At 37.5% G+C, this 144179-nt stretch overlaps 1 protein-coding gene across 3 annotated transcripts; it reads right to left on the reverse strand.

Annotated features, from left to right (window-relative positions):
- Window positions 1-2408: 2408 nt before the first annotated feature.
- On the reverse strand, window positions 2409-119957 carry VEGFC (vascular endothelial growth factor C). 3 transcript variants are annotated; one of them, XM_051832528.3, is made up of 8 exons: window positions 119219-119957; window positions 52675-52771; window positions 45776-45989; window positions 44176-44366; window positions 29326-29477; window positions 6307-6413; window positions 5671-6004; window positions 2409-2925 (listed from the first exon to the last, which is right to left on the reverse strand). In XM_051832528.3, the coding sequence occupies exons 3-8, from the start codon at window positions 45927-45929 to the stop codon at window positions 2811-2813; spliced, it is 1053 nt and encodes a 350-aa protein (XP_051688488.1). In that variant the 5' UTR covers window positions 45930-45989; window positions 52675-52771; window positions 119219-119957; the 3' UTR covers window positions 2409-2810. The 3 variants fall into 3 exon arrangements, with proteins under 3 accessions (XP_051688488.1, XP_002709527.1, XP_089183385.1); XM_002709481.6 differs by lacking the exon at window positions 52675-52771 and having other exon boundaries at window positions 119219-119933; XM_089327259.1 differs by lacking the exon at window positions 52675-52771 and having other exon boundaries at window positions 44176-44245; window positions 119219-119662.
- Between the last annotated feature and the right edge of the window lie 24222 nt (window positions 119958-144179).

Genomic DNA, 144179 nt, shown 5'->3' on the forward strand with positions numbered 1-144179 from the left:
TCTGGACATAATATTCTGTTTAGAAACTTCCCAAGATTTGGATATATTAACTGTTTCTCTGGGCTTCCAGTGTTTTCTTCTCAACCTTATCCTTTAAATTGCCTGAATTGGTATCTTGGGACTCTTTTGCAGAGTTTATGAACATTATTATTGTATTTTTTTAGCTTTTTGATGACTTATATTAGGTAACATTCTAAATAAATGTTTAATATTGTCTCTTGTCCATCTTGTTTATTGGATACTTGAAACTCATTCATTTTAATGTGTTAAAGTGGGATTTTTATGGGCCATACAAAATTTTTTCAAGAATTTTTGTTGATGTATCATCACTGTCCATGCTATTCTTCCTTTTGATGGTAATTATTATGTCTCCAGAGAAAAATTAAATGTTATTTTTCTGGCATGCTCTAGGCTTTAAACTTTTGTCTAGTGATTTATGTTTTTAAATTTACTGATTAGTATGAAAAGCTAGTTGTCAGCACAGAATTTAATTGGTTTTTACATTCATAACATAGAGGATTCATTGTACGTGATTCTCATATACTTCACATGGCTTTAGTGGTCCACTGAAATTTAGAACATATTTTCCCTAAATTATCTGAAAATATTCACACATTTTACTCATTTTAATAATTTTACTTGTGAGGCATAGACACAGAGACAAAGATGGAGGGGAGAGAGAGAGAGAGAGAGGGAGGGAGGGAGAGAGTAGAGCAATCTTCTGCTTTACTCTGCAAATGCCTACATTGGTCACGACTGGATCCAGCTGAGGTCAAGAGCTAGGAACTCAGTCTAGGTTTCTCAGGAGGATGGCAGGGACCCATCTACTTGAGCCACCCACTGTTGCCTCTCAGGCTCTACACTGTCAGAAAACTGAAATCTGGAACTGGAGCTGGGGATTGAATACAGGTACGTGGTTAGCAGAGGTCAGTATTCCAGCTGGCAATTAACTGGTAGGGCAAACACCTTCTCTATAAAATACACTTTAAATATATTGAATCTAAAGTGATTGACAATAGTGATGGCCTTTGTGCTTGCTTTCATTTTTTGTCTCACCTGAGATGAAAAATGATTGAACTAAATCTTTGCTGAATTTCAAAGGTGATAAACATTTTATGCCCTAGGGACTGTACTGCTCTGACAGATGGAAAGAGGTTATTTGGATTTCAATTTTCCTCCTATAGTCACCCCAAATTTGTTTATTTAAATAAATTTTAGGAAATCTAGCTGCTGTCAAATTTCCTTTCTCTTTCCCTCTTTCTCTCTTTGGCTGAATTTGAAAAGTAGCTAGATTTTGGCTAGGTCTAGTACATATAATGTAGACTATAAATGTCTCCTTATAGGCTTCAGAATTATCTTTATTAAAAATAAGTACATGGTCCAAAAATGTTTATTGAGAGAATTTTGCAAGTCTTTTCCTTTTCCAATACATGAAAACAATCATACTTCATAAACTAGGTGCTAATGTTGTACAGTAGACACAACTGGAATTCAGTATACAACACATGTAAAATGTTTTAACTGTCAGTATATCAACTTCCTAATTATATATTGTGAAAAATTGTTTATTTTACAGCAAAACACACAGATAATAATATCTCGTATTTCTTGGTCAACTATAGTAACTTCAAATGTTGCCATTATATTAAATGTGTTACTTTCTGGAAAATTAACTTCATCCAGTTTGTGGAGAATTATCTTCTCCTCTCAGGACTAATTATTTTATATGATAGTTATGTCTCATGTACATATAATTCCATCTCTGTCGACAAGCAAACTGTGCATTTGTATTTATGCAGGCAAAATGTTTGTTCCCAGAGAAAAGTACTTTACTGTGATGTCCTTTTAAACACTGAAACAACTTCTGACTGAAGTGTTTCCTTTTAAATTTATATGACCATTTAAATATTATTTCTAGTTTCTTTTAACTGATGGATAGGGGCACTTTTGCTCACAAAATTCATTTTAGTGGGCTAGAAAAAGTTAAATATTTGGAAAAGATTATTCTTGAATCTTTTGAGAAAATATGTTAAATACATTTTTAAAATACACTGAAGGGTTGAGTACCAAGTTAGAGTCTGAGCTCTTAGTGTACTGAATAACTTTTAATCCCATGGACATGCTAGGCAGACTATCTTACAAAGGGTTCTATATTGATTCATAAGATTTTAGGTTCAAAAGTATCAGGTGTTAAACCAGCCATTATAGTTAAGTTAATAGATGAATTTACAGACAATGCAGTAGCATACTGCTGTCCCTCTGAAACTTCCTCTTATAGGGTCACAATTGCATAATTATAAAATATGCTATTTGGTGAGGGAAAAAGAAAAAGGGACAGGGCACTTCTGTGTTTTCATGATTCCAGTTTTGCTTATTATGGAAGGCAGTAATGGACTCAACTTACCAACTTATAATTCAATATTCATTTTTATTTAAAACATATTTGCAAGATATAAAAATATTGGTCACAGTGAGCTTTACCAATTGTTATTGCTATAAAAATGAATGCAGAAACAATATTTTTAGTGGAAATAAATTATATAGTCATTATTCTTTTTTAAAAAAATCACTAGAGAAAAAAAAAAAAAACCTAGGCTGTTTGGTCATTGGGAGGAAACCAGTCTTTAAAAGAGGCCTTTTGCAGATGAGCTCCAGTCCATTTCTGTAACGTTATCCACACAGGTGGTTCAGGAAACACCAACCTTTGCCTTTGTGACAAGGTCCCACAGGGTCTCTCTGTTCATAAACAGTTCTACTGTGATAACAGTTTTCCATGAGAGAAAAATGGTGACTTGGGAAACAGTACAAACTTAGTTCATGTGTGGTCTTTTCCAATATGAAGGGACACAGCGACACACTTCTTCACTAAATGACAGTCCCTGCTCGCAATGCTTCAGTCGATTTGTACAAGGTCGTCTGTAACAGCTAGGAAAACACAGAGAAACACACTTTTGTTAAATACCAAGGCAGTGAATTCATCATGCAAAGCATGTAGTCTTGTGTTTTTCAACATTTCAAACTAGAACAAAATTACCAATTTCATTATAAAATTGTTTGTAGGTTTATAAGTGTTTATAAAGTTTGTGCTTAGAATTACAAAATTCAAGAGGAATGGAAAAGCCTGAGGAATGTTTTGCTTGCTGATAGAACAAATGAAAGAATGGGATGTTTTAAGCATCATTTCTTTTGAAGTGCTCTGCTTTGTGGAAGAAAGTAACACATGTGATCACACAGCGTGACAGAATTCACAAGAGTCTGGGACGCAGGCATCTTGGCAGGACTGTCCTCAGTGAGCAGTCCTATCCTCACTCTTGCTTCCCTACTCAACAGCTGGCTGCATGATGGAGGTTCTGTCTCCCTTCTCCACCTGGGCTCCAACTCAGACAGATGAGATACTGGGCAAGTGGAGGGCCAGGGCAGTATTTACAACTTCTCCCATCCTAAACTTTCAACTTGCGGTAGTGATGAAGGGGAAAATTACCAATTAGTTAATCTGTTGGCAGCTCTGCGGCTCTGAAGAATTGGCACTCTTCTCTGAAGAACTTTTTGAAGCATGAGTGTTGCATGAGTACAGTATGAGAGTGTTGCAGAACAAGTGGGAATGGGTGTACATGGAAAGATATGAGATGATCTAGGTGGAAATCAAAAGTGGACTACAAAATGTCCTATACATTTAGCTTAATTTCATTTATTTTACTTCCTAAACACAAATTCAAGGTTATAAGACAACGGGTGTTCCTTTACTAAAATGAGACACAATTTCCAATGATTAATGAAAACTGTTGATTCAAACAGTGGACCAAGGAATATATGCTCGGTCTATCAAACTATCGGAGTAAATATTAAGGGAGAATGAGAGGGGGGTATATATATTCAAAATACTAAATTTTCTCTTTTGTTGCATTTAATAACACAAAACCTAGAATCATACACTTGGAAAAATTAACATAGTAAGAGTTACAGTAAACAGAAAATATTTATAAAAGAATATATATAATTAAGAAGAAGTATAATCATAGAAGTCTTCTATTATCTATTATGCTAATTAAGAATTCTGTAGAAAAATGGCTGCATAGAGACATAACAGTTTCAGGGTTTTCAATATACACTAGACTCACTCAGGAAAGATTCAAGGTAAAACTGTTTCCTAAATTTATCATGTCTCATCCTGAATATTCTGAGCATTTTTGAAATATCCTTATGATAATTAGAATATGGTTATGCAGCAAAATTGGAATTAAGTCACTGCTAAAAATTCTAAAGATGAACTAAAAGGATTCCTAAAAGGTAATCTGCAACGATAAGGGAAGAAAAAAATATAATCAATGAGAATACCGAGATACATCAAAGTCTCTTTATGCAGTAGCTGAACTGTAAATGTAGAGAGAACATCAGAAGCATAAATTAAAAGCAGAGCTTAACACTCCTGAGAGTCAAAAAAGACAGATTCTATTTACTTGAGGGGCATTAGTAAAGATACTAAATTATAAATGAATAACATACAAGTTTTAGCTGTTGAAAAGGGTGTTATAAACCATATTTAAAGAGTAGACAGAGGAGACTCCTATGAACATGACTAAAAACAAACTGTCTGAAAATTAAGTGAACAACCAGGAAAGTGCAATTTTATTTAAGGCAAAGAACAGGAAAACTTAAAGAAAAAAATCTACAGAGAGGACAGGTTACATTAAAACAAAACTACTCATTGGATTTGGAAATTGTAAGGTTACTGACACCTCACAGAGAACATTAACGTAGAATTCTAGGCTGTAGAAAACCAGCAGAGTTGAATGAACGGGAGATGAAAGAAAGGTGAATTCTAATGCCAAATACCTAGTTACTGAGCAACTTTGAACAGGACCAAGAGCTTGGTTGCCAAAGTACACTCAGCATCACAGATGCCAACAAACCAGAAGAAATCAGAAACATTTAGAAACTGATAGATAGAAGAAAACAGAGACGAAGATGCATAAGTTAGGGAAGCAAATAGAAGAAATGTGGGAGAAAATACCAACAGCACAGATCTGCCTTAAACAGATCACCTTATTCTTTGAGGTTAAAGAATTTCTCAGACTAACACAGAACGTTCTTGAGTCCACTAATCTTACTTTTTTTTCTTGATGAAGAAGAGAATAAAACCAAGGTTTACGAAGTAAGTTTTCAGTAACTTTTAACAACATATTAACTGGGCTCTCCAATTCCATTACTTAGTATACATATTTCTAGATATAATTCTACAGTAAGTGGTAGTATTCTTTTTTGAGTTTTTGCATAAAAATCACCTGTACTTAGAATAGTTTTCCTAAATTCCATGTGAAGGTGTAATGGTTTTTGTTGGGTGTGAATGTGAGTGCTTGCAAGTATTTTGTAAATTTTTTACAAGATTTCTGAGTCTTATTGATCATCAGTTCCTTAGCCTCTGGGTCAAGGATGTAGACTTTACTCTGAATTTGGACCTGATTTTGGTCTCCAAGGCAGCTTGTCTCACTTTTTTGGGAGCAAAGTATCTCATGCAAGTTTAGCATTGGTTAATGAAAATGCTAGAATTTGTCTTCCAGAACTTATTAGCTACATTCTGATAAATGCTAGTTTTGGTTAAGAAACCTGCTTTTACTTGAGAACATTTTATTTCCAGTATGAGACCTTACACTATTTCTAAAGAACTCTTACCTGCATGTTTGATGTTGGAATTTCTTTCCTTTTAGAAAGCATTTTTGTGGATTTTCTGTACATTCACAGGCACATTTTCCAGGATTGAGGGGTTGGTTTCTTGGACAGGTTCTTTTACATACACACTGGCATGTGTTTTCATCAAATTCTCTGTTGGCCCCACATGAGCTGGGGAAAAGTTTGTTTTTACAGACACACTGGCATGAGTTTCTGTCGAGTTCTTTGTGGGGTCCACAGCTGGAAGGCCGAAGGCCCCCTTTGCAGACACACTGACAAGTCTCTTCATCCAGCTCCTTGTTGGGTCCACAGATGTTGTGAAATCCATCTGCAGAGTCTAGACAAACACAGAACATCCTGACTATACCTTAGTTGGTTCTGGTATGGGTTAATTAAAAGCATTTTAAAAATCTTCCTTTTTATGTTTTTCATTAAGTGGTTATGTACAAACATGGGTATGTTCCTTTACAAAAAAGTTCAAAACAATACCAAGATGAATAAAAAAAATGCTCCATTTTGTAGTCACTTATTTCAAAGAATGATGATCTGAATATTGCACATGTGGTTTTAATATTAAATTATGTGTTAATCAAAATATAGACTCTTGGCCTTTAGTTTTTGAAATATTATTCCGCTTACCATCTCCAGCATTTGAAGAAAAAATGAAGTCTTGCTGAGCCAGGCATCTGCAGATGTGATTATTCCACATGTAATTTGGGGGGCAAGTCTTGTTTGTTGCATCACACCTTTGGAAGAAACAGACAGGTTTAAGGAATGGTATAACTAGTACCTGGACGCGATCACTGGCTTTCCTCTCATGTTTTATATCAGTACGTGCCTCTAAAAAGCTTTGAAAGATATAAACATATATAAAATGATATGTGAAGTAGCCTCTCAAACTACTACCACCCACACTTGCATTCGAATTCTAATTTCAGTGGAGACCACTGTTAGTGGTATAGTCTTAAGATGCCAGTCTTTCCTCCTTTAATCAAATATATTAATTTTTATAATCACATCGTATTTTATTTTGTAAAAAAGATGCAATAAAGCCTTTTTATTACTCAAAATTCCTTTTTTCCACTAAACAATATATTATGAGAAAATGTATATATAATTTCATAAAGTTTTGCTACTTTTTAGTGTCTGCATAATACTCCATAAAAGCAAGGACTATTTGCATTTTATTAATACATTATAGTATCTATTTAAGTGATTCCAGTTTTTGGCTTCTTCAAACAATGATTTGTGATTATTTTAAAACTTGCTGTATATGAGTGAAATGGCCATCTTTTGATTTGAGTATTGTTAATAGCTCTGGCCTATATTCCTGTTGAACTAGTGTCTTTATTTTACTTGTTAAACTCTTTATTTAGAAGAGCATTAAGCCTTTGACCATAATGTAAATAAAAATATGGTATCTCAAAAATTGAGAACAAGAAAAAGAAAGAAAGAAAGGGGGAGGGGGGAGGAAGGAAGGAAGGAGAGATATGAAGAGAGAGAAGAATGGATGTGTTCTTATATTCCTGGAATTGTACATATGAAAAACAGATATTGATCTTAAAAAACTTGAGCTCTCTGCCAAAAATAGATAAAAGAAACATCTATACAAGAGGGTGCATCAAAAGGTTTGTGGAAAATATAATTTTAAAAAGTTTACTTTGATGCACCAATTTTTGAAACTCATGTATTTTTTCACAATTACACATCTTCTGTGAACTTCTGACTGCTAATATACATACCCTTGTTATTTTGTTATGAAATATAGCTCTCCACAGTTGTAAAGCCCCATTACTGAAGATTTCCATTCTGTGCTCCATCGAAAAGTCACTACTAAGCATGTTTTTGTTACATTGTTCTGGCTTTCCCTCTCTTCCCTCTTACCGCTCTTCCTTCTTTGTCATCCTCCTTCCACCTCCCTTTCTTCCTTATTTATTTTATTAGAAATTATGAACATATGTGTCTGGACTTGAGTCAAGTGTTCTAAATAGTGCTTGGATGCTTCGCTATCCCACTTTTGGCTCATTGGGACACCTGTGTGTTTGTGCCTGTAATGATATCAGCCCTTTATTTGACAGATCCTCTGCTGTCCAGGATGCACAGATATCATAAAATCATCTTGCTCATTTTTCTCTTCCACAACTGGAGCCAGTATTTCTCCAAGGAGCCCTAGTTCTTTTAGTTGGAAACTGACATTTAGAGGCTACTATTTGAGATAAGATGTGTTCAGTGCCATACAACTACATTTCTAGATCTCATAGGGTAGATCTAGAAAATGTAGAATGTTTCCCAAGTTAATGTTTACACCCCCCAAAAAGATTATATTTTTAATTATCAAATTACACAGTGTGTCTAAACCTATCACTATTTCATTTTTTGATTGATGTTGGTGGTACACATCAAGTGGAAACATTTATTTGTATCTTTCACCCTGGTACAATATCATAAACCACATTACAGGTGGCAAAGTATTCTTATATTTCAAATTGGTGGAATATAAGAATAGTGTGTAGAAATCTGAAGAAGTGCTCTGAATGGTTCAGATAGTCCTAAAGAAATCTTCACTGGGTTATACTCAGTGTGATAGTATACCTTTCATTGAAAATAGCCTGACATCTCTTAACGCTATATGAAAAGAATTTCTGAATAGAAGAAAAAGCAAATCTTAATTTTCAACTCTATTTTCTGTCAGCTTGAAAACCACCTATGAGGATTTATCAATGCTTTCCTGCTTAGCAGTCTCTACAGCAGCTCCAAGATGCAGGTTATCTCTATCACTTATTTTCAGCATGACAGTTTGGCTAAAATCACCCCCTAATTCTTCACACCATCACCTTCTGCAAGCAGTCGATGACTGCTGACTCTTATCACCTCATCTTTCTGTGACCTTCTTCAAGGGTCATGTCTCCTTCAGCTTGATGAAGAACATTCTATTACAAGTGATTTCTTGAATTAATTTTAATTTGCAAATAACTTTCTGATCATTGTGTGTTATTTGTTATACTACATAATAAATTAACAGCTTGTCCTACACCAGGCAAATAGTCCATGTCACTGCACACAAATCAACAGGTGTGTTAATAACGGTAATGACTGCTGACCAGGAAACAAAGTCTAAGCATTTTAGATCCCATCAATGTAGCAATCATTATTGTTTATAAATATTTTAATAAATATTTTATAGGAAATCAGCTATGTTTGAAGGTTATATGTAATTTGTCACAATTTTCCCCATTTAAGCAATAAAAATCTGATCCTTCTGTGTGTTTTGGGAAATATATTATCAATCTTAAGAGATTCCTGTAAGGTTTTGAGGGAAATGAAGGATCCATATTGTTACTATCAAACATAAATTAACATTGCTTGGATTTTAACTTTATCCTTTTGATTTTAAAGAATTCCATGAAAATCTTGGTTCCTCACTATTTTAATATAAACATGATTATGCTTTATCCTGCATATACTATATGATCTTATTTTTATTTTTAGTTATTAAAGATATAAAACCTATATGTAATTATCAGAATGAAGACTAAGAGAAAATGCATATTCAGGAAGATCTTTCTGGCTGACGTCCCCGGTATGTTGTTCCTCATACTGGCTTACCAGCTTCCATGTTTAGTGTTTCTTTTAGGAAAAAAATGTATGTACATATTTTTCCTTATTTTGCTACACTGAAAATAATGCCCCTTATATACTATTTTATTTATTTTATTTTATTTTATTTTTTTTGACAGGCAGAGTGGACAGTGAGAGAGAGAGACAGAGAGAAAGGTCTTCCTTTGCCGTTGGTTCACCCTTCAATGGCCGCCGCAGCTGGCGCGCTGTGGCCAGCGCACCGCGCTGATCCGATGGCAGGAGCCAGGTACTTATCCTTGTCTCCCATGGGGTGCAGGGCCCAAGCACTTGGGCCATCCTCCACTGCCTTCCCGGGCCACAGCAGAGAGCTGGCCTGGAAGAGGGGCAACCGGGACAGAATCCGGTGCCCTGACTAGGACTAGAACCCGGTGTGCCGGCGCCACAAGGCGGAGGATTAGCCTAGTGAGCAGTGGCGCCGGCCCCTTACATACTATTTTAAAACTCTTTTTTCATTTAACAATATTTCCTGAAGAATATTCTATCTTCTTAATATTTTAGATAACTTCAGGAGTAAATCTTTACTTATTACATATTTATCATCATTTCCTTGGTTTGTCAGCAATGTACATTGCCTAGAAAAAATGTAGACACTACTTATCAACTTTCACAAAAACAGTATCATCATTTTCAAATAACATTTTGTTAAAAGCTTATCATCTATCCATCAAATAGAACACAACTGATGTTTAGTTGTATAATAGGAATGAATTAATTCTGATTCCATGTAATCCTCATAATTCCTCTATAGATGGTAACATCATTTTGGCCATGTACCTCACTGCTGACCTATTCAAAGTTTAAGTAACATACTGACATGGTATTAACAAGTGGGAACAGTACTGTGGGTGTGGCAATATGTATTTATCAATATGTAATTTATAATGCCAGTTTTTCAGGTAGTTGATTTCAATCCACTGGTGAATCTTTAAATCAATTCCAAAGGCTGGGAAATGCATTTTTAATGTAATATAATGGAATAAAATGAAATAAAAATACTAGATTGAATGTGGTAAAGATTGTTTTCTGAAATACTGTTTCAATTATATATATGTGACTGTGTGTATAGATATACACAGTAATTTGCATAGACATTCACTCACCCACCCCTTCACACACACACATACACACTCGCACACATACACAACTTCTTCCTCTCCCACAGGTTTGACTGTATGTATTTTTATCTGTGTACTTGCTTGCTATATCAAATATATTTGTTTTTACTTACAGTCCTGTCTTTTGCAACAAAATGGATGTAACTAGAGACCATTATGCCTCATGAAAACAGCCAGTCTTGAAAGACAAATATCACGTGTTTTCTTTGATATACAGTAGTTTACATAGTATAGAAAAAAATTCCAGTTTACAAGAATGAAACATCTTATGAGTTGTTTATGTCTGTAGACCTTGCCTATATTCCTGTGGTACCGTGGCCTTTCTATTTTTCACTTGTTGAATAATATGGTTAGTGCTTTAAGCCTGTGATTATAAAGTAAATTAAAAGCATGTTATTAAAAAAATTTAAAGGAAAAACAGAAAGGAATGAAGGAGGGTGGGGGATGGATTATGATTAACTTCTTAGGAATGTATTTATGAACTAAATGAAATTTATTCTCTTTATACTAATAAAAATTTAAAAATTGACTGACAAAATACAGATCTAAGCTACTTAAATAGCAAAAAGTGTCAAGAATCATCTTAATCTTTAGCCTAAGTGATAGTAGTGAATAATGGATCTGCTCCTGCAAGAGTATGTGTTAATTCCCCTGTGCTTAAACTCTAAATACATTCACAAAATTGTCCTGTAAGTATGAAAACAAAACAATTTCCTGTCTCATGTAGTCAGGAAAAAAATACATGGTTTCCCCTTTACTGTTTCATTGTCTTCAAAATACAAAGTATTACAGAAATATTATATAAAACACATATTAGTTTTATATACTTAAATGATTAATTTGCATAATCTGGTTAAACTAACTCTTGCTTTTGCATGTTGAATAACAACATAGACCTTAATACAATATTACATTTGAAGTATAATTGGCAATACAAACTTTTCTTACCTAGAAAACTTTTATTTAAGTTATATAAACAAAAAATATGCATTTTATAAATACAAATTTAGAAACACAGTGATTCTTCCCACCCTACCTTAACTCTCATCTGCACTCCCACCCTTCTTCCTCTTCTCTTAATCAATTATTATTAAGAATAATATTAACAATATTAATCAAATATTATCAAGAATAATAATATTAATAATTATATTCATCAATTAAATATTAAATAATATTTATTTTATATTATAGTCATTATAATTATTAATTATATAACTATCAGGTTATTTATTCTTAATTATAATAATCTATTATTAAGACTAATTATATTATAATAATAATATGATATTAATAATATAATATAACCTTACTCCTATTCTTATTTTTAACTAAGATCTATTTTCAATTAATTTTATATACATGAGATTAACCCTACACTAAGTAAAGAGTTCAAGAAATAGTATGAAAACAAAAACTGCTCCTCAAAAGCGCTGTTCAAAGTCATTACAAACTTGATGTTACTGACTAATTATGATTTTCTTAATGGGAACTAAATACTTTCATTTCTAACAGTCTTAAAACTATTTACATTTCTAACGATCTTAAAACAATTCACATTTCTGAAAAGTGTAACTTGAGAAGCTTTACCAAAAATAAGAAACTACGGGGCCAGAGCTGCGCCTGCCTGTAGCACCAGCATCATATTTGGGCACCATTCCTGTTTCAGCTGTTCCTTTTCTGATCTAGCCCTTTGCTTATGGCCCATGAAATCAGTGGAGGATACCCCAAGATCTTGGACCCCTGCACTCGCGTGGAAAACCTGGAAGAAGCTCCTGGTTCCTGGCTTCAGATTGGCTCAGCTCTGACCACTGTGGCCATTTGGAGAGTGAACCAGTGGATGGAAGACCTCTCTCTCTGTTTCCCCCTCTCTGTAATTCTGCCTCTCAAGTAAATAAGTAAATACTTTTTTAAAATAAGAAACTATTACTTATGAATTTTGACATATTTTAATGTTGAAATTTGAAATACTCCTAGACACTACTGAATTAAATAAATATATATTTGGATATCACAAATTTCCACAATTCCTAAATGAAGTTTCTTGATCCAAACAGGAATAGCACAGTCCTAGCACTTACGATTTTTAAGTGAAAAAGAACAGAGGAAACATTTCCAAAATATTGATATTTTAGAACGAAAAGAAATTCTGTCACGTTGGATGGGTTTACAACACTTCACTTACTGTTTCTGTGTTTAAGCTCTAAAGCACTTTTGTCCTATAGAAATTTCTATTCAAGTTCTGAATATTGTTCTGTAATCTAGTAGGTATAAAAGCATACTCCTAGTTTTTACCAGTAAACTTGTTTAGTGCAGTACATTTATAAAACATATGGATTCACAGACATGTTTTGTCTACAAAGTAAAGCAGAGAATTTTGCAACTATTTTTAATATACATCTTTGTTGAGAAACATGTCATCATATTAACTTTCCTATTTTCCCGCATAAATACAACCAAAATTGTTTTATTAACTATTTCAAATGTCACTTGACTTTCATTTGGGAGTTATTGCCTTTTCCTGGTTAAAAGAGAGGAGCAAACATAAAGGCATATATATTTCTGAAATTTTAGAACAGTGAATTAATGATTAAATCAATCTTGTTTAGCCAATTACCTTGCCTTAGAAATTTTAAAAGATAACATTCTACCAATGTTATTTTATTATAATATAAATTTAGGGTGATAACTTCTAAACTTTGAACACTGTAGAAAACTATCGTGTACATGCTATTTTTATGCCACTTTCAGGCACTGGGACTCTTGGGATTTTAATAAACTTTGAGAATTTTTAACTTTCCAAACCCACACCTATGTAACTAGGATATGCTACCACATTTAGTTTAGCATTAGTGAGAACTAAACTGAAATGTTATGGTTTTTCAAAGAACTATGATATTTGTGCTAAATCTCTTTTCATTAGTTACCTTATTATACTTTCCAGCTTTATATTTATGATTGATATATTAAAAGTGTATAGCTTAATGTGTACAAAATGATGTTGGAGATATATATATATATGCATTGTGAAATAATAACATAATCAAGCTACTTAAAATACACATCACTTCACCATTACCCTTTTATTTTTGATAGTCAATAAGGTCTACTCTCTTAGAAGATTTTAGTGTGTAATACATTATTATTAACTATATTTATGTTGCACATTGGGTCTCCAGAGCCCACTCATCTTATAACAGAGAGGCTGAACCAACACTCCACATTTCCACCTGTCCCCTACTCTTCCATGTGGTTCCTATGAGTTCTATTTTTGTCCATATTAGTTAACAGCCACCTTCCAACACACACACACACACACACACACACAAACACACAGGGGGGAGAGAGAGAGAGAGAGAGAGAGAGAGAGAGAGAGAGAGAGGCAGAGAGAGATAGAGAAAGAAAGATTGATTCCATCTATGGTTCACCCCCTAAATGTCTCCAATGTCAGGCTAGTCTAGACTAAAAGCAGGGATCCAGGAACACAGTCCAGGTCTCACATGTGGGTGGAGGAAGCCCAATTATTTACCTACTACCACTCAAGATCTTCATTAGTAAGAAACTTGAATCAGATCCCAGGGCCAGGAACAGAACCCAGGCACTCCATTGCGAATCTGGGTATCTTAACCACTGACTAAACTACTTGGCTACAAGCTGGCTCTAAGTTCTACGTTTTTAGATTATAGACATCAGTGAGTTCATATGCAATATTTGCTTTTCTGTGTCCGGCTTATTTCACTTAGTACAATGTTTTCCAAGTTCATCTATGTTGACATAAATTATAGGATCTTGATATTATACTTCCTGTTAAAAATTAATTCCACCTTGATTTGTATTTAACTTCTTATTGAACTACTTTACTAACCACTTTTGAAAATATTTCAATAGTCAGGGTGGAGCCAAGATGGCGGAATAGTGAGGGCGCACACTGATAGTCCGGGAAAAGATAGCTTAATAAAAGTGGAGTTACTGCAGCCTCAGGAAAAAATTGCAGAGGAAACTCTTCCGGATCTAGTGGATGTGACACGGAGGACCCACGGGGAGAGCAAGGTCGCCCACCACGTGGAAGCCGAGCCGCGGGAGCCAAGCCACCACAGAAGCCGAGCTGCAGAGTCTGCGCACCAGCGCTGGAAGGGGAGGTGAGACAAAAATCCTGGTAACCCGAGACATTGGTGGGGAAAGGCAGAAAGAGCCTACAGGGAATGAGGCCTGAAGCCCCACTGGGGAAAGTTCACCAGGCTGACTGGAGGAGAGAAAACAAATAAATAAGGGGAACCGGGCATGGACATTACCCTCTCTTTCCATTCACTTTACAAAGCAGAGCAAAACAAAGAGCTGGTGCCATTTTACGTATGTAAAGCGGTGCCAGCCATTATCCAAGCAGAAAAACCTGACTCTGGTTGGGAGAAATAACAGGAGGTTAAGACCTAGTGAAACTGTGGAGCTAATGAACTGAGACTGTGAAAATCTGAGGGGGGAGGCGAGAGAACTCACCGAGTACACAAACTCAGTAACCTGGGCAACCTGGTGAGAGACTGCAGAGAAATTTGAGACCACACTGAGGGCTGCATAAACTCCCTGTGTGGTCCCAGGGGTAAGCAGACGAATACCCACAGCGGCCAGATTTCATACATCAACTACCCTCAATCCCACTCAGCTGTGTGGAATTACTTCCCAACTGAGTCAAAAAAAAAAAAAAGAGAGAGAGAGAGAGCAAGAGAGAGAACAATCTGGGTGAGTCACCTTTGGAACACCCTTAACCCTGAAGAACCAAACAGAGCTCTCTGGCCACACCCATCACAGCCTCTAAGGATCCATCAAAAGCAGACAGTCCACTTAATCTAGAGTCATAGTATAACAAGAAAAAACGCCACACCGAAGAAACCAAAGAATATCTCCAATATGCCAAACAACAAATGCAGAAACTGAGGTAACAAGAACAAGGAAGACACTATGACGCCCCCAAATGAAACAGACACCCCAATTCAAGATTATGAAGATGGTGAGATAGAAGAAATGCAAGAAGCAGATCTCAAAAATTGATAAGAACATTAAGAAGTTCTCAAAAACAAATTCTTGAACTACAGAAATCCTTAATGGACAAGATAGAAAATCTCTCTCGTGAAAATGAAATATTAAGGAGGAATCGAAATGAAACAACTAGTAGAACATGAAACTGTGATAGTCATGAGAAATCATAATGAAGTGAAGAATTCAATAGATCAAATGACAAATACATTAGAGAGCCTTAAAACAGAATGGGTGAAGCAGAAGAGAGAATATCAGATTTAGAAGACAGAGAACAGGAAAGGATACAGTCAAACCAAAGAAAAGAAGAGGAAATTAGAAATCTAAAAAATATTGTCGGGAATCATCACGATACTATTAAAAAACCCAACATTCAGGTTCTAGGAGTTCCTGAAGGCATGGAGAAGGACAAAGGATTAGAAGGCCTTTTTAGTGAGATATTAGCAGAAAATTTCCAAGGTTTGGAGAAGGACAGAGACATCCTAGTACAGGAAGCTCATAGAACCCCTAATAAACATGACCAAAAGAGATCCTCACCACAACATGTTGTAATTAAACTCACCGCAGTGAAACATTAAGAAAAGATCCTAAAATGTCCAAGAGAGAAATGTCAGATTACTCTCAGAGGATCTCCAATCAGACTCACAGCTGACTTCTCATCAGAAACCCTACAAGCTAGGAGGGAATGGAGAGATATAGCCCAGGTACGAAGAGGGAAAAACTGCCAGCCCAGATTATTATATCCTGCAAAGCTCTCATTTGTGAATGAAGGTGAAATAAAGACCTTTCACAGCAAACAGAAATTGAAAGAATTTGTCACCACTCATCCAGCCCTGCAACAGATGCTTAAAGATGTGTTACACACAGAAACACAGAAACACGGTCATCAATATGAAAGAAGGTAAAGGAAAGAAACCTCACAGCAAAAGATCACAGGAAGTTCAAAGCATATTAGAAAATATCTTTGGAAAATGGCAGGGAAAAGTTACTACTTATGAATAGTCACATTGAACGTTAATGGCCTCAAATGTCCAGTTAAAAGACACAGATTGGCTGATTGGCTTAAGGAACAAAACCCATCTATTTGCTGCTTACAAGAAACACATCTTTCCAACAAAGATGCATACAGACTGAAAGTGAAAGGCTGGAAAAATTTATACCATGCCAACAGAAACTAAAAAAGAGCGGGCGTAGCCATCTTAATATGGGGCAACATTAACTTTACCACAAAAACTGTTAGGAGAGACAAAGAGGGGCACTATATAATGATTAAGGGATCAATTCAATAGGAAGATATGATTATCAATGTATATGCACCTAATTACAGGGCACCGGTTTATTTAAAAGATTTGTTAAGGGACTTAAAGGGAGACTTAGACCCCAATACAATAGTACTGGGGGACTTCAATACTCCACTCTCAGAAATAGACAGATCAACAGGACAGAAGATCAACAAGGATGCAGTAGATTTAAACGACACTATAGCCCAAATAGACCTAACAGATATCTACAGAACTTTTCATCCTACACATAAAGCACTTACTTTCTTCTCAGCAGTACATGGAACCTTCTCTAGGATTGACCACATACTAGGTCATAAAGCAAGTCTCAGCAAATTCAAAAGAATTAGAACCATACCATGCAGCTTCTCAGACCACAGTGGAATGAAGTTGGAAATTAGCAACTCAGGAATCCCTAGAGCATATGCAAACACATGGAGATTGAACAACATGCTCCTGATGAACACTGGGTCATAGAAGAAATTAAAAGAGAAATCAAAAATTTTCTGGAAGTAAATGAGGATAACAGCACAACATACCAAAACTTATGGGATGCAGCAAAAGCAGTGTTAAGAGGAAAGTTTATATCAATAGGTGCCTACATCAAGAAATTGGAAAGGCACCAAATAGATGATCTTTCAATGCATCTCAAGTATCTAGAAAATCTGCAGCAAACCAGACCCAAATCTAGTAGGAGAAGAGAAATAATTAAAATCAGAGAAGAAATCAACAGGATTGAATCCAAAAAAAAAAAATCACAAAAAATCAGCAGAATGAAGAGCTTTTTTTTTTGAAAAAATGAACAAAATTGACACCCCATTGGCCCAACTAACTAAAAAAAGAAAAGACTCAAATCAATAAAATCAGAGATGAAAAAGGAAACGTAACAACAGACACCACAGAAATAAAAAGAATCATCAGAAATTACTACAAGAATTTTTATGCCTGCAGACAAGGAAATCTATCAGAAATGGATAGATTCCTGGACACATGCAACCTACCTAAATTGAACCAGGAAGACACAGAAAATCTAAACAGACCCATAACTGAGACAGAAATTGAAACAGTAATAAAGATGCTCCCAACAAAGAAAAGCCCAGGACCAGATGGATTCACTGCTGAATTCTACCAGACATTTAAAGAAGAACTAACTCCAATTCTTCTCAAACTATTCAGAATATTCGAAAAAGAGGGAATCCTCCCAAGTTCTTTCTATGAAGCCAGCATCACCTTAATTCCTAAGCCGGAAAAAGATGCAGCATTGAAAGTGATTACAGACCAATATCCCTGATGAACATAGATGCAAAAATCCTCAATAAAATTCTCGCCAATAGAATGCAACAACACATCAGAAAGATCATCCGCCCAAATCAAGTGGGATTTTTCCCTGGTATTCAAGGATGGTTCAATGTTCACAAATCAATCAATGTGATACACCACATTAACAGACTGCAGAAGAAAAACCATATGATTATCTCAATAGATGCTGAGAAAGCATTTGATAAAATACAACACCCTTTCATGATGAAAACTCTAGGCAAACTGGGTATGGAAGGAACATTCCTCAATACAATCAATGTGATTTATGAAAAACACACGGCCAACATCCTATTGAATGGGGAAAAGCTGGAAGCATTTCCACTGAGATCTGGTACCAGACAGGGATGCCCACTCTCACCACTGCTATTCAAAATAGTTCTGGAAGTTCTAGCCAGAGCTATTAGGCAAGAAAAAGAAATTAAAGGGATACAAATTGGGAAGGAAGAACTCAAACTATCCCTCTTTGCAGATTATATGATTCTTTACTTAGGGGACCCAAAGAACTCTACTAAGAGAATACTGGAACTCATAGAAGAGTTTGGCAAAGTAGCAGGATATAAAATCAATGCACAAAAATCAACAGCCTTTGTATACACAGGCAATGCCATGGCTGGGGAAGAACTTCCAAGATCAATCCCATTCACAATAGCTACAAAAACAATCAAATACCTTGGAATAAACTTAACCAAGGACGTTAAGGATCTCTACGATGAAAATTACAAAACCTTAAAGAAAGAAATAGAAGAGGACGTTATGGGGGGGTGGGAGCCATTGTAATCCATAAGCTGTACTTTGGAAATTTATATTCATTAAATAAAAGTTAAAAAAATAAAAATAAATAAAATAAAGCATTAAACAAAAGAAAAATTAATCCCAACCTAACAGTGTAGCGTAGGGCTTAGGGGGAGGTGTTGAGGCCACAAGGGCTCCACCCTCATGGGTAATTAATGCCTCTATGAAAAGGGCTTGTCGGAGGCCATTCTCTCTCTCTCTTAACATGGGATGACACAAAGTTTATGTGTCTCTTGAACTACCAGCATGTGAGGAGATAATAAGAAAGCCTACATGAAATGCCAGCACCTTCATCTTGGATTTTCTGGCCTCCAGAACTGTGACAGAATAAAATCTTGTTCTTTATAAATTACGCAGTCTCAGCTACTCTGCTACAGCAGCATGAAACAGACTAAGATGGCAGGCAATTAACAATTTTATTTGTATTTTTACAAGACTTGCTAATGTAAAATTGTTTTAAAAAGACTTTTGTGGAAGTAGATGTTGGGCTTCTCCTTTCCTGAGGGATTGGAGAGACTGACAATGATGCATTAGTGTTCAAAAGCTGGGAGATGGGATTCTAGGGTAAGTCAGTTTGTTAATGTTATCCAAGGAGGCATGAGCTAGGTAAAACTGGGGAGTCTTTTTTATTAAACTCTTAAAAGTAAACTCTTAAAAAAAAAGAAATAGAAGAGGATACTAAAAAATGGAAAAATCTTCCATGCTCATGGATTGGAAGAATCAATATCATCAAAATGTCCATTCTCCCAAAAGCAATATATACATTCAATGCAATACCAATCAAGATACCGAAGACCTTCTTCTCAGATCAGGAAAAAATGATGCTGAAATTTATATGGAGACACAGGAGACCTACCATACAACCCAGCCATCCCACTCCTTGGAATTTACCCAAAGGAAATTAAACTGGCAAACAAACAAGCTGTCTGCACCTTAAAGTTTATTGCAGCTCAATTCACAATAGTTAAGACCTGGAACCAACCCAAATGCCCATCAACAGTAGACTGGATAAAGAAATTATGGGACATGTACTCTATAGAATACTATACAGCAGTCAAAAACAATGAAACCCGGTCATTTGCAACAAGATGGAGGAATTTGGAAAACATCATGCTGAGTGAATTAATCCAGTCCCAAAGGTACAAAGATCATATGTTTTCCCAGATCCACGACAACTAACTGAGCACCAAAGGGGAAACTATTTGAAGTGAAATGGACACTATGAGAAACAGTGACTTGATCAGCTCTTGTCCTGACTGTTGATACACAATGTAATACTTTATCCATTTTAGTATTTTTTTTTGTTCTAGTACTATTGGTTGAACTCTGCAATTAACACACAATTATTCTTAGTGTGGGGAGCAACTCAGACTAGACTAAGTTACTGGAATTAAGACTTATTCTATGCATCTGCTCTCCCACAATAGGCACTGGGAGAGGAGTAAACAGCTTCTACACAGCTGCCTCTCACCAACTTGACAAGCTGCAGGAGCTGCTCCTGATTGGAGGAGAGCAGCGTACTCGGCGTGTGGGTAGCAGAGTTGGGATTGGTGGAAGAGGACTATAAAGGAGGAGAGAGACAACATGCACCAGGAACATCTATCTGAAGGAACACCTGTGCAGCCCCCAAGAGAGCTGGCTGGGGGTGTGCCGCTCCCCCGGGGAAGTGGGGAAAGTGGCAGGGGGGCCTGCCCCTCCACGGAGGTGGAAGGATCGGCAGCCAACCCGGGAAGAACCAGCAGCAAACCCGGGAAGGGCCGAGCAGATGAAAGAACATCGCAGGGTCCTGTGTCGTTCCTCCGCGAATAGGGGGAGCGACACTTAAGTGTTTAAATTTTAACTGAAAAGTGATCCCTGTTAGGAATTTGGAAAGCATTAAGCTGAGTGAAATAAGCCAGTCCCAAACGGACAAATACCATATGTTCTCCCTGATCGGTGACAACTAACTGAGCACCAAAAAGGAAACCTGTTAAAGTGAAATGAACACTATGAGAAACAGTGACTTGATCAGCCCTTGCCCTGACTGTTGATGAAAAACTTAATACGTTATCCCTCTTAGTATTTATCTTGTTTGTTCTACTTAATACTTTTGGTTGAATTCTGCAATCAATACACAGTTATTCTCAAGTGTTGAAACTTAACTGAAAAGTGATCACTGTTAAATATAAGAGTGGGAATAAGAGAGGGAAGAGATGTGCAATTCGGGACATGCTCAAGCTGACTTACCTCAAACGGTAGAGTTAGAAACATACCAGGGGATTCCAACTCAACCCCATCAAGGTGGCATGTATCAATGCCATCTCACTAGTCCCGGTGATGAATTTCTGTTCACAATTGATCATAATGATAGGACTAAGAGCCAAAGGGAGCACATAAACAAGACTAGTGCCTGCAAATACTAGCTGATAGATTAAAAAAGGGAGAGAACGATCCAACATGGGAAGCGAGATACACAGCAGACTCATAGAATGGCAGATGTCCTAAACAGCACTCTGGCCTCAGAATCAGCCCTTAAGGCATGTGGATCTGGCTGAAAAGCCCATGAGAGTATTACAGGCATTTAAAGCCAAAACACTCCAGCAAAAAAAAAAAAAAAAAAAATGTAAAAAAAAAACAAAAAAAAAACATACAAACAAAAATACCTAAATGAAAGATCTCTGCGAGTGAGATCACAGTGAAAAGAACAGGTTGTCAAAGAAGGAAGTACCTTTCTCTGAAGGGAGGAGAGAACTTCCACTTTGACCATGGCCTTGTCTAAATATGATCAGAGTTGGTGAACTCAGGGGGCTTCCATAGCCTTGGCAGCTCATGACAAGAGCCTAGGGTGATTACTGATGCCATAAACAAGAGTGTCAATTTGTTAAGTCAACAACAGGAGTCACTGTGCACTTACTCCTCATGTAGGATCTCTGTTCTTAATGTGCTGTACATTGTGCTTTAATGCTATAACTAGTACTCAAACAGTATTTTTCACTTTGTGTTTCTATGTGGGAGCAAACTTGAAATCTTTACTTAATATATGCTAAACTGATCTTCTGTATATAAAGAGAATTGAAAATGAATCTTGATGTGAATGGAAGCGGGGAGGGAGCATGAAAGGGAGGGTGGCAGGAGGGAGGGAAGTTATGGGTGGGGGGAAGCCATTGTAATCCATAAGCTGTACTTTGGAAATTTATATTCATCAAATAAAGGTTAAAAAAAAGAAATTATGGGACATGTACTCTATAGAATACTATACAGCAGTCAAAAACAATGAAACCCGATCATTTGCAACAAGATGGAGGAATCTGTAAAACATTATGCTGAGTGAAATAAGCCAGTCTCAAAGGTACAAATATCATATGTTCTCCCTGATTGGCGACAACTAACTGAGCACCAAAGGGGAAACTATTTGAAGTGAAATTGACACTATGAGAAACAGTGACTTGATCAGCTCTTCTCCTGACTGTTGATGTACAATATAATACTTTATCCATTTTAGTGTTTTTTTTTTTGTTCTAGTACTATTGGTTCAACTCTGCAATTAACACACAATTATTCTTAGGTGTTTAAATTTTAACTGCAAAGTGATCCCTGTTAGGAATTTGGAAAGCATTAAGCTGAGTGAAATAAGCCAGTCCCAAACGGACAAATACCATATGTTCTCCCTGATCGGTGACAACTAACTGAGCACCAAAAAGGAAACCTGTTAAAGTGAAATGAACACTATGAGAAACAGTGACTTGATCAGCCCTTGCCCTGACTGTTGATGAAAAACTTAATACGTTATCCCTCTTAGTATTTATCTTGTTTGTTCTACTTAATACTTTTGGTTGAATTCTGCAATCAATACACAGTTATTCTCAAGTGTTGAAACTTAACTGAAAAGTGATCACTGTTAAATATAAGAGTGGGAATAAGAGAGGGAAGAGATGTGCAATTCGGGACATGCTCAAGCTGACTTACCTCAAACGGTAGAGTTAGATACATACCAGGGGATTCCAACTCAACCCCATCAAGGTGGCATGTATCAATGCCATCTCACTAGTCCCAGTGATCAATTTCTGTTCACAATTGATCATAATGATAGGACTAAGAGCCAAAGGGAGCACATAAACAAGACTAGTGCCTGCAAATACTAGCTGATAGATTAAAAAAGGGAGAGAACGATCCAACATGGGAAGTGAGATACACAGCAGACTCATAGAATGGCAGATGTCCTAAATAGCACTCTGGCCTCAGAATCAGCCCTTAAGGCATGTGGATCTGGCTGAAAAGCCCATGAGAACATTTCAGGCATGGAAAGCCAAGACACACTGGCAAAAAACAATCAAACAAACAAACAAAAACACCTAAATGAAAGATCTCTGCCAGTGAGATCCCAGTGGAAAGAACAGGTCATCAAAGAAGGAGGTACCTTTCTCTGAAGGGAGGAGAGAATGTCCACTCTGACTATGACCTTGTCTAAATATGATCAGAGTCGGTGATCTCAAAAGGCTTCCATAGCCTTGGCAACTCGTGACAAGAGCCTAGGGTGATTACTGATGCCATAAACAAGAGTGTCAAATTGTTAAGTCAATAACAGGAGTCACTGTTCACTTACTCCTCATGTAGGATCTCTGTCCTTAATGTGCTTAATATTATGATTTAATGCTATAACTAGTACTCAAACAATATTTTTCACTTCGTGTTTCTATGTGGGTGCAAACTTGAAATCTTTACTTAATATATGCTAAACTGATCTTCTGTATATAGAGAATTGAAAATGAATCTTGATGTGAATGGAAGGGGAGAGGGAGCGTGAAAGGGGGGTTGCGGGTGGGAGGGAAGTTATGGGGGGAGAAGCCATTGTAATCCATAAGCTGTACTTTGGAAATTTATATTCATTAAATAAAAGTTTAAAAAAAGAAAATATTTCAATAGTCACTCCAAATGCTTAACTTTACTTTAACATGAATTTAATCTGCAGTAGTCAATGGCAATAAAAACAAATTGTTTCTATAGATGTGAATTGTGCTCTTAATCAATTAGTCCCCCTGGCAGCTCTTTTAATAAGATATTTTCACAACAACCCAATAGATTGAACTTTTGCTACCATGTTGTACCTAAAATGTGTGCCTTGAACAGCTATCCTACTCTATGTCTTGTAAAATAAATTGCGATCCATTAACATTCATGAAAATTGTTTTTGAGAGCAGGTAATAGGAGCTCTATCCTCCTTTAGAGGATCAGAGTATCATTCTATGAGAAGTGCAGTAAGAAGATGTGTACTCCTTTAAGAATGCAGATAAGGGGAATTCTAACTACATTAATAATTTTGGTCTATTTCAAAATAGAGGTTTGGTTTCCAAAATGCCAGCAGATGATATTTTCTCAACTTCAAATCAGTAATTATTTTATGAAAGAATTTAGATCCGGACCCTCCTTGCTCAAGATTTCTGTCTGAATAACAGCTGGAAGGTCAGCTATGTTCTTTCAATTTCAGAGACACAATGTCCTGGACAAAATGTCTCAACAGTTTTGTCCTTAATATCTTTGAAATGTGTTCATCTTGAGTTCATTTTGCTTATATTTTTGCAACAATGATTAACGGTGAATGGCAAGTAGTTAATAAAAGTGGCCTTTATTTTAATGTTATGAAGTAACTTCTTCAGTAATACAAAAACCAATTAGAAACGCATTCATTTTAAGATATATATATATATCATTGAAAATGAAAAGGCACACATTCACAGTAAAATGCCCAAATAAAATAAATATGCCTATCTTTTCTTTCACTGATGATTACGGATTTCACATGAATTTGTGCCTGTATCTGTTTATGTCACTATTTGTTTCTTTCCATTAGCCTACTGACAGAAAAAATGATGGATGGAAATACAAAAGGGAGAAATGGTAGGTTACACTTATTAATGAAAATACCACTATTTAAATAATTTTTCTAACAATATTTGAAGGGCTAATAGAATAGTCACATAAAAGCTGAACTGATACACCTGACCTTCTCATTTTTTTGTGAATGCAAATAACTATTTTAGAGCAGTAGGCCTGCCATTTGAAAAAAAAGCCCCCTACTGTCTGAATCCCACTGTGTAGTCACCAACTGGTTAAGCATATGACTGCTAGATTTGTGAGTTATATGGACATCACAAATGGGGATAGGAATACAGAGGAAGCAAGATAAGTAGTGATGCTCATGTTTTTGTTTTGTTACTATGTTTCTTTACTTGGACATACAACGTTGAAGGAAGTATTGGCAAATTTAAACAACGGAAATCAATAATCATTGTATTTACAATCTTATGAGGTTTTGTTTTACATGGTGATGGAGAAATAAATATTCTTTTTGCTTCAGCTTTGTCACTTGACCTCAAACAGTGTATACAGTAGTTCTATAAATAATGATGAAAACATGAGTAAAACATGCCAATGCTATGAAATATATACAGACAAGTAAGTTATTTTTATTTAACAAGCATTTATTGTTTAGGGCAGTACACTGTTTAGCTCACAACTTTATAATGTGTTACCTGCTTCACCTGTAAATAAGGCTAACATTACTACTGACCTCATAGAAGAATTTTGTGAGGGTTTAATGAAACAAAAAGAGTTGAGAGCATCTTTACAGCTCAATAACTTTGAGTGTTATAAACTGAATATTACAGAGAGTATTAGCCCTCCCCAAACACTCTCACAATCTAGCTTCACATGCAACATTTAGAGGTGGTGACAAAGCCATGCAAGGGCAAAATTAATCCAGTAATTATGATGTGTTTTCAAAAAGCAAAGGTAGCCCTGGTGTTTGGATGAGAAAAATGCAGGAGTAAGACCTTTACTTGAACTCTGAGAAATGGATAGGACTTTGGAAAGTCAGAAAAGAAAAGGAACCTATTTCAACCCAGAGCCAGAATAGAAACAAGATACCGAGCAGGAAATGAGCTTGGTGACTTTGTGAAACACAGACTTGGTGAATAATGGGAGACAAAACGAGAAAGGAAGGCTGATGCCAGTACAGGATGATGAGAAATGTGTGCTCAATTCTTTGAACAGATGAAAAGCACTAACTTCTCTGGTCAGATGAATGGAGTGATGTCTTTTAAAGCCTGCTTTGTGACATTACACAGGAGTGGGAAAAGACTGTATACTGGAAAACTGGTATGGAAACCACTGTATAAAATCAGATATATATCCAGAATGAAGTGAATGAAGGATGGAAGAGATAGAGTGGCAATACAAATTTAGATGTGAACGATGTTAGAAGAGATACTTCTCCCCCAGTAATCACTCATGTTTGGGTGGGATTTAAGAAGAAATAATTAATGATAACTGTGTGATTTTAAAGCTCCAAAGCAAAGCAAAGCACACTGCTACGAATAATGTAGAATATAAGAATTTAATGTCTTCATTCCTGTACTTACAGCTAATATATTATAGCAATGTAAGACTGGTTTAGATAAATACATTGTAAGCCAAATATAGTCAGGTTTTCAAATGTCATTTTGAAAATCGTGAATACAAAGATAATGGTTGAACGTCTCAAAGAGAAGCAGGGATAGGAAAGTCAATAGAAATTTTTTTCATTTTTTTTGTTTTGTTTTTTGTACATGCAGGAGTCAAATTGGTATTTAAGCTTTAGACCTGTTGCATTTGAGGCACCTGGCAGAAGTATCTAGTAGGCTGTTGGAATAACAAAAACTGTAAGCATATTTTTGGGCTTGAAGTTTTAACTTTTGTTATAACAAAAAATTGGATATTTAGTTTTATTATGCCTTTAGAAAAAATTATTTCTAAGTTGTTGATGTCCAGATTAGTCTCTTAGAATACCTTTTTTTTAAAAAAATTAGGCATAATTATTACTTTATTCTCCAGTGTCATGTTTCTTTTAAATATGTATGTTTTGTTGAAAATCTGGAGAAATCTTTAGGGGGAAAATAATTCTAATAATTTTCTTTAGAAATAATTAAACTCCAGCTCTTCTTGAGTCTATGTGTTTATGTGCATAGGTGTCACTGTAAATGAGTTGTCATATCTTTTTATTTTAGAAAACTTTTATTTAATAAATATAAATTTCCAAAGTACAACTTTTGGGTTACAGCGGTTTTCCCCTCCATGACCACCCTCCCACCCATAACCATCCCATCAACTACTCCCTTTCCCATCCCATTCTTAATCAAGATTCATTTGCAATTATCTGAATTATCTTTATATACAGAAGATCAACTTAGTATATGCTAAGTAAAGATTTCAACAGTTTTGCACCCACACAGATACACAAAGTATAAATTACTGTTTGAAGACTAGTTTTACCATTAATTCTCATAGTACAACACATTAAGGACAGAGGTCCTATATGGGGAGCAGTGTGCAGTGACTCCCGTTGTTGATTTAACAATTGACACTCTTATTTATAATGTCAGTAATCACCCTAGGCTCTTGTCGTGAGCTGCCAAGGCTATGGAAGCCTCTTGAGTTCACAAACTCCAACTTTATTTAGACAAGGCCAAAATCAAAGTGGAGGTTCTCTCTTCCCTTCAGAAAAAGATACCTCCTTCTTTGATGGCCCATTCTTTCCGCTGGGATCTCACTCATAAAGATCTTTCATTTAGGTCATTTTTTGCCACAGTGTCTTGGCTTTCCATGCCTGAAATACTCTCATGGGCTTTTTAGCCAGATATGAATGCCTTAAGGGCTGATTCTGAGGCCAGAGTGCTGTTTAGGGCATTTGCCATTCTATGAGTCTGCTGTGTATCCCACTTGCTATGTTGTATCGTTCTCTCCTTTTTAGTTCTATCAATTATTATTAGCACACACTGGTCTTATTACATGATCCCTTTGACACTTAATCCTATCTTTATGATCAATTATGAATTTAAACTGATCACTTTAACTAGTAAGATGGCATTGGTGGCCAGCGCCACGGCTCAATAGGCTAATCCTCCACCTAGCGGCGCCGGCATACCGGGTTCTAGTCGTGGTTGGGGCGCCGGATTCTGTCCCGGTTGCCCTTCTTCCAGGCCAGCTCTCTGCTGTGGCCTGGGAGTGCAGTGGAGGATGGCCCAAGTACTTGGGCCCTGCACCCCATGGGAGACCAGGAGAAGCACCTAGCTCTTGCCATCGGATCAGCGCGGTGCGCCGGCCATGGCGGCCATTGGAGGGTGAACCAATGGCAAAGGAAGACCTTTCTCTCTGTCTCTCTCTCTCTCACTGTCCACTCTGCCTGTCAAAAAAAAAAAAAAAAAAAAAGATGGCATTGGTACCTGCCAAAACTTAATGGGATTTGGAATCTCATGGCATGTTTATAGCTTTACCATTAGGGGTAAGTCTGAGTGAGTTGTGTGTAACTGTACATATTCCCACTCTTATTTTTAACAGGGATCAAGTTTTCAGACTGTATGGGTGAAAGCGAATAGAGATATCGTTTTTGGTTCCTATGGTAGTTTTCCTTGTTTATATTGGCATCTATTTGTTCACAGATATCTGTTTTCTTTCTCATGCCAAGAAATACAGATCCATGTCACATAAATTAGGCTAATTCCTGAGAAATTTTTTTTCTTCTTCTTCTGAAATGTCCCTGGACATCCAAGGCCTACTTCCTATCTTCTACACTAAGTGAAATAGTACAAATAGATTCAGTGGGAAAGACCCCTATTAGCATGTTATATTTATTGATGAGTCTTCTAAAACACAAGGTTTTCTTTAAAATTTTATAATATACTGTATATGTTTGCCCATCAACCTCCTTATATTCTGTATCAGCTGTTGGAATTACTTAGTCTTTATTCGTATGCACTGAGCCACCTAAAGAACAAAGAGCTGCATCCCTATTTTAAGGCAGAACTCTCCTACATCACAGATGGCAGCACATCTTGATTCATTATTAATTATTCACAGGGTCAGGACCTTATATGATCAAATGAAGCATGTATTCCCATATGCCAAACTAAGAAATAGGAAAGAAACTTCAATAAAAATGATGTCTATAATATTAACTTGAGATAATATTGAAAGAAAATTATTTCAAATAATTAATTGCTATTTGAATATTCAATGTTTGCTGAAGTAAGAGACATAACTGAGACTGAAGAATGGTAGCCGAATGCTAACAGAGGTAAAATTATTTATATTTACTCTCTGTTTTGGACTAAAATGTTATCAAGGTTTAAATGTTTTGGGCTTTAACATCGTTTTGAATGAGCATGCCTGATTTCATGAATATTAAGTGAATTATTATAATTTACTAATGTTATGAACATTGATGGGGATAATGTTATTCCATAGAAATACTTCTTTTATATTGTGAACTACTTTGCCTATAGAATCAACGTCCCTCTTTCAATTTTAGTTTATTTTTATGGCACATTATAAAAAATTTTGTCTTTGTTTTGTACTTGCTGCAAATGATAATATAACAAATTTTATAAAACATCTTAAAATAATCATATGTTTACTTGAAAATGATTTTACTTTAGTAAAGGATGCAAACAATAGATTTAGTTCATACTCACTGTGCTAGTGTTGCTGGCAGGGAGCGTCTAATAATTGAATGAACTTGTCTGTAAACATCCAGTTTAGACATGCATCGGCAAGAAGTGTGATTGGCAAAACTGATTGTTACTGGTTTGGGGCCTTGAGAGAGAGGCACTGTAATTTCAAACAACTATAAAGAAGGGACAAACAGAAGAAAAAATTATATAGATGATATAAAGCATTTTTATGTTAATGTAGGAGTCCAAAAAAGAGTGAGATTAGCTCATTATGATTAGGTTATGTTGTCTAACAGATGCAGTGCAGTATTATTTCTCATAATTAACATAGAAACAGCTTTGCTCCTAAGTATATATTTCATTAGAATAATAAGTTGTCCAAATGCTTATCTCTCATCACAAGTTATAAAGCATATCAGAATTATGGTAACCAAGTAACAACTATAGAGCAGAAATGTGACAAAACAATGCATTCAAGGAAACTACTGTTCAAAAAGTCTTAGATTATTTGATATCAAAATGTAAAATATTCCAGGGATTTAAAAAGTGCCAGAGATTTAAACATCTTTGTGATTTAGGAGCAAAGCTATTGGCCACACAACCTAGAAATGCTTGGATAAGTCCTATTTTATGTAAATTGAATACACAGACATAAATCACATAGCTGTTAAATTAATTTTCATTCAAAATTAAATTTCTACCTAAAGATATTATACATTTCTCAAATCTCTTATGAATTTATCATGTTTGAAAGAAAAATGTGCACATTCATTACTTCATAGGTAAATCTGTTTCTACTATCTTGTCAGAGATATCATAAATAAAATGAGCTCAAAATAAGGTAGGCCATTTTATACAAATCTAAATTACCGTCCTAAAATTTAATTGAAACAAGTAAATGCCTTAGTTGTGGAACACTTCACTTCTTTTGTTTCCCCTCTAAGAAAAATTATTTAAATTAAATATATAAATTACTTAGTAAAATTAAATTGATTTAAATTCCTGAGGTTCTTAAGCTCCATCTTGGTAAACATTGTGAGAGTAAAATCCTATCCAGTAACTGCTAGATACAATCAATTTGTGATCATTTAAAAGCAGTTGAGACATCTATTATTTGATACCTTTGTGGCCATCTGAGTAGTTCTAAAAACAAAAAAATGACATATGCAAGAACCTTTTGACTTGGCCCCTTACTATAATTTTATACCATTAGTTAACAACCATTTAAATTATTTAGAAGGTAGAATTATTTGTTGATTTTTTCCACATCAACAGAGATATTTTTAACTGAGTTTTGAACACTGAAGTGCAGAAATATCAAAATTATAAAACATAAATTTTGTTCCCTCAAAATTTAATTATATATTCATTTGAAATTATTTACTTTCTTAGCATGAGGACAATAATTTGGGAGAAATGGATATAGGATTAGACCCAGACAAAATACCTATATTATCTTCTCACTTTTAATTGTGTAAGTTTGGAGAAGTCATTTAAGTTCTCCAAGCTGTACTTTTAAAATAATAAGTAAAGACTATATGAACTAATGTACATGAATGTGACTTGTGCAGTGCTCACCACAAAGAGGTGAGGTAATATTATTTTTAAATGCTCAAGATTCTAATTATTCTCCAAAATATTTTCTGTTCTACATAGATAACTTCAACATATGATTATACCATATGACAACAGTAGGATTTCAAAGAATTTTTTCTCAAAAAAGACAATTATTTATGGAGTTTGGATGAAATCTTTTATTATGTGAAATGTAACAACTCTAGAAATGTTTTCTATTATGCATTAACTGTTTCGAGAGACAGAATTCTGCAGTGTCCACATAGGCCCCACTGTATCTATTTCTTAACGGCATCTATGGACTCTATAATAAAAAACAGTACTGTAGACTAGATAAAATGGTTTAGAAGATAAACAACTTATATTAAATCTATAATTTACTTATATTTATATAATTTATCATCTGCTTATTTAAACTTTATAATTATAAAAATAGTAGGAAATGCACAAGTTAAAAATAAAACCTTCAAATTTATGCCTGATAGATGATATGTCTAGATCTAAAAAGAGCTACACAAAAGTCACCAACTTTAATTACAATTTCAGTTGTAATTGACACTTGATCCCTAATGAGATAATTAGTGAAAGTCTCCTGACTGAAAAGAAGAAATGTCTAACAGGAAGATGGAGAACCAGGATGGGGTACTGCTAAAACAGAAGAAAGCAGAGAGAAGAACTTGGAAACCTGTGCGTGTGGTGGGTGTTTGGTACAGCAGTTACGACACTGCTAAGTAGGATGGCCCAAGGGGTTGAGCCTCTGTCCATCAATCAATCTTAAGAAAGAAAAAGGCACCACTAGGGATGTTCACATCCTATACAGTACTTGAGTTTTATTCTTAGCCTTGCTCCTGAATCCAATTTCTTGTTATTTCTTCCTTCCTGGGAAGGAGCAGGTGATTTCTTAAGTGCTTGGGTTTCTGCCACCCACATGGGAGACCCAAACTCGGTTATAAACTTCCAGCTTTGGCTTGTTCCAGGCCTGTTGTACCAGTTTGTGGAGTTAATCAGTAGATAGGAGTTCCTCTAGGTCAGTTCTGCTGTTTCTCTCTGTGTCTGCCTCTCAAAAAGGGGAGGAGGTCACAGGGTGAAATATATTTAGCATTCTTTAAGACAAAAAGGAAAATAATTGAGTGGAGACAATCAGTAGCAGAAGTGACTCTTAAGGCTGCTGCCTAGGGGCTGTAGAAGAGAAAGAGTGGTGGGAATGGAGAGAAGAAATGCCCCACATTATTGGAGGGAAAGGGTTCATGTGGCTTAGGCCACCAGTAACATTTTGCTTATAGAACACTTGTAATCATTGCAGGATTAGGCATTGTCTCAAGTGACACAAAGCAAGACAGAGCTCCATAGTGAAGAATAATGCACTTTTTGAGATAACACATATAGCCAGGATGATATCTGCCCATTCCTAACTCTGCAGCATTTCTGCTACCAATTACACCTGCCATTCCAGATTCCACCTCAGCCTGATTTCCAAAGGGGAGAGAGGTCACAATGAGCGGTATATGTGATCATGCAGCAGTATCATCCATCCCTGCATGGATAATGTCCACAATCAGGATCTGCTCACAGGACAGGGGCTTTGAAGAATGCTCTAGTGAGACACAGAATAGTTAAATACACCTGGGGAAGGCGTCATCCTGAAAACATAAGCCCGGCTCTAAATTTCAAAGGCTGGAAGAAATTTGTGCTGGTGAATACACTGACTGAAAGACTAAACAGTAAGATAAAGGGGAACTAAAAACAAATCATTTGTTTAGAAAAGATTTTCCTGTAAGTTGATGGACTTTTATGGACACTGAAACTACAGTAAGAGGGAAAGATTGTTTGTAGTTTAAATAGAGGAAAACAAAATATGGTATTTCACTTCTCTCATCTGTGGCTAAGTGGGTGATGGACCACTAATGTCCATTAGGTTGATCAATAGGAATAAATAAACTGAACAATTAAAGTAAAAAAAAAAAATCTTTTCTTCTCTTAAAACATATCAGTAAACTTTTTTAAAAAACCTTAACAACGAAACAATTTCCCAAGTTCCTTCTGTTCTGGTCTTATGTTCATATTTTGATTGACTATCTTCTCCCATATAAAATGATTTTCTCTCATATAAACTTTCCATTTTCCTTTTAGTCATTATTGGGCGAGGCAACTTGATGCAATGGTTTAGACACTGGGACACCTGTTGGAGCGCTTGATTAGGGTCTGGCTCCTCAGCTTCCTATCTAGCTTAGTGCTAATGGCATCCCAAAAGGCAGCAGGAGGGACAATAATGGGGGTGACTTCCTTCCGGGTAGTGTTGTTTGGATTACTGCCCCTCTTCACCCTCTTAAATAATCATCATTGTTATCAGCCAAGATTGAGTTAAATCTTTGTTAAAGGAACTCTAAATTTTTAAATTTCTGCTTAAAATATTTCTTGTTTTCAGTAACTGCTTATTCAGTAATGATGAGATGTCAAGCTCCTTGCTGGAATGTCAAATAACAGGCATCAATAAATCTTACTCCTATTTTTCACACTTAACAAAGCTCACAATGGGAATGAATGAGAAAAAGTGTATATCCATATAGATTTTTGATACCATGCTAGAATGTTTAAATACCAAAAAGTTTATCATTAATACTGTTAGTGATGAGGCACTTGCAGTTTAACTCCCTTATCAATCTGTTCTTGCTGTTAAATGAAAATCTGAAGCAACAGTTATAACTTGCTTTCAAAAGAGTCAAGATCTATGAAAAAAATTGTGTTGTAAACAAAAGTAGAAAATGTTATATTTTAATGAAATATGAATACCAACACTATTACGTATTTTGAATTTTACAAAGTGCACAATAGTTTTTTGTATTACATTTACGTTGCTAGGGTACAAAATTTATGTATTATGTTCTACCCGAGCTAGTAATTTCACGTATATTTACTCAGTAAGTACTAATTGATGATATAATTTACTTGATTATATGCTTATCACCTGATATTTTGAAAGTAATTTTCCTAAAATTGCTTCACACTATAAAATTAACTGCTTTTGAACAATAGCTAATACTAACTTGCATCAAAGATTTATGTAGTAATAATAATAATTTAATATGAAGCCCAATGTCATATACTTTGAAATAAGAATATATTGATAGTTATATGCCTACAACACAACTCTTTCAGTTTTGGAAAGATCAAAAAGACAGGTACAAAGGAGATGTTAAATCATGCTGCAAACTGAAAAAGAATCTGTGTATTCTGTAACATTATAATAAACAAGGGAAAATGGCAAGGATTTCCAACTGAGAAGTTTCAAATTGTTACCCACTGACATTCTTTCATAAGGATTTTTAATAGTCAATTCTCAATAAAAAGAATGGACTTCAAATAAAGCCACATTTTGAAACAATAGATTATTTACTATAGCATAGCAACGGATGTAAAGCAACAATTTCTAATTCTACTTATTTTATAGGCTATTCAAGCAAGAGATGTGGAATTTTGTTAACTAAAACATCCTCACTTATGGCTTAGTTTTAAATTACAAACGAATGTTTTGGTACAAGTATGACCCCAAGTTTCTCCCTTTAACATATGTATATCTAAAATATAACCTGTTTCTCTCTAGATCATAATATTTAGCACATAAATTTTAATATTATAACCTTGTGTCCATTAAGTACAAAAGTTATTTGTAGCTTCTGGAGAGTATGATTAATAAAATTCAGGTTTAAAAACAATGCAACATTAAAGAAATAACCTCTAAAAAAATGGGAAGGCTGGCACCGTGGCTCACTAGGCTAATCCTCCGCTTGCGGCGCCGGCACCCCGGGTTCTAGTCCCGGTTGGGGCACCAGTTCTGTCCCAGTTGCTCCTCTTCCAATCCAGCTCTCTGCTGTGGCCCAGGAGTGCAGTGGAGGATGGCCCAGGTCCTTGGGCCCTGCACCCACATGGGAGACCAGGAGGAAGCACCTGGCTCCTGGCTTCGGATCGGCGGCCGCTTGGGGGGTTAACTAACAAAAAAAAGAAGACCTTTCTCTCTGTCTCTCTCTCTCACTGTCTAACTCTGCCAGTGAAACAAACAAACAAAAAAAAAAAAAAAAAAGGAAAAGGTGTGTCTGGCATTGTGGAATAGCAGATAAAGAAGCCACCTACAATATTACATCCAGTATAGGTTTTGTCCTGGCTGCTCCACTTCTGATCCAGCTCCCTGCTAACTGCCTGGGAAAGCAGCAGCAGATGACCCAAGTGCTTAGTCCCCTGCCAACCACATGGGAGACCAGGATGAAGCTCCTGGCTTCAGCCTAGCCCAGCTCTGGCTGTTGTGGTCATCTGAGGAATGAACCAGCAGATGGAAGATATCTCTCTCTCTCTCTCTCTCTCTCTCTCTGTGTGTGTAACTCTTTCAGAATAAATAAATCTTTAAAAATTTTTAAAAACATTGGAAAAGTTGATAATTGTAGGTTCACAGAGTGTTCCAGCTACACAGACTATTATTAACACCCTCTGCCTCTTAAATTGAGTTTGAGAAGAAAAAAGGATACAGATATTTACATCTGGTACTGACTTAATTTTAATATATTGTTATTAATAAAACTTGTATACAGAGCCATAATTTAAATGACCACAAATTCAGAATAAAATTTGTTAACACGATTCGTAACTTAAGTTGGAAAAAAGTGATATTTTTCAATGACGACAATTATTTTCTTAGCACAAGAGTTATTCATTCAGCACCTTCTTTTTTCCACATCAGGATAAAGCCTCATATCAACAATTGTGCTTGCCAAATATTAACTTGCTAAAGATACACTATAAATCACGTTCTGCTTGCTGAATACATATGAAAGTAATAAGTTGAGACTACCACAGCATTCTGTTTAATTAATGGAAGAATGACTCATGTCTCTGACTGCAATGAAAAATAATTCCTCAAAGTTTCATTATAAAGTTGCATATTTACTAAGTTATATTTTCCTGTAAACTTTTAGGAAACATTCAATTAAATCACGTATCTGGAATGCCATTGATCATACTGTATATTAAGTCTTCATAAAAAATGAACAAAATGGTGGTTGCTTTTTTAAGATGGAAATACAACGTTTTAAATAATATAGTTTCTGTGTACCAGAACTAGCTCATCATGAAGCCTCAGCCCCGACTGCTGGTTCCTCCTATAGGCATTAATGAATACACTCTAGTTTACTGAATTCTAACCTCACAATTTCCAATGAGATCTCAAGCATTTAGTAGTTTTTATTTTTCACCCCTACCTATCATCAGCAAAATATTTAAGGTAAATACTAACAAATACTATCAAATACTTTTTAATCCAAGAATGTGGCTTGAAAGATGATGATTTTCCTCTGCTTATACTTTCACCACATAATTTACTTTCCACAAAACTCACTTTCAAATTTTTAGTTTTGTCTCTTAAATATACAATTTCTCATAAGAAAATACATTTTTAAAGCATGTGTTTATGAAAAAGTTCAAATAGACATCCAATGAACTTAACTTTCCAAAGCCACTTAGATATTGGTTGTAGAGGACTTTGAAGCAGTTGTTATCGATTACTTTACTTTGGAATGCCTAAGTGCATATGGTTTTACTTCTCAACTAACAGCTGGCTTCCTCACACATTCTGATAACCTGCCCCTACTGAGTCCCATAAAAACATTTCTACGAAGTTTCTATAAAAATTTGGGCTTAAATTTACTTATAATATTTTGGCCCTACAATTTATAATTCCAATTGGTGAGTTTGGTTGCTAAAATGTATGTCTGAAACTCTTTCCACTAAACAACATTCTTTTTCATTGTTTAGCTTCAAAAATACAGAAACTTCCCTTTATATTAAAAACAAATGACCACACATTCCTATTTATACTATATTAATAATAAATCAGGAAAAGGTGCTGCCTGGGTACAAGCTTTTACAAATGTAAAAGTCAGTATAAATGTAAATAGTGCCCTACTGCCTTCCAGAATTGCATATCTCACCCTTCTTTTATTTGTAAACATTTTTGGTATGCATTACCACAAACCACTTTACTTTTTCAAAATAATTACAATACTTTTAAACACTTGATACACCTTGACTTTTTTTTGCAAAACTGAAAGCTTCATTAAGGTAGGATCTGTATAGTGCTCCATACCTGCTATAAAGTATAATATGGAGCACCACAGAATAGGTACACAATAAACACTTGCTTAATTAACTTCAAATTTAAATGATTGTTTTTACTACAAACAAAAACATCTCAGTGGATTCTATGGGTATGAAAAAGGCATAATGTTACAAAATCAAAGAAAGGAATGGATGGGACTATCCATGATAGATTTTGGCTTGCCTTTGGGATGGCTTCTTCTCTTTTGTTGCAAAAATTCTTTAAATATTAACAACCATACCGGGCCTTAAGCAATGTTTATTGGTATGATTAATTCCCAAAATCTATATCTAAATACTCAATCACTTTTCTAAAGTTACAGAAATAAATGTTCAACCTTTACTAGTATTTCCTCCACCTAAATAACACCCATACTCCTCGAAATCAGCATATTCAAAACTGCACATTTGACCCAAATTTATTTACTTTTATTCAAGTATTAATTTTATTCAGTTCCAAGTGCTTACTATGTACATAACCAAACACCCTCTTTGCTTTAGAGGAGTTTAGGGATGAGGGAATAAGACGATCTTAAAGACAGGTAAGGATGTGATGCTAAAATACGAGCAAGAAGGGATGCTTTGGGAACATACAGCAAGGTGTTATGAAGTGACACGTATCTAAGACTACAGTTGAGTAGAAATTAACTCCTTAAGTAGAGATATGCAGATCATTTTTAAGATGCTTCAAGGACAAAGTATACCATTGTAATAATCTAGAAGAACTAAGAGATACTGACATTATCTGAAGACTAAAATAATTTGGGTATTGCTAGAAACTGGTATTTGAACAGAATAGCAGTGGCAATTGAAAACAGATTTTCATAGCAGTCAGATCATGGAGGCCACAATGTATCATGTTAAGGGATTTTATCCAAAAGGAGGGTGTCATTTAATATAGTTAACAACTTAGAACATTCTCACCAACCCTTCAGAACAGATGCTGGTCTGAGCAATCCAAATAGAAAAGACCAACATATCAAGACCCTAAGAGACCACTGCCTCAGTCACAATAGTGCAATGTTACTAAACAGTTTTTAGCAGTGTTTGATTGAGTATTTGTAGAAGAAAACAACCACTGCTAAAATATGGTAAATGGCATGGAGGGAATAAGAGTGTAAGTATAACATGAGTTACTAGGCTGCTCCAAGTGTAATTGTCCAGGTTAACAACAACAACAACAAAACAGAAGATCAGGATAAACACGATGCTAGGTTCTACAGAGGTTTGGCACATAGATTTATGAAGAGCCACCAATTGGACTTTCAGGGAAAGGAAGAATAATTTGGCTTGAACAACTGGGTAAATGAAGAGAATACTGGAAAAATAATAGGACTCTGACTTCTTGCTTATGTAGTCAATGCTGGTGAGAAATAGGTCTTATCTCTAGAGTGAGGGTAGGAGGCAGATGAGCTTTGACTTATCCAGAGGAAAGTCAAGTCACATGGTTGAGTAGGTGGTATGGAAATCAGAAGAGATGCCTAAGCTGCAGAGAAGGGTTTGGGAAAAAACAAAAACAGTAGATGAGGAAACATAAGCAGAGAACAGTGAGTCAGAAGAGGTGGATTGATAAAGAATTCTCAAGCATAAATACTACATTTTTTTATTAAGTTCAAATCTAAGTACCTAAAAAAAATCAGCACAGACAACTCCTGTTATCTACTCTGCCCATACATAAAATACACATCTATTTGCTGGACAATTGGAAGAGGAACTGAATTCTCACTTTTGCTCATATTAACTACTAAGATGGGGGGAGGGAAAGTGAATTTTCTCTCTTATTCTTTAAAGAAATTTATATTCTCAAAAGATTGAACTAAATTTATAGTATAAATAATGGATCTTGGTGTTTTTGTTTGGCAAAGGAATTAATCTTGAAGGTTACAGTAGGTAAGTATGGTGGGTGTGGCAAAGGAATTAATCTTGAAGGTTACAGTAGGTAGGTATGGTGGGTGTGGCAAAGGAATTAATCTTGAAGGTTACAGTAGGTAGGTATGGTGGGTGTGGTAGGTGTCAGAGAATCAACTTCCTGAAACTGAGAAAAAAACACTGTGGATGTGTCTATGTTTTCATTTGCTCTGCTGAGAACAGGTTGTTTTTTTTTTTTTTTTTTTTTTTTTTTTTTTTGACAGGCAGAGTGGACAGCGAGAGAGAGAGAAACAGAGAGAAAGGTCTTCCTTTGCCGTTGGTTCACCCTCCAATGGCCGCCGCGGCTGGTGCGCTGCAACCGGTGCACCGCACTGATCCAATGGCAGGGGCCAGGAGCCAGGTGCTTTTCCTGGTCTCCCATGGGGTGCAGGGCCCAAGCACCTGGGCCATCCTCCACTGCATCCCTGGCCACAGCAGAGAGCTGGCCTGGAAGAGGGGCAACCGGGACAGAATCCAGCGCCCCAACCGGGACTAGAACCCGGTGTGCCGGCACCGCTAGGCGGAGGATTAGCCTAGTGAGCCGTGGCGCCAGCCGAGAACAGGTTTTATGGGATCTAAAAAGCATTTGTGCACAAACTGTGTAGTAGGTAACTGTGGTAAACTGTGAACAAAACAGACCTATTTTTGTTTTTATGGAGGAGACATTAATCACATAATAGTGGATATATGATTTATATATCCATAATGATTTATATATCCATAATATGGATATATGATTTATACTATGTAACTACAAGCTATAAGTGCAACAGAAGAAAAGTATGAGATCTATAAAGAATTAAATAGAAATACTTCATCTAATCTACAGAGGCAGCAAAAATCTTGCCCACGAACTTCCTTGAGCATCTTGACATTTAAGCTGAAATCTGAAGAATCTGTACCTTAGTAAAGAGAAAATGAAAACCATTAGGCCAGGTTAACTTAAAGGTGTATGCAAACCAATGGGGACAGAAGAAAAATGGTGGTTCCCAGGAACTGAAGGAAGCTTAGAATATTAGAAGCACAAAAAGTTAGTTCCGGAGAGTTTCATTAGATCTTGATGAAGCAGAAACTGTTGGCCAGATAGGTAAGACTGTGATGAAACTTTTGGTCTTATTTTTCAGAGTAGCAGGAAATCATGTACAGGTCTTTATGCTGGAAACTGGTAACATCAGATCTGTTTTTTTCAAAATGCCATTACTGGCAATTTAGAGGCAAGAAAGAATAGGGGTAATGAAATAAGGAGAGCAGAGAAGTTGCTCTCTCATTAGTTGGAAAGGGCATCAGATGCATGTTGGACTGTGATGGTGGTATGCATATTCAAGATATTTGATTCAAGACACTTGAGAAAATTATTTTATTTGGCGATAGATTGGATTTGTTAAGAAGAAGGAGGAGGAAGAGGAGGAGAAGGAGGAGGAGGAGGAGGAGGGAGTGTCAATGACATTTCAACAAGAGAGGTAGAAAATCCAGAACCAGAAGTAGAAGACTGGAGTGTTTTATATAGTGGTATTATTGCTTTGTGGGACAGTGAGCTTGGTGTTGTAGAGAGAAGGAGTTTCTTTGAAGAACTATTATACAAAACATTTGGGCATCAGTACTGACGGAAGATATAATTTGGAATACATAACTTTTTAAAAGATTCCAACCATAAGGATGTAGACGATTTTAAAAGACTCATTTAAAATATTTTCCCTGTATTACCTCAGTAAGACATAATAATTTGTGGAAGAATTACCAATTAAAGAGCTTTAGAATATTGTCAGTTGGAAACAACTTTAACCAAGAAAAAAGACTAACACTAAATAACTAGAATTTCAAAATATGAACAAATAAGAAAATCTCAACATCTCAATAGTTATTATTTAACTCTGCATATTAACAATATGAGAACACTGAAAATAACATTTCCTCTAACAACTAAATCAAATAATATATTTTTGAAATGATTAATGGGTTCTCACTAGATACATTTGTCTTGATGAAATCTTCAAAACTATCATTTTAGTTTATTCCATGTCATTCCATTTTTAAATGATTTAAAGATTTTAAATTTAAAGATTTAAAGATTTTAAATGATTTAAAATTTAGATTTTGAAAAAGCTCAATTGGTATATCGGGACCTCTTGAAAATCAACGAAATTGATAATGGTTTAAATCAAACACCTCAATTAACAATAAAATATAGAAGACATTATATTACTTAACAGATTATTTTACAATATACATTGCTAAAAGTGCTGCAAAAATACTTATTTGTTTTCTCTAACTTTAAAAAACAAGTATTTTCAAGAGACTCAGAAGATTAAAATTTCCTTTGGGGGTTTGGCTTGAACATAAAAGCAGCGATATTTTTAATACTAATTTTTAAAAACATGTTACTTTTGCAGAATATCTGAATATATAAAGTAATATAATATAGAATTTATATGTGATTTAAAAAGTCTTTGTTTCAAACATGATAGGATGTTAAAGAATCCTATTTTACTTCTGGATTGTGATAAGATGAATACATGATATCTAGCAGAACCTCTTAAATTAGTGAAGTTTTGTTGAGAACAGTGTAGTATATACACTATAAAGGTACATTGTTTTGGTGAACGAATTTTTAATTGTTACTCAGTAAAGATTCAGGGACAGAAATGAACCAAAGATAAGTATTGTTATGCCCTAATGGTACAGCTATATGTTAGTCCATTAAAATGTCAAATTTTTTTAAGCACTGAAAAATGTAATAATGTTCCCACAACAGAAGATTCTACTGGCAAAGTTTCTAAAGGCATGTATATATGTAGAGCCATACTGTTTTCCTTGCTAATAGATGTTAGAATAAGCTGTACATTATTTGCTGTACTTTCAGGAAATAATTAGAAAATAAATTACTTATGGCCCTACTTAATACAATAATAACAATAATATAAGACCCCAAAGGATCATTTTTTAATATATTTTAGAGTTTAGACAGAAGGGAGAGGAGTAAATTCAACTCTGTAATTTATTTTTCTGTTTCTTCCTATAAATCTCTGTGTCTGAAATGGTTTGTTTACTCATTAAGTGTGTGAATAATACAAAGAAATTTTAAAAAATGGCAATGCAGTTGGGTTGAATAATTGGACAGTGTTTCAAAACTCAGAGTCTGAGGCTGGCGTTGTGGCCTAGTAGGTAAAGCTGCTGACTCTGATGCAGGCGTCCTACATAAGTGCTGGTCTGTGTCCCGGTTGCTCTACTTCTGATCCAACTCCCTGCTAATGGCCTGGAAAAGCTAGCAAAAGATGATCCAAGTGTTTGAGTCCCTGTTCAAGCTGCATGTGGGAGTTGCGGATGAATCTGCTGACTCTTGGCTCTTCTGCTTGGCCCATGATTGGCTGTTGTGGCCATATGGGGAGTGAACCAGATAGAATCCCTCTCTCTCTCTCTCTCTCTCTGTGTGTGTGTGTGTGTGTGTGTGTGTTTATGTGTTTGTGTGTGTGTGTCTATCCCTCCCTGTCTGTAAGTCTAAATTTCAAAATGAATAAACAAATCTTAAGAAACAAACAAAATACTTAGGGACCAAAACATACTCTTTACAGGAAATACTTTAGAAATTTTCAACTGGATGGGAAAATGCAATTGAAGTAATTTAGGCAACAATCTTAGGTTTCATTTCTATTTACATTGCATTAAGAGTCCATACTTTTAGGGCCGGCGCTGTGGTGCAGCTGGTAAAGCCACACCTGCAGTACCAGCATCTCATATAGGTGAGAATTGGAGTCCTGGCTTCTCCACTTGCGATCCAGCTCTCTGCTTATGGCCTGAGCAAACAGTGAAGGATAGCCCAAGTCCTTGGGCCCTTGCACTCACGTAGGAAACCCAGAAGGAGCTCGTGGCTCCTGGATTTGGATTGGCTCAGCTCTGGCCATTGCAGCCATTTGGGAAATGAACCAGCAGATGGAAGACACCCCCGCCCCTGCCTCTGCCTCTCTGTAACTCTGCTTTCAAATAAAATAAATAAATCTTAAAAAAAAGAGTCCATACTTTTTTTATTAGTTGGGACCATATACACCAGCTAAAGTTTGTATGGAATGCAAATGTTAATTTGCTATCATTCCATCTTGTAAAATCACATGGAGCATGAAACAACTTCTTTTTTGTTTTCAAAGGTCAAAGGTGTAGTTTTGAATTTAGCCAGATTGCCCATGCTTAGTCCAACTCTCAAAAATACTTGGAAAAGGCCGGCGCCGCGGCTCACTAGGCTAATCCTCCGCCTGCGGCGCCGGCACACCGGGTTCTAGTCCCGGTAGGGGCGCCGGATTCTGTCCCGCTTGCTCCTCTTCCAGGCCAGCTCTCTGCTGTGGCCAGGGAGTGCAGTGGAGGATGGCCCAAGTGCTTGGGCCTTGCACCCTGTGGGAGACCAGGAGAAGCACCTGGCTCCTGCAATCGGATCAGTGCAGTGCCATTGGAGGGTGAACCAAGGGCACTCTCACTGTCTCTCACTGTCTACTCTGGCTGTCAAAAAAAAAAAAAAAAAAAAAAAAAAAAAAAAAAAAAAAAAAAACTTGGAAAAGCCTTTAGGCCCAGGGCAACCATGGTCTTGTCTTTCAGGGAGAAGTTTGCAATAGCCTAGCCCATAGCACTGGACTGCTCTAAAGGTTCTGTGGCACCCAGGATTTCCAACAACACTCTCATGGTTATCATCAGCAAATATTCATGCCCTATATGCACTGACCCCTCTGTCACGGAAGACCTACAACACCCATCTGTGCATCTGCTTTGAAAACCTCGGATGCAAACTGAACCTTCAGAAAAGTCCCTTACTCCTTAATTAGATGCTTAACATCGAATACAATGGGATTTACAATTTACTCAAAGTATTTAACATTGGCATTATTTTGCTTTTGAAAACAGCAAAATGCATTTGTTCAGTATATTGGCTTTTTGCAATACTGCACAACCATTTCACAGATCATGTGCATGTAGTTATGTACTCTGAATATGAAATCTGTGCTGTACCTCTATATCCATGAAACTTAACTATTCACAAGTATTTTTCTGGCAAATGAAAATGTTATTCTTAAAGAACAACACATGAATATATATGCATATATGTATTTATTATTTTCTTCATTAGGCCTTGATTCTACAATATGAACAGAGTTTATAAAGCATGAGTACTTTCTTTGTGACATTGTATCATCAGAACCACAAAACACTGATTCATGGTTCTGGTTGTAAGGGTACTCAGGTATGGCTGAAATAAGGAATACCTACCGTTTTGCTGAGGTAACTTGTGCTGGTGTTCATGCACTGTTGCCCTTCACTGTTGCAGCAGCCCCCACATCTGTAGACGGACACACATGGAGGTTTAAAGAAGGTGTTTGTTGCTGCTCCAAATTCCTTCCCCACATCTATACACACCTCACGTGGCATGCATTGAGTCTTTCTCCACTCATTATCAATACCTGTCGAGTCATAGGAAGTTTGTAAGTCATATAGAAGCCACCAAAGGGGAAAAAAGGCCACAGCAATTGTATGCCACTCATATTTCATTTCAGATTTTAAAATTAAAAGTAGAAATTTAGAGAAACAGTTGATAGAATACTAAATTGTGACATAATATTTAACAGAACACCTAAGGATATATTCTTAAGAAAATCATTTCTATAGCCACATAATAAACTAAATTAGGATTGCACTCTCTTAAAAATACACTAATATCCTACAACATTGATGTTTGGCATTTTATACTTAATAAAATAAGAATTTAGTATATAGATGTTTACAAGGTGTGCAAAAATAGAGTTATGTTCATTTGCTATAATAGATATTATATTTTCGTGGTCTCAGACCCAATTTAATGATATTATTTTTTCTTATTAAACTGAGATATAAATGAGAAGATGGCTATGGCTTTGGACTTCATTCAAAAGTCATTTAAAGGCAGGCTATTTCACAATAGTAGGTAATTTAATGACAATAACTATGTGAAATGCAAGGCCAAGTTCCATCAACTGAGACTTGTATCCCTACACTAACTTTGTTCAGGAAAATCAAACTTTCCTACCCCCTTCATGCTCTCTTGGAATTCTCTTTCCAGTGAGTTAGTGGCTTACCTATAACACTGTTGACTCTTTACTGCATTACATATGATGTACTTCCTAAGTGTTCTAGTTTATGTCTCCCATATTTCCCTAAAATAAAATTTTTGGAAAAAAAAGGACATAAACTGTTGGTTACTCAACCATGAAGCCATTGTGTTTGCTTGCTTGTGTTCTCAAAATATTTTGCAATATCAAACCTTTATAGTGATTAATATCTAACAACTGAAGGGATTCATTTTTAAAACAGCCCACTAATTTATATTATGCTGCTATATGCAGCATCACCATCTTTTGTGAAACTTTATACTATGTAGCTCAGCCTTACAAAAGTCCAGCTCTAAGCCAGTTTTCAAGGCAACTAGCAGTGTTCTCATAAGTTATTTGGGTTTGCTTTGAGAGAAATAAAGCATTTCTAAATCCAAATCAGAGAGTAAATTTATGTATAATTATTTTGTAAGACACAGTATACTTAAATGAATAAATTCACATGCTGTGTAAATACACCTGTATATATATAATTAAATTTTTACAGTGGGGTTAAAAAAACATGCATTTATACATTTCTATCTATGCATTTCAGGAAATTACTTAAATGCTCAATGTGAAATCAAAAAATGCTGAATTTTAAAAATAATTCTTTATTTTATTTTATTTTCATCCCTAAAGGTATATGCAGTAGAACAAATTCTGATGTTAGAGGACCAGGTTGGTGACCTTCACTAATTTGATGTCTAAGACTTATTACACATTTTCTTTGCCATGATACTTACTTTTCAAGATTTCTGCATTATAATGTGCTGCAGCAAATTTTATTGTCTCTTCTGTCCTTGTGTTGAGGTCGGGCTGTTCTTTACTGTGCTGCCAGCCTGATTTCCTCAGCTGACACTTGTACATTTTCCAATATTCTGGGTACAGTACAGTCATGAGCTCATCCACGCTGGACACAGATCGCAACTGCTCCTCCAGATCTTTGCCTACATAAGCCTGTCAAAGAAAAATGCAAGATCATTCACTTTCTGGCTTAAAGGATTTGGAAACAGATGCACTAAAAATCTTGAAATGTTACGGAGGCTATATTACCTAATAAAATGTATTAACTCTTTCTGAGTTACTTAATTTTTCTTAGTAAAAATATATTCAGAGTTACACTTTTATAAATTAACAGGGTTACTTCAAAAAAGTTCACAGAAATGGAACTAAAGGGAGTTATTTTGTTGCAAAAATTAAGAAATTTATGCCCAGTTTTTTTTTTCATAATATGGGTTTTGCATGAATTTTTAAAAAGTCTCCCATGTGCATGGATTTCAAATTTTTTTGCACCAGGATACATTTATCTTTTGAATATATATTTCCATAAACTTTTTGAAGTTTAACTCATGCAATTAAAATTTATATTTAATGAAGACAAAATTATCATGAGAAATAACTTTAAAAATAAAGGTAGCTTTTATTTATTTGGTTATTTTACATAACTGAGTTTGACAATAGCATCAGATTAAGGTTTATATTTTGAAAGAGTATCCCAATATTTGCAAAAGTTCTGATCATTCAGCTATATGCTGCTATGAAAAAGACATTAAATCGTTCAGAGAACACTAAATATGCATACAAAAAAGTTAATCGTTTCTATAAGTATATCCAAATGGGTAGAACATTTCATGTTATATTAAAGTAGTTACCTTATCTACAAACAAATTTTTAAATTTTATTCTAAAATTAGGAAAACTTAACTGTTTAGCTTCTATCTGCAAAATGAAATAAACACAATTTTTATTCTCTATTGACATGATCATCACAGATTTTAAAACTAAATATATAAGTAAATACTTTAGAGATTGATTTTCAGTTTAGTGAGCATAGAAATTAACAGGAGAACTGTTAAAATTTCAAGTAACTTTCCCCAATCTCCCTATGGATTCACAGAAGAGAATAAAGAGTCTATATTTATTCTAATGAGTCATAGCTTTTCCTTTCTAATATTTGAAATACAAGATGAACATAATTACCTTAAAATGGAAACAGAATTTAATTGAAAGCTTTTCTCACTTTTTTAGTAATCCAAGTTATGCTGTTATAGATGATATTGTATTGTATGTTGACTGACAAATATAGACTAATGAAATTTTCTTACATTATTACAGAATCTCCTAAAAAATGAGGTAAGGAATTATAAACTGTATTCCTTCCCATTAGACAATGACATTGTGTACACATATTGGATTTCTCCTTTCTCCACCAGTTATTGTGTGATTTGAACACATCATTAAATCACGTTAGGTCTAGGTTACAAAGATGCTGATTACCTTCAAAGATTCGATTACCCTCTGGAATATGCAGGGTGAATCTTTACATACAACTATTCAAAATAAAATTCTGTTCAACAGGTGAGGGGACTAATGAAGAGATTTTAGTTTAAACGGAAGTGACACATTATTTTCTCAGGTTTCTGGATTATTTGCTTATGAAATATCTGCCTAAAAAGAAAATCTCACATTTAACACAAATTCAAGAAACCAAAGTGCTTAAGTATATCAAAGGATTACTCAAAGAAACATCATAAAACTAAAAATTATTCTAAAAATCATCCTAGGTAGGGGCTGACACTGTAGAGCAGTGGGTTAAAGCCCCGGTCTGCAAAACTGGCATCCTATACAGGTGCTGGTTCAAGTCATAGCTGCTCCTCTTCCAATCCAGCTCTCTGCTATGGCCTGGGAAAGCAGTAGAAGATGGCCCAAGTCCTTGGGCCCCTGCACCTGTGTGGGAGACCTGGAGGAAGCTCCTGGCTCCTGGCTTTGGATCGGTGCAGCTCCAGTCATTGCAGCCATCTGGGGAGTGAACCAGAGAAAGAAAGATCTCTCTCTCTCTCTGCCTCTGTCTTTCTGTGACTCTGTCCTTCAAATAAATAAATACATCTTTAAAGAAAAATCACACTAGGTGAAGCGAAGGATATGTGAATGTGGTAATCATTGACCATCTATATGTACATCAAATTATCATATCATAACCCTTAAAAATTCATGCTTTACCAGTTATGCCTCAGTAAAATTGGAAAAGTGATACATAGGCATATTTACCTGGAGTAAATGTCATAGCTAGTTTTTTGCTAGCTTGTTCTTATTGAACAGCCATAGAACACAAAGTGCAACAGGGAACTATACAAGTATGTGATTGGAGGGTCCCTGGGACAGTTTGCCCTCCAGTTCAGCAAAGAATAAAGTCAGGCTGTGACTTATGCTGATGAAACTAATTTCAGAAATAAGCCCAAGTGCTCCTTCTACCCAGAGAAACTGCAATATAGCATTGTTCAAGAAGGCAATGAATGATGCATACCAAATCTTAAGTAAGGGGATGGTAATGAAGATGGGCTTTCAAAAATGTTATTTAAAATTTTAAGCCAAATAAATTATCCTTGCACTTTAAAATACAGAAATGAATAATAAGAGTTACGACATTTATATCTGCAAAAGAAAACATGATGTCCCCAAAATGTATCAGAGAGAATAACATAAGTGTACAAAACAACATAAGCACACAATTCACACTAGATAAAAATCTAATACACAAAATGATATACTGGTAGAAGACAAACGTTATTATATCTTTAGTGTGCTCTTAGTCTGAAAAAAAGGTCTTTGTAACGGAATATAAAAATAAACTATAATTATTTGTATAGCAGAAAATACCGTAGACAAAAGACAGTAACATTGGAAACTATTTTTAATATGCACAACAGATGGAAAAGGACTAATATTCTTAAAATATCACATGAACATGTTAATGAAAAAACCAAAGAGTGTCTTCAATAGAAAATGAGTGATATACATGAACTGAATATTCAAAAGTACAAATAAAATCAGTACTTGTATATAATCATAATATATAATGGCAAAAGTGAAGAAATTGTAATTTTAGTTCTTTACAATTGTGGTGGTAATAAAAATTTGTGATGGTATTCAAGGAATATGTAGTGTTGCAAAATCGAAAGGCCTCTATTACATAACCCATTTTGGAATTAAATTGACTATCTAAAAGATGTATGTGTGTGTGTATGTGTGTATGCAAATTCATTGTGAGGCTGTATCTCTGAAATTGTGAATATTAAAAAAACAGGAAAATAGTACTGTATTTGTTAAATAACTTATAGCAAAAACAGAAATCAGCATGAAAACAATGTAATGACATTATAAAATGATAGACATAAAATTTAGATGTCCATGAAACACTATTTTATGAAAAAGTCGGTATGAAATTTGTAGACTAATCAAACGGCTCACAAACATATATAGTATGACTTTTAACAGAAGTTTTATAGATTGCATATATGTGTGTGTTCATGTGTGTATATGTATATCATACATATATATACAAGTAAATATGCACATATATATATAGTAATGTATAGTTTTAATTGTAAAAGTAGTAAAAAAGTTATCTTCTGCAAACTGTGTAATTAGGGTGATCATGTTCATCTATACATTTCTCTTTTAAGTTTTAAGATGAAGATATGTATGAATTTACAACCCGAACAAAAATTTTAAAGTAATTATATCTAAGCATATTGCAGTCCATATGATTAGCTCTCATTCCAGTCTTTCCTTTATTTTACTGGTCTTATTTTTACATAAAGCATACCTTTGATATATTCTTTAATTAGTACCAATCATTGGCAGAAGCAGAAGCTATCACAGATAAACAGACTAAAAATGACTTAAAGGGGCAGGCGTTTAGCCCAGACAGCCATGAGTTAAAACATCCATGATCCATATCCAAGAACCTGAGTTTTACACCTAGCTCTGTAATGCAGAGAGGCAGTGGTGATGTCTCAGGTATTTAGATTCCTGCCACCTATGTACCTGGATTGAGTTCTCAGCTCCCAGTTTTGGCCTGGCCAAGTCTTGGCCATTGCATATATTTGGGGGTGAACCAATTGGAAGCTCCCTCTCTCATAAATAGATACTATTTACCAAAAAAATGGCTTAGATACTGAGAAATTTTTTCCTTAGTTATCATTTTACTCATGTGGAATAAAAATAAGCTTTACCATCAAAAGACATGATTTTCTTTTATTTATTTATTTATTTTGACAGGCAAAGTGGACAGTGAGAGAGATACAGAGAAAGGCCAAAAGACATGATTTTCATCTTGGCTGCTAGCCAAGTTTAACTGGGTAATATCAGACTTTATTTCTTTGAACTTCATTTTAATTTGTAAGATGGAGTACGAATATCTTTCTTCTAAAGATTTGTGATGACTCAAATAGACATATGATGTATAACAGAACGTTTATATTCAGGTGTGGGATTACCCATTAGTATTACAATGGTAAGGAATAAGAATATAGTATTGAGTTTGTTTTTTAGATAAATTGAAGCCTTCACATAATTATTAACTGTATGTCAGTGATGTGTAACTTCTGATGTAGTACTTCTTTAGATCTGTCTTATGCATGTTCATTCTAACAGGCTAGTAATTTAGGGATTGGTCATTGTCAAGGTGACGGATTGGGCTGTTTCACTGACATCCCAGGGAATAGTTATAGAGCTGTTCAGATAACCAACATGTAAAAGATCTAACCATGGATCCTCCACATTCATTTCCTAGTTTTGAAGAATTTGAAGAATATCCAGTAACCTTGAATGAGTTCTGTATCAGAGATACCCAAAATCTTTAAGAAGAAGTGCTATGCACATGAAAATCAAGTTCCTTATTAATGCCTTCTTGACATTTTATGTTCACCAACGTTTTCTAGAACATTGAGGGCATCTGTTTGAATACTATTATATTCCTTTTATTCTCCAAAGGTATGAGTGTCATTTAAAACAGGAAGTGAGTTAAAAATGGATATTCAAGTCTAATAAAAATTTTAAGCCATCTAAAAAGGAATCAAACTTTCAATTCTAACTTGCGTGGATCAATTAGGTGATAATAGAAATTATTCTTTGGAGCCAGCCTTGTGGCATAGTGGACAAAACAATACAGACATCAAATATGGGTTCTGGTTTGTGTCCCAGCTGCTCCCCTTCCAATCCAGCTCCTTCCTAATTGCATGAGAAAAGCAGTGGAGGCTGTCCCAAGTACTTGGGGTCTTGCAACCCACCTGAGAGACCTGGATGAAGCTACTGTCTCCTGGGTTCGAACTGGCCCAGCACTGGCCATTACTGCCAACTGGGGAGTGAATCAAGGGATGTAATATCTCTCTCTTTGTTTCTCCCTCCTCTTCTCTCTGTAACTCTGACTTTCAAATAAAACAAATAAATCTTTTTTTAAAAAATAAAACTACTCTTATGTAACTTTCTCCTGCATGTAGTAGCGAACAGCAACCCATACGGCATCCAGTGGAGGATTTCGAGATGCCATGCAAGTCAAAGCTGAGTGTACACTCAATGGCAAGAAGTTAGCAGAAAATCATCTTAATAACTCATAGACTTAAAATACATTTCCTGGGGCTGGCATTGTGGTAAAGACACTTCCTCCAATGCTGCCATCCCATACAGGCACCGGTTTGTATCCTGGCTGCTCCACTTCAGTTCCAGCTCCTTTCTAATGGCCTGGAAAAAGCAGCAGAAGACGGCCCAAGTGCTTGGACCCCTGTTACCCATATGTGGGAGACCTGGATGAGGCTCTTGGCTCCTGGCTTCAGCCTGGTTCAACCTTTTGTGTTGCAGCCACTTGGGAGTAAACCAGCAGACAGAAGCTCACACGCGCGCGCGCTCTCTCTCTCTCTCTCAACTCTTTCAAATAAAAAAAAAAAATCCTTAAAAAATGCGTTTCCTTCCTACTTTAACAGGAGTAGGGGATGCATTATCTCTGGTTCTAGAAAACTACCTGATGAGAAAGATCTTTGGGTTTTCACCTGACCTCAAGACTTCTTTTTAATTATAAAGAGTTGTAAAGTGAGCCCTTAATTTACAATCATCTACTTTAAATTTTACACACACTGAAAAAGTAGCTTTCATCTTGCTGTTTAGCTTTAACTAGGGGTTGTTCAGATGTTTTTGGGGAAGACACAAATGCACGTGGGTTATCCTACCTAGCACAATCTAGGGAGTCAATGTTAAGGACCAAACAGGACTTGGCCCCCAAACTCACGCAGATGGTTAAGCCTTAAAGTCTTAACAATAACAGTTAGTGGACTAATGCTAATGGATGACAGATTAGGGTTGAGATTTGATCTAATTTTGGTGGCTAGGAGGTAGGCCAGTGGGGATGTCTTCATGTCTCTGATGGGTTGCCCTTAGAAGACAGTTCTTATAAGAAGGTTGGTTATTTAAGCTGATTCCACCTGGCTTCTCCCTGGAATTGTTCCTCCACATATGCTCCTCCATCGCCAGAATTCCTAGCAGTGACAGCCATGTAACAGGTGAACTCGGAGGTTCTTCAGTTTCCTAACATCTGTGCTAGGCAAATTGCAAATTTCAAATGTATGAAGGTACTTTGAAAAGTGTATGGAAAATGCACACTTTCTTTTAAATCCATTTTTTCCTCAAATTTTTTGAAGTACTCTGATATACTCTAATTATTTTAAAATACATTTTAAAGCAAAAATTGGATTAGGTGGCAGAATGGAGAATGTTTTAGATTTGAGAAATCATAAATATGAAAATTCAAATAATATCCTTTTAAGGAATAAAAAAAATATGTTTTACATGACCTTAACAAATCATTTTACCTAATGTTCAGTGAAGGTGTCAGAGTCAGGATTCTTTCACCCCAGGCCACCCATCATCCATGTCTACACCAACCTGATGTGCCACAGAGAGGTAACCCTGGAAGCAGATATATAAATTGCAGTTTAATATTGGAAGATTTTTGTCTGAGATGTCCTACTGTAAATGTTGAAAATAATGTCATAACAAAGTATAGAGTCCTTTATGTCTACCATTAATTATGTAAATTATTATTTATAATAGTGAAGTAACTTTTTTAGTTTGCCAAATGTATGAATTAAGCCAAAATCCGTTATTTATTTTACTGAATCCTAAATAATGGAGGCTCTTAGAAAATACTTTCAATATTCATTTTATATTATGTTACTTTGGAGGAAACTTTTAATTCAATGCAAAATAAACAGTTTGTTAAACATCTCTGTATAATCAATGCAATGGGAAACAAGCTACTCTACACACATTTCTTGAACTAAAAATGGAGCACCCTTTATTTGACTTTTATTCTGGAAAGGAATTCACAAAGGAATCTTTGTACAATGACAAAATGATCTCACAAAAATTAATTCTTCTTTCCATATATGATTAAAAAATAATACTAAGTAGGTGAAGCCAAAAGTAACACCAACAAAAAATTGTTTAGAGAATAATAAAGAAATTCAAAGGAACTAAAACTTATTAGTATTCCAATATGGGTAGAACACTGGTTCTCCAGCAAGGGTGATTTCCACCCTACTCCCCCAACCACCACCTCAAGTGACCTTTGGTCATGTCTAGAGACATTTTTGGTTTTCAGAACACTTAGGGTGATGCTAGCACTAACTAGTAGAGGCCAGGAATGCTGTAAAACACTCTGCAATGAACAGGACAATTTCCTACAAGAAAAGAACCAGGCTGGCGCTGTGGCTCACTTGGCTAATTCTCCGCCTGCGGCACCAGCATCCCAGGTTCTAATCCCGGTTGGGGTGCCAGGTACTAGTTCCAGTTGCTCCTCTTCCAGTCCAGCTCTCTGCTGTGGCCCGGGAGGGCAGTGGAGGATGGCCCAAGTGCTTGGGTCCCTGCACCCGCATGGGAGACCAGGAGGAAGCACCCGACTCCTTGCTTCGGGCCAGCATAGCGCCAGCCATAGCGGCCATTAGGGGTGTGAACCAACAGAAGGAAGACTTTTCTCTCTGTCTCTCCCTCTCACTGTCTATAACTCTCTCTCTGTCTCTCTCTTTCACTGTCTAATTCTGTCTAGAAAAAAAAAAAAAAGAATCATCCAGACTAACAGGTTAATAGTGCCATTGTTAAGAAACCCTAAGGCCCCTACATTAGTCTTTCTTAACAAAGTTCCTTTGTAGCATAATGAAAAATGGATGTAGCAGTTTAGGCGTAGTATTCCTAAGTAAGTAAATATAAAATGTTTCTAAATTATTTTGATTGCTTAAAATGTTAAAAAAGCTTTAAAAAAGCTCAAAAATTCATAAAATTCTTTTAAAATTAAAAAAATGTAATTCATTTTTATATTTCTTTTAGGGTTCTGTTTTCATCTTAGATTTCTTTTTAAGTTTTTATTTCATTTATTTTATTATTTTATTTTTTTTTTTTTGACAGGCAGAGTGGACAGTGAGAGAGAGAGAGACAGAGAGAAAGGTCTTCCTTTGCCGTTGGTTCACCCTCCAATGGCCGCCGCGGCCAGCGCGATGCGACCGGCGCACCGCGCTGATCCGATGGCAGGAGCCAGGAGCCAGGTGCTTTTCCTGGTCTCCCATGGGGTGCAGGGCCCAAGCACCTGGGCCATCCTCCACTGCACTCCCGGGCCACAGCAGAGAGCTGGCCTGGAAGAGGGGCAACCGGGACAGAATCCGGCGCCCCAACCGGGACTAGAACCCGGTGTGCCGGCGCCGCTAGGTGGAGGATTAGCCTAGTGAGCCGCGGCGCCGGCCATTTCATTTATTAAAAGGAAGAGAGACAGCGATAGATCGCCCAACTGCTGCTGCATTTCTTCAAAGCCTACCACAACTGTGCCTGGGTGGGACCAAAAGGAGATCTGCCTTATCACCTGCTGCTTCCCTGGGGGCACATTAAGGAAAACTGGAATTGGGGGTGGAGTCAGGACTTAACCCAGTACTATAATAAAAGATGTGTGCTACTCAAGCAGTCATATGCCAGCCTCTATGAGTTACCCCTGGTCAGGGAAACACTTGGTATGACAATGTCCTTTGGCTATTTACTTCTTTATTCCCCTTTTCTCAGAATTGCTAAAATTGCTGATATTCCTTTCAAAATGCTGTACATTTTAAGCAACTTGAAGTAAGACTGGAATGACATAAATAGATCATATATTATGCTCCCAACTATTGTCAGCATGTTACAATTTTGTGTTTTAGAAAAAATTATATAAATAATTAGTAATACTAAAAAAAGCTAGTCTCTTTGATATTTTAAAAGCCAACTGATGCTAATGATACTTTGAACTGGAAGTTGTTTTAATATTAATGATTCTATTTTTAAGAAAATAATCAATAATATTCATCCAGAAGCCCAAACATTATAAGTACCCAGTTTGATGAGTTTTTACAAATTGAACAAACTCCTTTAATCATAACCACATCAAGATACAGAGTGTTGACCACATCCCTGAAGCCTTCCTTATTCTCCTCCATTATGACGCCCCAACAAATGTAGCCAAACATTGTTCTGATTTCTATCAACAAAAGTAGCTAATTCTGAATTTATATAGAAAGAATCCTGCAGTGTAACACCTTTAGTGGTGAGCTCCTTTTCTCAACCTTGTTTGTGAACATCACTCTTATCAGGTGATGCAGTTGGGTTCACTGCTGCTTGGCTTTTCATGTCATGAACTACTACAGTTTGTCTATCTTGTCTGTGCTCTATATATCTTGATGAGCACAAGGGTAAATAACTAGCAATGGAATTGATGGTTTATGAGGTATGCATATATTTAGCTTTGCAGATATGGCCAAATCATTTTTCCAGGGACTTGCACCAATTAACATTCCTCAGGGCTGTCTGTGAGTTCTCTTGTTCCACGTCTTTGCCAACAATTAGCACAAAGTGCTAGTTTTAAATTTTCAGTCATTCTAGGGGATGTGGTAATACTTTGTGCTTTTAATGTGCAGTTTTAGATAGCTGATGATATTGAGTACTCTTTCATATGTTAACTGGATCTTGTGTTTGCATCTTTTAACTGCCATCTCAAAGCATTTTATTCACTTGTGTTGGCTGTCTTGTTTATTATTGATTTGTAAGATTTCTTAAGGTATTTTGGATATGAAATTTTTTAAAATATTAGTATGTTATGTCGTAAACATCTTCTCCCATTGCGTAACTTTTATTTTCATTCTCTTAATGGTGTTTGTGCTGAACAAAAGTACTTTTTGTTTAAGATTTTTTTTCTTGTTGCAGTGCTTTTGATGCATTCTTTGAAAAATCTTTAATGACTCCAAGGTCATGAAAATATTATCCTATTCTATCTTGATGAAGCTTTATAATTTCACTTTTCACATTTGTACCTACAAGGAGCTTGAGTTGATTTTTTTTAGCATAGTGATAGACAATGATCAAGATTCTATTTTTTCTTCTATGTACTTAACCCAGTACCAGGTATTGAAAAGCCTATCCTCTAACCACACCACTTTACTTGTCCCTTTGCTGTGAATCACATCACTATATATGCTGGGTCTATTTAAGAACCCTTTGATTTGTTTCAGTGGTCATTTGTCCACTTTACCGCAGTATCATGCTATAACAGCTTCCTCAGTAACCTCAATATTAAGCATATCTTTGGGTTTATACCTGTGGTGTCCCAAATTTTAATCACATCATGGATTAAATAACAATTTTTGGAATTTCATTTCCTTCCTCTTCTAAGACTAATTTTAAATATGGCATTTGAGGTAGTTGATGGAACTACATAATGTATGTTAAATGCACAAGAACACCTAGAGCTTCATTTGTTGTTATTCCAGAAGTTCTTTTTTTAAAAAAAAAAAATTACTTATTTATTTGAGAGACAGAGAGACAGAGAGGGAGGTCTTCCATCTGCTGGTTCAATCCTCATATGGGTGCAAAGGCTGGAGCTGGACCAATCTGAAGCCAGGAGCCAGGAGCTTCTTACGAGTCTCTCATATGATTCAGGGTCCCAAGCACTTGGGTCATCTTTCACTGCTTTCCCAGGCCATAAGCAGGCAGCTGAATAAGAAGTGGAACAGCTGGGACTTGAACTGGCACCCATATGGGATGCTAGTGCTGCAGATTTAGGCTTAACCTACTATGACACAGCATCGGCCCCTGGAAGTTCTTACTTTAATAACTTTGTTGTGGAAAGTTGCAGGTGACATCTAATTATCTTCACTACCTTTTTTCTCCTCTCTCACAATGCATCCTTTACACACTTCCTTAAGTTAAATTCTGATCTGTTATTTCATTCTTGAAAAATGCTGCTTGGTATCCCACTAACTGATGAATAAAGCCAATATACATTATGGAAGTCCTAGAAAGTTTTATATAGGCATAGATAATGATAATGATAATAATAATAATACCCTCAAGTCTATGGTTCCCCATTTATAAAATGTAGATAATAGAAATGCACCTTATAAAAGCTGCTGTGTTGGGCTGGCCATGGGCTAAGCCTCTGCCTGTGGTGCCTGCATCCCAAATGGATGTTGGTTTGTGTCCTGGCTGCTCCTCTTCTGATCCTGCTCTCTGCTTATGGCCTGGGAAAGCATTGGAAGATGGTCCAAGTGCTTGGGACTCTACACCTGCATAGGAGACCCAGAAGAAGCTCCTGGTTCCTGGCTTTAGATTGGCTCAGCTCCAGCCATTGCATCCAGAAGACTTTTTTCTCTGTCTCTTCTTCTCTCTGTCTGTAACTCTACCTTTCACATAAATAAATAAAATCTTTAAAAAATAAAAAGAATTTATCTGAATACTTTAAAAAAAGCTGTTGCGTGCATAAAGACGTTAATACCTGTATATAGGAGGAAAGTGTGTATACTAATTCTAACAAAATATTTTAAATAAATAGCAAAGAAAGGAAAACATTGTAATTTTATGAATTTTAATAAATGACTATTATAAACCAAGGAATGTTCTAAGCATGCTATTTGTAAATAAAGTCTCTCCTTTTATGGAGTTACAACCTAAAAATTATATATATTATATATATATACACGATAGACAATGTAATAATATTTTTGTTTAAAAAGAATTTGTAAATTTTAAGGCATATCTGTTTTGTATACTGCAGTTAATTACAGATGAATTTATTGTTGCTTACGTGCTTCTATGTCTAAGGGATTCCAGATTCTTCACTAAAGTGGCACGGAGAAGAATCTGTTGCTATGAAACGATGTTGAGTAAAACAAAGTTGAATTATTTGACCAGAAGAACTAAGCCTGAAAACACAAAGAAATTCCATTTTGCATTCTTACTAACCCTTGAGCTATTAAATTTCTTTTTACAATTAAAATCTATTTAAGAACTTATTTCAGAGTAGCAAAAGTAAATATGCTTTTCTTTATTTCTTTACTCATCTACTTATATTCCATGGCACTGATTTTGGAACATAATTGTTCTCTCTCTCTCTGTATGTGTATGTGTGTGTGTGTGTGTCTGTTTGTGTTATGTGGTGATGGATGGTTGGAGTACGCTGAGGATATGTTCTTAGTAAATAAGCAACCTGGAAAAATATCCAGTGATTACTACCATTTTAATTCATCATCAAGGATTTGGAAAATTTTTCTGAAGTCAGTGTCATTTAGTTTTGGGGAAAGCACTTTGAGGAAACTACAGACCATTTCAGGTCAAGTACTGCTAGATCCCTAACTACATATTTTGGGAACAACATTGCTTGATTTTGTCCAGTGTCAAGGCTGCTTTATGTAAAAATTCAACCTACAATATATTTCTCAATTTTATGTTATTCAGACTTATAAATTAATAATCATTTCCTCTATGCAACTTAACTTTCATATTTTAGCCGATGCATAAATTTGCAAATAATATTACTTGCAGGGTTAGCATTGAGGAAGATGAAATTTTAAAAAACTACCAATGGAGTCATGTTACAAAAATCCAAAAGACTCCATTGAGAGCCTATTGGAAATCATAAAAGAATTTGGTAAGGTGGCAGGATATAAAATCAACACACAAAATTCAGTAGCCTTTGTATACAACAGACAATGGCATGGCTGAGAAAGAACTTTTAAGATCAGTCTCATTCCCAATAGCTCCAAAAAGAATTAAATACCTTGGAATAAATTTAACCAAAGATGTCAAAGATGTCTACGATGAAAATTACAAAATGCTAAAGAAAGAAATAGAAGAGGACATTAAAAATCAAAAACACCTTCCATGTTCATGGAATGGAAGAATCAACATCATCAAAATGTCCATTACTAGCAAAATCAATTTACATATTCAATGTGATCCCAGTCAAAACACCAATGACACTCTTGCAAAATCTAGAATAAAATATGCTAAAATTCAAATGGAAGCAAAAGAGATTCCAAATAGCTAAAAAATTTTACGCAACAAAAACAATGCTGGATGCATCACAATACCAGATTTCAAGATATACTACAGGGCAGTTATAATCAAAACAGCCTGGTAGTGGCACAAAAACAGACATATAGACAAACAAAACAGAATAGAAACTCTAGAAATCAATCCATGCATCCTTTGGCAAAGGAGTTAAAATCAATTCCTGGAGCATGGACAACATGCTTCAATATCTTCAACAAATAGCCCTGGGAAAACTGGATCTCTGCATGCAGAAGTATGAAACTAGACCCTTATCTTACACCTCACACAAAAATCCACTCAAAATGGATCAAAGATATAAATCTAGGACTGGATACCATGAAATTACTAGAGAACATTGGGAAACTCTGCAAGGCACTGTTATAGGCAAAGACTTCTTGGAAAAGACACCAGAAGCATGGGCAATTGAAGCCAAAATTGACACATGGGATTACATCAAGCTAAGAAGATTCTGCACCTCAAAAGAAACACTTAGCAACATGAAGAGGCAACTGACAGACTGGGAGAAAATATTTGCAAATTATGCAACTGGTAAAAGAGTTAACATCCAGAATCTATAAAGAGCTCAAGAAATTCAATAACAACAAAACAAACAATCCAGTTAAGAAATGGACAAAGGATTGGAGTGGGCATTTTTCAAGAGAGGAAATTCAAAGGGCCAACAGACACTTGAAAAAATGCTCAGGATCACGAGCCATCAGGGAAATGCAAATAAAAATCACAATGAGGTTTCACCTTACCACAGATGGAATGGCTCTCATACAGAAATCAACAAACAACAAATGCTGGTGAACGTGTTGGGGAAAATGTACCCTAATCCACTGTTGGTGGGAATGTAAACTGGTGCATCCACTGTGGAAGACAGTACAGAGATACCTCAGATATCTGAATATAGATCTACCATATGATCAAGCTATCCCACTCCTGGGAATTTACCCAAACCAAAAGAAAACAGCATATGAAAGAGTTCTCTGTACCCTTATGTCCATTGCAGCACAATTCACAGTAGCTAAGATATGGAATCCACCCAGATTTCCATCAGCTGTTGACTGGCTAAAGAAATTATGGTATATATAACCTATGGGATATTCAGATGTTTAAAAAAAAAGAAAAAAGAAATCCTGTCTTTTGCAACAAAATGGACACAACTGGAAACCATTATACTTAGTGAAATAAGCCAGTGCTCAAAAAACAGGTACCATGTTTTCCCTGATCTGAGGTAACTAATAGAATACCTAAAATGTAATATATTGGAGTGAAATGGACATTTTGAAAGTCAATGATTGTTTACAGCCCTTGTCTCTGCTGTTAAGGACCATTTTTTTTTCTTCAAAGTACTTGGTGAACTCCTTTACTTAATACAGGGTTAACTTTATGATCATTAAATAAACTGAAAGTAGATTTTTGTAAAAATTAAAGAGTGGGAATGAGAGAGGGAGGGGGAAGAAGGGTTGGAGCATGGCAGGGGGAGGAAAGTTAGGGTGGGAAGTATCACTATGTTCCTAAATCTGTATATATGAAATACATGAAATGCGTCACTTAAATAAAATTAAAAAAAAAAAAAAAATCCATGTCTCTCTATTACTCTCCCAGCCCCTAGTGGCTGCTATTATAACTAACTTTTCGTAGCATCTATAACATTATCCCAAATGTCTGTGTTCTCAGGTTTCAGTAATATCCTCCTTTCTTTCTTCTTATACTCTTTTCTTATTACCCTCATCTATTTCCAACCCCCACATCATGCTACTGACTAAAATACATATATCTAGCCCCAATTTTTAAAAAATATTTATTTATTTGAAAGGCAGAGTTACAGAGAGGCAGAGGCAGAGAAAGAGAGGTGTTCCATCCACTGCTTCACTCCCTAAATGGCCACAGAGGCCGGAGCTGGGCCGACCTGAAGCCAGGAGCCAAGAGCTTCCTCCAGGTCTCCCACGTGGGCACAGCGGCCCAAGCACTTCGGCCATCTTCTACTGCTTTCTCAAGTCATAGCAGAGAGCTGGATCAGAAGAGGAGCAGCTGGGAATGGAACTGGTGCCCATATCAGATGCCACTTTACCTGCTATGCCACAGTGCTGGCCCCTTAGGCCAAATTTTTACCCAAAGACATCAGCCACTTATTTTCTCAAGATCTCATTCTTATCATATTTAAAATGAAATTCATTATTTTCTTCTCAAAATTAATTCCTTCTCTTTTTTGCCACCTAATTAAACCTTTTTAAACAGTTTCTCATTCAAGAGTCTGGGAATTAAATTTAGTATCTCACTTTCCCTTACTCTGAAATAGAATCTATCAGCAAGTCCTAATCATCTTAGTGCTAAAATACAACAGTTTTTTTCTTCTTGTCAACTGCAAACCTCCTAGTTTAAGCTACCATCCCCTCCTGCCTTATTCACTGCATTACCCTTATAATTGGACTTTTCAGTCACTCTATTGATCCTCTAATGGTCTCCCATGCACAAATCACAGGAATCCTTGGTAAGCAATCACTGAGTGATGCTGCTTCCCCGCTTAATCTGCTTCATTGATTTACCATTATTCTTCAAACAAAATCTCTGAATAATCAAAGGCCTTGAATAATCTGGCTCCTCTTAGTTCTACTATTCTCTCCAATTTCAAATCACACCATTCATGTCCTTACTCATAGAACTTTATTGTCTCTAAAACAACACACTATTTCAAGCTTAAAATATTAGGAAAATCTGTTTGCTTTCCTGTAATTACACTACCTTGGTACTACACGTGTCTGGTGCCTTCTCTTCAGTAAGTTTTCAAATTAATTGTCAAATAATTGTTTCCCTCATGGCATTTCAGACATTATAAGCATCACCTTATTTATTCTTTAGCTTATGTATTCTCTTGTTTATTTTGTTGTTTACTCTATACACCTCTCTTGTAACACTAGGCATATAATAGTCAGTGAAGGGATAAATGAAATAACAGGATAGGCATAGGAATTCTCTTTATTCTTCATTACACAGAATAACTATATAAATAATAATTTAATAAAATAAAAGTAAAATATTAAGAATATTTAAAGGTAATTTACCTTATATCTTATTAAAATTGCCAAAAAATAATTATTTATAATTATGGATTCATTTTCTTAAGTTGTCTAAGGTTATATTTGAGAAGTTACTACCTGTTTAGTCTGAATCAGGAAACAATAAACACAATTTTCTTTTTAGAAAACACATTGAACAAATAGTAAAATATTTGCATTTACCTTATTATTTCATTATCTGAATACCCAACCTCTTCAACTAGGTTAATAGTAGAATAGAAAACTGGAAATTTTCATACTCAAAATAAAAGTAGTTGACTATTAGAAAAAGTTTTAAAATTTTCTGATTTTATAAAATGTAAGAGAGAAAGAGAAGAAAGAAAAAGAAGTAGAGGGGGGATGACAGAGGAAAGAAAGAAAAAAAGGGAAAATATTTTCTTAATGTGAATATAATGAACAAATACAAATTATATTATCAGAGACCTTAATTTATTGTATATTTATAGGAAATTTTCAAAATTCTTAACTGCATTTTTCCTTCTCTATGTAATGCAAAGTAATTATAATGGTTGGTCTCATTAACACATTCTGAAAATCAACAGTTTGGGACATGGATAGGAAAGACATTTACATTGCAACAAACATTACAACTGTAGTTCTCTTTTCCCCATATGACTTAAATATTATCAAAATTATTTAGTGATCACCAAATCTAATGTGTCACAATGCCTTACTTCTCACCATACTCATAAATCAAGGCAAAACAGATCATATACCTAAATGTAAGTTAAAACTACAAAACTATAGGGGACGGCATTGTGGTGGTGTAGTGGGTAAAACCAATGCCTGCAACACCAGCATCTCATATGAGCACTTGTTTGTATCCGAATTGTTCCACTTCCAATTCAGCTCCCTGCTAATGGCATAGGAAAGCAATGCAAGGTGGTCCAGGTGTTTGAGCTCCTGCCACTCACTTGTGAGACCTAGATGAAGCTCCTGGCTTCTGGCTTTGGTCTGGCCCAGTGATGGCCCTTGCAGCCATCTGGGGAATGAAGTACTAGATGAAAGACCTCTTTCTCACTCTTTCCCTCCCTGTATTTCCCTGTCTCTCTGTAACTCTGACTTTCAAAATAAATAAAATAGAGCTTAAAGAAAAAACCTACAAAACTGTTAAAACAAATGCAGTTTCATTTTGATAGCCTTGGGCTAGGGGAAAATTTCTTAGCATGAAATCAGCTGCACAATTTAGAAAAGAAAAAAATAGCAGATTAGGCTTCATCAAAAATTGAAAATCTTTGTTCTAATAAGGAAACAAAAAAGTAAAAGACAAGATAAAATGCAGATAAACATTTGCTAATCATATAGCTGAGAAAGGACTTCTATCTAGAATATATGAAGAATTCTTCAAAATACATGAGACGATGATACAAGGGGGGAAATATTTGAATATTTGACTAGATATTTCACTAAAAATTATATTCAAATGTCTAATAGGCACACGAATGATGTTCAGTATCATTAGTTGTTAGATCAAATTTTGTCTCTTAAAACTACAAAGAATTATCATTACTCACACTTACTGGGATGGATGTAACCCAAAGAATGTAACAGAAAACACTAGTGAGGCTGTAGTGAAAGTGAACTCCTCATAGAGTGTTGATAGACTATGAAATATATACTCTTTCATAAGTTAGTTTTACAGGTTCTTAAAAATTACGTATGCTTATCAAAAGATTTGGTAATTCCACTGGTAGTTATTCACCCAAAGGAAATGAATACATAGCCACACAATGACTCAGATGTGAATATTCATAGTCAAATTATTCGTAGTAGCTCTAAACTGGAATAGCTTTTAGAAATCCATCAACTGGCTAACTGGATAAGCAGAATATGCTGTATGGATATAAGATAATGTTGTTCAGCAAATAAAAGAAATCTACTGTTGATACATATTACAACATGGACGAACTTCAAAATCATTATGATGGGTGAAAAACACCAGACACAAAAGAGCATGACTTCAATAGTCTCAATTATAAGCAACTTCTGAAAAATTCAAAGCTACAGGAAATGAAAGCAGACTGTTGGTTGCCTGAGGCTGAGTGGAAGCAGAGATTTCCTGTATGAGTACAAGAGACCTTTCTTGGATAGAAAGGGACTGTGAAATGAGTGTGGTAGCTGTTGCATATCTACAAATCAATATCTACTAACAGAGAGTGAATTGTATGGTATGGAAATTATATTGCAAAAATATCCAGAATTCTTACAAAATGATAAAACAAGGGAAGAAACAGAAAGATACATAACACAGAAAATTAGTGCTCTAACACTGGAAAGAAAGAGAAAGCTGTGCGTAGGCTTTGAAACCATGTAGTCATTTGGGAGAGAGAGAGAAGCTTCCAGAAAGAAGAAAGAAAGAAAATGGAATTCTTATAATAACAATTATGTATTGTTACCAACTTTCAATGGAGTTTTACAATTATTTTGGGAACTCTGAGGAGGATTTATGGTAGGGACAAGCAAGCAAAATAAGGCGTTAATTCAAAAAGAATGCTAAATATTTGTAAAAGAAAGAGTTTGTGAATAGTAAATAATATAGTGTTGCAATAACATAAACAAACAAAATATACTCACCCCAAAATTCCATTATCCCATTCTTTCTTTAAGATAAAGGGTGATTAAATGAGAAATGAATATGGCATGTTGGGGGTGGGGAGTGGTGAGTCAGAGGAGTATGAATGGGACTGTGTGTATGTGTGTGTGTGAGTGTGTGTGTGTAAGGGTGGAAAGTAACAGACCAAATCCTTATCTTCTATAATAACCAGCTGAAAGGAAAAATGTAAATGTAAAATCAATAAAGCATGTCAAAAGCATAATGCCTAGAAGTATGGAGAGATTAACAAATAACAACGGTGATAAAAAGACTTCAAAGACACTGTCTCTGGAGAGTAGAACTTAAGGGCAGGAAAGGGTGCGGCAGGGTACAGTTTCTTCATTAGAAGCCCAGTGATACTACGGAAGATTCTCTCTCTCTCTCTGTAACTCTTTCAAATAAATGCATCTTAAGAAATAAACTACTAAAATTAGCAAAAGTTAAGTGGGAGAAACCTAAAGGAGTATGAGTATATTTTAAAACAAAATGCTTAGAATGAAATTGTTTGTTCATACATATTTATATAAAATATTTATTTTATACTATATACTCATCCAAAATTTAGAATTTTGTTTATGAAATGAGTGTGGATAAATGCTAACCACCTTCTAGGCTAATTTTATAAAAATAATTTTTAGAAAAAGTTCAATAATAATTTTCTGACTTATGAAAGTAGAAACTCAATAAATGTGGTCGAAAATATTCAGCCATCTTAAGTTTTACTTTAAATTACTAGGAAAGCAGGTGTATCTGCTGTTGAAGTAGTAAATTCTTGGTTTGAAAGACAGACTCTTGAGAGGCTTCCTGTCATGAAATGTTGCTGTTTGTTTTCCATTTATTAGCAAGCCAGCCCCCCCTCCCCCATCTTTATTGGCTTTCTACTTCTCCATTTTCTCTTGGAGCTTCTCCTTACATGATTTACTGACTGTAAAGTGATCCAAATGCAACTTTCCATGATAATTCTCAAAATCACTCTTTCAGAAATAAATGAAGATGTGTCTTAGGTTAGTTACATGGCTTCATTTTCTTTTACTCAGTGATTTTGTCAAGTAGTTTTATCTGCACTCCTAAGGTAAATACTTGGCTTTTTTTTTTTTTTAAAACCAGGGTAAGTATCCTAGTGACAGAGTGTTCTTATTTTAACAATTTAAATTTTGACACTACGAAGTAATTTATTGTTCAGAGAAGTGCAAATTGATTCCACTTGCTGGATGTGAAAGACAGTATAAGCCTTGGAACCATTCCTACACATTGGTTAATATACAACCACCACTACTACTCTACCTTTTCTTGTTTCAGCACTAGATATTTTTGGACAGAGGCTCTTATGGAAATTTATCTTGGAAATGAAATTCTAAGTTTTTGTCAATTTTGATATGCATGACAACCACAATAGACCAAGAAATGATGAGACATGAAATTGAAGAGCTTAGAAATGCAGGCTTCTGAACAGGGACGCTTTGAACAGAACACTTCAAGGTGTAATCCTGGACTCTGGAAAATGGAACATTGATCTTGAAAGTATGAGGAGACATTGGGCAAAACAGCAACATGAATAGTGCTTTAAAAGAGGTGCCAGTCATTTGTCATTTTCTTTTCTTTTCTTTTTGAGATTTATAATTTATTTATTTGAAAGGCAGAGTTACAGAGAGGCAGAGGCAGACAGAGAGGGAGGTCTTCCATCCTCTGACTCACTCCCTAAATGTCTGCAAGGGCCAGAGTTGGGCTTATCTAAAGCCAGGAGCTTGGAGCTTCTTCCAGGTCTCCCACATGGGTGCAGGGGCCCAATTATCTTCTGCTGCTTTCCCAGGCACATTAGCAGGGAGTTGGATCAGAATTGGTGCCCATATGGGATGCTGGCACGGCAGGTTTTACCCACTATGCAACAGTGCTGGCCCCATTTTTGAGTCATTTCAAAATCATCACCGGAAAGCACTAAGAAACTATCTTACTGAGGTATGTAAAGTTCTTTGCCATAATCTTTTGAAATATGTCCTATATAAAAACAGCCATCTAAGACGTCTAAATTAATAAAGGCTTTGGAAACCAATTTGTCTTAGATGTATGAGAAAGCTTCAAAAAGTTCATGGAAAATACAATTAAAGGATGAAGTTTTCATTGTAAAATATTCTGAAATACATGACATTTTTACATAATACACATTCCCATGAACTTTTGAAAGACACCTCATACCTGTTCATTCAAACACTGAATTTTTTATGCTTGAGAAAAGGTATCATCTTCACCCAGGTGTGTTATGAAGCTCACATCTCAATTTCGATAAGCACAGAATTAAGGGCTCTAGGTCAGAAAAGTATTTCTTTTTTCTTTTTCTTTTTTTTTTTGACAGGCAGAGTTAGAAAGAGAGAGAGAGACAGAGAGAGACAGAGAGAAAGGTCATCTTTCCGTTGGTTCACCCCACAAATGGCCTCTAGGGCCGGCGCACTGTGGGGATCCGAAGCCAGGAGCCAGGTGCTTCTCCTGGTCTCCCACGGGGTGCAGGGCCCAAGCACTTGGGCCATCTTCCACTGCACTCCCTGGCCACAGCAGAGAGCTGGCCTGGAAGAGGAGCAACTGGGAAAGAATCTGGTGCCCCAACAGGGACTAGAACCCCGGGGTGCCAGCGCCACAGGCGGAAGATTAGCCAAGTGAGCTGCGGTACTGGCCAGGAAAGTATTTCTTGAGTAAGAAAAATAATGCTGGAAACAATCTGCATATAAATCATCAATACAAAAATAAAATGTTGTATGCTTTGGAAAAATGATAGTTTTGTTCTTCAATTTTTGTTAAAGATTGCCCATATTTCAAACAAGCCTTCACAATGAAGGGACCATTTTTCAAAACAGATGGGAGACCAGGATAAGTACCTGGCTCCTGCCTTCGGATCAGCGCGGTACGCCGGCCGCAGTGCGCCGGCAGTGGCGGCCATTGGAGGGTGAACCAACGGCAAAAGGAAGACCTTTCTCTCTGTCTCTCTCTATCACTGTCCACTCTGCCTGTCAAAAAAATAAAAAAAAAAAAATAAATAAAAAAAAGATTTTGAAACAGATACTATAGTTAAATTTTTGTAGTGTTTTTCTCTATATGTATTCAAGTAAGTGACTTCTAGACTGTGTATGCACCCAAATACAGTAATAGTTAAGAAACTAGGTATTAGGAGCAGGCATTGCAGTGCAGCAGGTGAAGCCATTACTTGGGACACCCACACATCATATTTATTTGAGTGCCTGTTTCAAGTCTTGGTTACCCTACTTCTGATTCAGCTTCCTACTAATGCACCTGGATGGCAGCAAATGATCGCTCTAGGAACTGAGTTCTTGACACAGATGTAAAAAAATCCAGATGGAGCTCCTGACTCCTGGCTTCACCCTGGCCCAGTCTTGGCTGCTGAAGGCATTTGAGGAGTGAATCAGCAGATGGAAGAGAACTCTCTGTGTGTGTGTGTGTGTGTGTGTCCTGCACTCTGTCATACTACATTTCAAATATAAATAAATAAATCTTTAATGAGACATTGTATTTTTATATCTGACCTGAGAATTTTACTCAACTGTACTCTCAGCTGTGACTGAGTACATATTTTGTCCCTCTGTGCCACAATTAGTTCTACAGTCAAGAGGATGTAATAAATGCACCTGCCTCCCAATGTCTTGTGATGAATAAAAGATGTATTTATATAATTCAGAACAATGCTTAGTACACATAATAAACACTTTGTAAGTGTTAAGCTAATTTTTTCAGGCAGTGAGAAATACATGCTTTAAAGTTTCCACTCATACACAGATAAGGAATGAAAGATTCTATCTTGGACATAAACATGAATTTCAGTTAGAATATTTCTGGTAATGATTTTATAAATGTTTATTTTTTGTGAAATTGTTGAATATTCCATAATTGTTTCAAGTTTTTTTTCATATTTCTAAACAAAATTCTCAGCTAAACACAAAGATGGAGGAACACTATAAACTAAATATTTATCAATGAGCTACATAATTTTATTTTTACAATACATTTTAAAATAATAATTTTTCTAGTTCAGCAAATGATAACATTCTCAAGTATTCTTAAACAAAATATCTAATGTATCAGTGTATATTTTTAAATGCTTATACAAAATATGCACTATTTACAAAACTGAGTGTTAATATTTATAATAATAATAAATAAAATACCACCCACATTATCACATTAATAAACATCCTAAGGTCAAATGTAAGCCAACATTGAAAAAGAAATATAAACTAATATAAAAATCAATTTAAACATAAAGTAATTAGTATAAAAGAAGTCTTCGTGGAAATACTTTAATATTGATTTAACATAGAAATGTTAATTTGAGATTTTTTCAGATAAAAATAGATTAATCTAGAATTTATTCAATATTTCTGAAAAATAGTTTGTGTTTTACTGATGAGGTCATATTCACCATCAAAAATATTTGAAAAAAACAGCGGCCATTGGAGGGTGAACCAACGGCAAAGGAAGACCTTTCTCTCTGTATCTCTCTCTCACTGTCCACTCTGCCTGTCAAAAAAAATTTTTTTTGAAAAAATATTTGAAAAAAACCACTTTGACAAAAATTCCCCACACGGCAATGTAAATTCAGGTTATCAACAGAATAATCATAATAGTCTAGTCATGTAAATTTTTTAAGAAACTTTGCTTTTTCCCAATAAAATAGTCCATGTAAAATCCAACCAATTTTTGAAATTTATTTGAAAATACATCTTAGTATCTACTTAAAAATTATCCAAATTTTCAATTCCAATTATATATAAATACCAAACTTGATTTAAAATACATTTATATACCTTTATAAGCTGCAGTTGAAGAAAGTGGAAAATAAGTAGATTGGTTTGTAAGCCTGAAGAGACAGTATGCCACATTCTTTGCTGAATAGAGGTTTACTGGTTATGATGACAATAACAATAATTTGAACAAAAGTCTACCTGATGTCCATTTGAAAGAAAGATATGCTATACACAGGCAAATGTTTTGAATAAACTGTGCCTTGAAATCAAGAGAGAAAGGTTTTAAAGGCTTTTAAGAACTAAAACAAGATAAGTAGTTAGTTGATATTTTCAAGTCTAAATGACAGGTAACTGGCATTGGACAAAAAAAACAGGGGAGATTTTGCAGAATTTCTTCTCTGGGCCAAAGAGTCTCAGTATACAGTGAAATCAAACTCTGAAGAATATAAATTCACTATGTGGACCACCATATAAAACATCAGACAAAGAAACATTGGTCAACGTCACATTCAAATTAAGTCATGGGAGCTGCCATTATGGTGTAGCAATTTAAGCCACCACTGCAAAGTCAGCATCCCATACTGGAGTCCAGTTGTAGTCCTGGCTACTCCACTTCAGATCTGGCTTTCTACCAATACCCTTAGGAAAGCAGCCAAAGATGACCCAAGTGCTTTGGCCCCTAAAACTTATATGGGAGATCATAATGAAATTGTTGCCTTAGATCTGGTCCAGACTTACTGTTGGAGCCATTTGAGGAGTGAACCAGCAGATAGATGATCTCTGTCTCTCATTCTCTGTCTCTATGCTTTTCAAATAAAAAAAATCATAATTACTAGAGTTTAAAATTAATTAGTGATTTGGCAGTTTCCACACTGATTTATGGCACTCAAACATATATATAGCTTGACCATGGTAAGGCTGCTACAGCAAGCAATCATCTTTATGTCTATTTATTTAGAGCAGAAAAATGGAAGCAAGCCCTAGTGTTTCTCTGCTGAGTTCCTTGAGATTTTTGTTCCCAGAGTTGTGAAGAATGAAGAATGACTGGGAACATGCCTGACCCACAGGTTTGAAAGTGCTTTCAGAATTCAGAAGAAAAAGAAATTTTATTATTTTATTGTTGCAAGACACTCTGTTCAAAACTAGCCTTCTCTAATAATTGGAATATTCACATTATTTATTAGATTTGGTTCCAAGAACTGGTTATTTTTATATCTGGCATCATGCAGATTATTCAAAAGAAAGACTGCCAAAAGTAAAGCATTCATGTTCAAAAGTAAATAGTCCAAAAATGCCTAAAATTGTACCTTAAATAATTCTTTACTAGGCCAGCGCCGCGGCTCACTAGGCTAATCCTCCGCCTTGCGGCGCCAGCACTCCGGCTTCTAGTCCCAGTCGGGGTGCCGGATTCTGTCCCGGTTGCCCCTCTTCCAGGCCAGCTCTCTGCTGTGGCCAGGGAGTGCAGTGGAGGATGGCCCAAGCACTTGGGCCCTGCACCCCATGGGAGACCAGGATAAGTACCTGGCTCCTGCCATCAGATCAGCACGGTGCGCCAGCCGCAGCGCGCCAACCGCGGCGGCCACTGGAGGGTGAACCAACGGCAAAAGGAAGACCTTTCTCTCTGTCTCTCTCTCTCTCACTGTCCACTCTGCCTGTCAAAAAAAAAATAATAAAAATTCTTTACTTATAATAGGGCTTCAGTGAACAATTAAGTTAATTGAAATAAGTGGTCAAGGAATGAACAAAAAATACTTAACAAATATTTGCTGCATATAGTTATTAATCCATTGATTAACAAGGTTGATAAGAACACTCTGAAATCAAGAGAAACACTCAAAATGGAATGCAAGGATAAATATTAGCTTTACATAGTTAATTTATCGATGTTATTGTTCACTCTGATTTATACATTTTGTCACATAGAAAAGCCTGAATATGTATTGTAAAGCAAAAGCTCTTTTTTGATAATCTGATAATCATTTTTTAGTAAGCTGTGAATTTATACCACACAGAGAAGGTTGTGTTTGTCTGACATAAATTCTAACATTGTAGCATGGAAGCGTTTATAGTGTACGGGATAGAAAAAAATTGCTTGTGCTAATTCCAGCTGATTTAATTGTTGGAATAATGACTTAGTTTATCTAAATCACTTTAGTGCCCAAGGCTGTGCCAGCTGGACTATCAACACTGATGTAGACGGTACTGAGATATCCATCAGCACATTAAAACATGAGAAAGTTAAGCCAGAGAGTCCACTTTGGGGCTTGATTTATCTGGTGTGGTTATCTTCAGTATCATAGCAATTGGGAAGCTGCCAAATAGCTACTGAATTATGCTGTGTGTGTGTTTATGCCTTAGACCCCCAGTTCCTAATTTTAAACTAATAGAATACATGGTTTCCTACACATTCTAGAGCACAATATTCTGTGGATAATTTTAATACATAAAGTTAAACCTTTACATGAAAAATCATTTATGTATATTATACATGGAATTGTTTGATGCAATTGACTGTACTATTCATTAGGAAAAAATAAAGCTGTAATGCAACCAAGATCTACACAAGAGGAAGGAAAGGTGAACAAGATTATACAGATTCTTGGCATATAACCATAGTTAGAAAGAAAAGCTAAAATTGTGTATTATTAAATTAATCCTCTTACTTAGTTAAGTGTTTTTGACTCCATATATTTAAGTGCATGTCGTAAGAGCAAGATCATGGGTTTGGAATCATAGAAATCTTGGTTTAAAACCTAGTTCCTGTGCTTTCTTTTGATTTATACTCAAATAATTATGAATAATAATTCTGAGTCTCAGTTTTACGATGTTTAAATGTGTTGCATAATAACACTTCAGGGTTGTTCTGAAGATTAAAGTACTCAATGTGTTGAATAATGGCATGTGACTATCTTCATGAGTTTCGTTAGCACTAATTTTTAAGTTGTAAAATTCTAAAAAAAAAAAAAAAAACCATTATCTTAATCAGTTCTGTACAAATTTCTCCATAACTGGTGAGATAAGTCCTACTTACAGTGTTGTGAAAGGTCAACTATTAACTTTATTCCAAAAATTACTTGGCAAGAACTGGTGCAGAGACTGGAAATAGCAGGTGGATAATGTTTCCTGATTTGAGACTGTAGTGATGCTGGTTAAGGAAATATTACAGTCATAAGCAACTGAGGTCAGTGAACCACAGAAGAGAGCACAGCTAGGTGCTGGGTCAAGGGAAGAAGAACAGATACTACAGGGCGGATACATTCAACAAAGGGCTGGCAACCCTGGGTGACTTCTGAAATAAGTAAGAATAGGTCAACAGGAAAGTCAAAAGTGGACATGGATAGGCAACTTCCCAGAGTGAACCCTGCTGGCAATTCTCCCTTTACATTCCCGACATCTTGGTGTCTCTAGGAAGGCCATTTGCATTCAGAGGATTGAGGAACAGAGAAGATAGTAGGTGCTGTTTTCAAAATATTTATTCTCACTTTAATAAAACATAAATGCTAAAAATGCTTGGGACAATAAGGCCGGCGCCGCGGCTCAATAGGCTAATCCTCCGCCTTGCGGCGCAGGTACCCCGGGTTCTAGTCCCGGTCGGGGCACCAGATTCTGTCCCGGTTGCCCCTCTTCCAGGCCAGCTCTCTACTGTGGCCAGAGAGTGCAGTGGAGGATGGTCCAAGTGCTTGGGCCCTGCACCCCATGGGAGACCAGGAGAAGCACCTGGCTCCTGGCTTTGGATCCCCGCAGTGCACCGGCCATGGCGGCCATTGTAGGGTGAACCAACGGCAAAGGAAGACCTTTCTCTCTGTCTTTCTCCCTCACTGTCCACTCTGCCTGTCAAAAAAAAAAAAAAAATACTTGGTACAATAAAATCTGCAAGATAGTACATATGTAGGTATTTTGTATGCTGTTTACCAATAATAAAAATTGAAATTATGTCCAACAAAAATATTTAATAGAATCATAAAATAAGTATAAAGATTAAAAGCCTCATTATTACAGTACACTAGGGACAAAGTATATCAAATACTATTATGTTGTCATTACACAAAAATAATATTTAGTGTACATGGAATAAAATATAAAATATATAAAATGACTATTATAATTATATACACAGAGTATATGAATTATTATATAATAATAACAGTATAGATAGCTATGATATATGTGGCTGATGCTCCAGAGTTGTGAATATCCAGTGTAAATCTCTCCAGTGGCAATTAAATATTATTTTACATTTATAGTGCCACATTCATATGAATGAAAAATGTGTATGGGCATTTAATAATATATGTTGAGTGATGTTTATCTTATTTATTTGAAAGGCAGAGACACACAAGACAGGCAGGCAGGAAAGCAAGAGGGTTTTTTTTTAAGATTTAATTGATTTATTTGAGAGGCAGAGGTATAGGAAGAGAGAGAAAGAGAGGGGTCTTCCATGGGTGGGTTCACTCCTCAAATCGCCACAAGGCCAGAGCTGGGCCTATCCGAAGCCAGAAACCTGAAGCTTCTTCCAGGTCACCCACATGGGTATAGAGGACCAAGGACTTGGGTCATCTTCTACTGCTTTCCCAGGCCATAGCCAAGTGCTGGATGGGAGTTGGAGCAGCCAGGACTCAAACCAGCACCATATGGGATGCCAGCACTGCAGGCAGCGGCTTTACTTGCTATGACACAGTGCCAGCCCTGAGAGAGATTTCTTATTTATTGGTTCATTCTCTAAATGCCTGAAAAGGCCAGAGCTAGGACTACCCATAGCTGGGAACCGGGAACTCAATCCAGGTCTCCTACATTGACAGCAGGTAACCAGTTACTTGAACTATCACATACTGCCACCCAGAGAACACATTAGCAAGAAGCTGGAATCAGGAGCAGAGCTGAAACACGAACCAGGCACCTTAATATGGGTTGCAGGTGTTACAAATGCCCACCTTAGTGACTCATTTTAAAGCACTTATTCTGCAGGCTAAACAAACATCATGCTTCTAATTTCCTAATACCTCAAAACTTAGCCACAGGACAAATCAAGGTTTCAGTCTTAAAGATACAAATTTTGGGGCTGGTGTTGTCGCATAGTGGGTAAACCTACTGCTTGTGACATAGGCATCCTATATGGGCACCAGTTCAAGGCCCCTGCTAATGGCCTGGGAAAAACAGTGGAAGATGACCCAAGTCCTTGGGGCCCTGCCACCCATGTGGGAGACTTGGATGAAACGTCTGGCTCTTGGCTTCAGCCTGGCCCAGTCCTGGCCATTGCGGCTACTTGGGGAGTGAACCAGTGATTGGAAAATCTGTCTCTTTGTCACTTCTTCTCTCTTTCTCTCTCTAACTTTGACTTTCAAATAAATAAATAAATCTTTAAAAAAAAAAGAAATACAAATTTCAGCAAGATAATGCCTCTTCTTTCATGATCTTGGATTCCATTATGGTGTTTAGCAGGAGAGATTTTAACACAGGAAAACACTCTTGTAATTATAACAAAGTCACTGGTGATAAGGGGGATATCAACAAATATACTTTTATTATAACAGTAATAACTATTAACATTTCAGTTTTGTCGATGACTAGAGTCTGTTAGTTTTTAAAAAAATGTATTATCAGTTCTCCTACAATAATTATTCTAGTTAGATAATATTAACCATAGTTTATAAATAAGGACACCGAAGCTTAGAGAGAAGTTAAATAACTTTTTTGAAGATTGATTTACTTATTTGAAAGTCAGAGTTATAGAGAGGGACAGAACTCTTCCTTCTGGTGGTTCAGCCCCCAAATGGCTGCAATGGCCAGGGCTGGGCCAGGTCGAACTCAGGAGCCAGAACCTTCATCCAGGTCTCTCACGTGGGTGGCAGGAACCTAAACACTTGGACCATCTTCTGCTGCTTTTCCCAGATGGGCAGCTGGGATACAAATTGGCACCCATATGGGATGCTGACATACTATACCACAGCGCTGGCCCCAGTAAAATAATTTACAAAGGATCTACAGTCAGCAAGGAAGATTCAAATCTATAGCCCTATGAATTTTACACTGTATTACAAAGTTTGTACTACTTACAACATTACACTGTTTCTATACTAATTCTAGAATGCCCTGACTTTTAAAATCTTATTATCTCTAGCTGTGGTATAGCTTTGATAATTGGGAGCCAGCCTTATTCCTTCTATCTGAATCCTTCATTTGACAACCAGCTTTCCCCTGGCCCTTTCACAGGCAAGATAAAGAGACTAAGTGCTAGTTATTCTTGACAGCTCTGAGTCAGACCCTGTCACTTTTCCTTAGGGATTTCCAAATGTCACCTTTTACTTGAAACCCTTAGGAAGCTTATCAGTTCTGTTATGAGTTTCCAAGTTGCTAATTATTTGTCTGAATATCCACTACTGACACCCTAACTATATCACTGATTCAAAAATTTTGTTAAAATTATATACATATCTCAAAAAAATACAAATGACAAAAGACACATGAAAATATACTCAACATTAGTAGCTATCAGTGAAATTCAAACCAAAACCAGAATGAGGTACTATACCATGCCTGTTAGAATTATTACTATAAAAAAGGCCAAAAAGTACCAAATGCTGGTGATGATGTGGAGAAAAGGAGCCCTTGGGGCCTGCATCGTGGCACACTGGGATAAGCCACCACCTGTGACACTGGCATCCCATGTAAGCACCAGTTCGAGTCCTGGTTGCTTGACTTCCAATCCAGCTCTCTGCTAATGTACCTGGAAAGATAGCAGATGGTAGACCAAAGGCTTGGGCCCCTGCCACCCACATGGGAGGCCTGGATGGAGTTCCAGGATCCTGGCTTTGGCCTGGTCCAGCCCTGGCTTCTGTATCCACTTGGGGAGTGAACCAGCAGATGGAAAATCTCTCTGTCTCTGTGTCTTTCACTTTGTCTGTAATTCTACCTTTCAAATAAATAAATAAATTTGTAACAAAAAAGGGGGGAGCCTTTTTCTCACTGTAGTGGGAATGCAAATCAGTACAGCCATTATGGAGGACAGTATGGAGGTTTCTCAAAAAATTAAAAATAGATTTACCACATGACCTGTTTCCTACTTCTGGGCATATAAACTCCTGAAGGAAAGGAAATCAGCATATGAAAAAGTTATCTGTACTCCAGTGCCCACTGCAGCACTATTCACAACAGCCACTACATGGAATCAAACTAGGAGTCCATCACAGATGAACAAACAAAGAAAACATAATAATGTGATAAATATGTGCAATGGAGTGGTATTCAGTCATAAAACAGAAAGAAATCCTGACATCCGCAGCTAAGTATATGAACTGATCCTTATATCAAGTGAAATATGCCAGACACAGGAAGGCAAATTCAGTATCTTCTCCCTCATTTGCGGAAGTTAAAAAAAAAAAAAAAGTTGATCTGAACTTAGGAGGGAGATTACTACAGGCTGAGGATGGGAGAGAAGGGATACATAGCAGTTGGATAACAGGTACCAAACCAGAGTCAACTGAAGTAACAAGTTCTGTTGATCCCCAGTAGTGACTACAGTTCACAATAACATATTTTATTCTGAATAAAGAACTGCAGGAAGGGCTGGTGCTGTGGCATAGCGGGTGAAGCCATCCACAGTGCTGCCATCCCACCCATATGGATGCCAGTTTGAGTCCGGCTGCTCCACTTCTGATCCAGCTCTCTGCTGCACCTGCATGGGAGACCTGGAAGAGGCTCCTGGCTCCTGACTCCTGACTTCAGATCAGTGCAGCTTTGACGGCTGTGGCCAATTGGGGAGTGAACCAGCAGATGGAAGACCTCTTTCTCATTCTCTCTCTCTCTCTCCTCTCTCTCTCTCTCTGCCTCCCCTTCACTCTCTGGTAACTCAAATAAATTAATTAATTAAAAAAAAAGAACTGGCGGAGAGGAGGAGCTGATAGGTTTCAAACACAAGGAAAAGATAAGGAAATGGAAAGGATGATTGCCTGGCTTGTTTGGTTTATACTATATATATATATATATATATGAAGATTTAATTTATTTATTGAAAGGTAGAGGTACTGAGAGGGAGGGAAAGAGAGAGAGGGAGAGAAGGAGAGAGAGAGAGGTGTAGAGGTAGATATCTTCCACCTACTGGTTCACTTCCTCAATGGCCTTAATGGCTGGAGCAAGGCCAGGCTGAAGCCAGAAGCCTGGAACTCCATCTGTGTCTCTGTGTGGGTCCAGGGGCCCAAGTTCCTGGGCCATCTTCATTTGATTTCTAGGTGCATTAGCAAGGAGCTGGACAGAAGTAAAGCATCCAGGACTTGAACTGGCATTCATATGTGAATGTCTTAGGCTCATATGTCTTAGGCTCAACCTGTTGTGCCATACACCTGCCCCATTGTATATGTTTTTGAAATACTGCACTGTATACCATAAAAAATGCAAGTATTACAGGTTACTCAAAACACTGTGAATAATAAAAATAAAATTTTATTTAAAATTGCAACCAGGTGGTATTTGAAAAAGTGGTAAAGACTTTGCTTTGGATACCCATATAATACTGTAAGGGAGTGCCTGAGTCAAGTTCCAATTCTACCCCTGATTCCAGCTCCTTGCTAAAGTACACCCTGGGAGGTAGTGGTGATGGCTTAACCAGCTGGGTTCCTGCTACCCATGTAGGAGACTGGATTGAGTTCCCAGCTCCTGGCTTTATGCTGACCCAGCCCTGGATGTCGAGGGCATTTGGGGAGTGAACCAGTGGATACGAAGTTCCTGTCTTCCTGTTGCTCAAATAAAACAGATAAATAATTCTCTTAAAAATACAAACATATTCCTTTGATACCATATGACTCTTATTACTCAACTGTTAATTATAATTGCCTTATCTGAATCTCCTACTCTCTGTAATTTTGTAATGGAGAAAATGAAACAGAACTGCCTACAAAATACACACATACATGCAAACACACATACCAATTTCTTTTTTGTTAACAAATACAAACTCCCAGGTCCATTTCCTACAGATCTAATTGATTAAATTTTCATCATTATACAAGTGAGCCTTCCATGTGATTTGGATCTCTGGATCAATCATTCAAGAGTATTCCTAATATTTTGTGATCTGCCCAAACTTGCCATAAACTTAAGGTATATATGTTTTCTTCATTGCCTGCTTATACAAATAACCACCTGATTCCAGTAATATTATGTTGGACCATAATCCAAAATAATGCAACAAACATATTTTGCCTATCCAAAATTCATGGTAAAACCCCTGAAGTATTTATTAGCAGTTTATCACAAGCCAAAGATGTGATGTTTTGCTAAAGTTGTATTGTGATCTGCTTGAGTCTGTACTGAGAAGATAACAGACAGACTATTGGGTTCAATTTTAATCTCTATTTTAAGAATAGAATGGAGTGATACAGATGAGGGTAGTAGAGAGTGCTGTTACCAGTCTAGAGATACCTAACATGGGAAATATAAACATAAAGGAAGGTACATCTTTGTAAAAAATTATTGTTGTTGACAAGTGAAAAACATGTTTTCTATCACTTAGGGCATAGAGGTAGAACTAGTGTACAAAGAAAAAATTTTGGTTCATTATAAGAAATAGTATTCTAAGATCTAAGTTTTTCCAATAATGTAATGTACAGGATTGAGATCAAAATGAAATAGAAGCCAAGTAACCTTGGAGGAATGCTAAGGGAAGTTCTATGCCAGGGATGATGTATAAAACATTAATAACAGAAGATAACAGCATTAGTATTTTCTGATTATTGGTGACTAGTTATTTTCATTACTTTATAAATGAAACAAGCAAGAAATCTCTTTAAATCCCTAAAACACCTTCCCCTGTCGAAGCTAAGTGTGTGGTACATTTCTGCTCACCTATCTGTGATTGGTCCAAGAGTAGAGAAAATGAATCCATACTGGGCCAATAATGTTCATCATTACAGGAATTCCCAAAAAGTTAAAAAAAAAGGAGACAGCCTTTGGAACTGAACAACCTGAATAGCAATATGAAACTGAGGAAGAAGAGGGAGAGGGAGAGGGAAATGCAGAGGAAGAAGAGGCAGAGGAGAAATGAGAGGAGGGAGAGGGAGAGAGCAAGAGGGAGAGGGAAAGGGGGAAGAGGGAGAGGCAGACAGAAAGGGGGAGGGAGAAGGAAGGAGGGAGGGAGAAGAAGAGAGGGGAGGGAGAAAGAGGGAGGCAGAAAGAGGGAGAGGGATGGAAAAGGAGGGAGGGAAAGAGAGGGGGAGAGAGAGGAGAGAGGGAAAGGGAGAAGGAGGGAGAGGGAGGGAGAGAGAGCAGGAGGAAGAGGAATAGAGAGAGAGGAAGAGAGGGAAAGGAAGAGGAAGAGAGGGAGAGGAAGAGGAAGAATGGGAGAGAAAGAGGGAAAGAGGGAGAGGGAGAGGGGGAGAGGTAAGAGAGAGGGAGAGGAGTGAAATTTAGTTGCTAAGATCCAGATCTTTTTAACTTAGTTCTCTGTTTTATAAAGGAAAATAAATCCTTTTTAATTTAGGTTGGTGGTATAGTCAATTTCTCTGATTTGCTGAATAACATACTTTTGAAAAACTGTCCCTCTCCTTGATAAGCTTACATTTCATTGACTTGTCTTCTTTCTTGGTGCTTATATCTTGGAAAACTGTGCAAGTTGGAATATATGTGATAAAACAGTAAGCTAAATAGACTGTGGTTGGTTGATGTTATGATTACTCATATAAGTAAAACAACCATGAGGAAGTTTATTGCAACATTAAAATTCCTAATAGTGCACATACAATATTAAACCAGTATTGAAATTCCAAGACATCACAACAATTATCAAAGGTCATCATGCATCAGTTCTTCCTATAAAGCCACTAAAGTAAGGCAGATGCCTGATGTTGATAAATTCTTGTTTCTTGAATTTATTAACCAGATGCTGGAATTTATTTACTGCTTGAGTGCTTAGATACAGAGATATGCACTTTAAGTATATTCAGATAGGCAGATAAACTGCATCACTTGGCTGTGTATCATGCTGCATAACAATGCAGAGTGAATATGTGGTATGCTTCTGTTTCGTTCCCCATCTACATAATTCAAAGCTCTGATATCACATGAATATATCATGGATTGTATCCTGTTACATCATGCATGAAATTTAATACTGTGCTTATATAAGCTTTGGAAATGGAAGCATAAAGAAATGAGATGCATTTAAAAACTACTCAAGATGGAGGAAAATTGAAGTTTTAGACTGAAAATGTTATTCTTTACCAGGGTTCTGTATTAAAATAAACTGATTTGGATTATTTATATATTATATTATAGTGATCTCAGTGTGATTGAGTAATTAATAGCAGTGAAGATAAAAGAATTTTTTTTAAAAAAAAAGGATCATCACAATGTGATGACATACATAAAATTTGTTTTAAAGTAAGAAAATCTGTGTCTTAGAAATAGCTTACAGGTGACTACTGAGGTGAAGAGTAATTAGTTTATCACAATAAATAGCAAAGCTAATTGACTCATTATGACAGACTTTTATTTTGGAATAAACTAAGGACTGAACACAAATTTCAGCTTTGGAGAGTTATTGCTATAAAATCTATTATACTCATGGCTATGTCACAACCTCTTAAGTGTTGGTTTCTTCTACTATGAAGTGAAAACAATAATATCCAAGATCATTGAGCAGCTCATGAATTAAATTCAACAATTCAGTTAGTTCAGTGCCTGAGCATTTTAGGTATTAGATAAATGGCACACAGGAAGGAAGGAAGGAAGGAAGGAAGGAAGGAAGGAAGGAAGGAATAAATTACTAGTAAGAGTAATCAAGAATGAAAGAGGAAAAACACAAAGATTTTAGGATTTATATGAGGATAAATACACAGCAGCTAGCAAAAATAGTAAGGGAATATTATAAATGTTTTCATACAAATAAATTTGAAGACAGATAAAATCAATGAATTGCCTAAGAATTTAAGTGACTAAAAATGAAGGCATTTCAACCACATAATTCAACAAGGATTAGTGCACTAAATGACTAAAGATTCCTAAAAGCAAAACAAAACAAAAGGACTTGGTTTCCAATAGAAACATTAAAATACCCACTGCGGTACTAATCATAGCAGCAAAATGTTTGAAGCAAACTAAATATCTATCTACCAGAGAATAATTAGGTTCATACAATAGATTTCCATATACATAGGAATACTAAAGCTACAGTAAACAACAGGGTTTGATTTCCAAAATAAACAATAAGAAAAAAGGGCACAGCATTTTAAAGAATGTATGTTCATTATGACTAACTTACTAAAAAAGTATAGATAAATCAAGGATATGTATATGGTTAAACTGCAAAAGCACTCATTGAAATATAAACACCAGATCCGGAAACACTGGTTAACATGGTAGAAGCAGGCATGATGTAATTTATGATGTAATTTATGAAGGCTTATACAGAGGTCCTCAATTTTATCTGCATTTGTTTCTTGAGAACATTATGTGAAGGAACTGGTGTCATGCCTTAAAGCTTGGGATATCTGTTTTCCTTATCAGAATGCTGGTTCAAATCCTGGCTGCTCTGCTTCTGATCCAGCTTCCTGTTAATGTGCCTGAGAAGGCAGGAAAAGATGGCTCAAGTGCCTGCGCACCTGTCACCCATGTGGGAAACAGGGATTGAGTTCCTGGCTCCTGCCTACAGCCTCCAGTCCCAGCATTTGTGGTACCTGGGGAGTGAACCAGCAGGTAGAAGATCTCTCAGTTTCTCTCTCTCTCTTCCTCTCTCTCTCTGTAACTGTGATTTTCAAATAAATAAATAAATATTTTTATTAACTTTTTTTATTTTTTATTTAGTAAATATAAATTTCCAAAGTACAGTTAATGGATTACAATGGCTTCCCACCCCCATAATTTCCCCTCCCACTCACACCCCTCCCATCTCCTGCTCCCTCTCCCATTCCATTCATATCAAGATTCATTTTCAATTATCTTCATATACAGAAGATCAATTCAGTATATATTAAATAAAGATTTCATCAGTTTGCACTCACACAGAAACACAAAGTGTAAAATACTGTTTCAGTACTAGTTATAGCATTAATTCACATGGGACAACACATTAAGGACAGATCCCACATGAGGAGTAAGTACACAGTGACTCCTGTTGTTGACTTAACAATTTGACACTCTTGTTTATGGCGTCAGTAATCACCCTAGGCTCTAATCATGAGATGCCAAGGCTATGGAAGCCTTTTGAGTTCGCCGACTTCGATCTTATTCCGACAGGGTCATTGTCAAAGTGGAAGTTCTCTCCTCCCTTCAGAGAAAGGTACCTCCTTCTTTGATGGCCCCGTTCTTTCCACTGGGATCTCACTCGCAGAGATCTTCCATTTAGGTCTTCTTTTTTTAATAAATATTTTTTTAAAAAGAACAATATGTAGAAACATAGGCAAAATGTAAATATTTGATAAAGCTGAATCCCAGGTGCATAAGATTTGTTGAGGTCTTTATTCTCTTCTGAATGTTTGAAATACGTCATGGTAGCAAAAAAAATAGAATTAGATGGATAACATCAGATTTCATACATGATTTGTTCTACTTAACTTACATTCTGTAAAGTTTGATAAAATTATTACCAAAATATAACAATATTGGTGGGTATTGTGGTGCTGCAGTCTAGGCTACTACCTGCAATGCTGGTATCCCATATCAGAGTGCACACTGGAGTCCTGAATGCTCCGCTTCCAATCCAGCTTCCTGCTATGTGCCTGGGAAAGCAGCAGATCATGGCTCAAATGCATATTAGGCCCTTGTTATCCACGTGGGAGATCCAGATAGAGTTCATGGCTCCTGGCTTTAGCCCAGCCCAACCTGGTCCACTGTGGCCATCTGGAGAGTAAACCAGTGGATGAAAGATCTCTGTCTCTCTGTCTCCTCTGTGTCTGTCACTCTGCTTTTCAAATACATAAGTGAATATTGTAAAAATTAAAATATAGTAATGCTATTTCTAAATGTATCCATTAAATTGTGTTAAAAATTTTTGAACTATATCTATTCCCTGAGGATAGTTGAGTATCCTCAATATTAGACTGGAGGTCCACACAGTTAAAGGAAAAAATTTTTTAAATGTTATAGCACTAAACAAATGCAATTCATCAGACAGACTGTTCAGACTTTTGTAAGGTGCCAGGAAACACAGCACATAATTTATATGGTAAATAGAAGTCTGAAGAGTAAATCTTCCTCCTGTAACGCTGTGGCTTTTATAACAGCTCACACAGGCACTCATCATAGCCTCCTGACTCCCCCACAATCAGAATGTAATAGAGACAAGATCCTTGGGCTCGAAATTACTAATGATGTTGCCAACAAAGACCCATCTCCTCCAGTCTTCAGTGATCAAGGGAAACATAAGTTATTTCCATATGAAGAACTAAAATGGAAAGATAACCATTGCTTTATTCACTTAATATTCCAATGTAAATTTCTTGTGAGTCTTTAGTCACTTCAATGTTCATGCAAAGAAAAGACAACCTCTAATAAAAGTGTCCTATATAAGATATAAATGTATATATTCTATATATTGAACAAGGATGCTTCTGACACATAATTAAGAAACAAGACTTTCCCACAACAGAAGTTTTATCTGTCTATCAGAAAGGGAGGCCACAGAGCAAAACAACCCAGACTTCTAAGTCTGGTTCCACACTTATTAATGAGATTTGTGATTTTCAGAAGTCTTACTTTCCACATTTGTAAAATGACAACACTAATACCTAGGTTCTAATGTTATTTTAAGGACCATGAGTATAGTTAACACATATAGCATGCCCAATAATTAAGTTATGATCTATTGATGGATGGCAGTAACTAAATATATAGAGATAGATTCAAATCAGCTGGTGGATAGCAACAGAAATGAACTAAAATCCCTGAGAAGGAAAGGTTTTGACACATTTTGGCCTTCCCTGCCTCTCTCTTCTGCCTCCAGTGTAATCCTGTTTTAATATTGACAGGCTGCAGCTGTGGCATTCTTATGGGCTATTTGAGGATAGCGCTATCTAAAATTCAAACAGCAAATTGTTTATTATTGTTTGGTTTGGGGCTTATTTTTGGCAGGGGCAAGAAATGGCAAAGAGCGAGTCAAAGAATGATGTACAGGCTACAGGATCAAAAAAAAAAAAAAAACAAAAAACTTGAGTACTGATGTCGTATGTTGAGGGCTTAAGAAGAGACAAGTCACCTTATGGAATTCATTAGTTTGTGGATTCCTCACCCATGAGCCCATGGCAGTCTGGAGTATTGCTACAAAGCTGCTCAGCAGGGAGTTTTCTCCCTCACTGGCAGTTAGGATGACCCTTTCATCAGAGGCGGTTTGTTCTTTTCTGTGCCCCAGAAGAGTCTCTGCTAGTATTAGGACAGATATAAAAGGAAGAGGACACAGAATGCTATTTTATCAAGCTTTAGGAAAGCTAAAATTACAACATTTTTATGACTCCTCCATGATGCAGAGTTCAATATCAGTGAAGCACTTTTATTCCCACACAAATGACCTAAGAATATTTTTATAAAAAGCACAGAATAATGAAATGTTAAAATGTATGACAGAAAAGTAACTATGAAATATTTCACTCTCTAAATAGTCAACCTTTTGATGCAGAGTTATAACTTAGTCATTGCAATATAAATTTGCTAGCTTGATTCAGAAATACTCAGAAATCTATAAATAAACTAAAATTACACAATTTATATCTTTTGAATATGTTGTTTTTGAGATTCTTTTTCTAAAGATTTGCTTTATTTATCTGAAAGGCAGAGTGACAGAAAGAAAAAGACATAAAGACAGAAAACAAAAAAGATCTTCTCTCCCAAATCCTGCAATGGCTGAGCTGGGCTAGGCAGGGCCAGGCCAGGCTAAAGGTAGGAGCCTGGAACCCCATCCAGGTGTTCCACATGGATGGAAGGGGCCCGAGCACATGGATCGCCTTCCACTGCTTTCGCAGGTGCATTAGCAGGGAGATGGTTCAGAAATGGAGCAGCCGGGACTCTGACTGGTGCTATGATATGGGATGCTGTGGTCTCACGCAGTGGCTTAACCTGCAGAGCCACAATGCTGACCCCTAGATGACCTCTTTTGCATTCATATTTTCTAACAAAGCAAAGTAAGACTGTACGTACTACGCTGTAGTCTAGAACTTTTTTTTTATGTGAACTATCCAAATTGGTACAGTAAATTTCTGGGAGAAGCAAGAATACTATTACTGTAACCATATTCTATCTATATGATAAAAGCTAAAAGAAATTAAAAGCTATCTGGCATCAAACAGAGTGTAACTAGGCAGTATTCCAACAATGTCTTTATCCAAATTTCAACTTCTTTCCAATGATCAAACATACTATCTGGTTATAAACAGACAGCTGAAACAGTACTATGAGGGGCCGGCGCTTTGGCGCAGTGGGTTAACGCCCTGGCCTGAAGCACTGGCATCCCATATGAGCGCCGGTTCAAGACCCGGCTGCTCCGTTTCCAATCCAGCTCTCTGCCATGGCCTGGGAAAGCAGTAGAAGATGGCCCAAATCCTTGGGCCCCTGCACCCACGTGGGAGACCCAGAAGAAGCTCCTGGCTCCTGGCTTCGGATCGGCGTAGTTCCGGTCATTACAGCCATCTGGGGAGTGAACCAGCGATGGAAGACCTCTCTCTCTCTCTCTCTCTCTCTCTCTCTGCCTCTCCTCTCTCTGTGTAACTCTGACTCTCAAATAAATAAATAAATCTTAAAAAAAAGAAACAGCACTATGAAATATTTAAAATGTAGGTCAACTATGTTTTTACTTGATCTTACACTTATGCGTCTTATTAGGTAACATGTTAGTTTCCTATTGATGCTGGACTACATTATCACAGACTTACCTGCTTCAAATAACACAATTGTATTCTTTTACAGTTCTAGAGGAAAAAAGTTCAAGGTGGTTCTCACTGGGGTGGGAACAAGATGCTAGCAGGGTGAAGCCATCAATGACCAGATGAGTTTATTCACATCACATCGCTCTGAATCTGACTCTGCTGCCTCTCTCACTTAAAAGAAGCCTTGTGATTATATAGGGTGTCCCCAAGATAATCCAGGATTATAATCCGTCCATCGTAACTCACTGATGGGTTCCAAGGAGTAGTATATGAACATCTTTGGGAGCCATTATTCTGCTAGTAGTAGGTTTGAGTCACTAAAAAACTATGTATTTATGCCAGTGTGAGGTGGGGACTGAATAAATAAAGCAAAATTTAGAAAAGTTTCTTAGGTTATTTACTGATATGTCTTGAAGAGGATTGTTTTATAAAAATATAGCTTTCTCAATTACACTGAAAATTCCTAAATTATAGATTATTCCATGATCCACAACAATATATACATCAGATAGAAATCAACTTACTTAGCACACTGTCTATATATTCTATCTCTGCTCTTATACCTGAGTAAGCCCTGTATTTTATAGTCTTCATTTATCTACTTTTAATTTGTTGATGAGAATTCAGATAGATGTATCCATTGATAAATGCATACCAATTACCATCTATATATGGGTATTTGAGAATATCCTATTAGTGATATGACTATATATCCATATCCTCACTTTTCAGTGAATACCAGTTCAACTTTGATCTGTCAGTATTTGTATTTTATTTCATGGGTTTTTGCTCTAACTTCTAGGACTCATTTTTCCCATTTATAACAAGCAGGATCTCCTGGAAATTATGCCTCCCAGTGGGAGCCTCAAAGATTTGTGTTGACCAGCATTGTGGCATAGCAGGTTAGGTCCCACTTGAGATGCTGGCATCCCATATAGGCACTGGTTTGATTCCCAGTTGCTACATTTCCAATCCAGTTCTCTACTGGGAAAGCAGCCTGGGAAAGCAGCCAGAGATGGCCCAAGTACATGAGCCCCTACAACAATGTAAGAAACCCAGAAGAAGCTCCTGGCTTCTGGCTTTGGCTCTGCCCAGTCCCAGCCACTGTGGCCAGTTGGAGTGAAACTAACAGATGGAAGACCTTTCTCTCTGTCTCTCCCTCTCTCTCTCTGTAACTCTACCTGTTAAATAAATAAATCTTTATAAAAAATAAATAATTTTTTAAAAAAGAAACAGTCTGTGTATAAATATAAATACCCCAACTCCCTTACCCCTTAGTTGGGATAATTCTAAGGTCATCTTCTAAAGCAACTTACAGAGTTTTGCAGTGGAATCAAACTCTAGATGTCCACAGTAATAGCTTGCTTGATGGTATACCACTTACTAAGTCTTCTACCCTGTCTCATTTACCATTTCTGTTTGGTGAAACCTGGGATTACTTCCCAAGTAATCTCTTGGTCTCAAATCCCACTAAGAAACTGCTACTAAAGTTGGTACCTCAACTACAACAAAACCCAGCCATGCTCATCTAAGAAAGAACATTCCAGCTCTATGAAAACAGTATGTTTATATAGTAGTTTTTTTTTAAAGAGCTATAGTCGGAATACTGTAGTGAGGAGAGTGTCAAATAGGTACTCAGGGGACATAATATAGTAGTTCTTATTGTCCACAGTAGTGACTTTAGATTTTAGTCTACATGTGATAGTAGTAAGCCACCAGTAAATTGAGATCTAAGAATAATATTATCTCATTGCAATGAGAAATGTGCCTTGGCTTCCTTGGGTGAATTAAAGGTTGTAAAAAATATGAAAAAAAGGAGAAAATAATCAAGTTGCATTGCAATCATCAGAGAAAGAGATGATGACAGCTTAGTCTGGCAGTAGAAGTGTTGATATGCAATGAATTAGATAGATTTGCAATATATCTTACAGGAAGAGAAGTTTTGATATGCTGATAGATTGTTGAATGGTAAAATTAGGTAAAATGAAAAATCAAGGATATTTCCTAGATTCTTAGGTATTATATACAAAGCAACTTGCTCAATGCATGGTACATAATATGCAGTCAATAAATGATAGCTAAAGATAAGAGTTAGTGAGTAAACAAGAAAATTTAAACATGGACTTGTAAAATAAGAAATAAATGGACAGAGTATGTTGATCAGTAGTGGAAATAGTATATGGTTAATAATTATTCCTTATTAGTACATTATTTCAAAGTACCATTCATAATCTAGATCTCTGTAACTAGATAGTGAGTGTTAAAGGTTATAATGGGAGACATATGACACTTGCCCTTAAGGTAACATATTCACTGCTGCTTGGATAATTGCTACATAAAAGTTAATAAAAATTTTTTGAACCTATGATATAAGCATATGATATTAATATAGAAACAACCTCTTCTAATCTACGTTATGCCACACCATGCACAGGACATTCAACTTCATTTAATACTTTGATTTGTTAACAACTATTTTAAATAGACAATACAAGACAGCCAAATTCACATTGCCAGCACAATTAATATTAGTGCAATCATAGATAACCAAATGCTAATGTAAAGTTTTTTTAAAAGATTTATTTTTTATCTGAAAGAGTTACACAGAGAGAGAAGAGGCAGAGAGAGAGAGAGAGGTTTTCCATCCGCTGGTTCACTCCCCAATTGGCCGCAACAGTTAGAGCTGGGCCCATCTGGAAGCCAGGAGTTTTTTCTGGGCCTCCTAGGCAGATGCTGGGCCCCAAGCACTTGGGCCATCCTTTACTGCTTTCTCAGGCCATAGCAGAGAGCTGGATGGGAAGAAGAGCAGCCAGGACTCAAACTGGTGCCCATGTGGTATGACAGCATGGCAGGGTGTAGCTTTACCCACTTTGCCACAGCACTGGCCCCCTAATGTAAAGTTAAAACTATGCATTACCTGGTCTAAAGAACTCAGAAAAGTATCAAGAAAAAAAAAAAACTATGACCTTTTTAAACATTTCTTATGACTGTTCATCACCTTGAGTTCAATTGTTAAATTATCTTCTTCTGTCTCATCATACCTTCTAGAAGTTTTCTACCCTGTCTTCCTGCACGTTGCAATTTTTTTTCCACAAATTTCATTCTCATACATTTATTCCTGTTTAATGAGAAATATCGCCCTTTAACCTACCTGAATTATAATGAATCTAATATAATATTCAATATCTTGAGAAAAAATTATATTCATGATAATTATAAATTTAATATATTTAAGGAAGTAAAAATATTTATTATATTTAATATATTATATTTTCCTTAATTTATGTAAAGGTGAAAGCATATAATTTCACCAGTTATTTTTTGTATTTCATAAATATGAAATTATGCAAATTGCATATTCTACTCAGTGATTTCTTTCATAAATCATTCATTCATTCATTTAATAACACATTTGTTTCTTATCCAATTATGTGCAAAAAACTTCTGAATTCATAGGAGAGAAGTTAATTATTTAGACATCTTCCAATTAGGGTGAGAATTTTTTTTAAATCACAAATATGTTATTAGAAGGAAAGAAAAATTGGTTACCAGCAGCAAATTATATACCACCTTATATTGGAGGGCTCATTTTTAGAGGACAAGTAAGTTTAATTGCCTCTGTTTTTCTTAATAAAGTTTATTCATAGTCACTCTGTGATTTGCCTCACTTTAGTTCCCTTGCTGATCTACCAAATGAATACCCAAAGGTTTCATCTATTTCCCAGTAGTAAATTTGTATTTAGATGAACAAGTATAAAACATCAATCATTCCAGACACTTCCTAGAGCGAGGGCATGCACATCCTTTTAGTCTTGGCAGCTGGTGCCAGCAAATTTCCCTCTTAACTCTAAAGCTGACTTAACTGCGATTATCAATCTTGTTAGGTGTCAAGGAGGATATAGGTACATTAATAACTAGCTTCCTAAATCGACACCATTCTGTACTTGCTGATTTTCTTGCTCTGGGTGACTTATCTCCAGAAAAAGGGCTCTTTTTCCAACCCAAATTATTTGATTGTAGTTCATGTCGTCTAGGCAAAGTGACAAAGTCTGACACCTCTCCACAATGTCCACCTCATTGAAATGCCCTATATTGCATCCAAACATAAGACTTTATTTATATCCAAGCTGCTATTCCTTTTTCTTCTAAGTTCTGCAAGTTCAAGCCCTCTTCTGTACTCACACATCACATAGCCATTCCAAGGACAGAATGCTGGTTTCTTACATGTATTTAGCCTCAACTGGCATTTGCTCAATTCTATTCCAGGCTTCCTCAGCACCATCCACCAACATCCAAGCCCAATGATAACAGCACCAAGATCACTCACCTGAAAGCCCATAGTCAGCGGATTATCTTTTAAATGCCCTAACAGACTTTCCTATTAGAAGAATTCAGACTTTTTGAAAACATAAGGAACCCCCTTTAGAAATAAATTCACAAAAAATGATTTAAGTTCTTAGAGGAGAAAAACAAAAAACAAACAAACAAAAAAAAATAACAACTGAGGGGCTGGCACTATGGCACAGAAGATTAAGCTACCACTGACTCGACTGCAGATTTCTAAATTCATTCTTCCAATCTTCTCTTTGAATGTCAATATAGGGAGATGAAGTTACAACTGCACACACACAGAACTGAAATAATATAAAATTCTTCACTATATTTTGTATTTAAAATATTTCAAGACAGACTCACAAATCTTCTAATAAAATACACCTCCATTTCTACTTTGAGATAATTTTCAATCATTTCAAAGGATGGAGATAAGAGAAAAATAATAATCTGTGAAAGAACATCAATTTCAAAAGCTCACTAAAAACTAAATGATTTTCAACAAAATCTTAGTAAAACTGTGGCTAGGAAGTCTCCCTCTTTCAGCCACTCATTTTTTTTTATTTGACAGGTAGAGTTATAGACAGTGAGAGAGACAGACAGAGAGAAACGTCCTCCTTCTGCTGGTACACTCCCCAAATGGCCGCCACAGCCAGTGCTGTGCCAACGTGAAGCCAGGAGCCAAGTGCTTTCCCCTGGCCTCCCATGTGGGTGCAGGAGCCCAAACACTTGGGCCATCCTTCACTGCCCTCCTGGGCCACAGCAGGGAGCTGGACTGGAAGAGGAGCAACCGGGACTAGAACCCGGCATGCATATAGGATGTGGGCGCCACAGGCGGAGGGTTAACCAAGTGAGCCATGGCACCAACCCCCAGCCACTCAATTTAAAAAAAAAAAATAAATTGACTGAATCTGAAGGACATTATGCTCAGTAACCTAAGTCAAACACAAGAAGGTATGATCACACTAATATACAGAATCTTAAAAAAATGAATTTATTGATTTATTTTTTAAAGATTTATTCATTTATTTGGAAGTTAGAGTCACACAGAGAGAGAAGGAAAGGCAGAGAGAGAGAGAGGTCCTCCATCCGCTGGTCCACTCTCCAACTGGCCACAACAGCTGGAGCTGCGCTGATCCAAAGCCAGGCTCCTCCTCTGGGTCTCCCACGTGTGTGCAGGGGCCCAAGAAATTGGGCCATCCTCCAATGCCCCCCCAGGCCACAGCACAGAGCCAGATTAGAAGTGGAGCAGCGGAGACTTCAAGGGGCACCCATATGGGACTCCTGCACTACAGGCGGCAGCCCCATCCTCTACACCATAGCACCAGCCCCAAAACTGAATTTATAATAAAAGCACAGTGTAGAGGTGTGGTGGAATGAGAAGGCCATGCCAAGATGGCCGCTAGCAAGCAAGTGTCAGTTACTCAGGAATGGCTTCAGAACCCACCTGGCAAAGGAGCCTGCCTGGCAACAGGCAGTGATTGGTTAGGGCATAAACCCCTCCTTGACCAGATTGGCTGCCTCAGCTATATAAGCTGCTATACCAACTGAAATAAATGAGTCTGCAGGCTGCTTGCCTCTGGCCTGCTTTCACCTGACTCCCAGTATCTGTGTGGTGACTCTGTGCCTCTTGCCACCACCACACTCCTCCTCTCAGAACGAATCCACAGCAACATAAAGGTGGTTTCCAGGGACCATGGATTGGGAGAGTGAGGAAAAGGGAGACATTGGTAATAGGGTAAAAGTTTCCCTAATAGCTGCTACCATAGAATAAAGAATATATACAGACAAAGCCATCTTTTAGTGATTAGTCATTTTAATCTGACTCAATAATGCCTAGTTAAATGCCTTCAGTTTTTAGACTATGGTGTCTACATATTTTTAATAAATAATTATTGGCCAACCAACTGAATGTTCCCCCAGAGTAGCAGGTAAGAAGAAAGCATAATGATAATTCCACCCCTCAACACGCTTCACTGTTTCCCTTTCTTATCCAGCAGTCTCCCTCACAAATCTCTTCCAGAACTCTTTGCATATAACCTAAAGCTGCTCTGTGAAACTTGGAATTAAAGAATTAGCCTTTTCTCTGGACATTTATTCCCATTCATGTGGTTTTTGCAAAAGTTCTATTTATTCCCCCAAAATACTATAAAGAATTGTGGCATATAGCAAGTTTGGTGCAATGAGCAAGAGTCAGAGATCCTTTGAATTTGAAATTACTTGTTCCTTGAGGTGAAAAATTTTGTATCTTTGTTCCTATTGATCTAATAAAAGCAAGTGGCAATTCAAACAATAAACTAAATAATGTATGACTATTGACCCTATATGGAGTTGTTCTGAAATGCAAGAGAATTAGGCAATACAATTGCTAAAAAGATTGACCTTTTCTTGCTCTGTCTTTTTCTGTCAAGTACATTGAGAGACTACTCTAGAGTACACACTCCAAGTATCCATGACACTGGATCAGTGAATGTAAAAACAGCTGATATATAAACTGTTCAGTAATCAAATGTGCATACAAGTTTTTTGAGAAGTAAGTATGTGGGTTTTACAGGTACTCCATGAAATAAATAACAAAAACACAAGCAAAACTATGTCACAGTTTTACTAAGATTACAGAAATGAGTTGTGCTTCAAGGACAACAAATGTGTGTAGGTGTGTGAATGCGCATTCTCTATTCAGACTGTTGGCCAGCTAGCTCTGCTACTTTACACATATACCTATGTAAGTCCTAGAAAAATAAACATTTACTTAGCACTTACATTAATTATATCTTATGGTCATAAAAACAGTAGGAAGGGATGTGTGTGCAGGCAGAGAGAAACAGGAGAGAGGACGGCATGAAGCGTAACATGAAATAGCAGAGAGTACTAAATTCAGTGATAGCTGGAAGATGCCAACAACTGGGAAGAAAACCTAGTCAAGACAGAGGTAGGAAACCTACAGAGAGTAAGCTCGGTTGTCTCTGACCTATTGATTGTAGTTTTATTTACAATAAATTTATTCCCCATGACTAGGCTAATTCCCACACCTCAGTGACAGCTAAATGTAGAGAAGTGAAATCCTCCTGTTCAACTCACGTACCCATGAGCGAAGATGCCAGATGCAGACTCAGAAAGTGAATCCTTGAAGTCACTAGGTCTTAAGGACAATCTAACATTTCTTTAATATATTTATTTTTATTTTTTTATTTTTTTATTTTTTTTTATTTTTTGACAGGCAGAGTGGACAGTGAGAGAGAGAGACAGAGAGAAAGGTCTTCCTTTGCCGTTGGTTCACCCTCCAATGGCCGCCGCGGCAGGCGCGCTGCGGCCGGCGCACCGCGCTGATCCGATGGCAGGAGCCAGGAGCCAGGTGCTTTTCCTGGTCTCCCATGGGGTGCAGGGCCCAAGCACCTGGGCCATCCTCCACTGCACTCCCTGGCCACAGCAGAGAGCCGGCCTGGAAGAGGGGCAACCGGGACAGAATCCGGCGCCCCAACCAGGACTAGAACCCGGTGTGCAATCTAACATTTCTTTTACAAACAAATTTGTTCTTTCTAGTTACAGTTTAAGGTGTTTGTCCCCTACAAAAACCATGTTGACACTGAACTGCTAAAGTAACAGAATTGGGAAATGAGGTATTTAATCGGCAAGTAGGCCATGAGCACCCCACCTTCACGGTTAGGTTTTATGCCTCTTACAGAGGGATTTCAGGAATCTGTTCTCTCTCTTTGTTCTTCTGCCACATGGGCATCAGTGTTCCATCAGCTCTAGGGAACACAGCATTCAAAATCCAGTTTTGGAAGCAGAGACACCCCAACTTTCACCAGATAACAAACCTGCTGGTACCTTGATCTTGGGCTTCTCAGCTTCCAAAGCCATAAAGAAACATCTTTCCATTCTTTATAAATTACCCAGTCTTAGGTATTCTGTAACAACAAAATGGACTAAGGCATTTGTGTTTCTAACCTTTGGTAGAATAAACACTTTCTGAAATAGTGCATCTATGTGTTCTTTCATATCTATCTACATACAAGCATAGGCAAACATACATGTGTATCTGTATATAAAGTGAAGACCTAATAAAAAAAAATAAAGACACCTAGGAGGCAAAAAATGAAGCAAGAGAGAATTTGGAAATTCATCACTCTGAAGGAGGCTTTTCTTTGACTAGTGAAACTGGACTTTAAAGTTACAATCTCACGGAAGGCAAAGTCTTCTCTTAAACAGACAGTCTGTATAAGATCCCTAAATTAAGTGTAAACCTTCTAAGTAAACAGTATTCTCTCAATATAAAGGCAACATAGGAAAAACCTCATGTCCACAGAAACAGACAAGAAGTTTTCCTTCTCAATATTTGTTCTGAGTGAAAGGAGGGAAGAAATATTCTTCTTGTGACACAATCATAATAAATCTCTCATTCTTGCTTGTGGCCTTAAACAATTCTGTGAGACTCAAGTTGCCTTCATACAAAAATTCCTTTGGAAGTGGTCTGTACTTTTAGTGGCTACAGGTGCCTAACACAATAAACACATATTTGCTCCAGCGAAAATCATCTTTAACTCATTCTCAAAAATGTTCCAAGGAAAAGGATCCAAAATGAAAATCAGATAGCACACCATTTCCATTGATAGGAAATTCATATTTAGAGAATATTTTACAATACCATCTGACCACATTGAACATTAGTGATGAATAAGCATTTGGCCTAATGTTAAGATCCTGGTTAAGAAGCCCGTGTCCCATATCAGAGTAGCTGAGTTGAACAGCTAGCTCAAGCTCCCAATTTCAGCTTCCTCCTAATAATGCAATGGTAATAGCTCAAGTAGTTTGGTCCCTGCAGCCTACATGGGGGACTGCATTTAGTTCTCAGCTCCTAGCTTTGCCCTGGCCAATCTAGCCTCAGCCATTGTGAGCATTTGAGTGAACCAGCAGATGGGAGCTCTCTCTATATAATTGCCTTTCCCTTCTCTATTTCTTTGCAAATAAATGCATTTTTAATTTTTTTAGGAAACAAAATGGGGGAAAACAAAAAATGAACTGTGAGAAATATCAATAGGGATGAATCAGACTTGATGATAAATGAAGAAAGCCAATTGAAAAAAACATCATTCCAATGTTTAATTTCCAATGAAGTTCAAAAACAAGTAAAATTCAACAATATATTTATAAATACATATATATATATATAAAACTCAAGGGAATGGTAATATTCTATTTTTAACTTCAACTGTGGTGCTGTGATATTTGTCTTATTTTTATATATCTAAAACATGTTATAAATTCTCTTTCACAGATAATTAATACTTAATACAAATATTTTCAAATATTAACTCTTTGGCAGTATAATAATTATATGCTAATATGAACCCTTTGGGTTTATAATAAATATTATTTTCACTCTCAGAAATTGCAAATTAAATTCATGTTTCAGTATCATTTGGACATTTATTAAATTTACAATAGGGGTTGGCATCTGGCATAGCCATCAAGACGCTGCTTGAGAAACACTCACCTCATCAGAATGCCTGAATTTGAGGCTCAGCTTTGCTTCCAATTCCAGTTTTTTGCTTATTCTCAAATCACAGCTGTTGTGAATGACATTAGTGCCCATATAAAATGGGTCTGTTTACCCTGTGCCCCCATGCACCGTGTGAGGACACAGCAACAAGGCAATGCCTATGAGGAACTAGCCCTCACTAGATGCTGAGCTGCCAGCACCTTGGTGTTGGACTTCCCAACCTCAGAACTATGAACAATTAATGTGGGTTGTTTGTAAATCATTCCATCTAAGGTATTTTGTATGGCAGCCTGAACAGACTAAGACACCCTCCTGGAACCATCTGTGATATGTGGTGATCCCCCTCTGCCAGGACCTAGGAGTGAAATAGACTCTGTTTTCTTGTACCTCTCCTGTCTGTCACCTCTTACCACTCACTGACTAATCATCCATAAATAACACAGAACAGAGGTATTCTAAGAACTGTATACAGTTGGCCTTCCATGCTTACAGGCTCAACCAACCATGGATTGAAGCTTTCATTTTAAAAAAACGCAGCTGTACTTAACATGTACAGATTTTTGCTTGCCATTATTCTGTAAACAATGCATGATAACAACTATTTACATACTGTTTCCATTAAATGAGCTTTTACAAATAATCCACAGATGATTCAATGTATATGGAAGGGTGTACATTGGTTATATGCAAATACTGTGACATTTTACACAAGGGACTTGAGCATCAACAGATCTAGCTATCCTAGGAGTTCCTGGAACCAATCCCCTGTGGCTTCTTTGGACGCTGTACTAGCTTCAGAAACATGGACATTATTGTTACCGTGAGAGAGCAATTTGTTATTTATACTTAATAGACATGTATTTAGGTAGAAAATTCACATTAATACATGGATAGTTAGATTAATTTTATTAAATCTGTGGCATTTTGGTCACAAAATCTCAGTTAAGGATACGGATGGCAAGAATCTGACTCAGTGATGGAGTTAATTACTTATCAGTCCCTGGAGAGGAAACTAGTGAGTAACTGGTGGCTAACTGAAATAATGATTTAAAATGAGCTCTCTTAAAACATGTAAGGTATACACCTACCCCCCCCCCCCCACACACACAGACAGTTTACAAGAGTCTGCAGGGGCTAAGGTCTTATAGCTTCTAAAATGAGGTATTAAATTAAAATCTAGTTCTGACTCCAAAATTTGCACTATTTCAACTATCCTAAGGCTCTCGAATAACAACCCAAATAGGATGATTGAAGAAGGCACATCTGAATTATCTGAGAAAAAAATTGGGACATTGTATCCCTGGAAAGTATTATTCCTCACATTACAAAAAAAAAAAAATCGATAAAACATATTCCTACAAGACCTTGAAAGAAATGTATTCATTTGAGAAAAGTCCTCAGCATTTGATTATTCTTTATAGCTCCTGCCTATATTCCTGCTGTAATATGTAAATATTTTTACTTGTTGAACTCTTTATTTAGTTGACATTAAGCCTTGACTATAATGTAAATTTAAAAAAAATCTCGAAAATTTTTAAAAATGAAAATGGCAATTTACAAAATATCTGAGAGCCATATATCAGATGTATCAGACAGACGTATCAGTCATAGAAAAGCAGTGATTTTGAAAAATAAAATTTAACTAGATTAAATATTCAAACATCCAATTGTAGCTGGATCTTATTCTTCTTTTCCCAATGAACTGAAATTATTTAGAAAAATCATAAGGCAAAAACCAGACTAACTTGTCTTTGTAGCTACCTAAAGACAATGGTCCATATTATTGCTTAAAATTAAGAGGCTGCAGCCGGCGCTGCAGCTCAATAGGCTAATCCTCCGCCAGGTTCTAGTCCCAGTGGGGACGCCGGATTCTGTCCCAGTTGCCCCTCTTCCAGGCCAGCTCTCTGCTGTGGCCCGGGAGTGCAGTGGAGGATGGCCCAAGTGCTTGGGCCCTGCACCCCATGGGAGACCAGGAGAAGCACCTGGCTTCTGCCTTCAGATCAGCACAGTGCGCCGGCCGCAGTGCACCAGCCATGGCGGCCATTGGAGGGTGAACCAACGCAAAAGGAAGACCTTTCTCTCTGTCTCTCTCTCTCTCACTGTCCACTCTGCCTGTCAAAAAAAAAAAAAAAATGAATAAGCTGCTTTTAAAACAAATCTGGTTTTTTTTTTTTTTTTTTTTTTTTTTTTTGACAGGCAGAGTGGACAGTGAGAGAGAGAGACAGAGAGAGAAAGGTCTTCCTTTGCCGTTGGTTCACCCTCCAATGGCCGCCGCTGCAGCCGGCGCACTGCGCTGATCCGATGGCAGGAGCCAGGATCCAGGTGCTTTTCCTGGTCTCCCATGGGGTGCAGGGCCCAAGCACCTGGGCCATCCTCCACTGCACTCCCTGGCCATAGCAGAGAGCTGGCCTGGAAGAGGGGCAACCGGGACAGAATCCGGCGCCCCGACCGGGACTAGAACCCGGTGTGCCGGCGCCGCAAGGTGGAGGATTAGCCTAGTGAGCCACGGCGCCGGCTTAAAACAAATCTGTACAATTAAAATTATTTTCAAAACATACTTAGCAAGAATAGCTGGTTACTTATAAAGCCACTTTTCAAATCTGACAAACTTTCCCACTGAAAAGAGTAATCCTAATTATCAAAAATTTTACTGTGGAAATAGTTACAGTATGTCACTAGGGTGATTTTCCTATATTTTTAGCAGGTTTATTTGGCTACCTATTAAGCCTCTTTTAAAACTTGACTTGTTAGGGCCAGTGCAGTGGTGTAGTGGGTAAAGCTGCTACCTGCTATGCCAGCATTTCATATGGGCACCAGTTCAAGATCTGGCTGCTCCGCTTCTGATCCGGCTCTCTGCTATGGCCTGGGAAAGCAGTAGAAGATGACCCAAGTCCTTGGGTCCCTGCACCTGCATGGGAGACCTGGAAGAAGCTTGTAGCTCCTGTCTTAGGATTGGTTCACCTCTGGCCATTGCGGACATTCAGGGAGTGAACCAGCGCATGGAAGATTCTCTCTCTCTCTCTACCTCTGCCTCTGATTCTCTGTAGCTCTGCCTTTCAAATAAATAAATAAATATTTTTTAAAAAAAGGACGTTTTATTTCCAGGGACCTCGATAGTGTATTCCCCTCATAAAGAACAACTTAATGAAGGCTCACTGCAGACTTCTAGACAGAGGACACATATAGCACCTGTGGGGAGCAACTCGGACTAGACTAAGTTACTGGAATTAAGACTTATTCTATGCATCTGCTCTCCCACAATATGGCGCTGAGAAGGGAGAAACAGCTTCTACACAGCTGCCTCCAGTTCAACCAATAAACTGTAGGACTTGCTCCTGATTGGAGGAGAGCAGCGTACTCGGCGTGTGGGTAGCAGAGTTGGGATTGGTGGAAGAGGACTATAAAGGAGGAGAGAGACAACATGCACCAGGAACATCTATCTGAAGGAACACCTGTGCAGCCCCCGAGAGAGCCGGCCGGCGGTGTGCCGCTCCCCCGCGGAAGTGAGGAAAAGTGGCAGGGGGAACCGCCCTTCCACGGAGGTGGAAGGGACGGTAGCCAACCCGGGAAGAACCAGCAGCAAACCCGGGGAGGGCCGAGCAGACAAAAGAACAGCGCAGGGTCCTGTGTCGTTCCTCCACGAAGACGGGGAACGACAGCACCCAATGTATTCTCAGCTTTGAAATTATCTATTCCTATTACAGTGGCCCTGAAAAATAATTAAGCTACTATTTCAGCAATACATAATCTCTTGAGGTGGAATAAAAGGACCAGGAGACAGAGTTCAATAAAAGCTATAAGAATGGCACTGCAGCTGGGAACATGGAGTCCTGTTACATATCATTGTTCTTCCATGTGATAGCACCTTCTCCACCTCTTCACTACCATCCACAGAGCAGCCAGGCTGAGTACCCACTAGGAAATCTATTGCCTTTAACATAACCCGTGCTGGAATACAACCTACTCTTATCTTTTATTCAAATGGAGGGGCAAATAACCGATAAACATGCAAAGTATACCACTGTCAAGGACATGGACTTAAAATCTGTAGAAAAATAGAATAAATGCCTGAAATACATTTTCTAATTCTCATGTGAACTCCTTTGAAAATATCAGCACATACGACAAATACACATAAAGCAAAGTAAAAAAATCTAATCATTAAGGACAAATTATCCAGTTGCAGAGGAGACTTCTTGAATAATACAAATTTGAAAAAGTCTAGTGTATCAGACAATGATCTTTGGAAATTAAATTACAGAAAATTTTTAAAGTTTAATTCCCTTGTAATAATAGCTGCTTTCAGTCCCCTTTTAAATGTCTTTTCATTTCAATTTCCTGTTCTCTTTTATACATATGAGTACGGAAAAAAAATTGATTCACATATGTATGATTACAAATTTGAATAATAAAATTGATAGAGTAAAATATTAAAGATAATAATAAAATAATAGACAACTGTGTTGAGGGTTTCTATTAACATCACAAATGCAATAAGTACATTTTTGCAAGTTTATTTGCTCTATTTTTCTTTCTCAGTGAGTGACTACATAAGACACATGAAGAGGGACAGGGAGACACATTATAGTACATACGTGAAGATTTTGGTACCTCTGCTATGGACACTCTCCTTGGGAGAAGGAACCATTGTTTTCTCTTGTAAGGACAACACACTACAATGATCACATATGATACCAGATGGGTAATGTGAGAAAATTCTAATCATCCATATCCCTCACATGGTTAGTTCTCTGTCATGATCACATGGTAAAGTCATGAGTAAGGTCTCAGAAAACACACAGCTCAATGTAAAGGGAAGACTGAGTATGCTGGCTAAAGGAAGACTTACCACACTCTGCTTTACGCCCGGGGGAGAAAATCATTAAAAAGAAGTCAGGTAAAATTTGGAAATTTTCTGATTCCAGTCTCACAAAATAGTGGAGTAAAAGGAAAAACAATATTAGTATGTTTAAGATAAATAGCTTAATATTACTTACTTTAATATTATTTATCTTATGTTTTATTTAAATCCACATTACCTAAATACTTTTTCTTTTTTTAAAAGATTTATTTTATTTGAAAGTAAGAGAGAGAGAGGAGAGAGGGAGGTCTTCCATCCCCTGTTCACTTCCCAAATGACATCAGTTGGCCAGGGCTGGGCCAGGCAGAAGCCCGGAGCCAGGAACTCCATTCGGGTCTCCCTTGTAGGTGGCAGGCGCCCAGTTGTTTTGGCCATCTTCTACTGCCTTCCTAGCATTCTTAGGGAGCTGACTGGAAGTGCTGGAAGTGGCACAGGCAGAAACATGGGATGTCAGCATCATAGGCAGCATCTTAACTGCTGTGCTACAACACAGGCCTCAACTTACATATTTTTTTTTTTTTTGACAGGCAGAGCGGACAGTGAGAGAGAGAGAGACAGAGAAAGGTCTTCCTTTGCCGTTGGTTCACCCTCCAATGGAGCAGAGGAGTTCCTAAGATTTCCCCCTTTCTGCCACACATTGACTGGCACAATAAAATTAGTTAAGTTTAAATTCTCAAACTCTATAAATTTTTCATGTAAGAGTTATCCCTCCAGCTGTATATAACATCTTTCAGAAAGCCAAAAAGTCTATGTAATATTCATCTTATTTTAAAAATCAATACTTGAATAGCATTAATCTTTTAGGTGAGTACACAAGAAAGCACCTGGGTTGCTAGCAGCCATGCAGTAAAATATCTAGACATCACACGACACAATGTTACAAACACTCAAACACTACTAGTTTTCTACCCAAAGCTCTTTCTACTCTTCTTCACAGAGAGAATTATAATACTGTTTGAATTTGTGCATGTGTGTGTGTATAATAATAATATAACTTCTTCTGCAGCTGGAGATGGCTACAAGGTAGTTCCATCCAGTAAGATACTTGAGCAAATTTACTACAAATTTCTGAGAAAGCTTTTACTTTCCTGTTAAGGCACCAACTTACCCTTTCTTTATTCTTTCTTGAAATTACACTTCATGCTGGGAGGAGTCAGCCTTGTTGTACCCATCAGGGAAGATACGCAAGGAAGAAACCCATGCTGTTACAGAGATGATCAAGTGAAAAACCACAGGATTCCTGGACACTGATGACATGTTGCAGCTCTGTGTCACACCAGCTGTTGAAGCTTTTCAGTTTTTGGAGGAAAATAAACTCCAATTTGCTTAAACCAACTACAGTTGCATTTCTGTTACATACAGCCAAGTCTCATTTCAACTGATAATCCAAAATAGTTAGTAAAATTACCAGAGACTTAAATGAAATGCTTTTGTGGTTTGGCCATAGCTATAAAAAATTATTAGTGTACAGAAGCACAGCAGAAATCTTAGGGGAAGGAAACCAAAGAGAAAAATAAAAGCAAGGATTTTTAAAAGTATAAATGCAAACAGTGGTGGTGGTAAATAATGATATCAATGAGAACAAGGAGAAGTAGCAATAATTCTGGTTTTAGCTGAGTTATTAGGATGAGGTTACATTAATACATTTAATGATCACACAAAAATGAGTTATTCACTGAAAAATGCTAATTTCAGGAATCCAAGACAACCAGTCACAAAGACAACCTAATTTCTTTTTTTTTTTAAGATTTATTTTATTTATTTGAAAGACAGAGTTACAGAGAAAGGTAGAGACACAGAGAGAGGTCTTCCATCTGCTGGTTCACTCCCCAGATGGCCGCAATGGCCGGAGCTGCGCCGATCCAAAGCCAAGAGCCATGAGCTTCTTCTGGGTCTCCCACACAGGTGCAGGGGCCCAAGCACTTGGGCCATCTTCTACCGCTTTCCCAGGCCATAGCAGAGAGGTGGATCAGAAGAGGAGCAGCTGGGACTAGAACCGATGCCCATGTGGGATGCTGGTGCTTCAGGCCAGGGCTTCAACCACTGAGCCACAGCACTGGCCCCCCTAATTACTTTTGAAAACTGAATAGATGACTAGCAACTATTCTCTGTTTACAAGATTCACTTGTACGTAGTGCATTCAGCATCATTTAAATAGAAAATAAACTGCATACCAAATTATGCTTGTGTCTTTCCAGAGAATGCGGGACAGTCCATTTGGGTACCAGCCAGAAACATCAAGCCTGCAACTGACAGCCAACCAGAAGCAGCTGAACAAGACTGAGAGTCCGCCTTGTTAGCAGATGCACCTGCCCTATCATCCTACCCTGAGGAACTGCCCATAGCCACATCCATTACTGTTTTATACCCCACTAGCTCTGCTCAGCCACTCGAATGGCCCACAGCCTGTGTGCAGTCAAGCCATTCGTGATTAACATTGTTCCTCATTCCTACCCCCATCTGAGCAAGCACTCCTGTGGTCTCCCGTTTTGAGCGCTGGTTAGTCAACGACGGGTAAGATCCCTGGGGGACAACCTAAGACAGGCACAGCCTCATACAGAGACCATATGGAAACGGGTCAACAATGGTATGGCCAAGAATCATGCCTCCGTTGCTCAAAAATAAATGAAAAGGGGGAAATGTGGTGGAATGAGAAGGCCATGCCAAGATGGCTGCTGGCAACAGAAACTGCCTGGCAACAGGGTGTGATTGGTTAGGGCATAGACCACCCCTTGACTAGATTGGCTGCCTTGGCTATATAAGCTGTTGTAGCAACTGAAATAAACGAGTCTGCAGGCTGCTTTCCTCAGGCCTGCTTTCACCTGACTCCCCGGGCCTGTGGGTGACTTCGTGCCTTTTGTCCCCACCACGCTCTCCTCCCAGAAACGAATCCACCTCAACACCAAATAAAAATTCCAATTGATATTTTGGTTACTAAACTCAGCAATAATTATGAAAATTAATTTTCAGTGTCAGTTTTTAAATAGGATAAAAAGTAGTATGTAATGAACTTAATAATTTCAGAAGCCACAAAATCAAATGAGAGAAACATTTCTTGTCACCAAGCAACTGTCATTAGTTATGCCAGTTAGTCTCTATGTGTGATGTTTGCTCAATGCATATATTTGTGGCAACAGAAGATCTTTGCATATATAAAATGGGGACAACATGTAAAATGGAACATAAAAGAAAGTTTAAATTCAAAGAAATCAAGAAACAAAGAAATATTACCTGAAAATTAAATAGGCTATATACATACTAAATAATTATTTAAATAAAAAATACACCTTGTGGCCCAGATTATGTCTTGAAAAACTACATCAGAACACATACTTTAATGTTGCTTCCTGCACTTGACATGTCTTCATCCTCTACACTGTCAGGTAAGAATATCCTGGAAATCAATTTATCTAGCCTCAAGATGAGGACAAGCTTCAGCACAAATGATCACATTTGAAAAGCTGATATGATCAAAGCCCTTGAGCACACAAAGTACATAGTACAAATATTGCTGCCTCACAGATATGGTAACAATCTGCCAGATGGGAAATAATGTGGTAGGACTTTAACATTTTTATCCTGGAGTGAAAGATAATGAACCCATAGCTCCAAATGGAAGCAAGCAACCCACAAGGAGAAGGCTTGGCAAGTATAAAATCTTTCATCATTTTAGATACACTACAGCTTGACCTGTGGACCCCAGCTCCAAAATTTCACAACTGACAAGAAAAGTCTAAATGAAAGACAAATGTGTTTTGCTTATAAATACACAATTAATTAGAAAAGAACAGTTGAAATAAACATTATATATCTCTTATTTGATGTTGCATTTTTCCTCAAAATGTTAACTTGAAACTCATAATCAATGTAGAAGAGCTTATACATATTTAAAACTGTGTTAGAGCATTTCTTGAGTGCTCTGTAAGTCAGCCAATAACATTTTTGAATCACCTCTAAACATTCCACTGAGTTTTATAATTGCAGTTAAAACAGTTCATGTGACATCTGCATGCAGTTGTTGACAGATGAGAAGATAAACTTACGTGCCAGGTATTGTACTTCCAGTTGTTTTAAATTTAAATTAACATTCTTTCCTAATTTCCCATCTTGGTGACTATGATGACAAATTCAGCTTTGCAAAGACCTAGAATCAATCGTGAGTTCTGAATTGTTCAGGTGTTTAATTATTCATTAATCTGAATGAAGCATACGAAAATAGTTTACTTGGACAGTTTCTTTCATCAGTTCTAAGACTTCTCATCCAACTTTCTCACTATCTACATCCTATAAAAATCTCTCCTCTTTCTCTCTCTCTCTCTCTCGCTCCCACCCTACCCTCCCCCCCAGCTATCATTTTCCAATTACAGCTACCATTTCTCAATTAACAACCAGAAGGAACAAAGGTATGGCCGTACCAATAGACAGAAAGTTTGTATGTTGAGATGTAGCTATTGAACAATGCTTTTAAAGCATGCATAAAATATAAACATAGTATGTTAACAGAATCCACAACCCAAGCAAAGAATGTTGGATTATAAAGATACAAATGATTTTAACTCTAAGGTTCAACAGATTCAGGTCATAATAGAATAATTTAGAAAGTCACTCCCAAGTCAGACTGATATTAACAATATAAAAGTCTTGGTACATATGTCTAAAAGTGTTCTTTTGCTAAATATAAAGTAAACTTTTAAATTATAAAATTATAAAACATTTTTAATCCCTTAGGAAAGAATAAGGGAGCAGGACGAAAGGCAGTGCTTTGGCAGAAAAGCACATGCCTTTCCATAAATCCCTACTAGATTTTCTACCATATTTTATTGGCCAGAACTACCCCATGGTGACACTAATGGCAAAGGAAGCTAGGAAGCACTAAGGTTTTTGTTTTGATTTTTTTTAACCAGAAGATTAACGACCTCAAACACAATTTGGTCCTAACTAAATTTAAAATTTCTAATCAACACTTTGAATTACACTAAGAAAATAAATATGACTCAGCTGAGCCAAAGCATAATACACAACACATGACCAAGTCTGCGAGGAGGAAAAAGCAGTACATCTGTGCCCTGTGATACTTCCCAGGTGTTGCCAAAGCCTCCAACAGACTAACTTTTCAAGACAGCTGAAGCAAAAGTGCAGGGACATGAAAAGTCGGAGCAGAATCACCTCCTCCTGATCCTGACCCACAGTGGACCAGACCAGAGCTCAATGACTGTCTTTCATTAAGGAAAGTATGATGCATGGTCCAAAAATTATGGCAAAATAGGAAATTATTACAAGTTTTTAGGTTTTATTTTGCTTGCTTTCTGTCTCCTTGTACGTACCAAAATAAATATGTTAAATGTGTTGTTATAAAAGTTTCATCACAGTTTTAATATTTACAGTTCCCAGAGCATTTATCTTTAATGTTTTAAATTATGGATAGGCCTTTCATTGTTGTTCTAATATCTCATATGCTGGTGCTTATTTTTTGGCATAACTAGATAGTGTATATTTTAACTTAATTGAATTTTAAAATCCACCACATAGTTTTTGCAGTTGGACACATAACTATTGGTTATTTTTTGCCAAGTCTAAGTTCTTGTCTATAATTATGTCCCACAAAAAGTAACTCTATGTGTGTGTGTGTGTCTGTGTGTGTGTATAACATGAAAATACACAAAACACCTTATATCTTGGAATCTTATAGATTGTTTTCTTCAGATTTTATTTCATACCTAAAGATTGTAACATAGTGGGATGCAAGCAGAATGCGAGGTGATGTGACTTCAACACTGATGAGCCAGCTGTGGCAAGTGCAGTTTTCTCAAGATAGAAAGAAGAGAGAGGTTCAAAAAGCTCACAACAAATTCACATAAGCTTTTAACTCCATTTGCCCATGAAGTTTTTCCAGTAAGCTTTGATGTAGTAAACACTAATAGAAGTTACATAACATTTCTATTGATATTTGCTTATAACTGTAACTGGAAGTGTGAAAGGCAATGCCAAAAGTCAAGAAAAAGCATATTTCAGAAAAAAAGCAAACAATAGAAATATCTTCTATATAAGAATGATATCAGAGAGAAAAAAATTCCTTAATTGAATTAAATAAAAGGGGAAAAAAGGTTCTCCAAAAGTTAGAAGCCAGAAGTTCCAAATTATTTAGCACTACTACATATAGAATAATCAAATGTTGAATAAAGTAGGAATTACTACTTGTAAAAAATTTGGTTAACTTATCTAGCAATGAGAACAAGTTTTTTATTGAGTAGCTAACATTTTACAAAGACTACTGTAAATTATATTTACCTCTTAATTACACAGAGAAGTCAAATTGTGATAAGTAAATATGACCCAGATGTATTGTAACTGTGCTTCAACCCCCTGCTGCAAAACATTTGCTCTGATCCAACACACCCTCTGGGTCTACATGCACAGGAACTAAGCATTCTCAATTTCCTGAGAATGTGTCCTGCTGCCCTTATATACTTAGATGTATCATCCAAAATTTACTGATTTCAATTTGTAGCAATGGAATGAATTCATTTGACAAAATTTTAACAAATTTATACATCATGTCAATGACCATCTTCCTCCCTAACCAAAAAACAAAACCAAGTATCAGTGAAGAGGAGAAAGCTCTGGTTCTTCACACTAAATGCACAAACCATGCATATACAATGTATATTTCTGTATTTATAGATAAATATTATATACTAAGCTTTTAAGTCATGAAGCTAATACTAATATTTTTTCTTTTTTAAATTAATACTATATTAAGGCCAAAGCTACCCTAAAATCAAAGTATTATCTATGAATCAGTATAGTAGGAAGATATTTGTATAATTCAAAATGAAAACACATTAGAACATCTGGAACTTGATTTTCCAAAAGAATTTAAGTTAAAATTTAAAGTTATTCTACAAAAAGTCTCAATAAAAATTTAACATCTTTGTGTAATAACATTTATGTTGTAACACTAAGTGGTATATACAGTGAATCATTTCTGGCAGCGATGGTCACAGTTATTTTATAATTTATAAAAAGCAATTTGAGCTGTTCTTAAAAATATTTGCCTGCAAAGAGTATGCTACAGTGTTACTGGTAAATCATGCATCTTGAGAGATTTGTGTGCCATTAAGTTAAAACAAAACCCATAATAACATATATTAAAATCCATGTTAAGATATTTAGGTGATATTTTGTTAAAGAATGAAGTTTTAAACACATCTTTAGCTGGAAGTTGTAAAAGTTCAGATTAATGGCAACTGACTGTTCCACATTTTATAGAGGTATGTATTAAAACTATTACCTAGGGGCCTGTGCTGTGGCATAGCTGGTTAAGCCGCCGCCTTCAGTACCAATGTCCCATATGGGCACCGATTCGAGTCCCGGCTGCTCTACTTCCCATCCAGCTCTCTGCTATGGCCTGGGAAAGCAGCAGAAGATGGCCCAAGTCCTTGGGCCCCTGCACCCACATGGGAAGACCTGGAGGAAGCCCTTGGCTCCTGGCTTCAGATCAGCGCAGCTCTGGCTGTTGCAGCCAATTGAGGAGTGAACCAGCGAATAGAAGATCTCTCTCTCTCTCTCTCTTTGCCTCTCCTTCTCTCTCCGTGTAACTCTGACTTTCAAATAAATAAATAAATCTTAAAAAAATACAAAAAACTAACATCTAACTTACTCACTAAGCAAGTTTTTAATACTTAGACACAATACACAGAGCACACAGTATATCATATACTTTATCTCAATATCAGATTTAATTTTAGCATATAGATACCTTAATAAATAATGTATCATTCAATTTTTTGCACTTGATCTTAGCCTTTGAATGAAAAATTACATTGTGTTTATACTAATAGTATTATTCCAAGTCTTGGAAACTCACATAGATTCCCTATGGGAGGAAGCACTATTATCTAAGGATATTTGGCTATGTGCGCCCTTCACCCTCTCACCACAATGTAACATTTTACAGTGATGCAGTAAAATTAACGTCAACATAAAGAGTACCTCTTATAAGAAAAAAAATGGCACACTAGGGCAAGATTTAAATTACAGATGATTTCTAGAGGAAGCTTGAGGGTCCCCTACATGTGTCCTCTAAGTGTGACATGAGGTAGTCACCTTAGCACTATCCCTAGTGTAAGATATGTAGAAAAACATTAGCTGAAAAAGAAACACAGCAAAAGAAAGTAACATTCATTTTAAATTATTTTACTTTTTATTCTTCAAGATACACGTCACTGTACATTACATTATAGTAATATATAACTATGCTGTGCTCATGTGGCCATCACAAAAAGGTGCTTTTTCTAAGTAAACCATAATTGGTCTATAACAGAGCAAGACTCACTGCTGTTATTGTTAAGGAGGAAAGAAACTTTTCCATTTAAATGTATGATATCATTAGCTACTTAATCTGTATATCTAGAGTAGCTTCAAATTACCCGATTTTAAGTGTGATGGTCATGACTCATAAATACTTTTGGTTTTGATAAAATTCTAATTTGGCATGGATGGACATCAAGATGAAAAGACACACCAAGGACTCAAAGAGAACAAACAGTGAATCACTACCCTCTCAAAACTACAGTTTGGCTCTGATACATATACAAGCATTAGTTTGTGTTTTAGGGAAGTCAGAAATGCCATGACCCATAAGCAAACATGAATCTGAATATGTGATTTATTTTTCAAAACATAAACTTGGAGATGACTTGCAAAAGGATAAAATAACTAAATACACACAACAGACACAAACAACCAAAAAAAATTAAAAATATTCCATGTAGGCAATGAGATTGTGGTAAATTAGACCACAGGATTTTAAAACAGCCCCACATCTGGTATTTGATATTAATTGGTTGCTTGCAAGGAACTAGGAGTGAACAGAAATAGCAACCCCACTTACAGTTTACAAGAATTCAATTATAGGACTTATTTAGGTAACTGTGTGGTCACTCCAATTAAAAGAAAATCAATGGGGACAGCACCGTGGCGTAGTAGTAGGCTAAGCTTCCTACTGAGGTGCCAACATCCCTTATAGGCACTGGTTCATTTCCTGACTGCTCCTTTTCTGATCCAGCTCCCTTCTAATGGCCTGGGAAAGCAATGGAAGATGGCTCAAGCTCCTGGCTCCTGGCTCCTGGCTCCTGGATTTGGATCCACCCAACTCCTGCCATTGTGGCAATTTGGGGAGTGAACCTGTGGATAGAAGACCTCTGTGTTCCTCCCTCTCTCTCTGTCTGTAACGCTAACTCTCAAATAAATACATATTTTAAAAAAGAAAGAAAATCAAGATTATTTTTTAAACAATTTCAGTCTAATTTAATTTGACCAATTTTTCCACATTTTATTCAGGGGGAAGGGGAGAGAGGGAAGCAAATTAGTCTGCTTTTTCTATTATAACAAAATAGTTGAGGCAGGGTAACTTTATTAGAAATAAAGGTTTATTAACTCACAGCTCTGGGGATTCAAAAGTACAAGACCAGGCAGGGTGGGGCCATCATTGGTTTGATCCCTGACTGACTGTCTAACAGCTAAGGATATCAAAATAGTAGGAGTGTGGGTCTGGACACAGGAAGCCATAGACAGACCCTGGAGCAACATCCCTTCTGAGAGCACACCCCTAAATGATCTAGGCCCTTCCATGAGACTCTCCCTCGTAGAGGTCCCAACTCCTAATCTGCCATACTTAAGACCAAGCTTCCAACACATGAACTTTGAGAGGACATATTTAAACCACAGGCAAACCATAGTTTGTAGTAATTTAAGAGTACACAAAGGAAAGAGAAAATGAACTATTTACTTGGTGAAAAATTGTAAGGTCATTACCAACACATCTTTTTAAATAGGGTAATCATGTATGCCATTTCAGAAAAAGGCTTAAACCTTGGAACATTACTTGTCTGGGGAGGTAGAGAAACAGGCATCTTCCCATACTCCCAGTCAGTTCCCAAAAGGCATTGCTCATCCCAGTCACATATGCACAAATCTTCCCTATCAACCACAATCTTGAAGTCTGCTACTTTTTGTAATTTTTAAAAATTCTTTTCTAGCACTTTAGCAAGTTGGAACCAAAAGTATTATTAATTTCATGGATGTTTTCCCTCATACAAAGGAATATTAAATAAGCAATCTATTTTTTTCCTGTTTCTGCTTTGTTAAAAGCATATCACTTTCATTAGAAAAATAAGCTAGTATGAGAGTGAAAAATTACTGTGAAAAATTTTTAGTAAGATTTAAATTTGAACACTGTAACTGCAGAAAACAATAGTACCTAAAGTAAACCTTCATTTTATTAATATATTCAGTTATAATCTTGAACTAAAAATATAGAAATCACTTATTAAAAAGGTCATTCCAGGAACTACATGTAGAAGACTACTTACAGTATAGTATTCTCTAATTTTTTATTCAGTTATATATATTGCCTGAGTATCTATGTGATGTTTAGTCCTTTCTTCCAGATTCAGTCAGTAAAAAAAAATCTCTATTTAGAAATATTTGTATGGTATCTGGTCAGAAGTTCCTAAAATACTCCAACATCTGTACTGGAATTCTAAGGAAGTGAATACTTTCAAGATGTCATGTAATAAAAAATATGTTGTCAGCTCTTCAAGAGCTGGAAAATGCATGCAATACTTATTCTTAATTCCCCTTTCCTGCCTGCTCAAATGCTTCCTACACCTCCGTCATGGCAAAGCGTTCAGCACACAGTGACCATGCAGTTCATAGCATTGACTGACTGGCAACTGGCAAACTGAACCATCCAAAAAACCAACTACAGTATTTCTGAATCAATTAGAGTGCCCGCAATACCACACTTACCCTCTGAGAAGCAAAGTGTCTACTTCATGATTCATCTCAATGACAGTACCAATGACACCCACTTTTCTGGTCGCCATTCAGGAAGTGGGCCCACAGGGAAATTACATATTCTAAACAAATTCACACAAGTTTACCACTTGCATATAATGTGCTACCATCATATTTTCTTTATATTTTCTTCAATGAAAGTATATTTTTAATATATAAAAATTCCCCCATAATTTTCCAACATGTTTATATATTTATTGTTACATTATAAAAACCTGAGATGTTTACATATTAAAGAAGCAACACCAGCACTTTTCATTTACAGAATTTAAACTTGAATGTTTAACCTGTCAATGTGTTCAGGATGAGTGCATAGGGAAATAGGGAATTATAAGGCATTGGAAAATGTTGTGTATGCTAAAGGCCTTTTCACCCAATAATCTAGGTATGAAGCCGGTTAGGGGAAGATCATCATCTCAGATTCTGCAGTTTGTGGTCATGGACCAGGGTTGCCGCCCTCTAAGACAGGCATAAACTAAGGCACCCGGGAGAGCTGGAAATGCATCATAAGCAGAACTGTAATATGTACATAGCCTTCGTATGAGAATGAACCAATACCTTGTATTTTCTCCAGCTATGTGAAAATGAAACATCAACATTACATCCTCTTGCCATAATTTATAAACTGGGGAAGTGTGTTGGTCAGCTTATAATATAATCATGCAATAAATTAGATGCAGGTTGCTGGAGAATCAGTTACATCATATGCCTTGAAAATATTTACAGGCAGGTGCCTTGGTGCAGCAAGTCAATCCTCAGCCTTCAGCGCTGGCATCATCCCATATGGGCACCGGTTCTAGTCCTGACTGCTCCTCTTCCAATCCAGCTCTCTGCTGCGGCCTGGGAAGATGGCCCAAGTGCTTGGGCCCCTGCACCTGCATGGGAGACCAGGAAGAAGCACCTGGTTCCTGGCTTTGGATCGGCATAGCTCCGGCTGTTGCGGCCATTTGCGGAATGAACTAACGGAAGGAAGACCTTTCCCTCAGTCTCTCCCTATCCCTGTCTGTAACTCTACCTCTCAAATGAATAAATAAAATATTTTTTAAAAAGAAAATATTTACAGGCTATGTTTTCTTTCTAATTATGAAACCTTTAGACTTAACAAAAATTTACAGAATGCCTACTATGTGCCAGTCATGATTCCAAGGGATGGAGATACTATATATAAATATATATTCTTGTTTGGCAAGTATTTTTAGACAGTTCATTGAAATAGAACAAAACAATTCAGAAATGTATGAGATTAGATTCTCTGTAGTTTATACACTTATTTGTTGGTCAGTTGGCAATTTAGAAAAACAAAGGAGTGATAACCTTCAAGTGTCCTAAAAATCCTCTTAAAATCTGCTTAAAAGTAGAACCTGTTGATAGTAAAAGAAAGAAAGAAAGGAAGGAAGGAAGGAAGGAAGGAAGGAAGGAAGGAAGGTGGGATAAGGGAATAAGCTAAATAAATAGTGTAACTTTTAGCTGCTGTTATAAAATTTTTAAATGTAGAAAAACTCAAATTCAAAAGACATATATCTAGATATACTCTTTATCCTCAAAACAACCTTATAAAACGGGTATTAATTATTGTCTTTATTTTACATATAACGTAGTAGAAAGAAACTAAGGAACTTGTCCGTGGCCAAACAAGTAGTAAGTGGCATAGCCAGGAGGTAAACTCATAGAGCCAGATTGCAAACATGGAAACATAGGTTATGGAGCCTGCACTTTCATCCATGTCACCTCACTTATGCCTAAACAGTTACATCACTGAAACAAGTGACAGTTAATGCTATGGAAACCCCCAGAAATGTTGACAATGAGTTCTAGACATTTTTAGCATGTGTAAAGCAAAATGGCTGGGCTCTGCACTGAGAAAATCAGCTAGTTTTGTTTTCAAATTTTACCATTTAAGACTGAATACTTGAATATTGCAAAAAAAAAAAAAAAAAGCAAGGACAATTTGTAATTTGGAGACCAAGCTTTAGGTTAGGTTCAAATAAATTGCAAAATAAATGTGTAAACTCCTAATGACTTCAGAAGTCAAAACCACAACTTTCTTTTTTAAAAAAAAGATTTATTTATTTATTTATTTATTATTCGAAAGAGTTACAGAGAGGCAGAGTAAGAGAGAGAAGAAAGAAGGAAGGTTGGGAGGGAGAGGGAGAGGGAGAGGGAGAGGGAGAGGGAGAGGGAGAGGGAGAGGGAGAGGGAGAGGGAGAGGGAGAGGGAGAGGGAGAGGGAGAGGGAGTCTTCCATCCACTGTTAAAGGCTAGAGCTGAGCCAGTCCAAAGCCAGGAGCTTCCTCCAGATCTGTCATATGAGTGCAGGGGCCCAAGCCTTGGGCCATCCTTTGCTGCTTTCCCAGGCCCAGCAGCAAGGAGGCTAGACAGAAAGTGGAGCAGCAGGGACTGGAACCAGCACCCATATGGGTTGCCGGTGCTGCATGCCAGGACTTTAACCCGCTGCACCACAGCACTGGTCCCACAAATCTTTTTAAAGAAATTTTCATACAATCTAAGGAAAAGCCAACATAACCATTAACGAGTAACCATTAAAGAATCAGATAGCTAGGAAAAGGGAGCAAGGGCCCAGGCCTTCAAATTTGCAACCTTTTGCCTCCTCAGAAAGAGGCTCTTAAGTGGAACACTGAGCCTCTACCATAAACTGATGCAGGGTGTGGTGAAGGGGGGAAAGGAGTTCAAAGGTTTCTACTTCCACAAACATCAAACATTTCCCTAATCCTAAAAGTGCTTTCTAAAGATTTATTGGGGGTAGGGGTTTCCTGCTAGGAAGTATGGATACTACAACACGAAGCACCAAGAAGCCCCTAATCAATGACTAAAATTTACACCCATGATAATGATCTACTTTATCTGAATAAAATTTATCTTTTCATTTTTAATACAGGATAATAGTATATATATATTATATATATATTATTAATGTCTCCATAGAGGGTGTAGTAATGTTTGAAATGTTCAATACTTTGTAAGTATATTACACAATTTAAGTACTACTGACCCCCAACAATTAATTTCCTAAATGGGATGTGAATTTCTAAAACTTAATTTGCTTCCCCAATGATCTCTGGTCTAGTTAAATCTTAAGTGCTCTATAGAATAATGCTGTCATAATCTACTCTCTATGCACGAACACCAATTTCTTCTCTGGAACACCCCAATTCCACAAGAAGGATCAACACTGTCCTATCACTAAAACACTGATGTCAAGGTTAATTCCTCCCACTCAACTTTCCCGTTAACCAGTGGCAAGACATAGGGGTTCCTCCTCTGTAACAGCGCCCTCTTCTGTTCCCAAGGCCACTGTTCTGCTCCATCTATTCCCATATTCCCATCTAGATTGTTTCTGTAGTTTCTTCACACCACCATTCCTCTAGTATGAGTTCTTCTGACTTTAATCAATCTCATTCCATGAGTCTCCTTACTGTATATGTCATTCATCAGCTCAAAGCAGGAATAAGCCTCCATGATCTACATCGCGAAGTGTAAATTTCTTTGACTGGCTCAGGCCATATCAATATGACCCTGACTGTTGCTCTAAATGTTTGTAAGAGTGTTCATTGTTATCCTACATTGCCCCTCAACTCCAAAGAGTTCTACTTACCTCCTCAACTCCTCACCTTCTCACCTGACTCAAGACACTAAATGGATTTAAGTGGATTCTCGTGCTTGATGCATTCATCTGCTGGAAATTCATATCCAAGACAACTCTAACTCTGCTCCTATGTCAAACCTCCCAGACCAACTAGGTCACACTGATGAGTCTCACCTAAACTTCAGGACATGACAATGCTTTGGTACCAAATGCTAGACAAGATGATGATATTTGTTCAAAAGCCTTTATTTTTTTAACTTGGCTTGTAAACTCCTTGAAGGAAGGAAAAATGGCTTACCCCTTTTAAGACGACCTACAGCTACTTTGCAAACTCAAAAATTACATAAGGAAGATGATAAAGTCAATGGAATCAGCCATTGATATACATCATAGGTTAGTGAGTCTGAAACTTTCAGTGTATGTAGGATGATGGCTAAAATTCCATGTATATTCCCTTCACCCAAACTCAGCATTTGGTTCATCTCAGGTAAGGGGAATAAACTAAAGACTTCCAAGGAATTCTGATGCAGCTGGCACACAGATAGTATTCTGAGAAACACTGTCATTGATTAAATTGAAACAGTAAACAAAAAAAAGACAAGTCTAAAGTATGCAGAATTATAAAGGATATAAGATGAAAATCTGACATTTCAAACTAGTTGCCATTACTAGGAAGCTGTTTTAGATATTCAACACAAACTATAAGTACTTTTACTATGTTACCTTTAAAAAGCTACTTACTTTAAAGCAATTAGTACTAATATTAAGCTAATGTGCTTTTTATATTTAAGCTGTCGATGTAGGATTATTTACAGTTATTAATATAAAACAAAATACATCATTCAATAATACTTCTAGGCTATTTACTTAATTGACACAAGACTGTTAATCTTTAAAATTTTTTGTCAAGTTCTATCAACAATGAAAACACTTGCAATGTAAAATATGCTCTCCATGCATTTATTAATCTCAAAATATGTCAAGATCCAGATACATATGGTCCTAAAACAACTGGTCACAAACCAACTTTTAAAATTGAACTCCTTAACTCCAATCAGAATGAATTCTACTTATTCTTATATTGCAAATGAATAGATGTAGGCAATCTAGTGCTTATTCTAGGTTTTAAAATTTTCTTCAATTTAATGACAATTTAAAATGTTTCCTCTTTTTTCCATATCATTCCAGTTAAATTTTACTTTAGCCTATCTTACTTTTCTGACATTAACCAATCTACACTAACATCCTTCAGAGTAACATTTTAGGACTTTTCAGTGAACCATGCAACCACAAATAATTAGAAAAAAGGAACCCAGGAACATGAAGATCTTGACTCCACATGTAATTTCATATCCATTTCTTAGTATGGCTTTGGGTGCAGGGTGAAGGACTGAATGGCTTAACCTTGGTTAGTATTTTTAAATTTTTAAAAATATTTTGAGTTAAAAAATACCCAAACTACCAATATGTAAATTTCCAAAATTTGCATTTTTTGAGATTATGTATATTTAGCAACTTCTATTTGTCTTCCTAAATATCTTCTTGGATGTATACAATTCACAGAAAATTAAAAATTCCCTCCTTCCTAGTTCTTCTCTAGTGCTTAAGTCTAAATGAGACACTTCTATAGGCCACTAGGGAGAGACATGGAGTATTTGGATCAGTCTTTGGATCAGCTGCATGTCAAGACAGCAGGACATAGCAGTTTCACCAAAGGAATAATGTCACATGCCCTGTCAAGGCTCTATTCACTCACTGGGGAACACTTCAAAATAGCAATACTACAATGCTGTAGTCTTTGGAGCTCACAGACTTCATATGATGTTTCATCACATGGGAAAAGAACCCATATCACACACAGAGTATCAATCCATATTCACTATGCAAAATTTAAAATATAGTTAAATATGGAAAGGAAACTTTGCAAACAAAACAACATAAGATAATTCAATGTCAATGGGAATATCTGATGACATCATTAATGAAGATAATTTTGAAAATTAAAATTAACTAACCTTATTATCCTCCAATCCCACATCTATACATGAAATGCCCATTACCACATGCACTCAGGGGCTCATTCATTCAAGTTCACTCCAGCAATGAATGATTCTCATACACCTTATTGGATTATCAGGAACTGCTTCTCATTTTACTTCTTCACACTTCCTTACTGTAAACCAAAGTCACTATAGGCAATAGAGAAGTGTTGCTTTACTAAGTCATACTTCTACGTTTGACTTTGCAAAAACAGAAAGTGAATAGGTACCTAAAAATTCAAGGACTCAAATTACAGGAAGTGTCACTGAATCCAACACTACATTTTGCAATATTTAAGGATAGAAAGATATTATCATTGCTATAGTTACAGCAATATAAGTATTCACCTTGAAAATAATTTTTTTCAATTCTCTGAATGCACTCTATTCTATAACTTAATATGTACATTGCTTTTTTTACTCAAACGGTTCTTGACTCCTATATTGAACTAAAAAATCTGACATTTTAGTTTTTCCCAGAATTTAAGTACAGAAGCAGTTTGATTATTAACAATTAGTCTTCTCAATCTTAACTGTATTTCAAAAATATATCTGGGAAGGCAATTTAATCTACACCACCAGTATATGTTAATCAATAAAGTCAACTCAAAGTTGGCATTAACACACTGCTGGCACTTCTCCAACTGCCATGGGTCGAAATAAACCACAGCAGCCTAGTTCCCAGCTAGGGGTACTGCAAGTGTTTGAGCTGAGACAACTCACAGTATGTCCGATATAAAACTTCTTTAGGAGTTCAAGAGCTTTCTTAAGCATACCTTTTATCATATGTCAGGTATGAACTTTTTAGGTAACAACTCTTTGAGAAGAGTCGGTAGAAGCAGGCATAAACATGATAACTCTTTTTTGAAAATCAGAGTACCTCAAAAGTGTCTTAGCAACATTTTCCTGAAAGGATTAAACACTTATTTAACAAAAACAAACCAAAAAACGCCAACAAAACCTCAATTTTTAGTATGTCATCAATGGTTTTGGAGATGCAAGGTTGAAAATGACCTTGTTAGATTACGACCGATAGGACTCTAACCTTCTCTTAAATCTTAAGCTTGACCAACTTCAGGTTCTTAAGTCTTAAGCCCAGTAACCAAATTCCCTTACACTTTATTCTGAAATCGCACATAGCGTCCTAAGAACGCTCCAGGAGAACAAGCCTCTGTTGAGTGGTCTTCTGCGCCTCAGAAGCTGCAAGGAGTCCCAAGAACCAGCTGGGCAAAGCAAAACGCCCTTGCGGATCAGAAGGAACTCATGCTGTGCCCAGCCGCGCAAAGTTCCGGACCCCCTCGCTGCACCAGCAGAGCCCACTCTGAAACAGACTGCGGGGGTCCCTATCACCAGGGAGCCCTCAGGAGGGCCCTTCTAGGCGGGTAACTTGCTTTCCTATCAAAGATCAACTTTCCATTGAAAAAGAAAAGTTTGCCGCGATGCGGCGTGCTCTGAGCTAAGTAACTTTGGCTATCCCATGCACCCAAGGTTAAACAAGTACGCAAGTCCTCGGCGGCACCCAAAGTCGGAACCCGCAGGATCGCACCCCTACCTTGGCCTCCTCAGCGTCCTGCTCCACGTCGGAGAAGCCCAGTCCCGACTCGAAGGCGGCGGCGGCGGGCGCCTCGCGCGGACCCGGCAGCAGCGCAGCGGCGAGCAGGGAACACGCCAGAGACAAGAAGCCCAGCAAGTGCATGGTGGAAGGACCGGGAGCGGGGAATCCGGTCCGCTGGCGGGGGGCAGGGGTGGGGCGTGGGCGCCCCTGCGAGGCTGAGGTCCCCTCCTGGTCCCTTTCTCCCGATCTCCTACCGGTGACCCCCCTGGGCGAGCCGGAGGCGGTGGGCGCGAGTCCGGGGCTCCGCGTTGCCAACTTTGCAAGGCGCTCTCCCAACCAGTGCTGGGGAAGGGCGACGGGTGTCAGGTAAAAGCCTCACAGGAAACCGGACATCCGAGCTCCCTTCATTCGGAGCCCGCCGCGAGGTGAAGCGAGGGCGAGGGCGAGGGCGGCCGGCTCCGCGCTTCGCGTGTTTGTTTTTGCTTGTTGGAAAGAGGGGGAGAAAGCGAAAACACCCCGCGATTCTCACCGCCTCCGAACCCACCAGAGCCCTCGTCCCCCTCCTCCCTCCCCTTCCCCGAACTGAGTGGAGCCGGGGAGCGGGAGAGGCGGCGGCGGCGCTGCCGGGGGCGGGAGGAGGGCGGCGGGGCGCCCGGCGGCGGCGGCGGCGGCGAGGCCCGGGAGCTCCGCGGCGCTGGAGCCTCCAGAGCGCGCGGGGCTGAGCGGCGGCGGCGGCGGCGGCGGCGGCGGCGGCGGCGGGCGCAGGGGCAGGGCATGACTGATGCGCCCTCTGCCTGCGCTTATGTGAGAGAAAGCGGCCGAGGGAGGGAGCGTGCCGAGCCTGGGCCGCCCTCCCCTCTCACTTTCCCTCGGAAGCTGTCTCCCTCCAGCTCTCCGCGTCCCGGGCCTCCTCCCCAGCGGCCCCACCTCCCCGCAGCCCCTTCTCTCTCGGCCTTCTCCTCCTCTTCCTCCTCCTCCTCTCCCCTGCCGGGAGCCGCATTGGAGGTGCGAGTTGATCTCGGGGCTGGCGTTCTGCAGGACCAGCTTCAGAGGCGACCTGGCAGAGGTGGGAGCGGCGGGGACAGTGGGGACAGTGGGAGAGAAGAGAGCAGACCCTTTGTCCTTTGCAGCCCAGGTCCCTGGGCTTCATCCTGGCTTCTCTGGCCCTCAGGTTCTGGTCCAAAGCGTGGAAACAGCCCGGGAGTTCTCGAGTTCCAAGAGAAACCCAACGCTTTGGAGCGAGACCTTGATGGGACCTTGTAGTCCTCAGTGGCCCCCTCTCCCCCTCTGGTTGACTTCAAGTTGCTGCCCAAGCAGAAACTACAGGGGTTCTCTGAATGCGGTGTAGGCTAGAGAGATAGGTGCTGTGGATCACAATGGGATACTAAGCTTTTGACTGATGGGGAGAATGGTCAGAATCCTTACAGAGAGAGAAAAAAAGGAGACGTGGGGTCAGTTTCTGCAAGAAGTTGGGTTTACAAGAAAAGGGGTAAAAGAGACACTTGAAGGATGAGACATCTGCAGCAAAGAGACTGCATTTCCCTAGCTGGAAAAACATCCAGGGCCAGCCCACGGTACTGGAGGCCTTGGCCTTCCCCCTCCCCAGGGCGGACTGGGTAGACTGGAGCGCCTACGGTGTGCAGAAAATGAAGTCTCACAGTTACTCCCATTCTCTTTAAAAACACTGATCTTACAGGTTCCTGAAATCTTAGATGGAGAAGTGGCTTTCAGAGACAGGGAACCCTATGTGGGTTCTGCCCATCCCCTTAATGGATGGCCCACATTGCTGAAAAGTGTTTCCTTCCATTTACCCATTGCTTTTGATTCCTGAAGTTTTACATAAGGAATGTAATCTAACTTCCACGTGTTCAGTTTGTCAAATTTTTGAAACTATCGGTCATGTTCTCCCTATGGAAGCTGTCCTCCCATCTAAATATCTCCCTTTCTGCCATATGACAGCCCCAACTTTCCTCATTGACCATACTGTAAATTTTTCGACGTTCATGAAGTTTGGTGCTCAGAGCATGGGGCAGTGTTTAAAGTGTTCCAGTGAGCAGGCAGAAGAGGGTCATCCTTGTCCAGACAGCATGCCTTTGTTGATGTTACTCTGGATCAAGTTTATTTTCTGGCAGCTAAATCACAGAGCTGACTCACACAACACTTGAAGTCAACTGAATTCCTCAAGAACTTTTCATGTGTACTGTTATTTAGTCACGTCTGCATTACCCTGTGTCTGTGGAGTCAGTTTACTGTACCCAAGATTTGAGCTTGGCCATTTATGAAATTCTGTCCTGTTCTGATTCTGTCCTGTTCAGTCCATGTCTACAGCTACATATTGAGGTATGTTGGGATCCTGACACTGTCAATGTATTACTTCTGTTTTCCTGCTGTGTTTGTATTTGATTAGTTTGCTGTATTTATCTCCAAAGATGTATAAAGCTGTGACAACAGAAGAGCTAAGGACAGACTGGGATTGATTTACATCGAAGTGAGTGTTTTCTTTTAACCATTTCCTTTGTCAGTGATTCTCAACATTGCACTTGGAAGCACAAAAGGCGATTTCAAAAACAGAAGATTAAGTGCACCATCAAAGATCCTGGTTAATTGATGATTGGGATGAGTCTGGGACAACAGGATCTTATCAGGAACCCAAAACTGAAGCCCAGGCGTTCCCAACACCTTGGGAACCTAGCATTATGTGAAGACTGCAAAATCAATAAAGTCAACATTTACTGCAGTAATATTTAAATACAACACTAATCACATGCAATTTTTCCTCTCAAGAACGTTCTTATTACTATTTTAAATAAAATTCTGACAAAAGATAAAGCTGAGTGACAAAAATAAACAAAAGAAGTCTCCGAATTAGTTGAATTAGTTGTTTAAGGATGTCTTAAAAGTAATAAGGGAGTTGCTAGGAACTTTTTTTTCTTTATATTTTTCTTTACCACCTGGAAAATACTTTGTCCTACCAGCTGGTTTTAAGTCTTAAAAAAATTTCTTTACAGGTTTGCTAGTTCATCACTAGCTTCATGCAAGACCTATTTTACAACAGTACTTCTAAATTGGTGTTTGTTTCAGAGAACACATTCCACAGTCAGTGGTTACTGAGGAAAAAGAGAGAGTAGGGCCCCGGCCAGAATAACACCTTTGGTTTATTTTACACATTGGTTGGCGTTTTCTTTAAGACAAATAGTGAAAAATAGACCTACTGGCCAATGCTAATATTCATTCTGATAATCTTTAAGTTATTGAATTCTGATTTCAGTTACGTCTTTACTTCTTACTACTTTGGTTTTACTTTGTTGTTCTCTTTCAGATTTTTTTATTTGATTGCTCTGACCATTTGTTTTTAGTTTCTCTAGTTTCTGATTAACATATTTTAAAAAGTATTAGCTTTGTTCTAAATTCTGCTTCAGTGGAGGCATGCATTTGGCTTGGCAGTTAAGATGCCAGTTAAAAGGGACAGCACTGTAGCATAGTGAATAAAGCCACCTTCTCTGGTGCTGACATCACATAGGGGCGCCAGTTTGGTTCCAGCTGTTCCCCATCCAATCCAGCTCTCCGCTATGGCCTAGGAAAGCAGTAGAGATGACCCAAGTCCTTGGGACCCTGTGCCCACATGGGAGACCTGGGGGCTCCTGGTTCTTGGCCTCTGATCGGCCCAGTTCCAGCTGTTGTAGCCATTTGGGGAATGAACTAGTAGTTAGAAGACTTCCTGTCTGCCTCTACCTCTCTGTAGTGCTGCCTTTCAAATAAATAAATAATTAAAAAAAAAAAAATGCCAGTTAAAATGCCTGTGTCCTGTATCAGAGTGCCTGGGTTCAATATCCACAGAGTTCCTGACTCTAAGCTGTTTACTAAAGCAGACCCCCGGAGGCAATGGTGATAGCCCAAGTAATTGGATTCCTGTCACTCACATAGGAGGCCTGGATTGAGTTTCCTTCTCCCAGCTTCTGCTTGGCCCAGTCCAGTTACTTGGAGAGTAACCAGTAGATGGAAGCACTCTCTCTCTCTCATTCCCTCTGTCTAAAATAAATAAATACATAAATAAAAATAAATTTTGCTTTTTTATGTTTGTCAGTTATGATGTGCTTTCTTAGGCAGGCAGTTGAAAATATATCTTAATTTATTATTTTTATTTAATAGAAATGAATACTTGTCTTTTTAGTTTATAGATTGAGTTTTACTTTTAATTTTATTACATTTAGCTATATTATAAGTGAGGTTGATTATAGAAATGCTTTGAGGCTTTCTTTTTGGCCATGGATATGTTTGATCATTGCAGCTAATTCTGTGTGTACTCCTTTAGTTGTTTCAATTTTTAGAATATTAATTATAATATTCAAATATTTCTTGTGAGAGACTTGTCAAGATCTCCAGTTATAATTGTTGTATTTTTTTAAACATACTTTGATGCTGTGTAATTTTGATATAATTTTTACTAGTAAAACCAGCTTTTTTAAAAAAATATTTATTTATTTGAAAGGCAGAGTTACAGAGAGGCAGGGGCAGAGAGAGAGAGAAAGAGATTGAGAGAGAGAGAGAGAGAGAGGTCTTGCATCTGCTGGTTCACTCCTCACTTGGCTGCAGTGGCCTGAGCTGTGCTGATCTGAAGCCAGGAGCCAGGGGCTTCCTCTGGGTCTCCCACAAGAGTGCAGGGGCCCAAGGACTTGGGCCATCTTCTACTGCCTTCCTAGGTTATAGCAGAGAGCTGAATTGGAAATGGAGCAGTCAGAACTCAAACTGGCGCCCATATGGGATGCTGGCACTGCAGGCAGCAGCTTTACCTGCTATGTCACAGCACAGACCCCCAAATAACCAGTTTTTACCTTCTGATATTTCTATTTGAAATTCTATTTTCTGGCATTAGAATCTTACATTCTGAGAATAGAGATCATCTGTGAACATGACATAAGTGATGTCACTCATGTCGACATGGCTTGGTTACTTCTGGGAAGTTTTAGCCTGGGGAAGACAGGTTGCAAACCAGTTCTTAAATTTAATGCTTACTTCAGGAAATGCTGACAAATCACTATAGTGAAGACAATAATATTTTCACTCTGGCAAACAGCCTGTTTATCAATTACATTTTACTTATCAAGGCTCTTATTAACGTGTCAGCCAATCATAAACTGTTAAATCATGAACTTTGCCCGTTCCTATTCACTTCTACACTCTGAAAGGCACACCTTAACTACTTGAGTTCATATCCTAAAGTATTTCAGTTATTCTATTTCTGGTCATTTGGGACACCACTGTCAATCTGGTGTTCTGCTTTACTCCAATAAGTTCTACTAAATGAAAATTTCATTTATTAAAAGGTCTTCTGCTGATATTTTGGGGAATTCAGCAACTTAAGAGAATCCCACCCCACCCTACCCACACACACCCACATAGACACACACACAATCCTTTTGATATTTCCCTTCCAGCTCAAGCCCAAGACCCTCAGTTCAAACCATTAAGGACTCCTGAGTTCCCTTGCTTAGAATCTCTGTGACTGCAAAGATAGGATAAGTCTCCCATTAGATTTCAGTCTCCATTTCCCTTTATCAAACTAGCAATTGCTAAGTGTGTTTTCTTGCCTAAGATTCACTTTCAGGAATCATTTGATCATGTGGTTGAACTTAAAACATCTACCCCTTGTAGAAACCTGTTATGTTGGCAACATGATTTTCGTCACTACTCTCTTCATTACTCTCTTCAGGGAATTGATAATAAGAAGTTCCTAAGAAATAAGATAAACATAGGTCCTGTTAAGTCAATTCACTTGGATTAGCCCTGAGTAGAAGGTGTCTCCTCAGACTGGCATCCACAGAACAAACTTTGCTTTATCAAAAGCTTATAAAACTTCTGAGTCTTGTTTTGTCCATGAGACACTGGGTTTGAAAGAGATGTTTTGTATAAATTTTCTTTCTTCCAAGAACTGCATATATATCAGCATTGCCATGGGAGATCAACTTGCCATTAGATTGGGGAACCCAGGACATAATATGCACAACTTCTTTGGTCATTGCCAGATTTTCTTCCAAGCCAGAGTCCTACCTCTCACGTGTACTTATACTATAATTAATACATGTGACTGTTGAATGGCATAATTTTTCCAACAGCAATTTACAATTTCAGAGGGCACTTAGGGAAACCTTTCACAAGAATAAAAATGTTCATTTGAGAAGTGCCTTACAGTGGAAAGAAAAAGAAATTCCACACATTCAGTGATCTTTATTTTCTGATTGGGCCATGAAAGCTTATAGTAGAATATCCCACATCTGCTCCAACAAATATTCTAAAAAGGCAGATGAAAAGTGTAAAAGACTATGTCTTTTTTTTTTTTTTTTTTTGGACAGGCAGTTAGACAGTTAGTTTGACAGTGAGAGAGAGAGAGACAGAGAGAAAGGTCTTCCTTTACCGTTGGTTCACCCCTTAAATGGCCACCACGGGCTGGTGCGCTGTGTGGATCTGAAGCCAGGAGCCAGGTGCTTCCTCCTGGTCTCCCATGCGGGTGCCCAAGCACTTGGGCCATCCTCCACTGCACTCCCAGGCCACAGCAGAGAGCTAGACTGGATGAGGAGCAACTAGGACAGAATCCGGCGCCCCAAACGGGACTAGAACCCGGGGTGCCAGTGCCGCAGGCAGAGGATTAGGGATTAGCCTAGTGAGCCACGGCGCTGGGGCCAAGATTATCTGTCTTTTAAAACCTGCCCAAATCACAGCTTGAACCTAACAGCCTTATGTTAGAAACCCTCTTCTTGCATCTTATGGCTCTCCTTTGTCCCACTTCTTTCTAACTAGCTTCCTTTTCCTTCTAGCCAGCCAGAAACCCTGAAAGCTCTATTTCTTGTCAAATAATCCCTTTTTGGTTGATTTGTAAACCCTGATTATGGTCTGCACTGAGAATTATTTTCAAAGATTTATGCAGTATAGGCATAAATTTTCAAATCAATTTTCAATAGTTCTAGGAACATACAATTCAGGCTTTCTGGATTTCTATTAATTTATTTTTATGTGATTAGGAATCTTGTATGCAATAAAAAGGGATAGAAAAGGCAGTATGGGGGCTGGTGTTGTGGCACAGCAGGTTAAACCACCTCCTGTAAAACCAGCATCCCATATGAGCACCAGTCCCAGTCCAAGCTGCTTCACTTTTGATCCAACTCCCTGCTAATATGCCTGAGAAAGCAACAGAAGATGGCCTAAGTGCTTAGGTCCCTGCACTTACATGGGAGACCTGGAAGAAGCTCTGGCTAATGGCTTCAGCATGACACAGACCTGGCCATTGAGGCCATTTGGGAAATGAACCAGAGGATTGAAATGCTCTCTCTCACTCTCTCTCTAACTCTGCCTTTCAAATAAATAAAAAATAAATCTCTGTTTTAAAAAGACAGTATGGGCCGGCGCCCCGGCTAACTAGGCTAATCCTCCGCCTGTGGTGCTGGCACCCCGTGTTCTACTCCTGGTCGGGGCGCCAGATTCTGTCCTGGTTGCTCCTCTTCCAGTCCAGCTCTCTGCTGTGGCCAGGGAGTGCAGTGGAGGATGGCCCAAGTGCTTGGGCCCTGCACCCGCATGGGAGACCAGGAGGAAGCACCTGGCTCCTGGCTTCGGATCAGCGCAGTGCGCCGGCCACAGTGGTCACTGGGGGGTGAACCAATGGAAAAGGGAGACCTTTCTGTCTGTCTCTCTGTCTCTCTCTCTCACTGTCTAACTCTGCCTGTCCAAAAAAAAAAAAAAAAAAAAAAAAAAAAGACAACATTGGAGATGTTAGAGAGATGCTTCTTCACACATTTTTAAAATATTCAAGTGCACATGCTGGAGCAGTAAGATGAGCTAGCTCTCATCTTACTTTCTCTGAACATCCTTAACTCAGAGATATGAGATTTAATATGCAAGCAAATACTGGAATAGTAATAAAAAGGCCTCCAATCCCTTGCTGAGCAAAATTAAAGAGGGAAAAAAAAAGGAAATAGTAAATCAATAAAGTTGCCATGAGAATGAAGCACTCAAATTCCCATTTACCCTTAAATTCCCAAGGAGAAGCTCTAAATATTGCAAGATGGCCTGTAGTTTTTTGTTCACTACAGGTCCTAGAATATTCACCAAAAGCCTAGCCACTGTTACACAACTTCTTCCTCACAGTTAACATATTCAGTGATAGCTATCTCTAATAGTTCACAGGCCCTCTCTTTGTTTCATCCTGAACCTTACACACATTTCCACACTCTTACTGAGGAATATCTTTTGTGATATTTCAACTGTTATGGAATATGAAAAGTTATTGAAATAAAATAGATAATCTCTGTCACATTCAGAATGGCTGCTTGCTCTCCCCATCAGCCCTCAACTGGAAACTTGTGGATACATTAAGCAAAAATTATCCACTCCTCAAAAAAAACACTGAACTTATCCATATTGGTGGGACATTTTGTTAAGGTTCCTGAGGATGTCTCTGGTTGCATGTCTAATCTGCATAAGCATTATTGTGGTAAAGTTGTAAACATATGGCATGAACAAGCACCCAATTTAAAGAGTATCTTAGGGGTGAGTATTGTAGCACAGCAGGTAAAGCCATGGTCTGAAACGCAAGCATCCTAGGTGGGCACCAGTTTGGGTTCGAGTCCCACTTCCTCCACTTCTGATTCACCTCACTGGTAATGTGCCTGGGAAAGCAGTGGAAGCTGACCCAAGTGTTTGCGCCTGTGTAGTCATATGGGAGACCTGGAGGGAGCTCCTGGCTCCTGACTTTGGAAGGGCCCAGCTCCAGCCATGGCAGCCATTTGGTGAGTGAACCAGCAGATGGAAAACCTCTCTCTCTCTGTAACTCTGCCTTTAAAATAAAATAAAAAAAATCTTAGAATCCTTACAAATAAGCTTCAAGTAATCACCTCCTTGCTATGGACATTGACTGTCTTAGCCCTTGTTTGCTATTTTCCAAGGTAGAATAAAACTTTTGTTGCTGGAAAGGTATGATTCTGACAGTAACATAAATTACTGTAGGCTGCATCTACAGCCTACAGTGTTTGTGGCAGTACTCAAATTTGTGTTTTTAAACCAGGGAAATTCCAAGCTTTCTCTAATAGTGGTGACATAGGTTGATCTAGGATAGTTAGCAACTCTTCCGTGTTTTTTTTTTTTTTTTCCAGCAATTATATTGTTCTGGTCGCTCTGAATACTCAGGAAAAGTAGAGAGAGCCAGCGCTAGTGGTATTTGAAAATTCAAATTACCACTCAGTGACTTTTTTTTTAAAGATCTTTTTATTTATTTGGAAGGCAGAGTGACAGAGAGGTAGAGAGAGAGAGAGAGAGAGTGAGAGAGGTCTTCCATCACTGGTTCACTCCTTAAATGGCTACAGAGGCAGGAGCTGGGCTGATCTGAAGCCAGGAGCCAGGAGCTTCTTCCAGGTCCCCCACAGAGGTGCAGGGGCCCAAGGACTTAAGCCAGCTTCTACTGCTTTCCCAGGCTATAGCAGAGAGCTGGATGGGAAGTGGAGCAGCCAGGACTAGAACAGCACCCATATGGGATGCCAGCTCTGCACGTGGCAGCTTTAACCACTATGCCACAGCGCTGGCCCTACCACTCAGTGACTCTTACCACAAGAACATGTCATAGATCTCCCCTTGAAGTTGAATATTTCTCTCCCACAATTTGGGGCTCTATCTTACTTTGGGCAGACATGCAGTGCACTACAAGGAACTCATGCAACATCCTCAGCCTTACCACTAGTAAATATTGTTTGCATCTTTTTCTTATTCCCCAAGTAGCCTCTATACAACTTAGAAGAAAAGACTTTCTTATCTAGAAAGGAAAGTATAGGGTAAATAAATCTAGGAATCACACTGGAAAGAAATAGCAGATAAATTTTGACTACAATAGCAGTTAAATGTGAAGATGTAGATACCTGGATTCATATCTCCAGCTAAAAAGACACAACATTTAACCTACAAAAATCCGGATTGACACCCTCTCAGGGTATTTAAAATTAGAGATTCTTAGGAATTCTTCAGAAGCAGATGGCCTTTGGAGGGAGACAGCTTCTACCACCAAGCTGTGGTTCAAGGTGGTAACTGCAAAAAGTGACAGCTTCCATCTACAGCCTACAGAACTAGATGTAAATGCGGACATTGTGGCTGCACTCAATCTGCATGCTGTTTTTAAATGTTGTGGTTTTTGTTTTCATTTTGATTCTCACTATTTTCTTTCATCATTGTAGATAGGCTCAAGGCTCTGGATAGTTAACCAGAGTTGTTTTGTTTGTTTTGTTTTACTAGTGACAATTCAAGGTCTCTAACTTTATTTTTACTTTTTGAATCTTTGGTATGACTCAAATACTGGGAGAAGTGGCCAAAACAATCAAGCTCTGTATTTCACACACCTTTTCCTGAGTGCTAACCAGTTACTGCCAGTTGTTTGTTCTGAAAGATTTGGTTTCATCCATAATAGGAATCAACCACGAATTTTTACATTTTATGTGGAAGAGAACACAGCAAGGGCAGGTAACGAAAATCAAAACTCCCTAGAAAGAAAAGTTTCGGCCTCCACAGAAACCATGCTCAAGGACCCTTGCTCAGAGATAACATCTGTAAACAAGCTTTCATGCAGGAAAGACTCAGAAAGAGAACAAGGAACAGATGGTTCGCATTTAAGACCTGCCTCACATTCACAGACCTCACAAAGAAGGCTTACTATGGAGGTAACTCCTTTGATGGGCTGTCACTTCTCCCCTGGGTGACCTTTGGTGAACTCTTCTTTGCCACATGGGGTTTATGTGAATCTTAAATTTGTTAATCTGATTAAAGAATTTAAAATCATACTTGGCATTCAATAGTCTCTCAGTAAATATTGAATAGAGCATAAATAATAATTACTAATTAATATATAATTTCTTTATGAATAATATATCTGATATCCGAATCATTTATTTATTTTGTTTTATAATCCTTGTATTTAATGATTATTCAAGTAGATATAAAATTTTAACTCTGACTTTCTTAAGTACTTTCCTTCATCAAACATTGCATAATCTGGATAGTACCTAATATTGTATAGTACCTATTATGTATCTGGCCACATTTCTATGGGTTTACAAATTCTAATGTATTGAGTACTCCTGAAATATTTTAATATAGGAATTATTATGATTTATGTTATATAAAGGAGGAAACTGGTCTATGAGAAGTTAAGTGTCCTGTGTAGTGTTCTAAAACTGGTCACTGGCAGAGCCTAGATTCTGGAGATTAAGCAGAGCCTTATATTGCCTCTATGATGCTTTTCCTTGTGAGATGATTCATATTTCTAGTTAAAAAATTCAGAATGTTCCCTGTTGTTTTTGATATTATTTAACTATTTTGTATCTAAAGCAATTTATTTGTGACCTTCTTAGAGCATTGCAGTTCGTTTCAATCTTAGCTCACACCTGTGTGTGTGTGTATGTGTTTAATTTCTGTGAAATTGTGTTTCTCAAATAATTTATACAAATTACTTGGTGCTATATTTTTCTTCAACTTCTAGTGTATGTATAATGATATTATACCTTTATTTTTTTTAAACTTTTATTTAATGAATATAAATTTCCAAAGTACAGAATATGGATTGCAATGGCTTCCCCCCTATAACGTCCCTCTCACCCGCAACCCTCCCCTTTCCCACTCCCTCTCCCCTTCCATTCACATCAAGATTCATTTTCATCTCTCTTTATATACAGAAGATCAGTTTAGCATACATTAAGTAAAGATTTCAACAGTTTGCTCCCACACAGAAACATAAAGTGAAAAATATTGTTTGAGTACTCGTTATAGCATTAAATCTCAATGTACAGCACACTAAGGGCAAAGATCCTACATGAGGAGTAAGTGCACAGTGACTCCTGTTGTTGACTTAACAAATTGACACTCTTGTTTATAGCCTCAGTAATCACCCTAGGCTCTTGTCATGAGCTCCCAAGGCTGTGGAAGCCCCCTGAGTTCACTGACTCTGATCATATTTAGACAAGGTAGTAGTCAAAGTGGAAGTTCTCTCCTCCCTTCAGAGAAAGGTACCTCCTTCTTTGATGACCCATTCTTTCCCCTGGGATCTCACTCGTGGAGATCTTTCATTTAGGTTTTTTTTTGTTTTGTTTTGTTTTTTTTTTTTTTTTTTTTTTTTTTTTTTTCCAGAGTGTCTTGGCTTTCCATGCCTGAAATACTCTCATGGGCTTTTTAGCCAGATACGCATGCCTTAAGGGCTGATTCTGAGGCCAGGTGCTGTTTAGGACATCTGCCATTCTATGGGTCTGCTGTGTATCTCACTTCCCATGTTGGATCGTTCTCTCCCTTTTTGATTCTATCAGCTAGTATTTGCAGACACTAGTCTTGTTTATGTGCTCCCTTTGGTTCTTAGTCCTATCATTATGATCAATTGTGAACATAAATTGATCACTGGGACTAGTGAGTTGGCATTGGTACATGCCTTTATTTACATGTGTTAGATTATCTTGTATTCTATTTAATCCTTTTCTAATGCAATATAGAATTTTCATCTGATTTTAAATTACTCTCCATTGTTCATATCAACTGTTCACTTACCTTTTTTCTCCATGTGTATACTGACATATATTATTTTCCTGCCATAATGCATACATAACATTATTCAACTCACATTTTGCACATATACCATGATTATGCAAGTATTTTTTGAAATGCCCCAATTCATCAATTTTGATTTCACCCTCAGCCCTCATACTTAAGGAAAAATATTATTTCAAATAAATAAATACATCTTTAAAAAATTACCGGAAAACCAGTTGGTAATTATGATATATCAGATAACCTTCTTTCTTTCTTTCTTGACCTTCTTTCCTTCCTTCTTTCCTTCCTTTCCTCTCCCCTCCCCTCCCCTCCCTCCTCCCCTCTCCTCCCCCCACCTCCCCCCTCCTCCCCTCTCCTCCCCCTCCTCCCCCCTCCTCCCCTCTCCTCCCCTTTCCTCTCCTCCCCCTCCCCTCCCCTCTCCTCTCCTCCCCCCTTCTCCCCTCTCCTCCCCCTCCTCCCCCCTCCTCCCCCCTCCTCCCTTCTCCTCCCCTTTCCTCTCCTCCCCCTCCCCTCCCCTCCCCTCCCCTCTCCTCTCCTCCCCCCTTCTCCCCTCTCCTCCCCCTCCTCCCCTCTCCTCCCCTCTCCTCCCCCTCCTCCCCCCTCCTCCCCCCTCCTCCCTTCTCCTCCCCTTTCCTCTCCTCCCCCTCCCCTCCCCTCCCCTCCCCTCTCCTCTCCTCCCCCCTTCTCCCCTCTCCTCCCCCTCCTCCCCTCTCCTCCCCCTCCCCTCTCCTCCCCCCACCTCCCCCCTCCTCCCCTCTCCTCCCCCTCCTCCCCTCTCCTCCCCTTTCCTCTCCTCCCCCTCCCCTCCCCTCTCCTCTCCTCCCCCCTTCTCCCCTCTCCTCCCCCTCCTCCCCCCTCCTCCCCCCTCCTCCCCTCTCCTCCCCTTTCCTCTCCTCCCCCTCTCCTCCTCTCCCCTCCCCTCTCCTCTCCTCCCCCCTTCTCCCCTCTCCTCCCCCTCCTCCCCTCTCCTCTCCTCCCCCCTTCTCCCCTCTCCTCCCCCTCCTCCCCTCTCCTCCCCCTCCCCTCCCCCTCCCCTCTCCTCCCCCTCCCCTCCCCCTCCCCCTCCCCTCCCCTCCCCTTTCCTCTCCTCCCCCTCTCCTCCCCTCCCCTCCCCTCTCCTCTCCTCCCCCCTTCTCCCCTCTCCTCCCCCTCCTCCCCTCTCCTCCCCCTCCCCTCCCCCTCCCCTCTCCTCCCCCTCCCCTCCCCTTTCCTCTCCTCCCCCTCTCCTCCCCTCCCCTCCCCTCTCCTCTCCTCCCCCCTTCTCCCCTCTCCTCCCCCTCCTCCCCTCTCCTCCCCCTCCTCCCCTCTCCTCCCCCTCCCCTCCCCCTCCCCTCTCCTCCCCCTCTCCTCCCCCTCCCCCTCCCCTCCCCTCCCCTCCCCCTCCCCCTCCCCCTCCTCTCTCCTCTCCACTCCTCTCCCCTCCCCTCTCCTCTCCTCTCTCCCTTTCATTTCTTTCTTTAAAAGGCAGAATGAAGGAGAAAGTGGGACATATAAAGAGGGGGAGTACTTCCATCAGCAGGTTCATTCCAAAAATGCCCATAACACCTGGATTGGGGTCAAACCAAAGCCAGAAACTCCATCAGAGCCTTCCATGTGAATGGCAGAAACTGACACCTAAAATTTACCATCATGCATGCTTCCTATGATGAATAATGTTGATTTATTTTTAAATGGCAAAACAAACTTCTGCTGCTGGGTTATTTGCAAGAGTTTGCACAGAATTGGTATTTATTTCTTTTCTTGGCACAGAAAAAAATTGAAGCCATATGAACCAGTTTTCTCTGTACTAATTTTAATTGTGAATTCAATGTCTTTAATAAATGGAGGTCTATTGAAATTATTGGTGTCTTCTTAAATGAGCTTTGGTGTTTTGTACCTTTTAAAGATTTCTTTCATTTTGGTTAAGTCACATTTATTGGCATGAATTTTTTTTTTTTTTTTTTTTGCAGGCAGAGTGGACAGTGAGAGAGAGACAGAGAGAAAGGTCTTCCTTTGCCGCTGGTTCACCCTCCAATGGCCGCCGCGGCCAGCACGCTGCGGCCAGCGCACCGCGCTGATTGGAAGGCAGGAGCCAGGTGCTTCTCCTGGTCTCCCATGGGGTGCAGGGCCCAAGGACTTGGGCCAACCTCCACTGCACTCCCTGGCCACAGCAGAGAGCTGGCCTGGAAGAGGGGCAACCAGGACAGAATCCAGTGCCCCAGCCGGGACTAGAACCTGGTGTGCCAGCGCCGCAAGGCGGAGGATTAGCCTATTGAGCCACGGCACCAGCCAAAATTTTTCAGATTATTACATTATCCTTTATTTTAAACTTAAATATACTTAATATGCTTAAAATTTGGGATGATGTTATCTCTTTCATTCCTGATACTAGTAGTTCACTATCATTTCCCCTCTACAAAAATCTAGGTAAGGGTTTATGAATTTTATGGATTTTCTAAAAGAAGCAATTTTTGATTTCAATAATTTTTCTTAAATTATTTGTTTTCCCATTGATTTCAGCCTTCATCTTAATTATCTTTACTACTATTTATGTGGAGTTTAATGTATTTTTCCTTTCTCTCTAAAAAATTTCCTAAAACAGGTTTTTAACTGAAGATCTTTTACCTTTTATAACATAGAATTTTGATAATGTAAATTTCCTCTAAATATTGTTTAATCAGCTAACACAAATTTTTGCATCTTGTGTTTTAATTTTCATTCAGGTAAGATACTTTCTAATTTGCCTTCCGATTTCTTCTTTGGCTTATGGGTTATTCATACCTGTGTTATATATTTAGTGATAACCAGGATATACTAATAATTTAATTTGTTACTTCCAATTTAATTTCATGTGCTCAGAGAAAGTAATTTGTATGAACTGAATGTTTGCTAAATTTATTAGTCTTTTTTTCTTTCCTGAGAGAACATGTTCTATCTTGTTAAATGTTCCCATATATACTTGAAAACAATGTGTGTTATGTTGCAATAGAATTAAATTACCTATAAATGTCAATTAGGCCAAACTGATTGATACTGTTGTTTAATTTTTCTGTGTGCCTTATGATTTTCTGTGTATATGCTCTATCAATTACAAACAGTAGAATTAATACCTACAATTGAATTTGTCCATTTCTTCTTAAAGATACATCAAATTTTCATGCATGTATTTTTTTTACAAGAATTATATATTTATTTGAAAGAGTTACAGAGAGAGAGAAGAAAGAGAGATCTTCCATCCGCTGCTTCACTCCCCAATTGACCACAAAGGCTGGAGCTGTGCCAATCTGAAGCCAGGAGCCAGGAGCTTCTGACAGGTCTCCAACATGGGTACAGGGGCCCAAGGACTTGGGCCATCTTGTACTGCCTTCCTAGGCCATAGCAGAGAGCTGGATCAGAAGTGGAGCAGCCGGGACACGAACATGCGCCCATATGGGAAGCTGGCATTGCAGGCGGCGGCTTCACCTTCCATGCCTCAGCGCCTGCCCCTTATTCATGTATCTTTAATCTCTGTGTTATTTGTTTGTGACTATGAAACATATTATAGAAATAAGAAATTTTTAAAATAAAAAGAGGTTCTAATAAAGATTACATTGATGTAATAGACATGAATCTAAATTGTACTAGGAATATATATGTATATGATCTACTTAAGATTGTAGAGATATATTTTGCTCTGTAATCAGAGTCTGTAGCTGATTAGTATGGAGCTGATGTGTTGTTTCTGTTTCCATATAAGTCACAGGTCCAGTTGATTTTTCTGCATTGCCACATGCCTTCTATCCCAAGGTTAACCTGTGCTTACCAGATAGATCTTAGGACTTGAAACATCACACACACATTCATGATTTCTGATTCTCACTTACCACTCCATTACTAGATCCTACATCCTTCCCTTTCCCAAACTGGTACATAGAACAAAGAAGATTTTTAGTGTGTAATTAGAAAACAACTCTGTTATTTTCTCTATTATGTGCTTAACATTACTCATAACAGATGAATGAAAATTAAGACAGGCCCAATAAATCTGATCATATTTAGATAATAAAAAAGTCTTCCTGTTCCTTCTAGACAAAGGAATAGTCTGAGTTTTGTAATTTATTGCTTTACTACAGTTTAATAATAATATCTAAAAATAATTCCAATCTTTGCTAAGAATTAAGCTTTTCTTCACCCCTTACTAGTGTCTGATTGTAGTTTTGTTACAAATAGCAGGAAGAAGATGGTGTACTTGCTTTATGTTGTTATTCTTCTACCTCCCTGCTAGCTGCACATTCTGAAGCTTTCAAGTCAGTATAGGAAGAGTGAAAGGAAGGTGGAAGGGGTAAACAGATAAAAGGAAAAAAAATATTTCCTGCCTTTAAATGACTAATGGTCTACCTTCATCATGGCATGCTGTGAAAATAGAGGAACTAGATGAAAAATAGAGAAGTTGAGAAATTAAGTTTTGGAGCTGTTGAAATTGGAGTAGCAGCAAGGTGCATAAAAGAATACAGCAGGTTTTTTTGCATATTTTCTTAGTCTTTTCATTGTTTTGTTTTTGTTCTTGTTTTTGTTTTTCAGGGTGGAGGCAGCAATAAACTAAGGTATACAACAAACACAACTCAGTAATTTTTTAGTGGCATTTCCAGAATCTAATCTAACTTTTATTACTCAAAAATATAAACAGAACTTTTCTCTCCCTTCCTCCCTCCTCTTTCTCCTTCCCATCCCTTCCTACTCTCCTTTTCCCTCCATTTCTTCACTTCACATATAGCTCATCTTTCTATCTGTATGAGCATGCATTCTAATCCATCCCTCTATTAGCTATTTTTCTTTACTTTTTCTCAAGAGAATTTATGGCAATTTGCAAAATATAAACTGTATATAAATTAAAAATAATTAATACAGAAATAAATTTAGGAAAATATGATGAATGACCAAGGAAAGAATAAAATAATGTGAAGTAAATATCAACTATATGGCATAAATTACTTTATCAATGATTATTTGTAGCCAATTGAAAGGTTATTTGTGTTTACAGACAACCTTAAGTTCATGACAGAATACATTTTATCATCTGGTTTTAAAGAGGCTATTTTTGAGGCTTTAGTTTTAACAAAAGCAAAAAGCTTTTCATAGGAATTTCATGATAACAAAATGGCATATGTAAAAATATAAATGTTTTAAAATTAGAATGATTTCATCTGTAGTTATTATGTTTTAAGATGCAGATAAGCTGTAAAAGAAATAACAGGAAATGCCTTTTTTCTGAAAGAACAGCATCAAACACCATGGATAACATCATTTGCTATTTGTGTTGAATAGGTCACTTAGAGCTGACAGCATACATGAATAACTACAATTTATCTTATATTTCTCTGTGGTAATCTATTGTTTAGCAAAAATAACATTTATTCTCAGGGAGATTCACAAAATGTTGTAATATTTAAAAATGATGATTATGTAAGAAGGTACTAATAAATTTCAAGTGTGTAAACTAATTTGAGTAAAAATAAATCTGGTAAGAAGAGTTTATAAAGCTATTGAATGACTTAAGTATGTCATACATTTTTTAAAGTTTGAATTAATTTTAGTTTATGCCTTCTCACCCCTTTCCACTATATAATTTGAGCTTCTTTTTTTTAATAGCAAAAGAGCAAGCAATGTAAAAATATGAGGGTGGGGAAAGCAGATGTCACATAAACAAAATCTGAGAAAATTTATATTAAAATTATTTTAGAGTTAAGGTGTATAAATCTCTTGCCTAAAAAGCAAAACTTGGAAGATAAACATTTTATTTATTATGTATGTATTTATTTATACTTGAAAGGCAGAGTTATCAACCTTCCAGCCACCAGTTCACTACCCAAATATCCACAAGAGCTGGGTCTGGGGAAGACTGAAGCCAGTAACCAGGGACTCTATCTGGGTATCCTATGTGAGTGACAGGAACCCTAGTCCAGGAGCCATGATGTACTCTCACCCAAGGTGGGTATTAACATGAAGCTGGAAATGAAGGTGAGGTGGGGCTCAATCTCAAGCAGTCTAATATGGGATGCACACATCCAAGCAGGTGTTTAACCTATTGCACCATAGCACCTACCCCAGCAATAAGCTATTTTTACTACCATTATGAAAGGAATTATTCCTTACATATATCTGTTTTTCATGCATCATCTCATACTAAATTTCACCTTGAACTGCCCTCTGTAGAAGATAAGAGCCCTTGGTATCACTCTTTCAAAAATAGTAGCTTACTCAGTCATCTCTTAAGTAACTGAATGGATTGCCTTCAACTTTTTATTTTTTATAATTTCTTGAATTTATCATTATTTAATCAATCCTTCTATATCTTTATCACCCTTATGGCTTATATTTCTAATATTTTTTACCAATTAAATTAAAAACTGACTGTTTTTGTTTTCATGAAAATCAAAGCAATTTTCATTTCTAGTGTTTTGGCACCTGTGACATTCAATTTTTCATTATTGGGACTTAAAATTCTCTCTAGGACATGGTTCTCAAAGTGTGGTCACAAACAAGTAGCAGCTGCATCACCTGGGCATTTGTTAGAAGTACAAATTATTGGGGCTGGCGCTGTGGAGTAGCAGGTAAAGCTGCTTCCTGCAGTGCTGGCGTCCCATATGGGTGCTGGTTCGAGTCCCAGATGCTCCACTTCGGATCCAGCTCTCTGCTACGGCCTGGGAAAACATTGGAAGATGGCCCGGGTCCTTGGGCCCCTGCATATGCATGGGAGACCTGGAGGAAGCTCCTGGTCTCTGGCTTCAGATCAGCGCAGCTCTGGCCATTGCAGTCAACTGGGGAGTGAATCAGTGGATGAAAGACTTTTTGCTCTCTCTCTGCCTCTCCTTTTCTCTCTGTGTAACTCTGACTTTCAAATAAATAAATAAGTCTAAAAAAAAAGTACAAATTCTGAGTCCTGCTCTTTAATATGCGATAAGGAAATTTTAACAATAATAGAAATTTTTGTGGTCCCAGGAAAATTGTAGAAAACAATTGATTAACGGGATTATGTATGTGTTGGTATATACATGCAGATATACAGACTGATATAGATATTCACTTAACCATTTCTTTTTGAAGATTAATTTCACTCTGACTAAAAAAGTCATGAGTGTTCTCTTCTTATATATTACTTTATTTTACATAAATGTATATTGTGTAATGATTATTTCAATCAAATTAATTATCACATCCATCACTATCCATGCTGTCCATTAGATCCCAGAATTTAATCAACATCTCTCCATTTCTTCTTATAGCTCAACTCCTAACAACCACAGTTCTACTCTATTTTTATTTTTGACTTTTTTAGATTCCACGTACAAGCAAGATCATACCGATTTGTCTTCCTGCACTTGGCTTCATTTTGTATAATGTCCTCTGTGTTCATTTATGATATTGCAAATGATAGGATTTCCTTCTTTTATATGATTGGATAGTATTCTATAATAAATATATCTTAATCTGTTTATCCTTTGATGGACACTTGGATTGCTTTCACATCTTGGTTGTTAGGAATAATGCTGCAATGAACATGGGAGTGCAGGTGTATTTTTTTTTTTTTTTGACAGGCAGAGTGGACAGTGAGAGAGAGACAGAGAGAAAGGTCTTCCTTTACCGTTGGTTCACCCTCCAATGGCTGCTGCGGCTGGTGCACTGCAGCTGGTGCACCGCTGATCCTAAGGCAGGAGCCAGGTGCTTCTCCTGGTCTCCCATACAGGTGCAGGGCCCAAGGACTTGGGCCATACTCCATTGCACTCCCAGGCCACAGCAGAGAGCTGGCCTGGAAGAGGCGCAACCTGGACAGAATCCGGCGCCCTGAACGGGACTAGAATCTGGTGTGCTGGCGCCGCAGGCGGAGGATTAGCCTAGTGAGCCGCGGCGCCAGCCTGCAGGTGTATTTTTGAAATACTGATTTCATTTCCTATGTGTATGTGTGTTTGTGTGTGTATTAAGGAGTGATTGCTGGATCACATAAAAATGGCCATATGAATTCATATTCCCACAGCAGTGTATAAGGTTTACTGTATCTCTACAACTTTGCCAGCACTTGTCATCTCTTTTCTTTTTGGTAAAATTTATCTTTTTTGTTAATGTCATCTTGTTGTATATTGAGAGAAACTTCCATCCACTGTTTCACTCCCCAGATGGCTGAAACAGCCAGTGCTTGGGCCAGGCTGAAGCCAGGAACCAGAAGCTTCTTCTGATTCCCCATGATGTGGCAGAAGTCCAGACACCAGGGCCATGTTATGCTGGCCATCAGCAGGGAATTGAATTGGAAGTGGAGCAGCAGGACGTGAACCATGTCCAGATGGGATGCTGGCACTGCAGGTGGCAGCTTTACTCACTGCTCCACAAGGACAGCCCCAGCATCAGCTATCTAGCAGGATTGAGGCAGTGTCTCAATTGGCTTTGATTTTCATTTACCTGATGATCAGTGATGTTGATCATTTTTGCATAAACCTTTTGGCTATCTGTGTGTCTAGGAGAAAAGCCTATTTCAAGTTTTTACCCACTTAAAAATTTATTTTGCTGGTGTTGAGTTGTGTGAGTTCTTCATATATTATGGACATTAACCACATTTTAGAGAGATGATTTGCAAATATTTTCCCGCATTCTGTAGATTGATTGCATTTTCATTTTGTCCTTTCATTTGCTATACAGAAGTTTACAGTTTGATATATCTCATTTGTCCACTGTATTGTTGTTGTTGTTGTTCTAATGGACAGAAGAGATATGGAACTAAAACTTCCTGTAGTTTACACCCTCATCTTTTAACTATTACAAATAACATCAGTATTGGTCATCCTGAATCTAGGTTGCAAACCACTTTCCATGCTACTGTTAGCATACTGTTTGCAAATTGTAGAGATGATCATCTTACTGTCAGGCCTAAAACATTTCATTAGCAATCCATTGCCTACATCAGAAGTTTTCACATGCATTATTTTACAGCAGAATAATTTTTAGATGAAACTAACAGTGATTCTCAATATACAAAAGAAAACAAGTTGGGGGCCGCTGTTGTGGCATAGGGTTAGGCCATCACCTGCAACACTGGCATCCCATATGGGCCCTGGTCCAAGTCCCACCTGCTCCACTTCCAATCCAGCTCCCTGCTAACATGCCTGGGAAGCAGTGGAAGATGGTCCAAGTCACTGGGTCCCTGCACCGATGTGGGAGACCTGGATGAAGCTACAGGCTCCTGGCTTCAGCCTGGCCCAGACTTAACCACAGAAGAGAGCTGGAGTGGAAGAGGAGCAACCGGGACAGAACCCGGCGCCCCAACCAGGACTAGAACCTGGGGTATCGGTGCCGCAGGCGGAGGATTAGCCTAATGAGCTGCACCGCAAGCGAGAATACTCTCTTTTTATGTTTTTCAGACAAACTATACCAGAAAACAGCTATGGCCAACTGAAAGCCTCCTATTTTATTAAAAAGGGGAGAGTCAGGGACCCTGGAATAAATTTAGGAAGTTACACTAAGAAATATGAGTGCAGTGCTCATGGACTTCCTTTTCCAGAAAGTAGCATGTATTTTATAACATTTTTACTTCTTTGGTTTAAAAGGAAAATAAGACTGTCTCCTAATGGGACTAGTGGGAATGAGAGGGAACTGTGTATTCTGGATCCTTGAGGTGCAGAGGCTGAAGCAATCTTGACCTCAACCTCCTGAGGCCAGCTTCTGCTCTGGGCAAGGGTCCTGAACTGTATTTCTGTAATGACAATACTTTTTTAAAAAAAGTTTCTCAATCCTCTTTTAGTAAACATGGAAATTATTTTATCTTCACATAGCCTAAGATTATTTCAAGTTTTGCTTACTCATTCAAAATATTTTGAGAAGCAACTATTTTGAATTTACATAGAAAAGAAAAGTCAAGATGCTTAAACATGTAGGATGTTTATATTTGCAGCATAATAATTCAAACTGCTTATTATCTGAATGGATTGATTTTGTTTTAACTATACTAACAAAATGACCTTATCAGTTTCAGAAGTATATATTTTATTTAGAATGTTTTTAATTTTCAGACTTATTTCCTAAAGGAAGGAAATATCCAGGTAAGGAATATTTTCAAATAAAAAATAGAATCTAAATATATGCCCTCAAATAAATAAAATTTAAAGAAACTCTTTTCTATCTAACATTAGAAAGATATAGCTAAACGTGTAGAAACTTCTATGTTTTAAGGGTTTACATTTATACAGGAAATTCAAACTAATTTTCCAAACAGAGTTCATTAATTTTCCCTGAAAGTTTCAATCACAATTATTGTATGTAATTTAAGAAAAATGAAAGAGTATCAATTTAAAATTATTTGGGGAAGAGCTGCTTCTGTAATTTTCTTGGCAAAATTGAAGTGGAAAGAATGAAGAGAGATTTTCTTAAAAATAAAAATTTGCTTTGACCTGGTAGTTTAAAAACTTAAATAAAAACACTTTCCTTATTTTATAGCTGTAATTCATCATCCCAAAGTAACACAATTTGGATGTTTCTAAATATTTCCAGCTGCCTCAACCATGCTACCCCTTGCTATACAGAATAACTCAAAATTTCCTGGGAAAAATTGCAAAGTGCAAGGAACTTCCAGTAAAAGAAGAGATCAAAATCCCGTTTCCTCTTCCTTTTGAGGAAATACCAACAGAGATTAGCAAGCAGGAAAGGTTAACATTTTCTCAAAGAGGAACTGGTCCTGATAGCAAGGAACTGAAACTGGCACCAAGGCACAATGTCAGGGACTAGATGTTTGTGGGAACAGCCGATTGTGGGATCAGTATTCCTGAAGTCAAAAATGTTAAAAGCATGCTTTGTAGTTAACAGCCATGCATAGATCATGTTTTATTGTAAAAATAGGAGCTCAGGTATCTTAAAGTATGGAGAGACCATAGTTACTTTGGAAGAAGAACAAGGAGATCCACTTACCTTTCTCTTCTCCCTGGGTTACCCTCAAAAGATTTTGCTATTTCAGCAACGAAATAACCACATATGCAAAGGAATGGGCGTAAACCACATGCAATATTGACTCTTGTTTCAGGTCATTCTCCTTGAGTTAAATGGAATCAGCACTTCTCTATGTATCATACTTCCCTGGCAGTGACAATTTCCAGACAGCTCTCCAATGCTTCTATGCTGTTGGTAGAGGTGCAGAAAGCTGGACTTCCTACTGATCATCCAACTTAGAGGCACCTGTTCCAAAATAACCCACAAAGTATCTTTTAGCCTCCAAATGGTGCTCCTGGTTTTTGATAATGCCTCCAATTCAGGAGCAACAATGTCTTAATTATAAGATTAACACTCCCAAGTATGGGAGATTATTCCAGGGTATGTAGAGCTATATCAATTTAATTAGTAGAAGAAATGTGATCTTTTTAGTCCCCCAAGCTGGGGAATTAGGCCTAAAAGGCTGTCCAAATATTCTCATTATTGAGTACATTATTGTGAGAGACTATGCTGTTTACTATGTTTTTCCAAGAAGAAAGAACACGTTTCATTCAATAAATATAAAAAAGTCAATAAAACATGCTAAGAAATACACCAAATGTACTTTTTCACTTATCTGAACAAATGAGACCCAACCTGCAAACTTGAGAACTATAATTAATAATAAAATCTATATCAACTTTTAACAAAAAATTATTTATTACTAGTAAATGACATAAATATTCAGAAAATCAATTTACCTATCTATGTTCTTTTACATGCAAATGGTTAAAAATTTTGCATTCTGTGCTTAGAAATTTGTTTGTATGTGTAGAACATACTATACAGTCCATGAGTAGACATGACTTTTCTACTCAGAAAGATTGGGTATTAACATTTATATAGAATTTTTATTGTTGATCTTTCATACATAATTTAATATGAAATATGTGGGTCTTATCTCAAAGAAAATGAAATTTAAACAAAAATATCATGTATGTGTTGCTTTTAAAGGAAGTCCCTGGGTTGCTAAAATACACAGTTTTTTTTTTTTTTTTCCTGAGATTTATTTTACTTAACTGAAAAGTAGAGTGACAGAGAAAGGGAAAGACAAACAGAAATCTTCCATCAGCTGGTTTACTCCCAAATGACCACAACAGGTGGGGCTGGGCCAGGTTCAAGCCAGGAGCCTGGAACTCCATCCGTTTCCCATATGGGTGGCAGTGATTCAAGCACTAGGATTGTCTTCTGCTGCTTTCCCAGGCCTATTAGCATGGAGCTGAATTAGAAGCAGAGCAGGGAGGCCAGAACCAGTGCTCTGATATGGGATGCTGGTGTCACAGAGGGTGGTTTAACCTGATGCATTATAATGCCGGCCCTCGAGCACAGTTTTAATATTGGCTTCTAATTAATCTGTATCTAGAAACACCAAGTGCCGGTCATCAGTACTTTTTCTGCGTGACAATTCAACCACTAGATTAAGTAAAAGTGATAC

The sequence above is a fragment of the Oryctolagus cuniculus genome, chromosome 2 (genome assembly GCF_051225735.1).
Source record: "Oryctolagus cuniculus isolate XC-2025 breed Fujian yellow rabbit chromosome 2, ASM5122573v1, whole genome shotgun sequence".
Taxonomy (NCBI): domain Eukaryota; kingdom Metazoa; phylum Chordata; class Mammalia; order Lagomorpha; family Leporidae; genus Oryctolagus; species Oryctolagus cuniculus.

Bases quoted from the DNA above. Each gene is read 5' to 3' on its own strand.
- VEGFC (XM_002709481.6), bottom strand. From the start codon at position 119,362: ATGCACTTGCTGGGCTTCTTGTCTCTGGCGTGTTCCCTGCTCGCCGCT. The intron at 6,414-29,325 runs GTGAGTATGAAC...TTTCTTCCAAAG, and splicing joins CTGCCAGCAACACTAGCACA to GTGTGATGCAACAAACAAGA. The intron at 2,926-5,670 runs GTAAGAGTTCTT...GTGTTTTCCTAG, and splicing joins TTCCAACATCAAACATGCAG to CTGTTACAGACGACCTTGTA.